At 31.3% G+C, this 123975-nt stretch overlaps 3 protein-coding genes across 3 annotated transcripts; all 3 read right to left on the reverse strand.

Moving 5' to 3' along the window:
• Positions 1-1053: 1053 nt before the first annotated feature.
• On the reverse strand, positions 1054-19803 carry LOC145308471 (uncharacterized). The gene is made up of 18 exons (XM_080150270.1): positions 19605-19803; positions 17086-17135; positions 15973-16070; positions 15243-15314; positions 14776-14819; positions 14140-14416; positions 10332-10406; positions 9346-9490; positions 8856-9014; positions 8075-8137; positions 7579-7625; positions 7244-7348; positions 6214-6329; positions 5748-5851; positions 3079-3143; positions 2415-2629; positions 1607-1702; positions 1054-1249 (listed from the first exon to the last, which is right to left on the reverse strand). Exons 1-18 carry the CDS (start codon positions 19633-19635, stop codon positions 1200-1202), a joined length of 1812 nt encoding a protein of 603 aa, XP_080006396.1. The 5' UTR covers positions 19636-19803; the 3' UTR covers positions 1054-1199.
• An 11644-nt stretch (positions 19804-31447) lies between these two features.
• LOC145312769 (uncharacterized) lies at positions 31448-34903 on the reverse strand. Its single transcript, XM_080152014.1, has 4 exons — positions 34419-34903; positions 34021-34085; positions 32295-32356; positions 31448-31825 (listed from the first exon to the last, which is right to left on the reverse strand). The coding sequence occupies exons 1-4, from the start codon at positions 34876-34878 to the stop codon at positions 31615-31617; spliced, it is 798 nt and encodes a 265-aa protein (XP_080008140.1). The 5' UTR covers positions 34879-34903; the 3' UTR covers positions 31448-31614.
• A 1948-nt stretch (positions 34904-36851) lies between these two features.
• LOC145312491 (uncharacterized) lies at positions 36852-116786 on the reverse strand. The gene is made up of 19 exons (XM_080151750.1): positions 116585-116786; positions 87535-87942; positions 60704-60802; positions 58877-58965; positions 49784-49848; positions 49318-49392; positions 48938-49138; positions 47764-47852; positions 47585-47647; positions 47031-47168; positions 44875-44969; positions 43991-44032; positions 42579-42630; positions 42074-42170; positions 40917-41060; positions 40255-40323; positions 39435-39557; positions 38336-38913; positions 36852-37346 (listed from the first exon to the last, which is right to left on the reverse strand). The coding sequence occupies exons 2-19, from the start codon at positions 87661-87663 to the stop codon at positions 36852-36854; spliced, it is 2643 nt and encodes an 880-aa protein (XP_080007876.1). The 5' UTR covers positions 87664-87942; positions 116585-116786.
• Positions 116787-123975: the final 7189 nt, after the last annotated feature.

Consider the following 123975-nt stretch of genomic DNA (forward strand, 5'->3'; position numbering starts at 1 on the left):
ACATGAAAAAAACAATATTTTTTTACATATATCTATATATTTATAAACTCTTTTTGGTTGTGATATTAGTTAATTTTTTTCTCTAAAGAACGGCGACCATACCCCATGAAAAAGGATAATGTTTTTTATTCTAAGGAGTTTCACTTCCATTGGACGTAATCATCATTGTTTGTAAAGCAACATTGATATATAGATTATGAAACCTTGAGTAGATGTAAATTACAATGCTTAAAAGATCAATATTCTTTACGTTTTTTATATTGCATGTTTGTCAAAAGCAAAGCTTTTCTATAATTAGGATCGTTCCGTCCTTCCGTACGTCCTGAAAGCTTTTTTCATTACAGTTAATTTAAAAACATGCTTATTTTTTAATTTTTGACAACTAATTTTTGTATGTTATAAATATCCTATTCATTTGATTTTTGGAATACTAATTCCTATTACCACAAGGTACAATATTATAAGCGAAGCATCTCTATAATTAGGTCCTTGAGCATGTCCTCAAATAGTATCCTGCATTTAAGACGTTTTTACTTACAACTTTGTTTTATTCTGCTTATTCAGTTCTTGCACTCTTTAAGTGTCAATGGTTGTTTGTCTTATTGTTTCAGAGCTTCGCTTTTATGAATGTTGTCATCCTTGTTTATATACGTCTTGTATTGATTGGTGGATTATATACTCGTGTGTTATCAGGGAGGAATAGGGTCTGCAGAAGTAGAGGGAGCTTTGAACTTATTAAGGATTGTAAAAATTACAAAGACTATATCATCCAATAGTAGCTAGCAAGAATAAATCTATAAATTATATATGTATATATAACCAGACAAAAACAAAAAATCATTCTGTTCAGGATCTTTTCGTCTTCCAGCAGATTGCTTTCTGCTCTTATCTAGCGACTTGGCTGTGTTAATATTCCCGACGCTTTTGGTTGCTTTTCAAGAACTCAATTGATAGTCGGTACAGGGTCCTAAGTAAAGGAGCATACAGTTATTCAACCTCTTCCCCCTTTATTATTTATTTTTACCCTAATGTAGCAAGTAGATACTAAAAATATACTGTTTTTGTTAACAAATGTATTTTACTTAAATTGGTACAAAATTTCATAACATAAAATTGATATAATCAAAGAGTTTTAGCTGCCTTTTTTATTTTTAGTCTTAGTTTAATTTGTAACTATAAGAATAACGGTTGTAAGTTAATCACTCTATCATGATGAAGTCAGGAACATAGCTGCCCGAAACACCGATATCTAAAAAAAATACAATATATGAGAATAAAATAAAGATTAACTCGACAAATTATCAAGACAGATGTCAAAAGTCCTGCCATGCCAATGCAAGTGATTGTTTTTTCACGCCTTTTCATTCATGGATCTAAAGGGATAAGACAATCGCCGATAAACTGATGTACATCCCCAATAATAATGCACAAAATTACCCCTTTTGTAGATTAAAATTAGTAGTTGTAACGTTTAATCAATCAATATTCACTTAAGTCCCCAAAGTTATTAAGCCAACCAATAAGAAAATTTTTTTATAAAACTTTGGGGACTAGTGTAATAAACTAAATACAAAATTTCATAAAATGCAAAACTAAGTTGACTTACCCAAAACTCTCATGATATCAGTTTTGGTGAGAACAAATAGTTCTTCAAAGTTTTCTCCTCCAAAGGCAATATCAATTATGTCACCAGCTCCAACATCTAAAATAGTAATGGATGTAGAATATACGTGGATGATATGAAATGAGAAAAATTGTTGTCAATTTAGGTTGTAATATCCCCCCGTATTTATTGGTCGGGCCGTTTATACGGGAAGAGGAAAGAGTAAGGGATAAAAGAGGGGGATGGGGGAGATAGTTATTTTAGCCCGTTACAGAGTTCACTTTATAATAGAACATGATAAACTGGTGTAATTATACATCTATTAAACTAGTTTTGATAAGTAGGTCAGTATAAAAGATAGCCTGATATCTAGTTGCCGAATGTGTACGCAGTTTCCTGGGTGTTTCCTCATCCTCGCTCAATATTTACTACTAGCTACAAATCTTCAAACTTCCCTTAAAAAAATCAAAATTTGAATGTGTAAACGATTTATACAATATACATTATAAATTTGAATTTTTTAAATTTTGATTTTTTTTTTTGAAGTTTGAAGCTTTTTTAGCTAGTAGTAAATATTGAGCTAGGATGAGGAAACACTCAGGAAACTGCGTACACATTCGGCAACTAGATATCAGGCTATCGTATAAAAAGGCCACAAAGTTGTTAAGACATTTAATAAGAAAACGTTATTATAACAGTTTTGGGACTAGTTTACCAACAAAAAATACAATTTTGAAAGACAGCATAAAGTAATGTTTAATAAATTTCAGCTTTGTTTAAAAATCCAATTGCTCCAGTCTTTTAATCTTACCAATTTTGCTGATAACTTGCTTAGTCTCTGGATTGATCTCAACAACAAATCCTTCCTCGGAGTTGGTGGCCCCGAACCAGAGATGGCCATTCACATCAGCGACTAGACCTTTAGGTACAAGTCCATCATCAAGACCAAGTTCTTCAAAAGAGATTTCCTCACGTAACCGGCCAGCTCTACCCCTGCCTTCTTCATAGTCGAAAACTTCTATCATCCTGAAGTACACATTTAATGTAGTCAACATTTTAGTTAGGTAAAATTGGGTAAAGGGTAGCCCCCCCCCCCCCAGGTTTAGGGTACTAAAGCTATAGGTACCGCAGGGTTTAGCAATAATAAAGTTACTCCCCCCATAAATTATTTTTAAAAAAATAGAAATTCATTTCCATGGTCACTTCACGTTGTGTGTGTCCTTTAAAAGATTTATGACTCTACCAATGCAATGACCCAAATATCTCACGTGATAATAGAATAGACGATACAAACAAACTTCGATATAGTAAAAGCACCCTAATGTTATGCCAACGAATGAGATAATGTGGTTAGACAACTTGACTCCTTCTCTGAGAATCCTAATTGTAAAGGAAATAGATGTCTCTGTGTGTGTCTGTATCGAAGGAAATCGCTGACTCGCCGAGACGGTAAATAAGTGATAGTTGAAACTTACCTCATGATACTATCAGCTACATACATATGTCCTTGTTTGAAAGCAATACCACCAGGGCATGGGGTCTAAACAAAATGTATGTATTTTTTTATTGATATGCAGGGATACAAAGAGATAAGACAATGGCTGTTAAATTTATGTATTTCCCCAATGATGATACAAAAAAATACCCCTTCTATTGATAAAAATTAGTGGTTGACGGTCGGGGGGGGGGGGGGGGGGCGTTGAACCCCCCCCCCCTCCCATCCGGTTTTTTCTATCTCATTTTCTGTGTGTGAAAGATAAAGAGCCCAAACTGCGTGTCTTTTTAAGTTTGGGTATGACACATAACTGTGAGTTGGAATTTTTTGAATATCTCTATCCTGGCGGGCACAGGATGCCAGCAAACCTGGCAGGGTCATCCAGGTAAAGAGCAAAAATATTTTTTGACTTTAAAAAAGCATTTTATCTTACCAAAATACTAAAATATCCTCTAGTAGTACATCCTCACATTAAATACAGGTGTTCAAGTCAATTTCAGGTTCAAGGTATGATCCTGCAGGTCCTGATCCTCCAGGTCTCCAGAAATCTTTAAATGACTCCTGTGGCCGCAATTTTTGACTTAGAGACTTCAAATTTTAAACTTAAGCTTTTCTTACATGTCTACATAACCTATTAAAATTTCATAAAGATCCGCCGCCGTTTTCCCGCCGACTGCGGCGGCTGGCAGCTGTCAAGTACAGCTGAAATTTATATTTTGATATTTGAAATATAAAATTTACATAAAGATTAACATTTTCTGCAAAAAAAATTTTATTCTAACTTCAAAAATAAAAAAATTACAGTAAAAAAAATTTTAAGTAAAAAGGACCTAAAAACAAAGGTTGTCAAATAAAAGGGTGAAGGAAGCGAAAATTGACCTTGAATTACTTAAGGTCGGAAATTCATCATAACACAGAGGACTTACACAAAAAAAATTTAGCCCTGTAGCTCTAATAGGAACTGAGATAACATGGGGGGGACGTTGAACGCCCCCCCCCCCCCCGACTGATTAAGGTGCGGCAAGGGGCCCGACTGTAAGGGTTTGATAAATCAACCAATCAAAATTCACTTAAGTCCCCAAAGTTGTTAAGACAACGTATAAGGAAACGTTATTATAAAACAATTGGAGACTAGTGTAATAAAGTTGTACATAAACTCTCAAACAATTAGAATTGAGAAGACTTGAATAAAGCGAAATATATTTTCTACAAAGAAGTGTGTAGTTAGCTCTAGCTGCGCGTTTTTTGAGATTTGTAATAAACAGCCCATTCATTGTCCCCTTTATCTCTGATTTGTATTGCTATGCATTTTTTGAGATTTACGTTTTGAAAGATCATCGTTTTCTTTTATACAACCAGGAAATAAAGTTTTTAAAAATGTAAAGGAATATTATGTACTGGAAATATAAGATTGAAGTGCGTTTTTTTAGATATGTGGTTAGCGTTTTGTAATAAATACGTTTTTTTAAGCATATTTGGTAATATACAGCTACAATAGAAATATAAGAATAAAAGCATATTTTGAACCCTTTTTTCGTCAAATCTAAGAAGGAACATTTCTAGCAGACAAAAGTATTGTTTACTTTCGACTCAAGCTGATGTGGATTCTTAAAAAATGATAGACTCGCTACTCGATAGTGAGGCAAATTTTTTTTGTGAAAAATGATCCAAAAGCACATTAAAAATCTACAAAAATTAAACAAAATCATATGTTAATAACCCTTTTAAGATTTTATTTAATTTTTGTAAATTTTTTTATTCGATTTTGGAGGATTTTTCACAAAAATAGTTTTGCCTCACCAGCGAGTAGTCAGCCTAACTTTTTTTAAAGAATCCACCACTGTTTGAAGCTTTCACATTTAAGACGAAATTTTTGGGCAATTAATTCTGATTCCGCATAGCTTTCTACTAAGAAAATATACTGTTTACAGCTGACTTTTATGTATGTATGAAATGAAAAAAAAAAACATGCGTTCGTAACAAAATGTGTACACAATTTCAACCAATGAGATTAAATGTATGTACCGATGCGATTCTCCTATTGGCTTAATCAGACATTACCTCTCTTATTTAGTACCTTTATTACAGCTATAAACCCTCCAAGAAAATGTTAAGAATGAATTTATCCTTCTACTCCCCTAAGTACTCAGTTAATAAACCTAATAAACCGGTCCTAACATAGGCGTCCAAGGGGGGGGGGGGTAATGGGGCGATTACCCCCCCCCAAACGAATTTGGGGGGTGCCGTAGGCACCCCTAAAATTTTTTCATTTTACCCCCCCCCCCAAACAATTTTGGGGGGGTAAATACCCCCCCCAAAATAGAAAACCTCTAACAAAAAAATTTTTGGCGCGCTTCGCGCGCATTTTTAATACTAAATTTTTGATAAAATTTAACTTACCCCCACCAAAAATTTTACCCCGGGGGTAAATTTTGGGGGGGGGGTAAACAAATTTTACCCCTGCCAACAGATTTCAGGGGGGGTAATTACCCCCCCCAAGCAAATTTTACCCTTAAAAAATTTTTACCCCCCCCCCAAAATAAAAAGCTTGGACGCCCCTGGGTCCTAATCCAGAGGATATTAATCGTTTTCATAGCCATACTGAAAATATTAGTATTGTATTGGAGGACAGCATAAATAAGCACTTACCCTAACAAAGTAAAGTGGAGACCTCTCACACCACAAATTACGATCATAGATGCACATGGGACCAGAGGACTCGTGCTTGTCAAAGGGACGAACATCATACTTTCCTAAATTGTGTATACTTTACATATACTTTAGCTGTTTGTCTAGCTGAGTGACATAGTTTTGTTTTGTGAACAATTAGTAAAGCTTCGTCCTCGGAGGAGGGGAGAGTGTAAATAGGTTTACACCCCCCCCCCCCCAAAAAAAAAAAAGAATTGTGGGTTGCCAAAATCTCAATTAGGTTTATCACCCCCAGCCCACTGAAAAATGTAAAGGATGTCACTGTCAAAGGCAGCTTTTTCTGTTCGATCACCCTCTCCTTCTTATTGCCTTAAACCTACCTTAGAAATAGGATTATGTTCGTTAAAGAAATACAAGTGGATACGCCCCCCCCCCCCCTGCCCTGAGGATCAGAGTGTGTGATTACCTGTGATCATCCTGCCCTGAGGATCAACCCAAGCCCCAGTGTTGACCAGAAACTTATGATCAGTAACATCAGGTCTTAACACTTGAAGTCTCTCTACCTCATTTTCTTCTAGTTCGCTAAAAGTTGTAGACAATTTTATATCAGAGCATGAAAGAAATCTTTTAATATTTTCTTAATTAATTTATTGATGCAATAATATGATAAACAGATCAGTTTACCATTTTATTTGAGGGGGGGTTAGAAAAAGTGACTTCTTATGATTAATTCTCCTCCGTCAATATCAACCAAAAAATAGCTTCAGTCAGCCCCCCCCCCACTCCCAAGTCTAGAAACGCAAAATGGAACTTGCAGACAAAGGTAGTGCAATCAAATAGTTGGGTGTATCGTTTTTAGGACATACGGACGCGAAATTATACACTTTTATTATAAGGTTTGGTAAAATGATACACCAAAAATAAAACCTAACTGTATATTCCGTCGTCCTCTGGAAGAGGCAAATTTAGAGTAAATATTAGAGTAAAAAGGGTTGAAATAACTGTATGTCTCCCTGTGCCGTTTTTAAATTGGGTCTTTGAATATGAACGAATAGCGTTGGGAATATTAACCCAGCCAAGTCGCTACAAGAGCAAAAAAGACGAAAAAGGTCCCTGACAGGGGGATCCAGGTAGTTGTCTGGTTCTATAAATTTATCTTTATGCTAAAATAACAGAATGTCTATGTGTTTGTATGTTTGTACCAAAGGATCTTGCTAATCACTGAACCGATCAGGTTCTCCTATAAAGTGTAGCTTCTCAAAGGTCCTAGGAAGGTTTGTACCTATTTTGGGGGAGGTACCACCACTCTCCCAAGAAAAATATTAAAAAATCATTTTTTATGCAGAGACATGAACTCAACATAGATAGATATCGTAGAAACTTGAACGCAACATAGATAGGTAACGTATTATATTTAAAAGAAACAAAACATTTAAAGTTCCACTAGATGCCTCTAGGGGCGTACCTCTGGTGGAGTAAATAAAATGCTAACTTACTTTCTGACATCCTTATCCTTCATGCTGAAGTTAGTTAACACATAAAAATCTCCAACTCCAAGCAGAACATTTTGATAGTCATCTTCATCAAAGTCAATCTCTGTTCTGGAATGAAAAAATGATTAGAGGTACATTTTTTTTTAATAATTCAGATTCTTAGAAATCTTAGATAAACGGCTTATAGGTTGCCAAATCACAACAAATATTTTTTGTAAAAATCTACAAACCTTTTTGTTAAAAATCTTCCAAAAATTGGGATATATTTCATGGATAATTATAAAAATTGATTTGTGCAAAAAAAATTATTTAGTGGAAATTAAATGAAAAATATTTACCTCCTATCATCAACAGGCATGATAAAAGAGTACTCTTGTTCAGAAGCCTAAAATTTTATATGTTTAATGTAAATAATTATGTTTTAACTCAGAGGTAAAATTTACATTAGAAGTTGTAGGGGGAGGGGGGAGGGCATTTTAATTGCCAAGATTTGTATTGTGTGTGTGTGGGAGGAGGGGGGGGGGAGGGTTAGGTTTGATTTCTTTGGTGACTAAATTGTAATAGGTATTGTAATAATCTGGCGAGGTGCGTAGAGCATGAATTGGGTTATTTCTTATTAGTATTTGCCCAAAACGGTAGGGTTTATAATGAAAAAAGTGGAGCGAAAGGTTTTTTTGAACACCCTTTACTATCTGATTCGCAAGCTATTATTCATTTTCACAAAATCTGTGTTTTGAGGTTGTATAAAAATTGACGCCCTTACAGGTAAAATAAAGATACAGTGTAGCTCACCAACCAAAAAATATGTAATGCAGTAGCCAACTAAATGCTTACCCTTAATTGATTGTCAAAAAGATACTTCCATGGCACCATCATTTCACGAAGGTCCCAGTCTTTCTACAAAACAAAAATTAATATTAATATTCATCATTTTTGATAAATTTTGAGAGAAGAGGGAGGTGCTAAACATTCCCTTCTCCTTTCTAGACCTATCTTTAAATCCAGGTTGAATATCATGGCAAACAAGGATAGCAACATCAATAATAGCGAAGCACTGAAACGGTAGGACAAAGACTTATATAGTGTCAGAACTGAATAATCAGAATATAAATGTATAAGAGTCGAACCAAAATTGTAAGTAAATTTGTTGAAAAGCTGCTTGATACAGGATAATGTTTATGGACATACTTACATTCTAGGACTTGATTAGAGTTGCTTCGCTTATAACATTATACTTTGTTGTCCCAGGAATCAACATACCAAAAATCATCGATTGGATGATTAGATCACATACAAATTTGTTGTTAAAAAAGTAAAAAAAATCAACATGTTTAAAATGGACGTACGAGCATTCTTGTAATGATTATAGAGTTGCTACGCTTTCTAAATCGTACCTAACTATTAAAGGAATTGCTATGCAAAGTTTGAAATCGATATGACAATTCTAACATGCCTAAATTAACAATTAAAAGCTATCCGTCTGTGACGGACATACGGACCGACCCTAACTGTAGAAAAGCTTCGCTTTTAAAAATAAGATGGAAAATCCCAATATTATCCTTACGGTGAAACGTCTAAAAAATAAGGATAAAGCCACTAGTTATAAAGTACTTACGTTGCCCAAGACCAGCATTGTTGTAGTTACTATGGGGGGCTCAGTGGGAGCATTTGTAGCGGCCTCAGTGGGGGCATTTGTAGTTGCTACAGCAGGGGCATTGGTGGGGGCTTCAGTGGGTAGTTGTCTAAACTCTGGGTTATTCGTTGTTGCACCAGCCTAAAATGTTATTTTTTAGCCATGTAGGGATAGTGTCTGTTTTTATGTCAGATTCTGTCCATGTACAATTTTTTCTTTCATTTTCATTATTTTAGCAGATTATTGAACTTTCTCTGCCTATCTCAGTCTCTCTATCTTTCTCTCTCTCACATCTTTCTTTCTCTCTATCTCCCCTTTTTCCTATCACTCTCTCTTTCTCTCTCCTCTCTTTCTCTCTCTCTTTCTTTTTCTCGTACTTCTTTTTTTTCTTTCTCTTTCACTCATCTCTCTCTCCTTCTATCTTTCTCCCCTTTTTTTTCTCCCCTTTACCACTATCTCTTTCTTAAAATACCTCTTCAGTTGCAGGAGCCTCAGTACCAGCAGCAGGAGCCTCGGTGCCAGCAGCTGGAGCCTCAGTACCAGCAGCAGGAGCCTCAGTTGCAGGAGCAGGAGTTGTGGGTGGAAGGGTGGTTGTAGGTGTCACAATAGGAGCAAGTCTATAAATACATTTACTATGAAATCTATTTCATGTTCAATGTGTCCACTTACCATAAAAAATGGAACCATAAGTTTTTGTTTCAAAGTATCAGCTATGTACAGAGCTTGCTAGGTTGGAGACTATGTATGATATATATCCTTGTTAATATAATAATAGTTACCTAATATGCTTCTGTCCCCAGATATCAGCTATGTACAGAGCTTGCTAGGTTAGAGACTATGTATGATATATATCCTTGTTAATAGAATAATAGTTACCTAATATGCTTCTGTTCCCAGATATCAGCTATGTACAGAGCTTGCTAGGTTAGAGACTATGTATGATATATATCCTTGTTAATATAATAATAGTTACCTAATATGCTTTTGTCCCCAGATATCAGCTATGTACAGAGCTTGCTAGGTTGCAGACTATGTATGATATGTATCCTTGTTAATATAATAATAGTTACCTAATATGCTTCTGTCCCCAGATATCAGCTATGTACAGAGCTTGCTAGGTTAGAGACTATGTATGATATATATCCTTGTTAATAGAATAATAGTTACCTAATATGCTTCTGTCCCCAGATATCAGCTATGTACAGAGCTTGCTAGGTTAGAGACTATGTATGATATATTTCCTTGTTAATAAAATAATAATTACCTAATATGCTTCTGTCCCCAGATATCAGCTATGTACAGAGCTTGCTAGGTTAGAGACTATGTATGATATATATCCTGTTTAATAGAATAATAGTTACCTAATATGCTTCTGTCCCCAGATATCAGCTATGTACAGAGATTGCTAGGTTGTAGACTATGTATGATATGTATCCTTGTTAATATAATAATAGTTACCTAATATGCTTCTGTCCCCAAATATCAGCTATGTACAGAGCCTGCTGGTTTGGAGACCAATGCATCATGTGGGCACTAAAAAATACAGGGTATTTCAAGAGAAGAACGACGTTTTTTTTAAAATCTTAAATACGCATAGAAAATAAAACAATTATATAAAATGTGTATGTAAAATTTCCACAAACTGGAGTTTATGGCGATTCTAACAATATGCATAACGTTTTTCTACTATTAATACAAGCCGCGTAATTTGAATTTTAAAAATGTGCACATTTTTTTCAAAATCTTTAAATCCATAAATCCACAAAATAAGGCCTTTGAAATAAAACTGTTTTTAAGACATGATTTGTTGAAAAAATCATTTTTAAATATTTGAAACATGAATGTCGCAAAACAGGTTTTTCAAATATATAAAACATTTTTGTAAAATAGTTTTTTCTATGTGTGGTAGTCGGACAGACTGTCGCTTCCTAGAGCATGCTTCGCTCCTAGCCACTCCCGATAAGATATCAGGTGTTTAATCTCCTCCCAACACATTCCTCAGCAACCCTTTCTATTCTTATATCTGTAATCTGTGTATATAAGCTATGATTTCATAATGTGTAGTTAGTTCTAAATAAATCTTCAAACTGTAACTACTTTGAGTATTTGTTGATAGAATCACTAGGCTAGGGGCTCTTTCGCCGGACTTCGCCAAATAGGGCTTGAATTGCTTCACCCCTATTACATATGCATATTTAAGATTTAAAAAAAACGTTTCTCCTGAAACACCCTGTACAATTACAAATACAAATTCCTTAATATAGAACTCTTTTTTACAATTTTAATTTACAAACTTTTCATTAATGTATTATTTACTTATAGGACAGATAAATTGTTTTAGCTGTAATATTTGTGTTATATTTTGATCATTAAAATAAATTTGACAAAAAAAACAATAATATAATAGTTATTTCTCGTATCGTATTATAAACGGCTTTCCGCGGATATACACTGTTAAAAATAATTTTTTTATTTAGTATCAATTGATACTCTGGAGAGTATTGGACCCGTAAGTACCCTACAACTATATAATTAATATATAACACTATGTAATACTATATAAGACAATAATTATTACTATACAGAACCCTTACATTTTTTTAGTATCGATTGATACGCTCTAGGGTACTATAGAATACACTGTAGAAAAGTTTATAAAAATAGTAATATTTTATACGTTGTAGGGTATCGGAAAATACGCTGTAGAAATGTTTCTTGATTTAGTACTATTTCATACGCTGTAGCGTATCAGACAATACGCAAGAGAATGGTTTATTAAAATAGTAACTATTCATACGTTCTAGGGTACGAATCTGTACTGTAAAGAATAATTGAAACAGACACCATTCGTGCACACCTCTCATGGAAGTGTTTTAATGCTTGGTCGTTTTAGACAAAGATGAAAAGATACTATTTATGCTCAGATTTATATTTTAGATTTTTGTAATTATGACTGACCATAGTTTTTATTTTTAAGGATAATGTTTAGTCCTAAACATCTTTAAAGTAATTTTCTTACTAAATTTACATTAAAATTAATGTTTTATGGCTCTGCTTGGTATGTTTGTTGATATAACAAAATGTATATGTACATATAATAATCATATATTATAAACTGATCTTTCATACAAAGTAAAACAGTTTCATACTCTCCAGAGTATCAAAAATTATGATAGAGGGTAACAACAATTGCGAAGGAGCGTAATGAAAAATTACTTCTGCAGTACTGAATTTTATTCCCAAGAGCGTATTGGATAATACTCTACAGACAAATACATTATTTAGCACTACATGTTACTTTACAGAACATTACCTAATACTCAAAACAGCATTGAAAACTTCCTTGTATCGTAATGAGGTTTTTTTACTAGTACGTACGGATTGATACTATACATTAATGTGAAGAATATATAGTATTACCTGATGCTAAAAAAAAAAATTTTTTTAATAGTGTAGAATGTACAATTATAAGATTAAAACTAGTTTTTTTTATCCCAGTGGTGCCGAAGGCACCGGCTAAAAAAACTAGTTTTAATCTTATGATTGTACATTTCTATATTCGTAGAAAACTGGATATAATACGATGCTAGACATAGTTTTTTCGTATGGATGAGAACCGGTTCCTATCCACCGGATTCGAATGAATACGAGAATAGTTATTTCTCGCATCGTATTATAAACGGCTTTCCGCGGATATAGAATGTACAATTATGAGATTAAAACTAGTTTTTTTAGCCCCAAGGTAAAAAAACTGGTTTTAATCTTATGATTTTACATTTCTATATTCGTAGAAAACTGTATATAATACGATGCTAGACATAGTTATTTCGTATGGATGAGAACCGGTTCCTATCCACAGGATTCAAATGAATACGAGAAAAACAATTAAAGATTTTAACGTGTTAAACTTAAGTATTTTTATTAAACTTAGTTTAAAACGTAGAATTTCTGTACAAAAACTAAAGGGAAATAAAAACATTAAAATGATTGAAAACAAAAAGTTATTATCAATCAATCACAATAATCAATAATAATCTTTCAAGGTTGAAAACAATTTTATAAATCAAATCCATTTAAAAGCACAGAAAGTTTTTAAAGGTAATTTTTATTTTCAACTTAAGATAATTTAGCTTTAAAAGTTTTTTATTTTTTTTTTCGTTGTAAAACGTTTTATTATACAGAGTTTTTCTTACATTTTTAATCTAATTGTTATAATTCATCTTAACCTAATACTTGTGAAACCTTTTGTTTGTGACATTTCACTAGGATTCAATTATAACCAGGAGTATTTTCTTCAATAGTAGCGAGTTTTTATTTTGAAGAAAATAAATCAAAATAATGATACTAATAAAACAGCGTAAAGTGCCTCAAAAAATTACATCATACATACAAAGTACCAATGATAGGCCAGTGTAAATTGTAATTGACCAATGGTAAAATCTATATTGGCCTCTCATTGGGCACTTGTGTTGTATAACGTCATTTTTGGCGGTATTTTATGATGTATCGGTACTAATTATTCAAAAAGGGCATATAGTTTAAATTTATTATTTAAATTATCGTGGTTTCCCTCAAAATGCACAACCTTTCCTCAACCACTCATAATTTTATAAAAAATTTGATATAAGGGTGAGGGTAAGGGTATTTTTCTTCTGGTGTTGACGGTTACTTAAGACGAAGACGAAGAAAGTCCCTTAAGAAAATTAGCATGTTACGTCATAAAAACTATGGATCCATTTTTTTCTAGGGATTTTTCTTTATCACTCCTCCCCTCCTCATCCATCATTTTTATGACATCATTGAGGGACTTTCTTCGTCTTCCTTAAGACCAAGTTAGGTTAGGTTATATTCGGGATTAGGCACATAGAATATAAAAATAATCCCCTTTATTTTAAAAAGTGAAGGGTAGGTGGTTTTCTGTGCTCGCCGGTTACTTTAGGATAAAGCGCCCCAAATAATGTATTTATTGTGCACACTTATTTGCATTGCAATCTCTTTTTATTTTAAAATATCAGAAAGAAAAAAGTCGAATGATAAACAATAAGATATTAGTATCATATCACAAACGGAAAGGCATACATGTAGAGCAAATTTGCTTTTCAAAATAAATCTTTTTTTGAGTTCTGTATAAACGGATGTTCGTACTTTTCTTTGTATTTAAACATTAATCAAACGACACAACCATACTTATAAGCTTGGCTTTGAAAAAATTAAACAAAACAAAAAAATAATTTAATAAACTTTTAGATCATAATAAAAAATTTACCTTTTAGCAATGCCTTCAAACAAAACCTCAACATTACCAGTTTTTGGTACATCTGCAGGGTTGGTTGTTGTTGTTGTAGTAGTTGTGGTTGTAGTTGTAGTAGTAGTTGTAGTTGGGGCCTCGGTAGCTGCCTCGGTAACAGCCTCGGTAGCTGCCTCGGTAACAGCCTCGGTAGCAGCATCAGTCACTTCATTAAGGCCTGCAGGTTCTGTGACACCGCCAGTAGCTTCTGTATTAGCTTCAGGGTCACATTGACGGCCCAAATCAGGTAGAGGACCTTAAGTATTTTTTATTTGTTTGTTTAATTAAATAATTATAAATTTTATTATTTATAACAAAAGCAACAAAGAAGAATATGTTTACTTTAGAGTTAGTAAAAAAGTTTTAGAGTGAGATTACTGGAATAGCATTTCCGTACCGCTTCAAAACCGATTAATATCGGAGGGATTAGAAACGGTTCTCAGCCATATGAAAAAATTATGTCTAGCATCGTATTATATTCAGTTTTCTACGATGTACAATCTGTTTTTTTTTATATCCACATAAAGCTGTGTATAATACGATGCGAGAAATAGCTACTATTAAACTTTATTATTTGCCTTTTTTATATTGTTTTCATCTTTATAATATTTTTACCTGGAAAGCTAGATGCGGCAGAAAGCAAAAACGCAAGATTGTCCCTAAACATTAAAAATCATCACAAAGATAGAACATAATTAAATGCTATCTAGTATTTAGTTTCTTACAGTAAATAGTATTAAAGAATAATGTTTGATTCTTTGTTAACATTTTTTTAACGCCGGATTTAAAAAAAAATACCAAAATAAACATTATCAATGTGTAAATTATAAAAAAAAATTTCAACATTATTTTTTCTCCTACTCTTTTAAAAGATGCTGATGCATCTCCACAATCCAATAACAAGAAAATAAAAAAAACAATAAATATTGAATTAAGATTTTTTAAAAATAGACTTTTGTATGTATTATTACCTGATTTATGTTTTTTTCTTTTACAGGACGATTAACCTTAGTTATTTCAAATACATATTTGGCCATAACATAGCTTTGGGTTGATATATGGCTTTTAAAAATATTACTTACTTGAGTTTGGGACCCTCAATATGTCTAAATTCACCATCCTCTTTTGATACAAGTCCAGCCCATTCATCTTCACTAAAAACAAACAAGTTTTGAATTAGATTACCTTAATTATACCTTTTTGATTGTACAACCTTTGTCTGAGAAGTTCTAACTGTGCATGGTAATGAGTTGCGCCTGTTTATGACTAAGCAATTTCCCCTACTTTCAATTAATTATGTCGCGCACCTGACATGGCTCATAGTAGGAAAATTTTTAACGGCTTTACTTATGACGCGGTGTCGGACCGAGATTCGAACTTATCAAATCTCCGCAACGAAAGGATGTGCTATGTGTTGAGCCGCGGTCGTAGTTTGAATTTTATTAAAACCTGGATGAAAACATAGATAGCAAATCACAACATAAATAATTGATAAATATACGGACAAAATTGTAGTGTAGCTTTGTTACTAAAAAAGCAACCGTTTGTCCTGATATAATTTTCCTCTATTTTTATTATTAATATAAAAACAAGAAAACTTTGTTTCAAAACACAGCTTTGGATGAATTGTTCATGAGGTGAGGATTAAACAAAAAGAACTCATAAAAGTTGTAAAGACTTATGCATTCTTTGTAAAAAAAAGCGTCCTTTGATTGATGATCATATATTTTTGACATGCCTATAAATCTCATTGTATACTCCATTTTGCAAATATTAATAAACTTCCAAACTTGAAAAAAATATATAACTTACTTTAGAATAGCTAATGCAAACTCGACCGGGTCATTAGGAGCACTAACAAGGCCATTTGCTTCCAGGATCATTCCAATTTCTTTAGCTGTTACTTTGTTCTAAAAAATATATTGGGTCAAATTCTTTGGCTAGCCTAAGATTTAGAGGATTTACTTAGCCTAGCATAGATAAAAAGAGAAACGTAAGACTTTAGAAAATTAAATTCTAAATTTTATAGGGTTAGACCCAAATATTGCACAACATTATTTCATCAAACTATCGGCTAATTCTAGTTTTGAAAAAAAAATACAGCGGTTTCAATATCTTTGATACAAACAAAAAAACTTACTACTTTATATAATAGAATTGCCCTGAAGAAACGCAAAATTTTGTAAAAAAAAAACCAAATGTATAGTCTTAAAAAGTTAAAGCTTGGCTGGTATCGTAAATAAATCATTTTCTTCATGATTTGAAATAGTTCTAGTATCTGCCATTTTTATGTGTCTTACACACTCATGGGGAAAATATCAAATATTATACTTGAATAAAACAAAAAAGTTGTCTACTACATGATCAGATAAAAACTTTTGAAAGATTAATAGATTTTATTTCAAGATCTTAACGTACACAATACAAAACATGCACGTCATGCCTATATTGATTTGAGAATTATTTCAACTAGAACATGTGATTGGTAATTTAAATTTAGAACATTGCAAGAATTAAAGAGTTATAAGTTATCATGCAATATTTACCAGGGATCTAAAGGGATAAGACAATGACCGATAAAATGACATCCCCGATGATGATACACAAAATTAACCCTTCTATAGATTGAAATTAGGGGTTAAAACGTTTAGACACTTAAGATCCAGGAATATTAGATATATCTTCAAATTATTGAGATACAGCGCATCTGTAGTTCTCAGCCATTCTCAGAAATCGAATTACAGACAATTTTCCGCAATTATTAAAATAAAATTAATACAAGTTTTGTTAACCTGGGTCTTTGGCAACTCGGGGTAACAAAACTGGTTTTAACTTTTTTATCTTTAAAATTCGAAGCGATTAATAACTATTCTTAAGATTTACCTAAATCTTGGTCCAGCCGTTTAAGGGATCTTTAATTTTTACCTTTTTAAATATTTTGTCTTGATCCTCAACAGTAAGCCCTGAGACTACACCTAAAACAAACCAGTTTAGTAAAGTAATAAAGAAGCAGCTTATAGTGCCTGTAAAAAAATGATGTCATACAATACAAATGACTGATGATAGGCCAGTATACATTTTAATAGAACAATGGTAAATTATATACTGGCCGATAATTTGTCATTTGTATTGCATTGCGTCATTTTTTATAGGCACTATAAGCCTCAATTAATATAGACAGTCTAGATGAACAATTACATAATTGGACTAATAGTAAAGCTCTGCAGGAACGTTCTGACCACATTATAAAATGTTCTTATTATTGTACTAAAGGGCATTTTTTTAAAATTTAATCCCTATAATCGATTAAATTTTTTTGAAATCTCTGCTTTAAAAAATCTTTTGTCAAAATTTATTTTCTCGTATTGTGGGATTTAATTAAATGGAATAATCATAAACATTTTTTTATTATAAGTTTGGGGAATTATTTTGTTAAATTTACTATTTTGGGTACTAAATCTATCGTCTATGTTATATTTCTATATTATAAAAGCGGAGCATCTCTTCAAGTTATACAAGAAACAATTTATGTTGTTTGGTCATTAATAAAATAAGTAAATGTAATGTATTATTTTATCAAAATAAAAGATAATTAAATCAGGAAAATGAATAAAAATATACGTCAATCATTCTAAAGTTTTCTTTATAATATTTATCCACGAATATAAGGGAATGGAGTTTTAATTTGTTAAAGCTTTTTAACTTTCATAATAATTTTAATATGTTTGAACTTTTCATTGCAAAGATTATCAGTTTCTGTCTGTGTATCATTTTTTTCAGCTATTTCAACTAATTTCCATGATATTAAGAGCAAAGATAATTTACTTCCTTTTTTGGGGGGGGTAAAGTAACTTTCCCGAGCGACAGGGCAGTGGCTAAAATACTTTGGGGACTGTAGTGAATTTTGATTGGTTGGTTTATTAAGGTGAGTGTTCAAATGTTTTAATCACTAATTTTAATCTACAGAGGGGGTAATTTTTTTAATCATCATGCAGTGATATCATCAATTTATCGGCCATCGTCGCATCCCTTTAAATTCTTGGTACCTTTAACTCCTGTACATGTCAGTATTTATTTGGGAACTTCACTAATTGTGACAAACTTGCTGTTAGATATTGTTAAAACTTTTATCATTTTTATATGTGAAACAACTAGAAAGTTGAAAATGTATTTCATTTCTTTAAGATACTTATTAAATCTTTATTATTTTCTTTTAATATTCATCTTAGAGTATGGGAAATAATTTCACCCTCCCAACCGTGTAAATATTTTCTTTAATGGAAATTTTTATTCATTACATTAATTTCATTTTGGAATTGGAACAAAAATAATCAAGTTTATCAAAAAAAGTTATGGGAAAATTTTCAGGAGAGCTTTGAATAAGACAGGTCGCATTATATTATTTTCTAAGAAGTATTACCACCCCCCCCCCCCCATCCCCCCAATTTATGCAAGGGTCTAAATTAAGGGATATTACAATGGACAATATATTGTTATGCATCTGCCATCCCCAATGATGATAATACAATTTAAGTTGAAAATTTCAAAATAAGACACTACAATTTCGGAAATAACCAATTAAGATTCAATCAGAGCTGGATCTTTAAATCATTTTAATGGTGATTTAGATCGGGGTGCTGTGATTGGCAGAAATTTGGCGCACCCTGATCAGGTTCACCACTAAAATGATTTAAAGATCCAGCTCAGTACCCAAAGTTTTAGAGCCAATGTTTTGAGAATTACACATAATTTATAGTCCAATATCCTTTCCATACATGAATATATGTTCATACGTGTAGATAATCTTTAATTCTAAATATTCATTTATTAAAATAGAAAGTAGAATATAATTTGGAAAGAAATCGAGCTTAGGGCTAGCGCCAATATAATTTTACAACTCTCGTGTAAATTGGTCATCAATCCCATGAAAGGGTTCCGGACTGAAAAACAAAAAAAAATCTCAAAATTTCCAGGACTGGAGGGAATTTGGAATGTTAATTGACTCGTACCCAAAGTTTTTAAATCAAGTTTTCTCTTTTTATTTTTATAGCTTTTCATAATTTAATCAAAGCATAATTGGTTGGCACAAGTCAGCAGTTTCCGATTTCTAAACTATTCAATAATTATAATTTTTAGAAAGGTCTTATTTTTGTTTATCAAAATTGGAGATCCATCAATTTATCGTCTATTGCCTCATGGCTGATCCCCGCTGATTTGAAAAATTGCTAGAATTAGCTTGCGTTTTATGGTTTTCAATTTTATTATGATTTTTACAAATTATATAAATGGACCGCATACAATTTTATAATAAATCAATTCATACAATAACTTCTAAGATATTAAAACGATATAACTTTTATGTTGTTTTACCTAAATGAATGATATAAAAAACGATTAACATACTGGACCTAAATTCAGAAAAGTTGAATTTAAAAAAAACCTACCTGCAATAAATAAAAAGGCCAAAATCTTCATTGTGATAATTTTTATCTTCTTACAGCATGTAGACAGGTTTAATATATTCAATATTTAAATTTCACTTTTGGCCTGTCCGACTCAAACCTATTACCCCCGGGCAATCTAATATGCTAGGATATTAGTTGTATGTATGTGTGTTATCCTTGCGCCCACTTAAACACAACTGAGTCAAATTTATCAGCGCTCCACATGAGAGAAATTTCTGCCCAATATTTTGAGACTTGATAAATCTTTCCAAGAACTTTGATGGATTTTGTCATGAATAAAGGATTACATAAATAAGATTCAGGTGGGAATTTTGAATTGAAAATTTGTGAAAAGTAACATATAATTTTATATTTGAATTTTTCAAAAGCAAAATAAAAATTTTATTGTGTTAAAATATAAAATTTGAATGAACAGTTTGTTTCAAGAGAAATGCGTTTTTCACAAACTTAATTATGCATAGAAAAAAAATTATATAAAATACTTTATATATTTGGAAAACATGTTTTGGGACATTCATACAAGCTATAAGGTTGTTGCACTTTTAAAACTATTGTAACTACTTTTTAATACATATTCAGCTTTACCCTTATCCATGTCTACTAACATTGTCTAGGAGTAAAATAGGGTGTCTTAAAAATCAACATTTTACGTACCATTTAATCTATTAATTTTTTTCATTTTCATAATTGAATTAAGATAATTAAGGACAAAAATTATTTAAGCTTAAGGTAATGCTAATTTTTATTACAAATATTGGGTCAATCATAGTTGTAAAGTGGTGGTCATGCATAAAAAGCTTAAGTATGTTTAAAACTGGTTGGGAAATTCTTAAGATTTCACCCAGTTCCAAAACATAACGGAATGTTGAACGAACTGTATTTGTATACATACAAAATTGCAGGAATAAATTGATCTGAAAATACTTGAAACTTGACAAAAGAATTTTGGAGGTCGAACGACTTTTCCCTGAGGTAAATCTTAAAAAAAATGAAAAAAAGATCCACCAATTATTGCGATTAAAAAATACGATAAATGAGTTGAGACAAATTTACCCCTTTTTGTAATTTGAAATTATTAAGTGAAAATTTGAACTCTGGTAGTTTGGAACCAACCAATCAAATTTCACTAAAACACTCAAAGTTTTTAAACCAACGAATAAGATAAAGTCACTGTGTTTTAAAACTTTAATTACTAGTATAGATTCTTGCCCATCCTGAAGGAAAGCATACAGAAAACTTGTACCTTATAATTTTATCAAAATTATGCGTGTTATCAAGGGGTGTTGAAAATCAAACTGCAAAATTTAAAATCTATTAATTTTCTGCAGACACAAAAAGTTGAGTTAAAGAAACATGTTTTTAATGTTATATGTGTTTATGGTCTGGAGGGCTGTTCTACACGCCCCTTCAGTATGGGGGTTTTGTCAATTGTAAGTTTATATCAAATAATCAAGGCGTTATCCTCTTAGAAAATTTTTTTTCAATTTTTTTCAATTTTGTACCCCCCCCCCCCCCGACTACCGACGAACAACTATTTTAGGTTAGGTTAGGTTTTAGGCTAGGGAGCCGAGCGCTGCGGCTAGGCAGGCAAGGGGGCCGAGCGCTGCGGCTAGGCAGGCTAGGGAGCCGAGCGCTGCGGCTAGGCAGGCTAGGGAGCCGAGCGCTGCGGCCAGAGTTCATAGTTCGCTGTCGGGGGGGGGGGGGGGGGTACTCAAATTTTCAATATTGAAAAAAAAATTTCTAAGAGGATAATACCATAATCAAATATGACTTACAAGTAAGAAAATTCTTTCTTTAAATTCTTTCTTAACATAAAATTCTGCAGGGAGGAAGAGGATAATGGAGTTTAAATTACACCGGTACCCAAAATTTTAAAATCAAATTTTACTATTTATTTGCCAAAAAACTTTTAATATTTTCATTAAATTTTGATTGGTTGGTTTCAAACTACGTCCTAACTCTTTAGCAATATTTTAATCTACAGAAGAGGATATTTTTTTATCAATGAATGGATGAACAGCAATTTATCTCTGGTGTCTTATCCATTAAGATCCCTGAAAAAGTAGGTAACTTTCACTGACTAGTTTATTCTTTCCAACAGTGATAAGCATAATAACCAAGGATCTAAAGGGATAAGCAATGGCCGATAAATTGATTTACAATATATCTCAAATGATGACACACAAAATTAACCCTTATGCAGATTACAATTGCAGAATGAAATGTTTGGACACTTAACTTAATGAGGCGATCAATCTGAATTCAATAAAAGTCCCCAAGATTGTTAATCCAACGAAAAAGAAAACGTTATTATAAAACTTTGGGGACTATAGAAATAAACATCCCAATATCCTCTCCCTCCCTAAAGTAACAGTTATAGTATGAAAACAAGAATAAAAACTTTCATCATATTCAATGGTGCTTTCCCACAAGTAACGGTTTACGCACTGATAACCCCCACCACCTTCTATGTTTTGAAATAAATATAAATAAGAGAGGGAGGATATATTTTTTTCTACGCTAAATTCCTGTGGATGGCCCTAAAACGGCGGGGCTACTCAGCACTCAATACTCTAATAAAAACCTAGCAAAACCTGACTTAATGTTAAGTGATAAACAAACAACAGAGGATTACGAAGAAATTATAAAATGCAACCATTTCTTATAAAACTACACTTAAAACAAAATTTGACATGAAATTGATATAATTAAAGTTATGTCAGACATAATGATTAATGGCAAAATCATAATATTAATAGAAGCATAGACGTCCAAGATTTTTATTTTGGGTGGGTAAAATTTTTTTAAGTGGGGGGTAATTCGCTTTTGGGGAGGGTAAAATGGCGCGCGAAGCCCCCCAAAAATTTTTACCCTGGGGGTAAAATTTGCTTGGGGGGGTGGGTAAATTTTGTTTACCCCCTCCAAAATTTACCCCTGGGGTAAAATTTTTGGGGGGGTAATTTAAATTTTATTAAATATTTAGTATTAAAAATTTTTTTGTTAGAGATTTTATATTTTGGGTTGGGGTAGGGGTAAATTTTAAATGGGGGGGGGGGGGGGGGGTAATCGCCCATTACCCCCCCCCTTAGACGTCTATGAATAGAAGCCGTCTTAACTTTTTTGCTTTTTATTAAGAATAGCTAGTCGATGTTTTTAGTAAGTAATAAATGTTAAATGGTCCAGATAATTTAGATATACAATCGTTTTTTTTTGTAGATCCCTATTTTTGAAGTAATTTAAGTTTTGAAACAAAATAATGAAATCGGTTTTAAGGTACTTAACCCATTAGTGCCGAGCGCCACTTTTATGGACCGATCGAGCTGAAAATTTCAGGAAAGCTTTGTTATGGTAAAAACGGAATTCCAATTTTTTTGCTTTGCTCTAGTGGCGTGCACAGGAAAGTTTCAATAAAACCCGGTTTAATGCAAGTAAAGAAACCGTTCGGCATAGGTAACCGCTTTTGGCGTTTTTTGGTGCTTTCCTCTGGCATTCAAGCCCGGTTTTGTCCTAAATACCTGGTTATTTGGCCCAAAAAATTAAAAATGTAATTTTTGAATGTCCAAAGTGAGTTGTAGAGTAGCCAATACTACGAAACAATCCGTAATTGAAAACTACATAACCTCATGTAATTGATAGAGCTACAAGTAAGAAACAAAACGATTTATATCACATTTAGTGTTTTGGCTATAGTTGCCACCCTTTTCAGTTAAAAAAGCCTGTTTCCAAGAAGTTTTAAAATTTTGATATTATATCTTTACTTGCGCCGAGCAGGGCATTAAAACTAGCGGGTATCTTTACTCGCGCTGAGCCGGAGCTATATAGAACATAAAAAAACGATAAAAAAATCATATAGAAAATAACAATTTGAATAAAACGAATTCACAAATGAATGTAGTTGCCAATAAACTTTAAATTTCACGAAAAAAATCACTAACTTTACCTAATAAACAAAAAAGTTAGAAGGGGTATTTTAAAATCACCTCGTATTTTCTGGAACTGGGCGTTAAAAGCCGGTTCGTCACTAATGGGTTAAACGCAACAAAATAAAAGAAGAAAATTGCCAGCATGAACAAAAATAGTAAGATCTTTCATTTTAGTTTTATAAAACTTCTTCAATTTTGCTTAGAATGGATTCGTAATATTTTTCTCATTCTAAAGTCATATATAAACACATATTTTTTATGCCTGTGTGAGAATATAATTAAGTTCAAAGTTTTGATTAAACCAAGGTTAAAAAAATTTTTTTTTTTTCAATAATTACTCAACAGAATTAAAAAAGTAAGGTGTCAAATTAAAGATCTTACTATTTTTGTTCATGCTGGCAATTTTCTTCTTTTATTTTGTTGTGTTTTAGTACCTTAAAATTGACTTAATGATTTAAAAAAAAACTAAATTTACTTCAAAAATAAGAGGTCTACAAAAAAAAACGATTGCATATTCTATAATTCTATAAACCATTTTACATCTATTACTTACTAAAAACACTGACTAGTTATTTTAAATAAAAAGCAAAAAAGTTAAGACACCTTCTTTTGATAAAATTGATGTTATTGAAGTTCCTAAATATCTAAGCAAGATAGAACACACTCTACAGACTGAAACCAGGGACAAATGGTGGATACACTTTTATTTTTAAAACCTTTTGAACTTATTGTTTATAAACACATAATATACAATTATATTTATTAATTAACCCATTAGTGCCGAGCGCCACTTTTATGGACCGATCGAGCTGAAAATTTCAGGGAAGCTTTGTTATGGTAAAAACGGAATTCCAATTTTTTTGTTTTGCTCTAGTGGCATGCACAGGAAAGTTGCAATAAAACCCAGTTTGGCGCGAGTAAAGAAACCGTTCGGCATAGGTAACCGTTTTTGGCGTTTTTTGGGGCTTTCCCCCGGCATTCAAGCCTGGTTTTGTCCTAAATAACCAGTTATTTGGCCAAAAAAATTAAAAATGTAATTTTTGAACGTCCAAAGTGAGTTGTAGACTAGCTAATACTACAATACAATCCGTAATTGAAAACTACTTAACCTCATGTAATTTATAGAGCTACAAGTAAGATTCGAAACGATTTATATCACATTTAGTGTTTTGGCTATAGGTGCCACCCTTTTCAGTTGAAAAAGCCCGTTTCCTAAGAGTTTTAAAATTTGATATCTATATTTTGACGGGTATCTTTACTCGCGCCGACGGGGGGATAAAACTAGCGGGTATCTTTACTCGCGCCAAGCTGGAGCTATATAGAACGTACAAAGACGATAAAAAAATCATATAAAAAATAATAATTTGAATAAAACGAATTCACAAATGAATGTAGTTGCCAAAAAACTTTAAATTTCACGAAAAAAAATCACTAACTTTACTTCATAAACAAAAAAGTTAGAAGGGGTATTTTGAAATGACCTCGTTTTTCTTGGTTTTCAAATTTTGTTGAGCTATACCGGCAAACGGAAGTAAGCCAAACTGCCTGCTCCAGGGGGAAATGAAAACCAGGGTAGTAGAGGGGGTATTCATACAAAGAATGAAGCAATCATGAAACTGAGAACCGTTTTTTTCTGGGATTTTTTGGAACCGGGCGATAAAAGCCGGTTTGTCACTAATGGGTTAAAAGTAAATAATGTAAGACAAAAAAGAACTTGCCAAAAAATTGCGTAAAATAAGTTTTTCTTTATATTAACCATCCCTCATCCCTGGTTAAAATCCGTAGGGTGCCAAGATTTTACAAAGTTATGGAAATTTCTTTTCCTTTAAGTATATTTCTAAGAATCAGGGAAAATGGAAGAACTAAATAAGTGTTGATTTACAATATTTTACAATTATTTTTTTTCTCTTAGTATTTGGATGTGAAACTAAATATGCCGCTTCATGTCCATTTACTAGTAAAAGGACGCTTTTGGGACTTTTGTGAATGTTGATTAAGTAGAGGGTGGACAACACCCCCTTAACTCTAAAAAAAACTCTCTTGTTGTCTATAATACAACCTCCTTGATTTTGGTTTTAAGGGAGAATTAAAATTGAAAGCGAGTAGTTAAAACACTGTGTATTATTTCATAAATTATTATTAAAGTATTTTTTACTTAGAAACTTATCACTAAATGCCATTTTTCATTTTTTGGGGGGGGTTGGAGGTGTTCCACCCTCCAAGAAAATAGTTATAAACCTTCCCGGGACCTATGAGAAGCCACCCTGTAAAGGAGAACCCGATCGGTTCAGCGGTTAGCGAGATCCTTCGCCACAAACAAACAGACAAACAGACACACAGACAGACAAACAAACAGACAGACAGACATCGTTCTACTTTGTATTATAGATAATGTAAGTCTGTCAGTCGCTGTTCAAATTTTAGCGGGTACCCTCATATCGGCCGTTGGGCCATAAAATAAGTATTTGAGAACTAAAACACATTTTTATACTTTTTTTAGGTTAGGTCAAGTATAGGTTAGGGAACTCATAACGATAGGGCCTCGCTGAGTTAGATCGTCTCCAAAAAATCTAATAAATAAAAAGAATTAGAATACGAATAGGGAAAAAGAGGTTAGGTGGTCAAACATAGCATTACGAAAAATTTTGAACATCAATTACATTTCCAATGCCTTATTCACTTACTCTCGGCTACGCCCCTAGAAGCCTCTAGTGCCACTTTAAAATTTGTTTTTTTTGTTCAAGTATCTGCGATACCTATCTATGTTGCGTTCTAGTCTCTACGATATCTATCTATGTTGCGTTGAAGTCTCTGTGCGAAAAATCGATTTTTTTGTGATCTTGGGTGGGTGGTGGTACCCTCTCCCAAAATAGTTACAAACCCTCCCGGGACATATGAGAATCTACCCTGTTAAGGAGAACCCGATCTGTACTGAAAAATAGACAGACAGACACACACATAGACAAACACACATCCTAATACTTTATTATAAGAATTTGGAAAATAGGCAAATCTACCTATTTTGCCGAGCTCAACAGTCGCGCTTCAGCTTCGACTTAGCCTTAAATTGAAACCCGTTTAGTTGGTATAAAAATTGTTTTTAATAGAGGAACTCTCATATTTTGATCAGGTTTAGACTGCCAGCTGATTTTTGAAATTCTAATAGATTGATTTTTTTGAGTCTTAAAGGCTGCTGGCGCGCGGCTGCCTGCTATTTTTTAACTGTGTCTGTATTTATCTGTAAATTTTACCCTAAATCAAAAACATGACATAGAAAAACAAAATAGCAATCTTAAGTTCAGATGACAACAAAATGTAATATAAAAAAACAAGAAAGACATCATCCATAAGAAGAGTAGCGGCCAAAAAAAAAAATATTATTAAAATGTTAGGTCAAGACGGACTGACACATTCTTTTTAGAACAAACTTTATGATACTAACAAAAAAAGTTCTATAAAGGCTCATGTGTAAAAAGTATTAATCACACATTTTAATTTTTCTATCTCTAATATTCGACGAGTTAATAGTATTTTACCAATTATAAGCTTATGTACTTCATAACGCTGACGATAGAATGACAGAGTAGATGCTCTGTGGTCAGCAAATTATTCTCTGGAAATTTAAGCATTCTATCATTAGTAGAAGCCAATTAAATTTTATTTTCAACATCAATGTTCAATGCCTCCTATAACATTCTGACAGACAAACGGACCATGAAAGTTTTATTCGTGGTATGTTTGGTAGGAAGAATCTTCACCAAAAAAAGCAGTTATCTATATCGAAAATCAGCCGAGAAATTACATTTTTATGAACGGATAGACGGAAATATCGAATTATAGATAAGACTAGCTACATAAAAAAAGGGGGACAATTGTAACTGGTCTTGTAGTTCACACCTGTCTTCATATAGATCAAGTCAATTTGAAAAGAGAGCAATAAGGCCCAACAGAGGCATATTTGCATGATATTAAATATAATTTGAAATATTTGATCTAGGCCATTTTTGAGAAATTAGTTTTATAACTTTCAAATCAAATTTAATGTGATAAAAATGTTAAGTTAATACTTTAATTCATTCAATTTTAACAAGTCTGTATCAAATACTTTGCAAAATAAGTAGTCAAAATTGGTCCTATATGGAATAGTTTTTAAATAGCTATTGTTTTTTTTTGTCTGAGCGGGCATGTATGTGCGTTATCTTTTCAATACAATTAATTACAGTAGCCCTTTTGATGTGTTGGATCTGATTGGTCTAGTTTTTGTTTTCATCAATTTCAAGACAGGCGTGAGTTGGTATATTTCATCTAATTACACGAATCATTAATCTTTACAAAATCCCATCTTCTATTTGTCAAGGAGCAGGGCACTGCAGACTAAAACCAAATGTAACTGGACAAAGTGTCTCAAAAATCAGCCGTGTGACGTCATGAAAATGAGGTAGATGAGAGAAGAAATGGGAAAGAAAACCCCTAAAAAAAGGAAGGTTAACCTCTCATTTTTATAACTTCACATAGCTGACTGTTAAGACACTTTGTCCAGTTACAAACAAAATAGAAAAACAGATTTGTAAGACTCCTGTATTACAATTGATTAACATTCTAAATAAATTTAAAAAAAAATACTTTGGCTCGATGCTTGTGTTACTTTGAAGTTTGGGAGTTAATTCTCGCAGGAGATTTAGAGCTAAAAAGTATCATTTTGCCTATTTTCCTAAAGAGTTTATATTTAAATATTTATAGATTCCTAAGTTGGGTATAATTATAAGAACTGTATCAGAATTTATCGCAGTTAGATTATTTTGGCCAAAATTTAAGCTTGCACAAAACTGTCTGGGTGTAGTTTGGAAATTAAAAGATTAAAAAAGAAAAGGATTCTCATAACAGAAAGTACAAGTCGTCCAGTCTAATTTTTACTCCAAAAGAAAATGCAATTTTATTTATCCATTTAGACAAAAGAATGACGTTCAAGCTTTTTAATTTCTCTTATTTGGGGAAGGTGTGTGAATTAAGAATTTGTGTATGCCTTAGGCATCCACAAATTTATTCTTTTGGGAGTGGGTTGACCACCTCTTTACCCCCTTCCCCCTTGGACGTCCCTGAGGGGTGAATTTAGGGTCCGATTTTGTATATGAGTTTATTCTCGAGTTTTACAAATATATTAACTAAATTTTACAAAACAAACGTATTCTAAAAACCATACATATATAAATAAACTTTTAGAAGTGTAAACTTACGATTTATCCTTGTGCTTTTGAAACTTGCGTACATTCTCTGTCTACGGGTTATCTTTCATCAATAAAATATACAAAATTAGCACTGTATAATTAACCCGGAGAACCACTAAATTGCATGGCCAAACATTCTATTGACAATGAACCCTTTTATTGCACAACCTTTGTCTGGAGTCTTAAATTTGTGAATGATTATGTTTAACGCCAAGGTATTCTCCCCTAGTCTAAATATAAATATTGCAAATCTGATATACCAGCAGTAGGTAATTTATTTTAACGTCATTGGTCATAATACATTGTCGAATGAAGCGAGATTCGAAATCATCAGCTTTAATAAAAACAATAAAAATAAGTTAAAAAATGATCATCAAATAGATCATCTGATTCGTTTCATTTCAATTGATATTTAACAAGGATGACAACATCCATAAAAGCGAAGCTTTGAAATGTTAAGACAAACGAAAATTTACACTTGAGAGTGTTAGAACTGAATGAGCAGAATTTTAATGCATAAGTATAAACACAATTGTAAGTAAATTTGTTGCTAAACTATTAAATATAGGATACTGTTGAAAGAGCATACTTACATTTTTAGGACTTGATTATAGAGCTGATTCGCGTATAACATTGTATCTTGTGGTAATAGGAATCAATATTTCAAAAATCAAATGAATATGATAATTAAAACATACGAAAAGTTGTTATTATAAAATTATTATATTATATTATAATTATAATATTATAATTAATTATAATTATAGAAAAGCTTCGTTTTTGAAAATTTCGTTAAGAAAACATAATTTTCAAAGAAAATATTTTTGTTTGTTCCTCTGAGAGGACGACTTTCATAATTGTATCATTTATTTTTTATCAGAATATTATGTAGCGAATTTATCTAGAATGGTTGCATGGTTTGCAGTGTTGCGGAGCCGGAGCCGGGAGCCGCCATATTTTGCTGGAGCCGGAGTCGTAATTTTCGTTAAAAACGGCTCCGGCTCCGGACTAGATAAATAAAGAGATTTTTTATCTATAATACAAAGTAGAACGATGTCTGTCTGTTTGTTTGTAGCGAAGGATCTCGCTAACCGCTAAACCGGGTTCTCCTTTACAGGGTAGCTTCTCATAGGTCTCAAAGCCCCTAGAGGCTAGGGGCGAAGCCGCTAGTAAATTATAATTTGGTAACTCTGTTTTGTCATGTGCAAATGCCCCTATTAAGTTTTTCAGGTCCATTTTTATCAAAAATTGAACTTTTAAAACCTTCAAAAGTCAAAAATAGACGGGGGGAAAAATATGTCGAGTTTTTTCTTGATTTTATGTCTTCAATTTAGGTTGCTGTTATGAAGCTCATCAATTAATCAGTTCATCCAGCAAGAGGGGAGGGGAAAGAGGCTAAAAAATCCCTATCTAGTATTTCAAAATAGATTTTGCCTTTTATGTTTTATCTTAATACAAAAAAGTTACAGGTTGTCAGTCTGTGTATAATGCAGGCTCTTGGTAATCGCTTTTTTTTAGGTCCTAAATGTTTATCAGTTATTTCTCGCATCGTATTATAAACAGCTTTCCGCGGATATAGAATGTACAATTATGAGATTAAAAACAGTTTTTTTAGCTCCGAGGTGCCGAAGGAACGGGCTAAAAAAACTGGTTTTAATCTTATGATTGTACATTTCTAGATTCGTAGAAAGCTGGTTATAATACAATGCTAGACATAGTTTTTTCGTATGGATGAGAACCAGTTCCTATCCACCGGATTCGAATAAATACGATAAAAACTATTACTAGAATTGAAAGTGGAACATTGCATCAACATTTTCTTCCTTCCCTCAAATTCCCTAATTTTATGTGCTCGATATCAGGGAAAGGGGAATGATATTCTGAAAAACAATTCTAAAGGAAAATTCCCCCACAACCTCCTTCCCCTTTTCCTCCCCTTCTTACCCACCCACTTCAATTACATGAAAAAAATATACTTCCACCTTACTTTAAAAGGTTTTGTGATTTTTTGTAGAATTGATTGTTAGAATAGCTAACAGGGAAAAAAACACCCATTTTTAGCAATATAAATAAACTACCTGCTGCGCCCCAAGCATCTAGGAAGAGAAAACTATCCCTATCTAATGGCTTAGATCCAAAAATTAAATAGCCTAAAATCATCTCAGGACCTATATGAAGCTTCCCAAAAGGATTAACTCAATCAGTTCAGTTGTTATTAAAATCTTAAGCTTCAGACAAGATAAACTTGACTACTTTATATAATACTAGCGGCTTCGCCACTAGCCTCAAGAGGTTTGATTAACCTAATTGTTCGTATTTCAGACTTTATTTTAGTTTTTTTTTGCGGAGGGAGGGGAGGGTGTTTTTCATTTTTTTTGCGGAGGGGGGAGGGTATTTTTCATTTTTTTGGGGGGTGGGGGTTGTCCCATCCCCTAATAAAATTGCAGTAAGTATGTTCCTTGGAGAGTAGAGCCCAATCGTTTTAATGGTTACTAAGATCTTAAGCTTCAGGCAGACGGACATAGTTCTACTTTGTATTATTGATATTTATTTATAAAAACAAGTTATTTTTTTACTCATTCTATAAATAATAGTTCTAAACTTTTCTAATTTTCAATTATCATTTTTAATTAGACAAACAAATTTGAAATTTTTAAATTAGTAAAAGATAAACTTCATTCATATTTTTATATTTCAAATAATATTAAAATTACAATCTGAAATTTAATGTTAGGTATTTAATATTTTCATATTATGATGACTTTATGAATTTATAGAAAAATAACATAATATTAATATAAAAATAACATGCCACGTATAATAATTAAAAAATATAATTGTTTATGAAGCAGATTTTTGATGAGGGCTGAATTGCCGTTTCTCCGATGATTTTCTTCCCCTCAGAGAACCCCAAAGTTTGGATGGTCCACTCTGTTTGGATTTACTCGATGGAGTTGATGATTTTGAGTCAACACTTGTAGATAGTTTGTCCATGGACCAATATTCTGATGAACTGTCACCCTCTCTCCATCTCTTATAGGTGTTTGTGTTTCTAAAAAAAAGAGTAGAATTTAAAAATTAGTGGCTAGCTTCTACAGTTAAAGAAATATAAAATTATGGGCCAATTTCCTAACCCTACGGGACAATTTTCAAAATTTACTTAACCTAACCTAATTTAAAGTAACCGCTCAAAATGTAATGTGAAAATTAGGGTTTGGCCGGATATCCGGTCATTTTTAATATCCGGCCAAAAACCGGATAAAGAAATTATCCAGATACCGGATATCCGACATTAGAACTCAGCCGGATATCCTTCTATTTATCCTTCTACTTTATAATGTAGAATGTACAGTTAATATTAAAGGAAATCACGAAACCCAAATAAAAGTATTTCTATTAAATTGGCATTTGTAACTTAACTGTTTGTAAAATTATATTACCAAAAATTTATAATAGATTATTTAAAAAATATATAGATTCGAAGCGCAGCTACTTTATAGCTAGACAAGTCTGTTGGTTACCTGTTCTGTTCAGGTGAAGAATCTGCAGAACCTTCACAACGGAATTTACCAACACAACACACCTAAAGAAGATAATTTAGATTAACCAAGAATATAGTGTACAAAATTAGCACAAAAACTATAATATGCGTTGGTTTTATTGAATATGGGCCGCAAACTAATTTATAAAACTTGTATTTCGAAACATTTTATAGGTCAGTTTATGTTAATTATGTGCCTCTTAAGCAAAGGGCCCCTCAGTGTAAGAGATTCTTTAGGGGCTAGAAAACTAATATTTTGTAAATTAAGTAAGAGGAAGGGAGTCGGTACTCCAAAAGTAGGTTGTAGCACTTAAGATAAAAAAACCGCTTTTGTCGAAAATAATATTTAGTAATTAATCGACAGTTATTGTATATGAATCAATAAGACTAGAAATGACATTAAGTAAAGCATTAGACAGATACAAGGACATACCTTTGAAGCTTTACAAAGTGTCTAAAAAATCAGCCATGGTGACGTAATAGAAATGAGGGATTATCCATCTCTTTTTTAGGGGTTTTCTTTCCTACTTCTCCTCTCATCCCTAATTTTTAAGACGTCACATGGCTGATTTTTTTTAGAAAGTTTCCATACCTTTGTTATTTCTAGGTAAAGGTTTATGTTATTGTCATAAGGACATACCTTAGTTATTTCTAGATAAAAGTTATTATCCAGATTAAAGCATTTCATAAATCCTTGTCTTTATTTTGCTACTTTTTTTTGTATTAATATATAAATTTTATAATGAATAACTATGTAAGCTCATTCATATAGTTTGTTTAATGTTTATCATGTCAATACCAAGAAGTAAATATTTGACATGCTTATAAAAGTTTAATATCTTCATTAAATGACATGACGTGGGTGTTGAGACCAGGCGTTGTAGGGATAGGTTAATGATGGAAAATTTATAATTTAAAATAGAATTTCTTACTTAACATAAGAATGACAAAAGTTCTGTTAAGAACAGAATTATACAACTGTTTAAAATCGTTGAAAATTAATTTGTTTCCATTGAACTACCTTGTATAGTTGGTGAAATAAAATGATAAAAATAGCATTATCCTTTTAGTCGTTAAAGCATCATACTCCTCCCTCCCCCAATATAGTGGCTAATTTTGCTTTTTAAAAAACTGTGAAGGGGGGGGGGGGTAATTTTTTTTTTTTAATTAAACTAGCAGCCACGCCACTAGTATTTAGTGGCTATTTGTTCAAAGGAACAGACGGCGCTAGAAAAAAAGCTATCTCAAAACTTAAATTTAAAAATGTGAAGATTATCTAAAGTAGGGAACCCAATCAGAAAAAAACCTTAAAAAACAGGAAATGTACCCATCCACCTCCTTATTATATTTTTTATTCTATAATCGGATGGGGGAGGATGTTTTATAACTTCTTTTTAGTGCAAAAAAATCAATTTGAGAATAAAATATTATATAACTTGTTAATTTAACAATCTTTTACAAAAAATTTTATATTCAACAATGTCTAAATCAATTTGGGATTATATCATAAAATATCCTGCAATTTTGTTCTATCTAATAGGAAAGTGTTTTGTGTTTCTAGAAGAAAGCAATTATGAAATAATGTACTTAAAAGCCTTTTTTGTTTGTCGTTGCTATGAATTCTTCTTATATTTATGACAGCCTTTAACGATGTTTCTAACAATGTGATTAAACTTTTACCCCGTAAAAATGAAAAAAAAATATGCCTGTGATTGGTTGGGACTAGAACCAAGAGCCCTTGGAATATTCAGCTGGTTGTCTCTCTTTTGACCTTAACAAATTATCAAATTAAATTTTGAGTTAAATATTTGAAAAATGGATTAAGATTAAAATTACAGCAATATGTAGCCAGAGCGTAGCTTTCCTAAAAGTAACTTTGGCTTCACATTTCTTACATAGACGCGACGTGTTGCCGGAGTGATTGCCTTTTTTACGCGAGAACCGCAGAGAAGCCACTGAATAAAAAAATAGGACCCACAAAGGGGGGTTAAATTTGATATAAAAATCTGAGTTTTTGAATTTACATTTCTTAACACTTTATCGCATCTCTAAAATTAGTTCCAATGCCAATAATTTTACTGAATAAAACAAAGAAAATAATGACCTATCGCGTCCACATGCCCGATATTACTAGCTGAGCAACTCATAATTGGCGGGTGGCTGCAGGTCAGTGGCTGTGCACAACACGCACATTTTCCTGGCGCAGCTGCAGGCCGATGCATAAACTTATCCGGACTACAGCTCATTGCCCGCTGGCTAAACAGCGGCAAGCCTCCGGCTGTAGATGTCCGCGTGGATCTTGAACATTGGGATGTGAGAGAGGGAGCTCGTGGCCTGCCCGGCTTTACAACAGCTGTGTACAAAGGTTCATCTCCACCGCTGACATCCTGCAGCAACGGCTGTGGCTGTGGTTGGGCCATACTGTGACAGGGGGTGGACTGGTGGTGGTAGTTGAGTCTCAACGGACACGGGGAAGGATTGAACAATGGGCCCCGCAGTGGAGATGGTGATAATGAATGGCCGCGGGTGAAACTATAGTCTCCAGGTAGCCGTTGAGAAACCATCTAACGCAACATTATCATAATTTAAATAAACTTATAAATCCTTTTATCAATTAGGTAAAGAAAGAGGAGTACTTCACATATTTATAATCACATAATCCAAATCGCTTTATATAGAAGCAGCTTATGGTGCCTAGTAAAAAATTACGTCATACAATACATATGACAAATGTTAAGCCAGTTTAAATTTATATTGATCAATGGTAAAATGTATAATATCATTGGTCATTTGTGTTGCATAACATCATTTTTATTAGGCACTATCAGCTGCTTCTTTATATTTGACCCTGTCATATAACCAAATATTTATTCTATCATATCTATAAATTTAGATAGATTAAAAAATTAAATTAATAACTTTTCCTTTAGGTATTAATTTTGTTGAATTTCTATTTAAATAGTACATATGTTAATAACTTAATAATACCGTTATGCAAACCTACATATTTGTTTTAAATTTGCTATTGTTTGAAAACTATTAAAATATGCATCTTAGCAAATTGTAAAATATTATTTAGGATAAAGGTAAAGTTAAAAGAAACTTTGTCAAAATATGAGTTACAGATTAAAAAATACACAAAGAATTATTTACACAATGATGACGTAAATATCAGGTAAATTAGCTTGTACAACTGACGTTAACACTTTTATGAATTGCTATATTTGCGAAATATACCATTGTAATTGTATGTCTATTTAGTGCTTCAAGATATGACTCGGAAGACATTAATCTGTATTTAAAACTATTAAAGGCACAAATTTTGTGGGTTTCTTTGCATAATGCATACGACATATTTTTATTTTTATTGTTCTATCCCTGTATACCTACAAAATAGGAAAAGATTCACTCATTCTAAAATGTTTTGAAATTGTACTATAAAAGCAGAAAATAGAGAGATAAAACTTAATTTACTTAGAAGTCAAATTTAAAGCTGTGTCTTAAGAAACTAACTTTTGAGGCTATATGGTTAAACAATTTATTTTCATGGGAAAGAGTATAGACAGAAAGAGTATAATGTAATAAAAACTGCATATTTTGAAAAGATTCTACAGCAATTTTTTATATGTATTGATGTAAAAGAAAAAAATACCAACATTCCAAAGTTGAAATAATGAAAGTCTAAGTTGACTTGTCTGCTATTTGAATCGATATTGTGACTAACATTGCTACTAGAATCCTATATCCACTACATGATAAAGTTTTACTAAAACCTATTTTATGATGATATAAATGCATGATTAAAATCTATCAAAATTACCAAACATATTCTCCTATCCTTGTCTGTGTCTACCATTGTAAAGACTTATAAAAATCAATTAAATCTCACAAAATGGAATTATTGGTATTTTAGCACATATTTGGCTTGTCTGTCTGGAGATTTGAAAGACATCTTTAAAATGTTTTAACTGCACACATGTTCAAATTTATCATCTTTTATGGTTTAACAATGGAACCATGACTAATCTCTATTACATTCTTAAAAAATATTGTTTTTAAATCACTCAACCTCGTATCATTTCAATATTAATAGTGTAGACAAGGGCGTCTAAGCTTTTTCATTTCGGGGGGATGAAGGTAAAAATTCAAAGATTTGGGGGTTCCTAAGGCACCGCAAAATTCATTAGGGGGGGGGGGGGCGGATCTTTATATTATATAGGCAAGGACGTCCCAGCTTTTTTTAATTTTTGGGTAAGGTTTAAAATTCAAACTTAATATTTTGGGGGTTGGGGGTAATCACTCCTTTACCCCCACCATTGGACGTCATTGAGTGTAGATACTCTATAACTTATTTATATTCTTCCTTACTTAAATCTAATCCTTGCAAGTACTTATACTTCCTTTCTTAAAGACAGATTTACAAAATTTTAGAATGACTGTAATTTTCCTATGTAGATGACATAATTAACTTGCCTTTAATTAAAAAAAAATGATAAAAAATTGTTAGTTAATTTGCCCTAAATTTTCTTATTCTTAATTAAATTATGATAATTTCCTTTTCTAGTCCAATAATGAAATCATCAGAAATGCCAGGTTTGTTTGTAAAACTTGCAGAATAATCCCCTCCAACCTTCTCCGTCCCCTCTATCAGCTGAATATTATCATCAAAAGAAATACGGCGTCCCGACGCGGATCTGTTGAGCTTGGCGCCAACCGCCGGGCTCTTGTTGGCCGACTTGTTCTTGTTCATATTTGGCAGGGTGCCGTACGGCAGTTTTAGGTTGGGTGAGCTGGGAATACGGAAGTTGGGCTTCGGCGCTATCGGCGGTAATTGCTTACGCCGGCCGAGCGTGCTAGTCGTCTCAAATGATGATTGCAGTTCGGGCGGTGGTGGGGGCAAATAGTCCTCGTCGATGCTCAGACGGCTGGAGGTGCGGGGGGGCGGCGGTGGCGGAGTTTCTACGCCTCGTGATGGAGGTCGCTCTTGTGTCGTCGACCCATCTGAGGTGTTGATGGAGTTTTTAATCTTCGCCTAAATAAACATATTGATCAAACCAAATACATAAACAATATTTAACAGAACAGACAACTTCAGCATTATAAAGAAAAAGTTTATTTATCTATTTATTTTTAAGAACAATATTTCCCTTCACCCAGGGATATGACAATGACAGTTAATTGGTGCACATCCCCAATGATGATGCACAACATTACTCCTTCTATAGATTACAATCAATGGTTTAAACGTTTGGACATCAACTTAATAAAACAACCAAAATTAAGTACCTAAAGTTGTTAATCCAACGAATAAATAAACTTTATAATAAAAACTTTGGTGGCTGGTGTAATAAACAGCCCAATGTCCCCTCTCTCCCTGGTTTTACATAACCTCAGAAAATAACCTCACTAAAATATGTCATAAACAAATCCACCAATAACCAATGCTTTTACGATGGTTGTTAAGATTTTTATCGTATTCATTCGAAACCGATTAATATCCGTTGGATTAGAACCGGTTCTCATCCAAATAAAAAAACTATGCCTAGCTTCATTTTATATCCAGTTTTCTACAAATATAAAAATGTACAAGCATAACATTAAAACCAGTTTTTTACCCAGCGCCTTCGGCATCTCGGGGCTAAAACATTAGTGTTTTTTTTTATCTTAGAAGTGTACATTTTATATCCGCGGAATGCTGTCTATAATACGATGCGAGAAATAACTATTATCCGACTTAGTAAACTATGTCAGAAAAATGGATTTATTTTTATTTGGATCTTACACCAGAATATTACCTACACTAACAAAGTAAAACTAGAATAACTTTCCCCAATCCCTTCACCTAATATTGGATGACAAAACTGACCAATTAATAATGTCCATGTTAGCAACCTACAATCGATAACAAATTTTCCCTGACATAATATCCATGAATAATAATATTCTATATCCATTGCCAGAAAGTTAATATGTTTAGGAGTTAAGAAATGTGTTTTCATTTTTATAATAGTCATTTTTTACCTGGATGTCTTTGGCTTGTTTCACATTTGTGTGTAATTCATCCAACAATTGTTGTAACTCATCATAATTTCTACCGCTATTGAGCCGCTCCGACGAATTGGACCGGCGGCTGTTTGCCGCTGCTGCTGCGGCCGCCGATAACGGATCGGCGCCGCCAATTTCTGAATAATCTTTGTAGTTGCTGTACATTGATTCTGACATGGAAAAATTTGTGGCTGGCCGTTTTTTAATAGTTCCGCCGGCAGGATGATCACTTTCAAATCCTAGCTCTACACTCGACTTATCACTGAGACTAGACGACGATTTCGACGTCCGTTTCATTTTACAAGTCGAATTGAGCGTCGATATTGGCGTGCTTGTTCCGGCCGATCCCATGCCCCCGCCTCCCGCCAGCCGGAAATCAAACTTGTCAAGGTCCATGGCGCTGGTCTGAATGCCCTCCTTGTAGTGGTCTGAGTTGATACCGCTTGACAGCGCGGAATCAAAGCTTTTATTTTCTGATAGTGGGGTGAGTACAGGACTGTGAAGGTTCAGATTTGTGGCACAGCTGTCTGCTTTGTTGTGTGTGTGCAGTAAACCTAAAAATATTAACAAACTTAGTATTTTACATTACAATATACATGCATGGTCATGTTTTACAATGCCTAATAACATATTATGGTGTTCTCCTTTAAAGTGTCTAGCTAGCACAGAAATTATCATACCAGCACCTGCAGGGCTACCCTATACTATAGCCTAACTTGAAACACCATACCCCCTCCCCCTTCTTCCCCCACTTTATATTATTTATTTCATCAAAATAAATAAGGAGGAGTGAGGCCAGATTGTGCTGGCTATACACTTTAAATCGTACATATATTTCTTTTTTGTAGACAAATATATGGAAAAGAATCCAAATTTTACTTGACACATGGACACATAACATTATCCAACCTTCTGTAGATTATAATTAGTGATTGAAAAGTTGGACACTCAACAACCAATTAAAATTCAATAAAAGTACCCAAAGTTGTTAATTCAATGAAAAAGATATCATAAAACTTTGGGGACTTTTTGTAATAGATAGCCCAATGTCCCCTCTCTCTCTGATAAATATTACCTAGAGTAGAATTGAAAGAACCTCGTTTTCCAACTAAAATATCCAGGTCAGCATGTGTTATCTCCTCTACTAGTCCACGGAAGTTCTGGTGCAGGTTTTGTCCATTCTTAGCTATTCTAATTCCTGGTAGTAGATCATATATTACTATAGATGAAAAAATCAGGTTATCTAATTTTATCCTTAAATTAAATAAAGATCTCTGTCTGTCTGTAACGAAGGATTTCGCTAATTGCTGAACTGATATGGTTCTCCTTTACAGTGTAACTTTTCATAGGACCTGTCAAGGTTTATAACTATTTTGGGTGAGGGTACCACCATCCTTCCGTTAGAAATTACCATAAATAAACAAAAAATATTTATCACCGCCTAGCAGATATTTTGGTAAAAAACTGATATTAATTAGAAAACATTGTAATTTGCCCCTAGAGGCCTCTAATTAAAAAGTAATAAAATGTTTCAACGAGCAGTAAAATGATGCTTGAATCAATTATTTTTTTAAAAAAGGAAGAATGAGAAACACTGCATATCCGTACCAAAATGTGTACACTTTCTAAACAAACATTAGAGTAGATTGTTCTTATTGCACTAGTCCCCAAAGTTTATAATAACGTTTATTATTCGTTGCCTTAACAACTTTTGGAACTTGAGTTAATTTTGATTGTTTGGTGCATACATTATGTTGAGTGTTCAAACGTTTCAACCACCAATTTCAATCTACAGAAGTGGTAGTTTTGTGTGTACATCATTGGGGATGTACATCAATTTATCGGATATTGTCTTTTCCCTTTAGATCCCTGATTTAATGTATAGTATATTATGCCTGTGACCCATTGGTGTAACTCTCTTTGTGTGTCAACACACACGTAGCGAATGTATTTAGGATTTTTGGCCTGTATTTTCAAACAATCAATTAGATACGCATTTATACGTCCATTGTGCTATATGTCATAGAATAGGAAATCAAAATATTTCTCATTTTATAATTAAAAATTTGCACACTATATAAGGATTTAATAGATTTAAGTTTTGTAAAATTTAAAACTAGCATTAACACTTTAAACTTACAGACTTTTCTATGATTGTTTAACACACATAAATTAATAATAAATAAATGCTATGTTTGTTATTTAATCGACAAAATGACATTTATTGGTCCTGATTTTTGCTCCAATATAGATAATAGGTCAGCCATAGTCACTTTTATCAAAGTTAAAATGTAATAAAATGTCGATATAATCTTGTAAAGAATGGCATGTTATTTTCTCGTCAACGGATTTTCTAATAGATACTTTCTTATAAATTGGATGTACTTTTCAGTGAAGCTTTATAAATGTCTTGGGATGGTTTCAGGCGGTTTTGCTAACCTCACTCGCCCTTCCCTAGAGGCAAGGGGTGTAACCGCTAGTAAAATTATAAAAAGAATAGTTATTTCTCGCATCGTACTATAAACAACTTTCTGCGGATATAAAATAATTGATTGTTCCTGTATTTGTGGATGTTTCACACCAAAACAAAAATCTGTCGGAGCTTTGAATTTCCTTTTCCAGCCTACTCCATAATACACCTGGTTCACATCAAATGTGCATAAACACTGCAGGTCTTTGGAATTTTTCTTCCCTGTTGCACCTATAAATAAATATATTTCAGATTGATGCTTATTACGCCTTTAAATATGCAAATATTTAAAGTATTTTCTAAAAATACTGTTGGGTTTCCTAAAATATTAAGGATTTTTTGTCGGAAGCTTAAGATCTCGGCAATTGCTGGTTTAAATCAGTTATACTCTTGAGGGAAGCTTTTTAAATATCTTAAGGTGGGTTTAGTCTATTTTCCTGACCTCCCCTGCCATCCCCTAGAGCATAGGGACTAAGTAACTAGTATATCATAAAACAAGAATGAAATACAGCCAAAGTGAGTTATGTTGAAAAGCTCATTAATATTTGTTGCTCATTGTCAAAACAAATCTTCACAAATATTTAAGAAAATTATGTCAATAAAATGAATAAGTTTGGGTTAGATTTTTAGAAAAAGAAATCTAAAGATAGCACAAAGATTACATATTTTAAATGAATAGTTTTAGTTATTTTATTCAACATTAGATTCAAAAAGTAAAATTTTTATAACATTTTGCTTTATGCATATTTAGCTAATATTTCTATTTTTAATTCAAATAAATGAAAAATTTTAGAATGAAATTTGATATTATTAAAAAGTATCAAAGCTTTTAGTCAAAAATAAAAACAAGTATATAAAATAGTCTTTACAAGCGAAGCTTAAACTATTATTAAGGATTCTAGAGAGGCAATTTTTTTATTTTGTTTAATTCATTTGTTATTAAATTTCTTTATGCAAGATACTTATAGAACTATACCTAATTGACCTAGGATTCCCCGATCAAAAATTAATTTATAGGAAATTTTTGTCATTTCATAATTAGTATACAATGGAAAGGTAATAAAAATCAAAATGTTTAAGTTGAATGTAAGAACTATGGTAGTATAAAACAGTTGTTTCTCTAACAATTGTTTAACTCATTTAAAAAAAAAACATTTTATCAAGGCTAAATTTGATAGAACTAGTACAACATAAACACTAAATATTCCTCAATTAAATTCTATTCAAATATTGTTAAAACATACCTTTGGTAGAATAATATAGTCCAGAGGATCTGAGCACTGCGTAGCAACGTTTCCAGGTTTTCTTATTTTCTGATTTCAACCAGATAAACCCTTCAACCTTAAATAACAAATTTGCATATTTTTATGGTTTCATATTTATTTTGAATTAAAAATAGTACTTTTATATAGAACTAGTTTTGGCTTTGCTCCCAGCTTCGCTTTAGAGACTTATTCCTAAAAAAAGGGGGGTGGGTTGAGGTTCTTGTTATTAATTTTAAAAAGAAATTGATTTTTTTTTTGGGGGGGGGGGGGAAGGAGGGGGTGCGGAGTACAACAAGGCAAACTTTTCTGAAAATTATGGAACGATCAGTAGGTAGGTCTTAAGGACATAAATATATAGACAGTCTTTCTTTTATTTAATTAAAGACATTTGGTAGAAGTATATACTATAAACATCCCTGCAGACAATTTTCCCCGCAGGGCTATATCCAATCCTACTTAGCCTAATATAATAAAGTGTATATACCTGAGGGGCGATTACTCCGGGAGCAGAAAAGTATTCTTCAATAAGCTCTGCTCTAAAATTAGAATTATATATTTAGAAAATATTATTCTAATATAAAATTAAAGTTAACTTAAGGCAGTTATCAACAATTATAAAGGTTTCTAACAGTTTTAACGGATCCTAGTAAAAATTTACCCATTTACCAGGCCGGGTAAACAAAACCTACTAAGGTATGGCTAATACACAATCATGCACATGAAACGCGAAGCTCACTAATATGCTCGAAAAGAATATTTTAGATATGCTTTATTTTCGTATATTTGTTTCATATTTAAATTAAAACTTGTTTTTGTGTCTATTTTTTCCGAGTAAAATAAAGGATAAATATTTAATAAGTTTTATTATACGTAACTCCGGGCATGCGATCATTTCCGTTAAAAAAATACAAAATAGCAAACGATTTTATAAGAGCAAATGGCAAAACTTCAATTCATCAAAATACTATTGGAAGATGATTTTTGCACTTTGATACTTGATATTTAACTAAAAAGCCCCTTTTTTGCCCTAGCAAAATAATTATGGCTAAAGTATTAAAATTTAGCGGAAGTTTAAGCACACCGTTTCTCTAGTTACAAAATATTTACTAAGGATCAATTGTATTTAAGAATTGTATGTTAGAATTTATTTTGTAACATTCTTACACATTTAATTTAATCAAAATGTTTCCTAAATGTTAGGAGAATAATATTAGGTAAAGCAGCTTATGGTGCCTTTAAAAATGACGTCATACAATGCAAATGATCAATTGTAGGCATGTATACATTTTATTTGACAAATGGAAAAGTGTATACTGTCCTATCGTTGGTCATTTGTATTGTATGACGTCATGTTTTCTAGGCTGATTATATTAGGTAGTTAGACAGAAACAAGTATGTTATATGGTAGCGCAACAAAATAATTCAAAAATATTTCTGACTAACATTGCTTAATTTTGTTCATTTTAGACAGTTCTGCCAATTAATCACTGTGTATGACAATTTTCCAAATAAGCCTATTTTATTTCAAACAATCCCTAATTATCAAATTCATTATTTTTTTTCTGGATAAAAGTAAAATAATACAGGGGGGCATGAACTATATGTAACTCAGCCTACAGGGTGGAATTCTGTCCCGATTTTGTATTGGTTCTTTGAGATCAGCTCTTAGCTAATATAAAAACAGCTGATTCACAAAAAAACATAAATCAATTTGCTAACAGACGAAAAGGGTTTCCACGAATTTGGCCATATAGTTGTCTGGGAGACGGACGGACAGCTTTAATAATTGAAATGCTGCGCTGCAGCTAATATCATAGAATAAATGGAATAAGATGATTATTTATCGTAATTTTACTCCAATTACTTGAGATAAATCAAAATAGGATAAAACCATACCTGGAATGTTCCTCCATGGATTGATCTAATTGTCCTCCACGACCTTTACAAACAGAACAACATATTTTATTCATCCCACTTTCTATAGTTCACGTTAGTAAGGGGGATGAGTACATTTTTGTTTACATTCTGGCTTGTATCACTTAAATACATTTACAAAATCTTATCCAAATCAACCAAAAATCATATTTATAAATAGATGGTTTTATAGAAGCTCTTTATAGTGACAATATAAAAATGACGTCACATAATACAAATGGCAAATGATAGGCTAAATCACAGACTTAATTACTAATGACAGGCTAGTATACATTTTAATTGACCCTTGGTAGGCCAGTATGGCGTCAATTTTAATAGGCAATATAAAAAGCTTCGGTTTTATACCAATGATTTTTCATTTCCAAACAATAAGGGGTTTTAACTATGAAGAAAATCAATTGTCTTCTTCCAGGATTTTTATAGATTGGTTATGAAAAGAGAAAAAGTTTCAACTTCGCAACTGTTCTCTTACTATACTAATTCAATTTCTTTTTGTTTTCACCATTAATTATTTAGTAAAACAAACGAATACAATGTTAAATTTCTAGGTAAAAAAATCCTGTAGCTTGCGCCAAATTATGATGAAAAACAATAACAAAAGAATTAGTTATAAAAGATACCTAGTAAGTCTAAAAAACGTTTGAAACAAACCAGCAATATAATCATCTTTGTGTTAAAATGACTTAAAACAGGCATTAGGTCCAAATCTCTCTGACTTACTGTAGTTATGATCTTTATTATAGACAAGCTTCACTTCAAAATTATTAGAATTATAATACGCCTTTGAATCTAATTGTGTCGTGACAGGGCCGTGTTAGAAGTTAAGGATAAATGAAATATGTTTTCCTGTATTGGTTCCGAGAAGGTATCTCTCAGGCCGAAGGAAAAGATCAAATTTTTCTGGCCGCTCGATGAACCAAAGCGTGTTCTTGGAATCCACCTACGATACAAAAATATATTAGTGGTTAACTTTTTTAGGAACTTTTTTTGGAGAATTTTGAGGGATTTTTGTTGGATGGGTCCTAAGGTTGAGTGTCCAAACGTTACAATCACGGAATGTAATCTACAGAAGGAGTAAATTCGTGTATCAGCATTGGGGATGTACATCAATTTATCGGCCATTGTCTTATCCCTTTAATCCCTGTGTGTTAAACCTTATTTAAAACAGATTTGTGTAAGTGTGTGTTCTAGGGATGGGTATTTATAGGAATAATTATTCAACTCTACCACACTCAAGAAAAATGGTTCCTGGACACCCACCCCTTTCTAGTAAATAAATATAGATTTCTGACAGTCGGTCGTGTATGCCGTAGTTAAACAGAAGCATCGCTACTTATAACAAATGAATTGAATCTAACTGTATCAATACCTCACCTATTTATAAAGTCAATTCTTTATTTGTTTTAAAAATGTTAAACAATAAAGCATTACTAACTTGATTAAATGTTCCATAAAACTTAAATTGATTGGTATTGCTATGCTGATTTATACAGGCCTTGGCAGCCGCCAAGGCTGCAGAAAAAATGCAAATAAGAGATTAGGTAAACACAACCTTTTTATCAGGTCATTGAAAATTAACCAATGGTGTCGCTTATATTAACACAGCCAAGTAACTGAAAATAATTTAGAAGCAGACGAAAGAGCTCTACGAAAAAGGAAGGGATGTAGTTGTCTGTATATACATCTATACTATAGATCTTTTAATGAGAGTTTAGCAAAATGTGTCTAACTACGCTGCTGCTAGGATCCATCATGTTTGGAAGTTCAAAATCAAATTTAAAAAATCATGCATGTCTTCAGCCGCTACTTATTATTTTTTTATCTAATCAGCTGCGGTTGGGTGGCTCGTTGAAAAATACGCTGCCGACCCCTGCAGATTTGAAACACCATTAAAGTTTTATAAGAGCAATATAATTGTTCTATTTTATAGGTGTGATCGTAATATGCAATTTATGCATACATTTCGTGGCTCATAGGACTGTATTTTTCAAAATTAGGATTTCATAGATTTTTAAAGTAACATAAAATATCAAAAACTAGCTGTTTGATTCGTCTACAATTATCAGTAATTTTTAAATGAACTAATGTAGGTTTTAGGTTATGTTGAAAAGGTGCTGGTTAATCCCCTACCATCTATCCTTTTAAAATTAATTTAAGTCAAAAAAATTTTTAGGATATTTTGATTGAAATAGAGTGAATAATACAAAATTAAATGTTACATTACATTCTCTAAACAAATACAAATTAAACAGTAACAATAAACTAAAAAAATCAAAGTGTACAGTCCTTTACTATTGTTTTATAAGGAGGGTGTGTGTAGGGGGGAATTTTGGATTGGTATGCGAATATTGGCAGGACAGTTACCATAATCTAGGCCTCAATACTTCATTTTATAGCTTTTTTTCTCTACAAAAAAAAACTTAATTCCATGTAAGGAGTTTGGTTTTGCAGAAGCCTTTCAATATGCTTTGTCATGATAAGATAAAAAATACATTGAAAAATTTACCAATGATAAGAAGATATTGTGTTTTTTGTTTTGAATATTTTCTTTGTGCTTAAATATTTTGATTGTATGAATATTCGTTTTACTATCAGTTTAAATTAAATAAATCTATGAAAACTTTTTTGCAGCTGATTCAACAAGCAGTAACAGTATAACGAACAAGCGGTTCTGTTGGTAATGAAAAATTAAAACCGATATCTTTCCGTCTGACTATTTGAAGCTTAAGATCTCGGTAACCACTGATCCAAAACGGCTATACTCTTTGGTTAATATAGATACTGCTCCAGCGATGGGTTTCAACTTTTTTGTTGAAGGGTGGGACACACCAACCTCCCCCCCCAAAAAAATACTTCACTTTACTTTTTTTGTAATAAAAAACAACTATGGCATATAATATGGTGCAACTTTCCTTGGTTTCCCTCTCTCATTGGGCAAAGCCTCTAGAGGCAAGGGGAGAAGCTGCTGGTAAAAATCAAAATAAAAATAAATAATGATTACCTTCCATAACAAAAGATTTTCCACAAGATGTTCGTGGTCCTCATAAACTCTCTCCATGTAGAGGTCAGGTACCAGCTCCACCAGGGCCCACTTCGGATCCAGGTACACGTGGTTCTTCTCTGCCAGCAACCGGGTCACCTGAAACATAAATAAATAAATATTTGTTAAATATTAGTTGTTAAACATATTGGGCAGAATCAAAAACTTCTTAGTCTGAGTTTCTAAATACAATCCACTTGTCTGTGATTTTTCGGGCTTTTCTAAATATTTACTTCTAGGACAGTGGAAAGTGTCATGTGTGACGTCATAAAAATACATCTAAAAGGAAGGATAAGAGGAGAAGTGGGAAAGGACAACCCTAAAAGAGAAATGGATAATAGACTTTTTTATGACGTCACACATGACACTTTTCGCTGTCCATTCCCACTTCATAATATATATGTATATATCTGCTTCGATAATCATAGATGTTTTACGCTATTTTACGTTAAATTGGAGGATTAAAGAGTTAGACTAAACAAAATTTGATTTAAATTAATCAACAAATGAGATACCTGTCCAACATTCATTTTTTCGTCCACCAACAGGCTTTTTGCTGACCCATCACTTGTAAATACCTATATCATTAAATTATTACAAATTACCACATAACATCATAAAATTAAGTTTACAAAAAACAAACAAAATATATCTTAACTAATTTACCCTAAATAAAAATAAAATTGTATAATACCTTGATAAAAAGTTTTTTGACAGAAGCTTCTTTTATTTTTTCTATGGCAATCTTTATCTTCTCTGCTTTTAATCTTGCATCTTCGTCACCTGAATTTGAATAATCAATTAATATCCTATCCTGTAATATAAAGTAGTAAGTTTTTTATCTAAAGCTTATGCTAATTGAGTTCTTACTTTTAGAGAAGCTTTACATAGGTACTGGGCAGGTTCAAAGATTTAAGTCTTGGGATGGTTTTAGGCTGTTTTTTACTCCCTTTTTATCTCTTTGAATACAGAGCCCATAGATGCTAGGGGCGCAGCAGCTAGTAAATTTGTATAGTATTAACCCTTACAGATCGGGGGGGGGGCTCCAAGAGCCCCCCCCCCTCTAGATTTTTCAATCTCATTTTTTTTGTAGGTAAGATGGAGTGCTGTGACTTCATGACTTTTTAAGTTTAGTAATTATACGTCGGCAAGAGTTGATTTTATTAGGATATCTGGTCTGTGTCGGTCGTGGTGTCCGGTCAAAGTCGGTTGGGTAGCACCAAAATTAGAAAAAAAATTCTAAATAAATCTTAATTTCTACATTATGACTTTTGTGTATAAGGAGAAACCTAAAATTTTTTTGGTGAATACTTAGATATCAATGACCTTGATTTGGCCGCTCTACAGCTGTTTTTAAATTTAGCGGCTGGCCGCTAAAAAGCGGCTAAGGAGCGGCCTGGCCGCTATGACTAGAAAAAGTGATTTTCTCTAAAAATACACATGAACCACCAGAAAAAAATTTTACGTCTTTATCTGTAACAGGAGCCGAGATAGAGGGGGGCTCTTGGAGCCCCCCCCCCCCCCCCCCCGATCTATTAAGGTGGGAATTGGGGCCCGAGCTGTAAGGGTTAAATAGAAGGTGGTTTGTTGTTCTACTTCAAATCATGAAAATATTAAAGTGATTAATAAAACTTCATTTACGGTAAAAGAATTAATTTTCTAAACTAAATTTAGACTTAATCTCCAGAAGACATATTAATCTTACAAAATATTGTTCTTTTTCAACTTCAAATATTAAAATATTATAAAACCTTTCTTACAGGATGATATTTTCTATTTCTTAATATGAGGTATATTGATAGATTTAGTAGAAAAACAAGAAATAATTTATCAATAAAAGCGAAGCAAAAATTAATATAATTTCTTACTTTGTACATGATTATGTTGGCTAGAAGGATTGTTAACAGATGAATTATGATGTAAGGATAATGCAGATGTCCCACTGGACTGCTGTGTGGCAGCTGTCCCGCCGCTGGAGTGACCACTGCTTGTCCCGCTGGACTTCTTGTCGGTACTGCTGGTAGCTGAGCTGCTAGATAATACCGACAGGTTGTCACAAAATGCAGAATCTAAAATTTTAAGATTCGTTTCAGGTTATATAGAAACATTTAAATCAAAGTTTTTTTAAAATATGTACGTAAAACTCTTAGAATCCATAAAGGAACGTATTTCCTCTTTTTTTTACTAACAATTACAAAAAAAACCTTTTGATTGCCTAGTATCTAACTAAGACAACAATGAAGGGTACCTGTATCAGCTGGAGAACAGTTCCTGGTAGCTCCTCCACTAGTCACTGATGGCACAATCATATCATCAGAAACACCTTGATAATATTTTTTATATTTTTTCATTCAAGTCATTAAAGGTTGTACTGGTAGAGCTGGGCTAAAAGGATTGGGCAGATGGACTACTACATATTACTACACTAGGATGAAAGGTTGTACAGGTAGAGCTGGACTGAAATGAATGGGCTGATGGACTACTAGATATTTCTATACCTGGAGGAAAGGTTGTACTTGTAGAGCTGGACTGAAAGGATTGGGTTGACGGACAACTAGATATTTCTATACCTGAAGGAAAGGTTGTACAGGTAGAGCTGGACTGAAATGATTGGGCTGACGGACAACTAGATATTTCTATACCTGAAGGAAAGGTTGTACAGGTAGAGCTGGACTGAAATGATTGGGTTGATGGACAACTAGATATTTCTATACCTGGAGGAAAGGTTGTACTGGTTGAGCTGGACTGAAATGATTGGGCTGATGGACAACTCGTTTCTCTGCAGGATCATTAACAGTTTAAATGTTTAGAAATGTATTCAACATTCAATTTATTATTACCCTTTCTAATCCACAAATTTTTATTTATTTCATTTTTTAGATAAATTCATAAAGGTTTTTTTTATAAATTTATCAACAAAATCATATGTTTGATATTCTTTTTTAGAGATTCCTAAATATTGCAATTTTCCCCTAACTTTTCTGTGGTAAATTATAATGATATGATGTCAATGTTTCAGCATTATCAAATTACAAAATTTCAAATTAACTAACCTTGAAGAACATACAAGAGAAACACTTTAAGAGTAATTAAGACGATTTTTATTATGTTTTTAAGCGTAAAAACAAAATATTATTATTTTTTTATAATTTCTTTATTTTAATAAAAGTAATAATAATCATATAAGGATTCTCAAATAGTAGTTTTTATTTTTTATTAATTTATAAGAATAGATATAGGGAGTTTTTTTTTATGATAAATGTCAAACAATTTATGTTTTTTGGAGATACTAAAACTTTTAAATTATCAAGGAGTATAAATATTTTAAACAAGGACAGTACTATACGTAGGAAGCTTTGTGCATAGCCATATTTTATTTGCTATAAACACTCATAGACATGCTCGTCTTCTACGACTATGTTATTAATATTTTTATGTTTTGCTTTTATTAAAGTCAGTTTAATAAGTCCCTTTATAGGCTAGGGGCTTATTTCCTCAAACCAAGGGGGGAAATGTTATTCTTATGTCAATTCATACGTTTGATTTCATTAAAAATACCTTTTAAAAGGCGACTAAGTACAATATATTCAACATTGATGTATATTTTTCAATATTCATACTAACATAACTACAGAATACTCTATAATTATAGAGTTGATTCGGTATTCAATAAAATTACGTAAAATTTTACAATCGCATTATGATTACCAATAAAGGACAAAAAGTTGATTATATTTAACCAACATGAAATTTGACTAATTTTCTGATTTTTATCTTCTAGTTTCCTCCCTTTTGTATTTTTGTATTCATTGATTTGTTTATGATTTTGTGACAATAATAAAAGCATAAAATAATTGCTATTTTTAAAAGCGAAGCTTTTCTATAATTAGGGTCGGTCCGTCCGTCCGTCCGTCCGTAACGGGTAGCTTTTTTCGTTAATTTAGGTATGTTAGAATTGTCCTATCGATTTCAAATTTTGCATGGTGATTCCTTTAGTAGTTAGGTGCGATTTAGAAAGCTTAGCAACTCTATAATCATCACCAAAATGTCAGTACGTCCATTTTAAACATGTGCATTTTTTACTTTTTCAACAACAAATATTCATGTGATCTAATCATCCGATTGATCTGATTTTTGGTATATTGATTCCTGGGACAACAAGGTATAATGTAATAAGCGAAGCAACTCTATAATCAACTCCTAAAAATGTAAGTATGTCCATAAACATTATCCTGAATCAAGCAGTTTTTCAACAAATTTACTTACAGTTTTGCTTTGACTCTTATACATTTCTATTATTCTCTATACAAGTGTTAATGTATGTTTGTCCTACCGTTTCAGTGCTCGCTTTTATGGATGTTGTCATCCTTGTTTTTCTAGTAGCGCATCTACCCCATAAATAAAAGAAGTAAACTTAATTGTTCTTGTTATATCTCTAAAAAGGTTACAAAATATATAATATAAATCCATTTTACTTCTAAGAATAAAATTGCACGTAATTCAATTTTCAAAAGAAAATTAAAAATGATAGGGATCAGCAGCCACATATGAGTTCGGCCGCAGATATTGTGAACTTTCCGCAATTTTGAACGATTTACATTAGAAGTCGCCAGTAAGTAAAACAATTCGCCAACTGTTTACCTTTGGTAGCTGCAAATGCTTAAAATAGCTGCTAAGTAAAGATAAGCAGCCGATTTTAAAAATGCAAAGCCTTTAGTTTTTAGAAAAACGCGGCTGCTAAACCCTTAAATAATTATTTTGCCAAAAGAAATATTGCAAGATCTTTCTTTTAGCCAAAAACCGCAACATGGTTCCAATGTCATTATTCAATGCAAAAAAATATTAACCATTTCATGAATAACCTTTACCCATTATGCAATAAACCCAATTTGCCAAAAAAAAAAACACAGAGCATTCAAATTCGCAATTTTGACACAAACCTTTTTGCATTTTAATTTAGTTTACACCACGACTTGGGCCTTACACTTTTAAGAAAATGGTTCATAAACAAAGTTGAATACGTTCAAAAGTAACGAAGCCCCTTTTTTTAATAAAAATTGCCACCGCTGAAAAAAAGTAGTTTTACAAAAGATAATATGTTTATAAAAATTAAGCAGAGATTCAATAAAATGAAAAGGTAATTCTTCTAATATCTTGCTTTAGCGTGGTATTTATGCCATTTTCCTGAACTGCACAGACTGATATTATAATAATATTTGTACAACATACGTGTTAAACCAACCGACATGAGTCACATGTAGTGTAAAATCGCTTGTAAAAAATACAGGGTTATGATTGCTCTTAGGGGTAAAGTAAAACAGTTTTGCTGTAAACTATTGTATGTGCATTGCAAATAAAGGAAATTGTAATTTGACTAAAAAATGTTTTAGTAGATAAAAAAATATATGTTTATATGTAATTGATCAACTCACAAATATAAACAAATATTACTATAACCTTTTTTTCTAAAAATTTTACCAATCTCTTAACTCGGTTTTTCATTTACTTTAAGCTTTAAACTAAATACATTTTTAAAAAGTAAACTATATGAAAGTATCATATTTTTAAATAGTTGGTTTGACTTAAAATATACAATCATAATAAATTCTTAGTTATATTTTGAAAAGGTTAAAATTCCCTATAGTCTGGGTCGTAGTCGTAAGTATTTTTAAAAGAAGTAGGGATACATTTTTATAGCTTCTGTGGGCGTTATGTATTAAATTGTTAAATGTGGAGGAGTTAGGCAAGCTTTTAAATATGTAATTTTAAGTATTAGCCTTTTATATTGAAATGAACCAGTTCTACACCCCCCCCCCCTCCCCATTAATTTCCCTATCTTTTGTTTATAAAACAGGTAAGACATTTCCATTATGGCTTCGAAACCGATAAATATCCGCTGGTCAGAACAGGTTCTTAGCCATACTGAAAAAAAACTATGTATAGCATCGTATTATATCTAGTTTTCTACAAATCTATCTGTACAAATGTCTTTTTAGTAAACAAAACATACTTGATGGAGCAGTGCCACACTTTTTTTCAGATAAAACAAATATTCAGAAAACGTTGTAAAATAAAACTTTACTTTAAAAAATAGGGGCAGGAGGGGGGGGGGGGTTACGAAAATCATCAAATCAAAGTAAGTGGATAATGACTTATTTTATATCGACACGCACAACTTAATCCTAAGGCTAAATTATATATTAAAAAAGTCTTCAATTTAATTAAAATTCTACATCAAATGAAAGAACATTATGATCGTTTGTCATGTAAATATAACTTTCAAATATTTTTCAAAAGACTTTTTTTCCTCAGTTGGTGTCCTTTATGAAAAAAAAGTTGTATAGAAGATGTCTTTGTCAACCGCTATTTCATATTAACCCCAAGGTCCTTTATAATCAAGGATGACAAAATTCATTGAAGCGAGCCTCAACAAATTAGATTTTCAAATAAAATATTATTTATAAGTGAAAACAAAATTCTAACTCTGTTTATAGAGATGCTATGCTGCAAAATCTATGCCTGATTGTTACATGAATTAAATACAATGTTTGCATTTGACAATGCTATAACTATCCGTAACAGACTGCAGACGGACACACTTAATTGTAGGTGAGATTTGCGCTAAAAATGATGTATGTAAGTGTGTGTGTATGCGAAGGTTTCGAAAAAAGCTTTGAAGATATACAGCACATAGAGGTGGTAAAGGGGCCTATAAGCACATTGAGTTTGACTTCTTTTATTGATAGTTAATGGACCGTTCAATGGTTTTAGATGAAAGGCTAAATTCCTCGGCTCTTTATACCGTGCTAAATTATATTTGACATCAACTTTATCTAATATTTTAGTTTTAAAATTATCACCCGAAATTTTTTTTTTTTACTCTTGCAATGTACAATTGGTGTTTTTACTTTTCATTTCATCAATATAGAGATTCGCCAGATTCTAACGACCTATAAACCGGCGATCTCAAAAAGATATCTATATGCTAAAGTTATAAACTTCAAAAAAATTTGAAACTATCTTTGAAAAAGATGACTTTGGAAGTAAATAAAGAAACTGATTAATATTTTTGGCATTTAAAGTAACTTAAAATAACGTTTTCCATAGAATGTGAAAGTTTCTATTTTCTCTCTTTTATCAGAAGCTGCAAAGCGCAAAAATAAAAATAAATCTAAAGTCACAAATAAATAACACAGGATTCTTTATTTTTTTTTTTAATTTAAGGGCTATAAAAATTACAACAATACCAAATGATAACCGAAGCTTTAAAAGAGATATCATATTGTATAAAGTCTCTGGATGGTTTAAGGCTGTTTAATTTTTGTATCTAAGCTTTCATTCCTTAAAATAAAGATCTCCTAGAAGCTAGGAGCGCAGTCGCTAGTATTAAAAATATCTTAGGTTTAGAACCTAGTAAAAGTGTCTGACTCTGATTATGACGTAAAAAAAAATAGTCAATGAGAGGCCAGTATACACTGTAATTGACAAATGGTAAAATTTATAGTGGCCTCTCATTGGCAAATTTTTTTACGTAATAATCAAAGTAAGACACTTTTAATAGGTTCTTAGGTTTAAAATTTTTGGCTATTTAAAAATGTTTAGTGACAAAAATGAATGGTTTCAATTTCTTAAAATCTAATTCAAGAATGTTGGCATTCGAACTTAGCTTGTAGATTGTATCTTTTAGAGACAGTTTTTAAACACTATTTAAACATCCTAAAATTAACATTTTAGTCTTTTTTCGGTAACAGATTAGACCTACAAGATGTATGTATATATGTATTTTCCTATTAACCCTTTAGTGTTTCCTTTTCTTTTAAAACAAAATTCAAATGTGGCGAAGATGTAAAACCAAAACTTTAATTACCACTGTCTTTATACCCTCTTGAGAAGTATAAAATTTGATATTATTATTTTAAAAACTGTACAACGATGCAACTTGGTAGGGATAGAAAAACTGCAAATGGATGTTGAATAAAAGATTAATATAAGTACAGGGAGGGAGGTGACATTGGGCTGTGTCCCTCTAGTCCCCAAAGTTTTAGAATAACGATTTCGTATACGAAGGCTCAACAATTTTGGGGATTTTTTTTATAAAATTTTGATTGGCTGTTTCATTAATTTGCATTTACATACGTTACAACTAATAATTGTAAACTACACAAGGGGTAATTTTGTATATCATAATTGGCGATGTTCATCATTTTATCGGCTATTGTCTTATCCCTTAAGATAACTGACATAAATAACATTTTAGAACACTTGTCCGAAAGAATACCAGTTGAAAACTTAGTCTAGAAACCAAGCCAAAAGTGTCCTACCTCAAATTTTAGTGTACAATCAATTCCACCTATTGTCATTATCGCAAAAAACTTAATTTTCCCAAAAAGCACAATAACATATAACAAAAAGGTATTTGCGCCGTTGAAACAATTTTTAATTGACAAAGAAAAATTTTTGTATTACTTAGGTAAGATATCAAAATTTAATTTTAATTTTAAATTTAATAAATTACTTAACCAAAACTACTTAGAATTTCAAATATGTAAAATCTAAGGATATCGGGTATCACCAAATAAAATGTCAGGGCTTGGAATAAATATTTCGAATTTTAATTATGTAATATATGCAGAGTAATTCTTTTAGAAATAATTCCTAAAATGGGTCAACCAGTTGAAAACCATAAAAAGATATAATACAACATAAATCAATTAAATTAGTTGAATACAAGTCTCTTATAAATGTGTTTCATATATATAATTCTTTAAGATTTTTATTTCATAATTGAACCCAAAAATAGTTACCTAATAGAGTTTTTAAAAAGAATTGTGTATGGTTATATAGGACTAATGCATCTAAATGGCAGTAGTCATATGATTTTTTTGGTGTCACATCACTTCAGCATTCAGTTTTTTTCTAGTATCGCTTCGAATCTGATTGAAATACGGTGGATTATAAACAGCTACCATGCATACTGAAAAATTCTGTATAGCATCGTATTATCCAGTTTTCTAAAATATAGAAATGTACAATCATAAGATTAAAGCCAATTTTTTTAGCTGGTGCCTTTGGCATCTCGGGCCTTAAATAATACTGGTTTTAATCTTTTCATTGTACATTTGTATATCTGCGGAAAGGTGTTTATAATACGATGCGATAAATAACTCTTATCACATAGACAATACTCAAGCTATCAGCTCTGCAAAATATTATTCTATTCTTCACTTTTTGTTATTGTGTTATTGTATCTTTTGGATAAACTCAGATTATAACGTAAAAAAAATAACCAATGAGAGGCCACTATAAATATTACCATTAGTCAATTACAGTGTATACTGGCCTCTAATTTGCTATTTTTTTACGTCAAAATCAGAGTAAGACCCTTTTACTAGGTTCTGGTGGAAACTATGACACACCAACATATATTTTTTAAGTCGGTTATCTACGTGACAAGGATACTTAATGCAGACAATAGATTTACACCAATAGATAGCTTAGTAGATAAACAAAATATATCTATCAACTTATCTATCTATCTATCTTTCTGTCTTCCTCTTTCTCCTTTCCCTCGAATATCATTCTCTCTTTCTCTCTAAAATATTCTAAAACAATCCCAAAACATTACTAATGAAACGGCCTAAAATGCAAGTAAACCTAAAACGAATAATACTTTTTTATTCAAATTAAGAAGACTAATAATTGATAAAAATCCTCTTTTTTTATATCTCTCAAATAGAGATTCAAAATAAACATCCACGAGATTCTTTCAAGGCTATGTAATGTCTAGGTTATCAAAATAATAAGCTGCTCTAAATAAATAAATCTTTAGTTTATTTAGCTAACAAAGGTATTAGCATCTAATGCTTATAAATTTATATAATTAGAATAAAAACAATTTTAATATTTGAATCATTACAATGATAGCATAGTTTATATATAAACGTGTAGTACACACTTTAATCTTTTGTTAGACAATTAAAACTTAAATCTTTCTTTTAAATCAAAGTCTTCAGAAAACATTCATATTTATGTATACAAGCGATTCCACTCTTTTTCCGTCCTTTATAAGGACATCCAAGCTGTTTGTTTTTTTTAGGGAGGGGGGGGGGAAATGATCTAATTGGTAATTAATGTGATAGAAGGTGTACAATTTTTACTCCTTAAAAAAATTACTAAAATAGGGGAGGGGGGGGGGGGGGGGGTCAACTCATACGTTATAAAATTTTATGGGCTTGTTCTCTACCTAAAGAAAGTTATGGTTTAATTGGGCAATATGCTTGAAATGATAATTAATGAACCAAGAGAAATTAGAGTAAGAAATGGTTGGGTCACAGGCAGTTTCAATAAATTGTGGGATGGGAATGCTTAAATGCAGGGTTTCGGATCCGCATTGATTTTTTGCGGATCTGGATCCGGATCCTCCAAATTGGGTCAGTGCGGATCCGGATGCGGATCCGGATCCTACCGGATCCGGTTCCGGATCCTTGACAATAAAAATAAAATCACCAAATTTTTCAAAAATATTTATTCTTTAATTCGAAGTCAAAATTACTTTTAATTTTCAAGTCTGACCCTAAACCTTAAAGATTGGCTCTCATCAAGAGAATGTCTGAGATTTTATATAAATTTTGTTAGATTTTTCCATTTTTTCCGCATTTTTTTGAGTCCAAGGATCCGGATCCGCATTTTTTTGCGGATCCGGATCCGGATCCTGGGACCCAAAAATATGCGGATCCTTGCGGATCCGGATCCGGATCCAGATCCGGATCCGAAACCCTGCTTAAATGTCTTATTTATAAATAGTGTATCATTGATAATGAAAATAAATTCAAATAAAATAATTATTAAACTGTAATATGTATATTAATATTGAACAATAATGATATGACTAAAACAGGCCATAGCACATATAATTTTTAGTTATCTTATGAAAGTTATGGAGCAATTGTTTTTCCTTAAAGCATGACGAACGGACAGACCAAGCTGTTTTCTTTAAAGCTCATAATAACATTTAGTGCTTTAGCTATAACATATTTCTTGTCCAGCCATAATTCAGAGGCTCTAACAATGCAGGGTCAATTACCTACGGATTGCTAACTCTGTGGGGATCTTATAACATTACCTTGTTTATAGAATGTTTTTTTTCTTCAAAATTCGTAAGTTGTCCAAATGAAATATGGAGGAAACCGCTTATCTTTAAGTAAACAAATCTTACATAATAATTCTAATGAAATTTTGAAAATATCCAAATTTTGTTTGAAGCAACTGTGAGTGTAGGTGGACAAATTTTGATTTTAATGATCTGTCCGTGGGCGGGTGGAATGATTAATTAGTTTAAGTGTTTTCTTTTAATGTACATCAATATTGATTTGATATATTTTATGTTTTATCCTGTTTAATACGTGTAAAACATAGCTCTTTTTAGTCTGTTTTTTTTGTAAGGGTCAAAAATCTTTTCTTATCTGCATTACGTGTCTACTAATCTATTATTCTATCTATGAATTCTAGAACATTTTTATTTGATGTTTCTTTTAATTTTCTTTAATGAAGAAAAAATCCACGGACGGAAATGGTAATGGCGCATAATCTACATATATTTCCCTAAATAATTTTAATTAAGCTGCCAAAAAATTGGGAAAAGGGGATTTAATTGCTTGAATTCATGTATATACTTAGGACTTCGAATTTCGTGCAATCAAATACTTTGTTGACTTTCAGGATCACTATTAGACATAGAAGTATAAAAATTATTGACAAATGCCCTTTTGAGATATTGGCAAGTGTTATGTAATTAAACTGTTAATTTCCTTGATGTTGATGTTTTGGGGAATATTTCTTTAGAGAATTGGTTTTCTAGCTGGCTTAGCTCACCAAGAATAGCGTCTAATTCGTCATCCTAAAACAAAAAAATAGTTAGAGTTGCCCCTTTTTAATTATATTTTTGCAATATAACTTTTTTAAATTCTATAACAAAACATATATTTTCAAATTTTTTTTAAAAAATACCAGAGGCTGCAATAAAAGCCTCTAAGAGCCAATTATGTTTAACAATAGTAACATAATAACAATTTATAACATCATTTTTTATTAAACTTTTATGATAATAAATCACAGAATATGACAGTGTCATCAAAATCATATTTTAAAATTTAGAGAAAGTCATGTTTTTTTTAGAACTTTCCTGCAAAAGTCAAATAAAACAGCAAAATAAATTTAAGTTTAAGGAAGTTAATAAAGTTTCAAAAACATCTTAAAATATAATACATAAGTGGTATTATGTGAAATTAATAAAATTTAATTCCTAGTTCTATAGGTAGAAATAGATTCTTATTAGGTAATTTCCAGAGATAAGATTTTTTTATTTAATATTAACTTTTAAGAGGAAATCTTAGAGCATAGACTAATTAAGTAGAATTTGCATATATTCTCAAAGGACTGAAATATTCAGACGTCTAGCTTAATTAGCTACTAAGAAAATCATGTTTACACAAAGTAAACTTAATATAGAGACGAAAAGTATGAAGTTTTTCACCTTCAAATATCTAAAACGCCAAAAAGAAAACTCGTCTCAGAACATAGTTATTTTTCATTAGTTAAAAAGGCATAAAGACTTTTTGCTTCTTTGTAAACCAGAGCATTTTGGTACTTTTTAAAAAATATCTAATATTTATTTGTTCTGTGATGTTTTAACGTAGGCGTTAAGAGCTTGTCCTCGATTCAAGTATTTGAAACATATATGTAATACTTATATTTATTTTCTTAACATTTAAATATTATTTCATCAAAATAAGAGAGAGAATAGTTATTTCTCGCATCGTATTATAAACGGTTTTCCGCGGATATAGAATGTACAATTAAAAGATTAAAACTAGTTTTTTTATCCCCGTGGTGCCGAAGGCACCGGCTAAAAAAACTGGTTTTAATCTTTTGATTGTACATTTTTATATTCGTAGAAAGCTGTATATAATACGATGCTAGACATAGTTTTTTCGTATGGATGAGAACCGGTTCCTATCCACCGGATTCGAATGAATACGAGAAATGACATTCTTTTAATAGGAAACATGAAGATGAAGAAAGTCTCTAAAAAATCAGCATGGGACGTCATAAAAATGAGGGATTATCCATTTCTTTTTTAGGGGTTTTCAATTCCACTTTTTCTCTCATCATCCCTCATTTCTATGACGTCAACATTTTTTTGAGAGACTTTCTTTGTCTTCAAGAAACATGGATTAATTTTCGGTAATTTATTTCATTAATGGCTTATTGTATTTATTCATGTCACATAAAACTCTTATTTGCCCTTTGTTTTTAATTACCCAAAGGTTTTTAGTCTACGAATGAATGAGATAACGTGCATGTTTATAAAACTTTGGGTACCAGTATGATTTACAGTTCAAAATATTTGCTTTAAAGTATCGCTTCCCTCGCTCAGATTTCAGATATGTGAATGATGAATTACCCAAAGAAGGAGAGAACATTGGACTGTAAATTACACTAGTGCCCAACATTTTGAACAACATTTTTTTTTCATTTTAAGAAATAGTTTAAATTACAGAAGGGCTAAATTGTTTAACATTATAGTAAATGTACATAAATTAATAGTTCATTGTCATGATATCTGTGGATTTTACCTGTGTCTGTTCAATGTTGATTAGTGACCTCCTGTATTCAGACTTCCTGGATCCTCCAGAATTCTTCCTGTACGTCACATCACTGCTCGGCTTCAAACCCTGAAAAAAATATAATTTGATAATCATGATTCTATATTCCGTAGATTTACTTTCAAAGGTGCTTTCCCGCAAAGTTCTTGTAGAGCTCTAGCTGTACTCCCTTCATTTGTAAAATAAATCTAAAACACTGGGGAGTGGGTAGAAGTTTGTTATGTCTCGCGGCCCATGCAGTACCTAACATAACCTAACCTAAAGTTATCAACAAACAAACGAGAAACAACCCTCTTTACACTTTATTTTTTTTAAATTAAGAGGGGGGGGGGGTAGGCGGGGGTGGTTCTTAGATCAACAAGGCACTTTTTGACAAAAATTCAATTGTATGAATTTTATCTCGTTAAGCACGCGTATTTTGACTATAATAATATATCGATAATACAAGGTATTCAGGGACAAAGCGGACAACAGACATTGTCAGTGTCTCAAAAATATACATCCCCAATTATTATACACCAATTACCTTTTCTGTAGATTACAATTAGTAGTTGATACGTTTAGTCACTCAACTTAATCTCCCCAAAGTAGGTCAACAATCAAAGAAAACGTTATTATAAAACTTTGGAGAATAGTGTAATAAACTACCCAGTATCCCCTCCCTTCCTGCAAAACCTGAACCTAACCATTGTGCAAGGACTAGGAAGACATATTCAACGTTTTTTTATAAAGATTTTTAAAAGCGAAGCTTTTCTATAATTAGGGTCGGTCCGTCCGTACGTCTGTATGTCAGTAACAGATAGATCTTTTCGTTAATTTAGGCATGTTAGAATTGTCCTATCAATTTCAAAGTTTGCATGATGATTACTATATGAGTTAAGTACTTTGTTATATGCGAAGCATCTCTAAAATCAAGTCCTCAAATTGTAAATATGTCCTTAAACAATATCCTGTATTTAAGCAGTTTTTCAACAGTTTTTCAACAGTTCTACTTACAATTTTGTTTCGTCCAACTTTTATATTCTGATTATTCAGTTGTGATACTCTACTCAAGTGTTAATGTTCATTTGTCCTAACGCTTCAGAGCTTCGCTTTTATGGATGTTGTCATCCTTGTTTATTAAAAGTTTGCCAAACTCTGAAATGCCTAGATTATTGAATATAGGAGTATTCTTATGCATTCTTAATTACAATGATATATTAATTAAAAAAGCATACATCTTAGCTATCCATAGCAAACCTGCGTTACCTAAAAACTAAAATTTACCATCCAGGCCTAATAAGAATAAAATAACTGATTAATCGTTCGTTTCCTCGGCAAAGATAAGATTTTGCACAATAAGTCTTTTTATGATGTCTTTCAAAAAGAGCTAAGCACATACATAAGCATCTCTTAGGGGGAGGGGGGGGGGGGAGCTGCGCACCCTAAGATTAAATTTACATTCTTGATTACAAAGGTCACGGGCACGCATCAATTGATATGCATTATTTTATTGTAAAAAAGTTTTTTTTTAAAGCGAAGCTTTTCTATAATTAGGGTCGGTCCGTCCGTCCGTACGTCCGTCCGTCCGTCCGTACGTCCGTCCGAGATAGATAGCTCTTATTCGTTAATTTAGGCATGTTAGAATTGTCCTATCGATTTCAAACTTTGCATGATGATTCCTGTAGTAGTTGGGTACGATTTAGAAAGCGTAGCAACTCTATAATCATTACCAGAATGTCCGTACGTCCATTTTAAACATGTTGATTTTTCTACTTTTTTAACAACAAATTTTCAAGTGTTCTAATTATCTATTTGATCTGATTTTTGGTATATTGATTCCTGGGACAACAAAGAACAATATTATAAGCGAAGCATCTCTACAATCAAGTCCAAAAATGTAAGTATGTCCATAAACATTATCCTGCTTCAAGCAGTTTTTCAACTAATTTATTTACAATTTTACTTCGACTCTTAAACTTTAAAATTCTGATTATTCAGTTCAGATACTATACAAGTGTTAATGTCCGTTTGTCCTACCGTTTCAGTGCTTCGCTTTTATGGATGTTGTCATCCTTGTTTAATTGTGCATAGGCCTTTAGGTAATATGAATAATGAGTCATATAGGTATACCTAAATGGGCTGTTTATTTAACTAGTCCCCAAACTTTTTTTTATAAACGTTTTACTATTCGTTGGCCTAACAACTTTAGGGGCTTTAGTGAAATTTGATTTGTTGATCATTAAGTTAAGTGTTCAAACGTTTAACCACTTATATTAATCTACAAAAGGGATAATTTTGTTTGTCATCAATGGGGATGTATATTAATTTATCTGTCAATGTCTTATCCCTTTAGATCCTTAGCTTTGACTGAGATTTTTGTTCTATTTACCCCTGCCTACAATCGAATGTGCATATTATGAGTGTGTGTGTTTGTTTGTTTATATGTGTGTGTGTTTGTAATGTGTGTAAGTGTGTGTGTGTGTCAGTAAGTGTGTGAGTAAGTGTAAACATTGACACAAAATTTAACACCAAATTGGCAAAAAAATTGTGCACTAACTTGTGTGTAAAGCAAAATACATTCAAAGTATCAATGGCTATGACCAGTGTAAACCATTGTAAACAGATGCCCATTTAACTATATTGCCTGTAAAACGCTGTCATTTTTAAGGTTCATTTGTTGTATAATTCAAAAAAAATATAGATGCAAAATTTTGTTTTAAATCAACTTATACCAAAAACGAAATTAATTCGGAAAAAAATCACGAAACCTAGACGTAATTTCAGCTTTTGTTGGGGGTCAACACATCGATGAATTGACGACCTCTACGTCTGCCACCCAAATATTATTTTAGATATTTTTTTGGATATACTTATTACTGGTTTTAAATAGTTAGTAAAATAAAAAAATATGTTTTTCTGCATAAGATTTGGGATGGTAGTTTTAAAAAAGTAAGTAAGAAAATCTGGAATTAAGGCGTGCATTCTCCTATTATTGCCAGGAGTTGCCTATATATCTCATGTATTGAAGCTGGTAAAAGTGTCTCCTAAACAAAGGAGACAACATAAAAAAGCTTTTGGCACAAGTTTCCCTATTGACGTCATATTTCCTTCTAATATGACGTCACACGGAATTATTTGGTCCAATGTCCATTTTCAGGAAACACTTTTACCAGCTACTGTTTTTCGTTTCACATTCCCTTTGTTGAAGAAATAAACTAGTTGTAGAGAAGCTTCGCAACTAAAATGCACCATACACCCAACTAGCAAGACATCTTTTTAGAGAACTTAATAGTTGTTTAAATAATTGACATTAGAGTCCTCTATTGCGCATAACAACCATCGTTAACCTCCCCCCTTATCCCCAAAATATGATTTTAACAACCGCAAGAGAGAAGGTACAATGGGTGTATATTACACTAGTCTCCAAAGTTTTATAATAACCTTTTCTTATTTATCATTGACTTAACAACTTTGGGGACTTTTACTGAATTTTGATTGTTTGGCTTATTAAGTAGAGTGTCCAAACGTTTCAATGACTAATTGTAATGTAAAGAAAGGATAGTTTTGTGTATTAACATTGAGGATGTACATCAATTTATCGCCCATTGTTTTATCCTTTAGATCTCTGGGTTGATCCACCAACAACGAAATGTGGGAAACTGCCGTATCGACGCCACAATAGCGGCCAATTGACACCAACCACAAAGGATTCAATTTAGTGTCGGCATCGCCTATAGCATAGTACACCTCTCTCTTTGTAATAATAACCATGATAGGCCAAATGTTTTCATACCCTCTCAGTTTTTTTATTGGCCTTTAACCCATTAGCTATTCTTTTTGTCAATATGCTAACAGGACTTTTCTGTATTATTTTGACTTTATGCAATATTGTTTATTTATTAGATCTATAGTATAGATGTATATACAGATAACTACCTCATTTCCTTATCTAATGACCATATTCGTCTGCAACCAAATTATTTCCTGCTACTTTGATGTGTTAATACACTCCACACCGTTGGTTGATTTTCAATGACCCAATTGAAAGACGGCACAAGGACATTGAGATGAAGAGATACAGTTATTAAACCCTTTCCCTCTCTAGTGTTTTACTCTAATGTTTATTTATTAACTAGCAGCTGTAACCCAAGCATCTAGGTGCCATGGAATCAAAGAGGTATAAAATTGGCAAAAAAAAAGCATTAAACCATCAAAAAAAGAGCCTGAAACCTTCCTGGAACCTAAGTAAAGCTTCCCTTAAAATAGTGAATAAATTAGTTCAGAGGTTAATTAGATCTTAAGCTTCAGACAAAAAAACGTTACGACTATGTATTAAAGGATATGTAATACATGTTCTAAAAAGGTTTGGTTCACTTACACAATTCATGATTTTTCCTTACTGTGTTAATTTTTGCTTTAATCTGCTGATTTTTGGTAAAATTTTTCTGGTCTGTCGGTCTGTCTGTTATGCTATAAAACATTCATTGAATTCAAATAATATGCATATTTCTCTACTTTATTATCTTTTTTATGAACACAGAACAGTTGCCCTATAGCTAACTATGTCCGTTTTTTTATCTGTTAGTGCTTCGCTACTTTTGATATAGTCATCCTCGTTAATATCATTTGTTAATTTTTTGAGCGTATGTCTGCATGCGGCGGCCCTGTTATAAGCTTAAACCTAATGAACATTTTTTAAAATTATAAAAGCTCATTAAAAAGTATGGTTGTTGTACAGTTACTGACATTTTCTTGCTATATATAAATCGTGCATGTTTAGCGAGTTTTAGCTACACCTGTTACATGGAGTAATACTTTGTAGAGCAGGCATAAGGCTAAACCTTAAATAAACACAATTTTACAGTTAGATTAGGATGGATAAGTGGTCTTTAACATAAGGTTTAAACAGTCTAAAACAAAATATGATTTCTTTAAAATAAATAATTGATAATTGATAATGGCTTCTAAGACAATCAATATCCGCTGGATTAGAACCGGTTTCTTAGCCATACTGAAAAATCATATACAGCATCGTCTTAGAGATAATTTTCCGCGAATATCAAAAAAAAAGATTGAAACCAGTTTAGTTAGCCCGGGCTAACGAAACTGGTTGCATTTGAATATCCGCGGAAAGCTGTCTATAATACGATGCGATAATATACCAAGGACAATTATGTTTGTATTCAGCGCAGTAGAATTAACAATAATAAAGGTTTAAATCTAATAAAATCTACTTCATTCGTTTGCAAATTTGACTGTGTTTGTGTTTGTACTTGTCTGAAAAGTGCGGAACAAAGCGGCCCAAATTTTGAAAAATATTCTAAGCTTTATGCTTTATATTTATCTGCTTACAAATACATAATGACTTACGCATATATTTAAATTTGTGTATTATAGAGTAACTGCGTTACTTCAAATGTATCTTGAATATTTAAACGATTCTAAATAAAGTTTTGGTGTTTTTCCAACTAACAAGCAACATATGCATGAATCAGGGATTTATAGGGATATGGTTAAATTGATGTCCATACTAAATAATACACAAAATTACCCCTCTGTAGTAATTCAAATTAATGAGTCAACCATCGAAACTTTTTAAAGTCTCCAAAGTTATTAAACCAATGAATAAGAAAACGTTAATCTAAAACTTTGAGGACTAGTGTATTTAATAGCCATTGTCCCCTCCCTCCCTGCATGTACGTATGTATGTATGTACATATGTTGAACAGGTATTGCAATCAGCAAAATCAGAATAAGTAAATGAACGAAAATAAGTATTTATTTGACTAAGAATTGGCGATATTTTTGTTGATTAACAGTTAAAAAAATGTAATGGATAAATAATACTAGTATAAAAGGATCTTGCTAACCGCTGAACTGATATGGATTCACAGTGAAGCTTGTTTTAGGTTCCATCCATACAAGCGAAATTACCCATAGAAAAACATATTTGCGTTGTCTTTTTATTACTAAAATCAAAAGTAGAGGGTTGACTTCCCTTCTCAAGGCCTATAGAATAGTGTACTCTTATTCATGAAATAAAAAGAAAATTTTCAATTGCATTATTTCTTTATTCGTGAAAAACCAATGTCTTGTAATCCAAGTGGGTAAAAGAATTGGATTACAGGGCTTGGATCACGTTTTGCCATAGAATCAGGGAAGTGACAATGGGACATGAATAATCTTAGCTAAATTTTTAATTTGATAGCAAGTGGATAAAAGAAAGGAATGACAAATAATTTTATAGTGGTTTCCATCTCCCTCTCTTGGATTTGCATACCCTAGCTTATCTCAATACTTAACATTTATGAACTGTAAAAAATAGTAAAAAATTATTGTTGTGTTTTTTTTCTGGAATAAGCTTAAAACTTTTAGAGAAGATTTGCATAGATTAGAATCGTATAATGTCTATATTTAATCAAACTAAGGATTCTAAAGTTAATTTAAAAACAATATTTTGTTATAAAGAACAAATAGTATCTAACCAAAAATAGTATTTTAATATTCAATTTAATTTAATGAATTAAATTATTTAGGGACATAAAACAAAATTAAATTTACAAACCAAAGACCACACAAGTGCTGTTTTAAGGTATTTTTTTTTGTGAAACTTAAAACAGATGTAAAACCAAAATATAATAATGAGTCCCACATATTTTAAAGTTGTAATACACAATAAAAACAAGGATTACAGTGTCCATTCAAGCATATTATATTATTACTAGCAGCTACACCCTTAGTTGACTCTAGGGGCACTTAATTTGGAGATTGGGCGATTTTTCTTTGAAGGATGGAAGTATCCTCCCCAAAATAGTTAATACCTTCCCTGGACCTAGAAGTAGAATCACTGTAAAGAAGACCCATATCTGTTCAGCAGTTAGCAAGATCCTTCGCTACATACAAAAAATCTAATTACTTTATATAATAGGTAGAAATAGATAGTAGAAATTGATTAATCCTTTAAAAAAATAACAATAAAAAGTGTGAGGCTTATAGTTGATTAATAGATTCTGTTGGTTCTGATCTAAAGTAGCTAGGCGACATAGATCATCGTAAATTACCCAAAAGTCAGTTTCATTGCATTCAGGCAATTGTTTCATGTCTAAAACGAAAATCACAAAAATAACAAAAGTATGACATACAGCCACAAAATATAGAAAAGCTTCGTCTTTTAAAGAAAAACATTTACATATAACCCCATAAACGGGCATACAATTTTTGCACATTGTAGAACAACTCTTCATTGTGCTGAATCATACCAACTCCACGAAGATAAGCCATCATTACTGCAGAAAACATAAATACTATTTTAGCTAAAATCAAAATGCCAATGACTTTGATATATAAGTATTTGAAGCTACCCGTTCTCAATGGAAATTTAAAACAATAAATGTTAAATACAACCATAATGTTTTCTTTATGAATACAACAATTAAAAAATAACTAAATATTGATTTAACCTTCAAAGGGATAGTTGCTTGAAGTGCATTTAACAAGTTTGATTGCAAGCAAAAGTTACAAGAATACCATCTTACATAATAAAATTTTTAATTGCAATAAATAGCAATCAGTTTGGCATCACAACAGACAACAGGACAGTTATTTAAGTTGCATTTATCCAAAAAATATGATTTTCAAGTCTTGATATTTTTAAAACTACCCGGTAGAAAATTGTAATTCTTTCAAATATATGTCCTATAGATGCTAAATTCAAGTTTAAATGCACTTCTTAATATCATGACTTTGGTTACTCTAATACTGGCTAATATGTTTTGTTATTTGATGTTTTCGTTGCTTACGCTATCATTAACTCATTATTTCTTGAAATGATTGGACACCGAACTCTGCGAATAATATTGTTTGCACACTTGACACGAGAAGCAAGGGCAGGGTTCAAGCTACGATATTTTTGTTAGTATTGGTAATCAGGGACTAAGGAATCTTTCTTTTATCTTTTTCTTTGAAATGGATTTATCTATGATGATTAAGTCAAAAGCTATCAAAGATTGAAAAAGAAAAGGTTAAAAGGCTAGAAGTCAACATATGAATAGTTGAATAAAGGGGGGGGGGGGGGTAGAAATAAAAAAAGCTAATTTTAACTTTTGCAGGTTGTATATGTTATAACGAGCAATATATGTAATTTCTGGTAATTTTTCAACCCTGGGAAATAGTAAATGCAAATGAATGCGCTTTTCAGACCGCCACAAAGTGTCTTTTAGTGGTGCTTTACAATGTTTTTTTCCCTACACTATGATATCATCCATGTATCCCTGTGTAAAAAAATATTTACTACATACTGATGTTTTTATCGTGCTTGCGAACATAAAGTGGGTGCAGTGATCCCCCGTACTCCTTGACTTTTGATTTTGCAACGGTTTCGATTTTTTCCACCACTAAATTAACATGAAAGTTTTTGTGTAACTTTAATGCAATGAACTTGTTATACTCTTGCTTATTATTTTCAAAACAGTATATGAATAGGAAGCAAAAAAAGGTTTTATTTTAGCCCTAGTTACATTTTAAATTCATGATTAGGTTTTATTTAGTTACAGGATCAAGGTTCAGTATTTATGGATGCATTACAACACAGAAACACACACACATACACACACACAAATGAAATAAAACCTATAGAAGTACAATGATAAAAAAAACTTAGTTTTAAGCAATTAAAAACCTAACAAAATATATAGAATTAATGAAATTTAAGTTTAAGTGAATAGAAATTATCTCCTAAAGAAAAGGAAGAATATTTTATATAGAAAGATAAATAAGGGTAATGAGGGAACAAAACTATGTAATTAAATTCATTAACCCTACAAAATATTAATCACTTTTTCTATTCTTACATTCTAAAAGAGTATGTTAGGGGAGAGAGATTAAGAAAAAAGAAAGAGAGATTGAGATAGCAAAAAGAAAAAAGAGAGAGAGAGAGAGAGAGAGAGAGAGAGAGAGAGAGAGAGAGAGCAAAAAGTCAATTATGAATCTAACTGTATGAGAGGGTTAAGTTAACACCTCGCCTAATCTTTTATCAACATAGACAGTGATTCTGTATTTTTTTGTATTGTCAACCTTCAAGTTTTATGGTGAAACTGCTGAAAGTCCCTTAAAAATGACGTTATACAAAACATATGATTAATGATAGGCAGTATACATTTAAATTGACCAATAATGGTCAGAATGATTTTTATGGTTTTAATAAAAATAGCTATAATTTATGTATTATCAACATCAGCCAAATCTTTATATTTATTAAGGCTAGCCTTAGGTATGACGTATTCCAATATTTCTATTTAAGGCTAAGGAACCCTATCTTTTTGGCTAACATAGAAACTTATATATTAGGATTTAACACTGCATCTTGATAATTTTATAATATCAACAGTAAGTCGCATTTTGATGCTTAAATAATCATAATAAAGTATACTTTTATTTGGGATTTTTTTTTATATTACTGATTATGTTTCCCTATCCATAATCTCTATGCACGGTTAAAATGTCAATTCATATTATGATAGACTCATGTAAACATTGCATAGCAACCCAAGGATCTAAAGAAAAATTAGTGTAAATCATGGCCAACGAATAAGAAATCGTTATTACAAAACTTTGGGGACTAGTAAAATGAACAGCCCATTGTCCCTTCTCTCTATGATATCAACCATTAATATTAGTTTAAACTATTCAAACAAGATTATCTTTATTTTGGCTGCATAAATTGATGTAAATCTCCAATGATGATACACAAAATTAGCCTTTTAGTAGATTACAATTATTGGTTGAAACGTTTGGACGCTCAACTTTATGGACCAACCAATCCAAATTTTATTATAGTCCCCAAAGCTTTTTAGCAAACGAATGTCTCATCCCTCCCTGGTATAAGGCAATACTTCATACTCTAGACTTACTATTTTTTTATTTTTAGCTTTAATATAAAGTTAATAATCAAAAAAAAAGAACTAAATCATTTCATTATAATCCCGTTCTCTCGAAGCTACATATATTTAAAGGTTACCCATCTAAATAATTGCCAAATAGTAAATAATAAAGAACGCCCTAGCAATATTTTAAAATTATTTTTTTTACGCTTATATGTAGCCACTAAACAAAATACTTTTTTTTAAATGTAGACGGTTCTATCTTATTGACTTAAATATGCGAATTGACTTACATGAAGTTAGAACGTTACGTTATACCCTCAAATACACACAAATAATAAACCCACGTTTGAGAAGGTATAGTGTAAACCGTCGAACGGTTTAGTGATTCACAAAAACCTTCCCTTTTAATTAAAATTTACATATTTTAGCCCCTTCCAGAGTTCAAATACTCTTTTTCTAAAAGTGGTCCACTTAGCGTTTAAGGGAAATTGTCTTAAGGTTTGCAAAGGACCCACCAAAGTCTTTTTGACAAGAACAAATGATAGCCATAAATTTAAATCATAATTAATCCTCGTTTTACCCGCAGGTATGGCTAACCAATTTACTTGTCTTTTGCAGACAATATTTTTTGAAGCAAATCTTTTCTGCAATTCTTCCTTCTCAATGAATAACATAACATTGATAAAATATGACATTTTTGGCATTTGTCATTCATTTTTTTTTACTTTGCCAAAGAATTCGTGTAAAATCCACAAAAATATCCTTTAAAGAAGTATTTACACACTTAAGAAGAATATTTTAGCCTAAACATATTTCATAAATCAATACAAATTAATCAAAAACAAAACCTCAATGACTCTTCCCCATTTTTTTGCACTACAATGGGTATTATTGCAGAGATCCTAAGTGATAAGACAATGGCCGATACATTGATGATACACAAAATTACCCCTTCTGTAGATTAAAATTAGTGGTTGACACGGTTGGAAACTCAACTTGATGATCTAACCAATCAAAAAGTCCCAAAAGATGTTAAGCAAACCAATAAGAAAACGTTATTATAAAACTTTGGGGACTAGTGTTATAAACAGCTATTGTCCTCTTTCTCTCTGGTATAATTGTCCTTGTTTTTTATGATGTGAACGAACTAACACTTTTAGGCACTTTAGATTACTGTTACCTTGCATTTGTAAACAATTATAAAACAAACTGTAATTTTTGCAATACTTTTAACAAAACAAGGAAAAGATTACCATAGATAGCGATAACATGTTGATATTTTTTAGCAGGTGTTATCATAAAGTAAATTAAGCATATTAGCAGACATTGTCTAAAATCCCTTAATTTATACGAAATTTTTCTAAAGCATCTTTTTTATTTTAATAGTTTTACATTTTATTTTTTAGTTATAATACAGTATACATTAATTGTAAAGCTATTTCCTAACTACATATTTGGAAATTAAATATATAGATAGGTATTAGTTACTCTCACTCAAGAAGACATAGTCCAAGATTACTCGATGCAGGGGGCTCTAACCCTGCGGGGCAATCATCAACATTTACCTAACCTTTATAACTTAAAATAACCTATCAAAGGCTACTTTGAAAATACGCCGAAACCCGCTACTTCGTTTTCTTTCTATGATCCAACTTTTTTACTGAAAGAAAATATTTTCCATGACCCAACTTTAAAAGGCTATGGTTATATCTTTAGATTTTGGCACCGAGGGAAGTTTTGAATAAAAATTGACCAACATCAACATGTATTGTTGTGTTGCAAATAAGGGCTCAAGGAAAAATTTTAAAAGCAATGACTGTACAGTTTTCAATTTTGGCTAACATAAAGAATACACTGATGCATTTTATCCTATTATATAAAGTACTAATGTTGTTTTTTCTGAAGCTTAAGATCTCAATAAATCTCAATAAACTGATTTGAATCACCATTTTAGGTAAGCTTCACATATGTCCTTTTATGGTTTTGGGCTATTTCATTTTCAGATAACGTTTTTTCCAGCCCTTTCTGCCCCAAGATGCTAGAGGGGCAGTCGCTAGTGTTTGAATAAAAAAGTAATCATATTTTAATTCCAAAACAGAGTTTAAAGATCAGTTTGTCTTACTGCAAAAAACACCTACTTTTGTATATTTAAACATCGAACGATATTTTAGCCCTATAAAATCCTAAAGTGCCTCTTTTGAACCAACTTTTAGTTTCCTGAACCCTGCGTTGAACTAGGCTTAGCTAATGTATAAGAATAGCCTAAACAACCTAAACACCTCATGTGCAACTTCATATAAAAAAATGCATATACAAGCCAAGACCAACTTTTGCAAAAAAAATTAATTTGTGAGTAAGATCAAAATGTGTATTACAGTTTTGTGTATCTACTTAGAATCTGCATTCAGATGATTGAAGGGGTTTCCGTTTTACTCTTTCCCTTCAATATCAATATTTTGCCCCTTTCCTCCACCAAAAAAAAATTCAAAATACTATAAAAACAAAGATATACTTAAAACTTTTCCTCAACTTTCCCCTCCCATATTTTTGCAAAGGCATAATCTTAAAAGAATTTAAGGGTTAATGTTTCAATTATTGCCCATTTATTTATATTATCCCTATATTTGTGTGAAGAATAGTTATTTATCGCATCGTATTATTAACACCTCTCCGCGGATATAAACTGGTTTTAATTTTATGATTGTACAATTTTTATATTCGTAGAAAGCTGGATACAATACGTTTCAAGACATAGTTTTTTCGTATGGATGAGAACCGGTTCCTATCCATCGGATTCGAATGAATACGAGAAAATTACATCCTTCATTGACCTATTCATGTATCACTGAATCTTACCCTTATGAACTACAGGGATCCAAAAGGATAAGACAATGGCCGATAAATTGATAAACATTCCTTATGATGATTTACAAAATAACCCCTTTAGATTAATATTAGTGGTTGAAACGTTTGAACACTCAAGTTGAAGACAAACCAATCAAACTTCACCCAAGTCCCCAAAGTTGATAAGCCAACGAATAAGATAACATTATTATAAAACTTTGGGGACAAGTTTAAATAACAGCCCATTGCCCCCCCCCCCCTCTCTCTCTCTCTGATAAACAATATATACGCCTAGGAATATGCATATTACACGAGGAACAACAATATGGTAAGATATTAATTTCGCTAGATGCACCAATCAAAAAGAGAGAACCACTTATTTTTCTACAAAAGAAAATACACCTAAACATTTTCTAACGTATCTAAAATTAATACCAATTATAATTTCTTTGTTACGAGCGGTTACGCCCCTAGCATCTAGGTGCTCTTCATTCGAAAGGACAGAGAGTGGCTACAAATATAGCTGAAAACCGTCCTTAGACATTTTTCTAAAAATAAAATAGCCTAAAACCGACAGAAGGACCTATGTGAAGCTTACCCAAAATTTATAACCCAATCGGTTCAGTAGTTACCAAATTCTTATTCTACAGAACAAAAACCTTACTACTTTATAAAATGTGATTATTTTTTTTTATAATTTTGAGAACCTAAATGAAAATAAGCTGAGGTAATAGTACACCCAACCATAGGCGTTAAAGGGGGGGGGGGGGTAATGGGGCGATTACCCCCCCCCCCCAAACGAATCATTTTACCCCCCCCATTTAAAATTTACCCCTACCCTGGGGGTGCCGTAGGCACCCCCAACCATTTAGGAGGGGGTATTTACCCCCCCAAACAATTTTGGGGGGGTAAATACCCCCCCCAAAATAAAAAATCTCTAACAAAAAAAATTTTTGCGCGCTTCGCGCGCATTTTTAATACTAAATTTTTGATAAAATTTAAATTACCCCCCCCCCAAAAAATTTAACCCCAGGGGTAAATTTTGGGTGTTACACCCCCAAGCAAATTTTACCCCCGGGGTAAAAATTTTGGGGGGGGTAAAAAAAATTTGCGGCGCGCTTCGCGCGCCATTTTACCCCCCCCCCCAAATCCGAATTACCCCCCCCTTAAAAAAATTTTACCCCCCCCAAAATAAAAAGCCCCTGGACGCCCCTGTCACCCAACAATAAAATAGGCTCTCCTCTGGTGGGTATAAAATTGAATCGTAATTTTCTTTAATGCACCCCCATTAACAAAGGCAAATGTTCTTTAAAACATTTTTTTTATTTATTGTATGTGATAGAAACAGAAAAAGAAACATTAAATTAATTCAACTACCCCAAGACTTACTTTCTTGGTAACGAAGAATAGTTATTTATCGCATCGTATTAAAGACAGCTTTCTGCGGATATTAAAAGGAATAAATAAAACCAGTTTTTTTAACCTCGAGAGGCCGATGGTCCAGGTAACAAAACTGTTATTAATTTTATGATTTTATTTTGATATTCGTGAAAATTGTCTTTAATACGATGTTAAACATGATTTTTCAGTATAACAGATAACAAGTTCTAATCAAGCGGGTATTAATCACTTTCTTTTTACTTTAATTTTTGTCACAATGAACATTTAAGGGTTAGTTGTTTCCAACTTAACCCTGTGGGGCCCTTGCTTCATACACGTTTTACTATTTGGGAGGGAGGTGACCATAGTACTTAAATCAATCATTTCCACGAACCAAAGGCATATTTTATACTTATCAAATTGGAAGAAGATTAAATCATTGTTCGAATTTCTGGAACCCAGAAATCTTACATACCTAAAAAAGTATATTAATATAAATTGATATTTTCATAGTCTGAAAAATACATAACCTGAAAATAAATATGGGTAAAATGGTTAAAAAGTTATAGATACCAGGAAATTTTATTAATTCTATTTTCAAGATAAATGTCCCTGTCCAAATCCCACAACTATTCTATTGATACAGGATTTAATTTATTTGCAAGGCCGAGAGGACTCAAGTGCGCCAACTAAATCAGGGAAGCATGGATAGGACATTCAATTTAAAGTGTAATAGAAAATTTACTATTGTAAACTTGCTTTTAGGATTCCTTTAAAACATAATTGTATTATTTTTTATTGGTAGTTTAATCAAACAAATTCAGATAACATTTCAACAAGCAGAATAAAATAAACTTTTTTACAAGTCTAAATCACGTAGAAGACTATATCAGATGTTTCTTGTAACATTGCAAAAAACAACCCTTCGATTGCACAACATTTTAGCAATAAAAAATCATGGTTAACCACATGGATGAAAAAAGCACAAAACTAAATTAAAATTAACTATACCTAAAATCGTTTCAAACCTGAAATGCAGTAATAACTTATCCCCATATTTGTGAAAAATGATTCTAAACCAATGGATATATTATTACTTGGATCTTACACCAAATTTTCATGTTCTCTAATAAAGTGAAACTTGCAGCAGGTCAAAAGAACAATAAACTCCTTCCACTTCTTTTAACCCTCCCCCTCTCCTCCTACTTGATTAACAAATTTTATAATAAACGAGTTTCATACTAGCAAGCTTAATTGACGACATTTTTCCCCTGTCATAATATCCACGTATATTCTACATCCTTATCTAAACATTAAGAAAAAACAATGTTTTACCTTTGGCACCAATCAATATGATTAATATTTATATATTTTTATCTTAGGCTTGCTTTGATTGTTATAAAAGTCAAAAGTTATACGAACTACTCATTTTTACTGGGTTAATTTGCAAATTTTCTTAAGATGTTTATCTCTATCCTTTCTATTAAATTTTAAAATACTAGCGGCTACGCCCCTAGAGGCCACTAGGGGCACTTGAGGAGGGGGGAGTCGAATTTGATAACCCAATTTTTTATTTTAGATTTTATAAGAAAAAGTAAAAAATTATTTTGGCGGGGGTGCATCCTCCCCCCATCATTTTTAATTTTAGTTAAAAAATTTAAAAAAAAATTTTTTTGGAGGGGGATTTTTCATTTTTTGGGGGGTTGGGGGTGTCCCACCCCCAAAAAAATAGTTATAAACCTTCCCAGGACCTATGAGAAGCTACCCTGTTAAGGAGAACCCGATCGGTTCAGCGGTTAGCGAGATCCTTCGGTACAGACACACAGACAAACATCCTGTTACTTTAGTATAAGGATACCCGCGACCGTGGCACAACACAAAGTGCATCCGCTCGTCGTCGGGAAGTTGATAGGTTCGAATCTCGGCCCGATACCGCGTCATAACTAAAGATGCTAAAATGGTTCCTACTACTGGCTATGTCAGGTGCGCGACAAAGATAGTTTGAGTATGGGGAATGCATCAATACATAACCCTTAAACAGGCACAACTCATAGCAATGCACATTTAGGACTTCTAAGACAAGGTCGCGCGATCAAAGGTTTTGTTGTATGTTGGTTGTTACTTTACTTATTATCCACGAGTGGGCGTTAGAGAATTGCATCAAAATCAAGCGGATGATGCCCCGGGTTCTCTAGATGATCACTTCTATCAAATTTATTTTCAAAGTATCTCCCCATGTCCTTGTCACTGAATCACATTCGCTGTTTATAATCCAATAATTTACGTTCTTAGACTACTCTTAAAGTTCTTAAAATCAAGCAGTGGTGTGCACAGGGTTTTGTCAGGGAGTGTGAAACCCCCTCTACACTCCTCTTCCGCACGCTTATAAAATTAGGGCTCAACTGCCAATCATTAACAACAGCAATTTTATGTTTTAAAAATATTTTAATCATATAAAGCGTTTTTTAAACTCTTCAATTAATTTTGATATAAAACAATATTGAAATATCTTGTTTCAATATAAATGCACGATTAACCTTAACTTTCAAATATGTAAAAAAAAACATGAAAAAAATGCTTATCTACATATGAACCTCACGATCATGGATATGGATACAGATTCAGATATTTTAACTTTTCTTGCATTTTAATGGTAGAACTATAAACAATCCGTTTATTGGATCATTGAAAGAAAACGAAGTAGTGGGTTTCGTCGTATTTTCAAAGTACCTTTACTTTTATTTCTAGCCCCTGCGGGGCAATCATTAACATTTACCTAACCTAACCTTAATTAACCTATCAAAAACTACTGTGAAAACACGATAAAACCCACTACTTCGTTATCTTTCCATGATCCAATTAATTCGTATGTTTGACATTCTCTTTGGGTTGTACCTTTTACATATTAAGAGGGAATAAATGACTATAGGCCAATATAACATTTATAAGGTTGGTATCTATTAACTCTAGATTTTTGAACAAATAGTATTATTTAAGAAAGTTTGAATTGGTGAAAATTTTTCCCTGTTTAGTATAATCTTGATACATAGTACTTAAATAAAATCGTTTAATAAACACGCAGAATTTCTGAACCAAGAAAGTTAAAGGTGACACAAAATTACCCCTTCTGTAGATCATAATTAGTGGTTGAAACGTTTGAACATTCAACTTTATAAACCAGCTAATTAAAAGTAATTAAAAGTTCCCAAAGTTGTTAAGCCAACGAATAAGAAAACGTCACCTCTCTATCTGGTATGAATAGGGTTTGCATTTTTGGGTAAGAGTCACCCTGAACTTTTTTCACATTGAAGCACAGCGTGTAAAGGCGCTCTGCCGACCCAACAGTATATTATTATTAGAACCATTATATATTTGATAATTTGCAAAAGGTTTTGCAGGGGTTAATTGCAAAAACTTATTTTGTTAATTGCTCTCGTAATATAAGTTGCACTCTTAGAACCTTCAAACTTATTATTAGGATAAAAGATAGGATAACGCAAATAAGTATTTAACATTTTCTTTGCTTGATACTACAAATGTTTTGTTTATAACATTGTACTTTGTTGTCTTATGAATCATTATTCCAAAAATCGGATAATAACTTTTGTCGTCATTTTGACTAAAAACAAAGTTAATAAAAAAAAAATGATTTTCCAATAGAGTTTTAAAAATGAAAATAGTAATTGCATAGGTTTCAAGCATTCAAAATTACTTATTTATCTAATTATTATTTTGGGAGTAAGATTTGTTCATACCCAGTTCATATATCCCTGCTTTCCTGCAGTTGATAAAATACTTCCTAAGCCCCACGTTTAAACACTTTAATAATTATAATTTTTTTATGAACATGGACCGAGAAAAAACGCACTTTTTAAGTCACTAGAACAAATATGACCATATGTAGACAATAAGACAATATCTAGTTCTCCATTTATTAAAGGCTTCGTTTAGGTACCGTTATGGTTTTAGGCAACTCAAAGTTTGGTCTTGGGATATTTTTCTACTCCTTCGAATACATAGTTCCTAGATGCTAGTAGCGCAGTCTCTAGAAGACTTTGAAAAAATTAAGAAAAAAATCAGTCTTTTTTTCATGTTCAGTAATAGTTTTATACCTTTTTCTTCTCTCTTTAATAAGTTAAAAATCAAATTTACTACACCTAAAAAGTAATATTGAACCCATAATTCATATGCATGTATGGTACATATGTTCATAAAATTATTCTATATTGACATTTAACATATTTTCTACAACCAAGGAGGTCAAATGAGCTTCATTATATGCATACATTTCATTGGCGTTTAATACTGGAATCTATTAAGTAACAGCTTTAAGTTTATGTGAATTAATAATGCAAGCAGGGTTAGTTTCCAATTGAGGAAAGAGAACATAAAAGGCATAATTTGAAGGAGAAAAACTTCTCTATAACCGCATAGACAGTGTTAAAAAAAACTTGAGACATAGACAAACGCACTACTTACTTCTTATAAATATACAAACCCTTGACCAATTTCTAGTAGATCCAATAGTTAAGGCCCCCAACATATAACTCAAATTCAACTGCATTTGCATAACATGAAAGGCATAGGGGACATGTATTCACAGATAAATTTAGAAATGTTTTTTTTATTTAGAAGATTTTTGGCTGTTTTTCCAAAATTGCTTAGTCAAGCCTAGGTTATATTGAGAACTTTGAAGCCCCGCAGATTTAGGAAACCACAGGTATAAATCCCAAAGTTTTAGGGCTTCCCTTAGAGGTTTGACATTCCCCTCATTTACAATTTATAACAGAAAAAAGTAAAAGAGTAGGGGGTTCAGTGCTCGATAAGCACTTTGAGGGAAAGCACTCATTTCTTTTTAAAAAGCAGGATTATTTTATGATACATAATTAGCCGCATCTTAAATATTCAAATCTATTGATATCCTTCAGTGTATTGGACAAGAGAAAAATGGCTTCTAATTGTAATACTTGGGATTCCAAGTCACATACTTGTATGGCCATTTATACAGGTTTCACAAATAAAAACATGTGTTCATAGAAACAAAAGTTTAAACACGTAGGAATATTTTAAAATGGTTGTTTCAAATAGTGAGTAATGTAGATTTAACTCCAGGAATCAAAAAGGGTTAAGACAATGGCCCATAAATCTATGTACATCCCAAATGATGACAAACAAAATTACCCTTTGTGTAGATTAAAATTAAAACGTTTGAACACTTAATTTAATAAACTAACCATTCATAATTCAGTATAAGTCCCCAATGTTGTTAATTTATCGAATAAGAAATCGTTTCGTTATTATAAAACTAGTAATAAACTGTCTATTGTCGCCTCTCTCTCTGCATTAACCTTTAATTGTCTACCCAAATAAATAAACTAGAAAATTACAAGAATTGTGCATTGTATTATTCTTGTAAGTTTTAATATTTGTATTCATATACATAACTATTTATATTGAAAACAATATTAAGAAATAATTGAATATCTAAAAGTATTCCCTAGCAAAAAAGTAGTTATGTTAATCTTAGAATTAGAGTAAAACACTAGAGAGAGAAAGGGTTACATAACTGTATCTCCCCATCGCAAACGCCTTGTGCAAACTTTATATTGGGTCATTGAAAATCAACCAATGGTGTCGCTTATATTAACACAGTCAAGTAGCAGAAAATATTTTAGAAGCAGACGAAAGAGGTCTTTGAAAAAGGAAGGGAGGTAGTTGTCTGTATATATATCAATACTATAGATCGGTTATCTTAGAAATACACATTAAAATAATAGTTCTTAAAATTGAATCACTGAAAAACATTCACAAAACAATTTAATTGGATTCAATTCACTGAGATTTTATCCCCACTTGGTTATTTGAAAACATGTAAAGAAATCTCACTTGTTTAAGTTGTCATAAAAACCTTTGTTAATCCATAGCAGACAATACTAAGACTTTTTTTACTTTATTATCATATTCTTAAACTTAATCCTCTCAATACCTTTATTAGACTGTCTCAAAATTTGCTATCAAAATTTATGGCTTTGTAGTCACTTGGCATCAGAAAGTAAAATATTAATACCTTTCTGGTTTTAAACATAAGAAATAATAATGGAATTCAATTATTTTTTTTACGTTTCTGTAGACAATTTGTAAAACCCAATTTATATTGATAACCATTGTTTTTCATTTTTAGTCAATCTAGCCTTCCAAACCCTACTATTTATCCACGGATTGAGCTATGTTGAAGCGCAAAAACTGGACTTTAAATTTGAAATGTTTTATTCTAAATACATGCAATTTATTTGCCATTGAAAAAAGTTTCTGAGCCATTGTCAAAGGACTTGTTTTATAAGCAAAACCTTACTTTAATCTATGTTTTTTTTTTAAATTAATGGTGAGGTTTTTGTACTCCAACATGGTTCAAACCATGGGCACTTTTCTATACATAGTTTGAATCAACGAAGCTTAAAGATGAAATATGAAACGGGTCCTAGGTAGGTAGTGCATAGAGTAATTTTAAATTAGAAAAATTTAATTGAAACATGATAAGTTTCATGACCCTCGCGTCTTGGCTCAGTGCCAACCAAATAGTTATCTGTTGTCGAGAAGGGCATTGGTTCGAGACCAGGTAATCTAATATAAATTGTACACTAAAAATGTACGATGCCAGAGGAATCTTATTTGGTGATTTTAAACGATTTGAATCTTGTATTAATCATGGTAACAATTGTCCATAAACTTATGATATACAAAAATCAACAAAAAATGTAATGGTTAAAAATTCGCATTGTTCCGAACTGCAAACTAAAATTTAAATAAATACTATTCTGTGCTAATAATAATTATAGAGAATAGTGGTATGAGAGAGAGGTGACAATGGGCTGTTTATTACACTAATCCAAAAAGTTTTACAATACCGTTTTCTTATTCATTGGCTTAACAACTTTGGAGACTATATTGAATTTTGATTGGCTGGTTCTTTAACTTGAGTGTACGAACGTTTCAATTATTTTGGTGAAATTTTGAGGTAATTTTGTGAAGGATCATAGTAATGTACATTAATTTATCGGCCATTGTCTTATCCCTTTAGATCCCTGATAGTTGTAATGCAAGTCTAATGCCCATTTAAGCTGCGTGTGTGTTGCTAGTATTTACATACGGTCGCCTACATCTAGTTTGCAAATTTAATGCAGCATTTTATTCTTATTTAGATCATATCAGCTTAAACAAATTAGATACTTTTTGTGAAAAATTATCTATTTGATTAATATTTTTGTCCGTAAATAAATCTTGGCGACAGTACATACATACATGTATTGCACATAATAAGTCATGTAGTACAACTTCGGAAAGAGGTCTAGGCGACCGTTCATATACACACATATATTGTACCTAGAGATTGGTGCATATGTATATGTAAGAAAATGCTTCCGGCATTTTTAATGGGACAGTCTGGATTTTTAACTAGGACAGTTATATAGATTATAAATGCAGTATAAACAAGAAAACCCAATTACTTATAAATACAAAAGATATAACAAACACATTTTGATTAAGATGCCAGAATTAATTAGTATATAAAACTAGAAGAGAAATCAAAGATAGGTTTAAAAATGTAGAATGTATTCATATTTTAAGCTAAAAACCGGAACGATTATAAACTCCTTTGCAGGGAAGCTTTATATAGACTCTGGGGTTTTACATTAAAGATGAGATAGCATCAGAGAGAGAGGGAACAATGGGTTATTTTTAACACTAGTCCCCAAAGTATTATATTAACGTTTTCTTATTCGTTGACTTAAAAACTTTGAGGAATTTTGATTCGTTGCTTCATTAAGTTGAGTATTCAAACGTTTCAACCACTAATTTTAAGCTATCATTGGGATTATACATTAATTTATCAACCATTGTCTTATCCCTTTAAATCCCTGAAAATAAAGTCAAACCAACCAGCATCCTTTTAAAGCTATAATGAATTGTGTTGTAAATAATTTATTTCTTTATGTGATTATGCATAGTTCCATCATTAAAACAAAACTCTAGGAAAATGGTTGGCAGCGCTGGCTTTACAGGCTTGTACAGTTTATTTAGTGTGAAATGTTCTGGATCTATATGGATAAGAAAATTGCCGATAAAATTGATGTACATCCTCAATGATGCTTTACAAAATAACCCCATCTGTAGATTACAATTAGTGGTTGAAACGTTTGAACACTCAACTTAATGCATCAACCAATTAAAATTCAATAAAAAGGTCCCAAAGTTGTTAAGCCAACAAATAATAAACGTTAATGTAAAACATTTGTGCCTATTGTTATAAATATTCAAATGTGTCCTCTCTCCGTGGTGAACTGTAATATGTAATTACGATAGTCGACTAGCCTAGCTAGGTAAAGATAGTTTTAGTTTGGTACGGAAAGGCCATCCATATTAAGACCCTAAAGGAATGACAAAGAGTTTTCCTTAATTTTAACCTTAACTTTACTTTAAATGCTACTTATAGACATACTCAATTTTACTTGTTATATATTTAAATTTAGTCAAATTAACTCATTTTTTATAAATATGCTTTTGATATAATTTTTAAGAGTACCAAATGCATTTTTAAAACCCAAAACTGACATATTTAAGCTCATAAATATGCTTCAATGAAGCATTAAACTTAAAATTGGAATGTTAAAAATATTTAAATATAAGTTGTAGAACCATTATAAGTCATGAATATCATTCTCATAAGTATTGCTAACAATGCAAGGGCGGTCTCATTAATGGTTAGAAATCTAAAGGTTACGTAATTATGAGAACAGCTCTGATTTAAAATACGGTAAGAAAACGAACATTAACACTTGTAGAGTGTCAGAACTGAATAATTAAACAGTTTTGCAATAAATTTACTTACAATTTTCTTTAGACTTTTCACATTTACAACATTTATAATATGCATATTCAGTTCTGACACTCTACAAGTGTTAATGTTCGTTTGGTCTACTATTTCAGAGCTGTTTTGTCACCCTTGACTGGAAATTATATTCATAAATATCATATTTTCCGACCCCTTAGTAAAAACAGCTTGATCTCGATTAGGGGCATGCCAAAGTTAACCATCATTATACCAGTTATTTAAAGAAAGGTCCACATTGAATTAGTATTAGGATTTTAGTATAGATTTAAAAACGCACTATGCCATATATTTTAGTAAGGGAGGAAGATTAAAGGAAATTTTTTTTTGGGTTGCATAAAAGGTTGCAATAAACTTGTGTATTGATGAACGGACGGACGTGTTAGAAAACCGCTGCACTAATAAGATGACAACTTTTTCATTTGGTTTATTTATACTTTTAGGAATTTAAAATTATCAGATCTTTTAAGTGCAATTTCATGACTTTGACTTTTTAAATTCAGAAAATATTTGTTAAAATTAAAATAAAAGAACTTATAATTGAAAATCCGAAAAAAAACTATTCTGCTTAAGGCCACATTTTATTACGAAAAACTAAATTTTACGAATAATAATTATTTGAAAATATGTATTTAAGCAGCAATCCGGTTGCAATATTGCAATTAAGGTTTTTAACATTTTATTTTTGCGCACAATTTTTTGCATAATTTTTACCTTCGTTAATGGTTAGTGGTTGTTGCACTGTTAAAATGTCAAAAATGAGGTTTAAATGTTTAGAATTTAGCCTGACAGCCCCAAGATAGATTGTAACATGCAAGACAATCCCTAAGTGATTTAAAATTCAACTGTTGTTCATTAACTCGCTTGCCAGTCAGGGCTTGCCAGCCGCATTAAAGATTATACTAAACAGCATTTTCCCCGTCAAGAAGCAAAATGCGAATAGCAAAAGACATCACTGTACAGACTTAAATTGACAATTTGTTGCTGTTTTATTGCGGCTGTCGTGTCCTTTTTTTTATCACACAATAATCCCTATATGAAAGAATCAGGATGTGTGTCTGTCTGTCGGTCTGTTTGATCTCAATGAACTGATAAGGTTCTCCTTTACAGTAAAGCTTCTTAGAGGTCCGAGGGAGGTTTATACCTACTTTTGTATAAGAGTTTCAACACACAACCAAGAAAAATTACCCATGGAAGAAAATATCCTTAAACATTTTTTTATCTTTACACTATTAAGGAGGAAAGACTTAACCTTCTCCCCCCTGCCCTCAAGTGCCCTTAAAACCTATTTAAGTATCTATAAAACATAAAATAGATTTTTTTTACTATTTCAAGGAGTAATCAGAAGAACAATAGCTACTTGATCGCTACTTAAATCTAAACTTCTTTCATACATTTTTTTGTATTTTAAGTTATCATTACATCACAAAAAAAGTCGCAAATCTTTTCTTAAATGAAATACTTTTTTGTTTATTTTTTTCAGTTTATTTTTTGTACGTGAGCAATGAACAATGTTGTATTCGGTGACAAAGGTAAAATTTTGAAATGAAAATATATTTCGAATCTGATCACGAAATGTTGGGAATTAAATTGAGATCAAAACATGTCAAAAGTTCAAGCCTGGGTTCAGATTAGTAGTGTGTGGAGATGGCTCTGGAATATTGAACCAAGATTTGTATCTTTATATTTTTTTATCTTTAGGTATGGGATAATGGACGATAAATTGATGTACATACCAAATTATGTATATTAAAATAATTGACAAAAAGTATTTATAATGCTATTTTATGCACTACAATCAAGGTATTAATGGTAGAACGAAATTTTAATACTTTAGGGACCAGTTTAATTTAGAGTCCAATGTCCCCTCCCTTCCTACATACGAACATTAGATTATTTGGGTCATGGAAAGGTAACAAAGTTTCGGGTTTCGTCGCATTTTCACAGTAGCGTTTAAAAGGTTATTTTAAGTTAGGTAAGTGTTAATGATTGCCCCACAGGGTTAGAGCCCCCGCAGTGGGTAGAAATAGAAGAAGAGCTACTTTGAAAATGACACGAAACCCGAAACTTTGTTTTCTTTCCATGATCCGATTATTTAACTAAATTAAAATCCATAAATATTGCTTCCACTAACTTATAAAGTAAGTCAACTCTGGCTGTATTAAATATATTCGAATAATAAAAACATTGCACACTGCTTGGGTTGGTGATATTCAAATCATGAGTTGCTACAGTTTGGAACTTCCATCATTTATTATAAAGAGTTAATTTTTTGTATGAAGCTAAAGATTTCAGAAATGTCTACATGTGTTATATTTCTTAGAGAAGCGTAATAAATTTCTTTTTTGGTTTCAGGCTATTTTCCTGACATTCTCCGCCCTCCCCTAGGGGCTAGGGGCTAATAAACTAGTATATCTTTATAGTAGTATATATAATTAACCCAAAAAGATCATAATATACCACAATTAAGGACACAAAAAAAGGGAATTTTTGAAGATTTTAAAATAAGAAAAGAAGATATCAAAATAAAATAATAACATTAAAACCAGTTTTGTTAGACCCGGGGGGGGGGGGTCAAAAACCTGGGAGAACAAAACTGATACTTAAATTATGATTTTTATTTATGTATTCATAGAAAATTGTTCGTAATACGATGCTATACATGATTTTTCAACTTGACCGTTTGTAATACTGCGATGAAAAGTGTATTACTGCATGTGGCATAGAGAAACCCCCAAAGTAATGTCTGTGAATTTTGATTCATGTCCCCAACTGTGGTATCTTATGGTAAACATAAACTATTTTTCAACCAAAATGGCATATCATTTTCTTTAACTGCACGAATACATAAAGTGTCCTTGATCTTAAAAAGCTGAGGGTGGAAAAAAGTGCTATGTTTATTTCATTTTTTACTGCTACTATTACAATTTCGACTTCTGAGAAATAAATGTTATATAATATAATTTTAGAAAGAAAATATTTAGAATCAAAATAATTTGTAAAAGTAAAAAGATAGAACCGTATATTTGCTTTGTTTTAATAAGAATAAAAATAAAAATCTTCTTTGTTTAAAATAGAATAAAGTAATAAATTTATGAAATATCTATAATAGAATTAAGTAATAAATTTATGAAATATTCATAATAGAATATCGTTTAGGCATTTTAGAAATAACTATAAATCATTTCATTATTCGAGAAGCAAAAATAAATAATAAGATTAATGAGTTAAAGAGTGATAGTAAAAACTTTAGGTTAATTAACTTATTTTTGTAGCGCAGCTTCTCTACAATTAAGGCATGGTCGTTTTTTAGTAGTCTTTTGTATTTGTTGTGATAGTACATATTAGGCATTGTGTCACACGATCTCATACAGACCTGTACATGCATACACAGAGAAACAAACAATTTTATTTAAATTTTATATTAAAAAGATATAACTGCTGCACTACCTAAAACATAATCATTCTTCTTATACTTTTTTAAAGCGAAGTTTTTCTATAATTGGTCCGTCCGTCCGTAATGGTAAAAACTTTTTGATAGTGTATTCATGTTAGAATTGTCCGATCGATTTCAAACTTTGCATGATTATTCCTTCAACAGTTAAGTACAAAATAAAGTATTATAAGCAAGGCTACTGTATAAATAAATCGTAAAACTGTAATTATGTCATTAAACAGTATCCTGTATTTAAGCAGTTTTCCTTTATATTCTGCTTATTTAGTTCTGACACACTACAAGTGTTAGTGTTCGTTTGTCCTACCGTTTCAGAGCTTCGCTTTAATGAATGTTGTCATCCTTGTTAATGGTTAAAATTAACAAGTCCTACCTTTTTGAGCGTATTTAGTTCGCCCAGCCAGGTGTTGAGAATCTCCTCATCCTCATACTGACCACTCTCATCTCCCTCATGGTACTCATCACCAACGTCTCTACCCTCCTGCAGTATCTCAGCCATCATTCAATGCATCAATTATGGCAAATTAAATTGTCATAAATGTATATGAGATATTGCGCTAACGGAAGAATTCTCTGAGTTTTATAACTGCCAATATTGAAATATTTTCTTTTGTGCCAAAAGCTGCGTTTTCACCGGAACTTGGCGCGGAAATTGAAAACTGAAAAATCCGCCAACAAACACTGATACACTCACTTTTCTAACATTTTGACACTTTTGTTTGAATCATTTTCTTCATAGTCTCACGTCATCATTGCTCTCTGAAGATGTTTCAAAATTTTTCTGAAATTTAAAAATGAATTATTAAAAAGGTTTAGAATAAAATACAAATTTGGTTAACATGTACTTTTTAATTTTGTAATATTTATTTATCGCATCGTATTATAGACAGATTTTTCCGGATATTGAAATAAAAAGATATAAAATTGAAACCAGGTTTAATTTTAGGGTTTTTATTTCATTTTAGTATAAAATTGTCTGTAATACGATGCTATACATAATTTTTCAGTATGGCTAAGAACCAGATCTAATCCATCGGAAAAATACTTAAGGCCTAATTATTTATTTGGGCATCAAAATAAGAATAGGAGTTGATAACCTAAAAGTAATGTGCATAATTTTTTTTTTTTTACAAATTAATTAAATTTGTCATAATTATGGTCATTTGAAAATAGATTTATGAAATAGCTAAAAGAATACTTTTTTATTATTCAAGAGAAAAATCTTGACATTAAAAAACATTACAAAACCATGTTTTTAACAAAATATTTATAAACATTTTCTCTGCTAAAATTGTATTTTTTGATACAAGAAAAACAGACTAATATAACTTACAAAACAAGGATAACAAACATGAGTTCCTAGGTATCTATACAACTACAAGACATTTCTTTCATATATCTTTAATAGCATTCAAGGGCATCTAATTTTACTAAAATAAAATGTGTATGTGTATTGTGTTTTCAATATAACTAGAATCAATTTCACCAATATATCATAATACAATAAATTACACTTAACTTTTAGAATTTCCATTAGTATAATGAACAAATGAACAAACAATGTAATTTTTAAATAAGATGCTTATTTGTCATGTGAATCTTCACAAAAAAAGACATCTGTCTTGAATAGTAGATGAAAAAACATTATTACCGCTTAAATTTCTGTACAAATGTATTTTTGTATTAATTATAGAGTAGCTGAGCTACGAAAAAAAGTGTATTATAAAGATATATATGTAGAACTAGATCTAGCAAGTCTTGAATGAACAAAATATTTTTGTTCCATCTAATTAACTTATTTTCAACTTCTGGAATTGATTTTTTTTACACAAGTAATCTACTTATTAACCTATAGAGAACATAAAACCAGGGGTCGGCAGCCGCAGCGATTGTTATTTCCGCTATTTCAAAGCAACAGCTAATCCACAGCAACTGAAGAAATGCTAACCTTTTTTTCAAAAACCCACAGCTGAAGCGGACAAATATATAAGCCTGTTTTAAAACATTGAAAATAAATTTGTATCATTTCCTAATCTGTTTTGATAAAGAATATGATAAACATGGATACTATGACAGGGGAAATTTTGTCGTCAATTTAGGTTGCTAGATTAAAATTAGTGGTTGAAACGTCTGAACACTCAACTTCATAAACCAACAAATTAAAATTCAGTAAAAATCTCCATAATTGTTAATTTAAAAAATAAGAAATGTTATAATAAAACTTTGGGGACTAGTGTAATAAACAACCCATTGACCCCCCTCTCTCTGAAATAAAGCAATTCTTTTTTATTTCCAATGTTATTTCCTACTCTAGACAAAATCGTGCTTGTTACAATATAACTTTTAACAGGATATTGTAGGTTGGGAGACAAAGATTCTTTAATTAAACCAAAATTAAATTTGTTCAAAAGTGTTCTGAGAATGATATTTTATTATATACACAATTTTTATACTAAGAAACTTATTATTGTCTCTTTTTAGTTGTAAGCAGAGAAGCTTCTCTATAACTAACCAGGAAGGAAGGGGACAATAGGTTGTTTATTATACTAGTCCCGAAAGCAAGCTAAGCTTTTGATAACATTTCTTATTCGATGGCTTAACAACTTTGGGGACTTGATATGTTAATCATTAAGTTGAGTGTCCAAACGTTTCAACCCATAATTGTTGTCTTCAGAAAAGGTAAATTTGTGTAGCATTTTTTGGGATGTATTAATTTATCGGCCATTGTCTCATTCCTTTAGATCCCTAATAACTAACTGTGTCTGTCCGTTTAAGAAAAAGTGAATAATTCAAACAAAAATGCCTGGACTGTCACGTGAAGATTCCCATGTATGAAACAATAATAACTGAATGATATTAGAAATATTTCCATTGTGAATAGATGTTCTAGTTAAAATTCGTTAGCCTCGCTACATATGGATGTGTTCAAATTAGTTTTTATTTTATCTTTCACCTCATATATGTTTCTATAAGAAAGAAGCATTCATATAAAATTCTATAAAGTATATTAGCTGATTTTATTCTCTAGAGGGTTTTACCCATTAGGGAACCAGCCTATTTCTCCCAGGGGTGTTATGAAACCTCGTGAAAAAATAGCCTAAAGCTGGCCCAGTGGTATAAATGCTTTCTCTAAACATTGATTATAAAGCCGTTTTGGAAATCTTAAGCAACACACACACAGTCAGATGCCAGGGATCTGACATAATAATCTGGATAATACAATTGGCGATAAATTGATGTCCATCCTCAATGATGATACAAATAATTATCCCCACTGTAGATTAAAATTAGTGATGAAACGTTTAAACACTAAATTTAATGAATCAAACAATTAATGTCAACTAAAGTCCCCAAAGCTGATAAGCCAACGAATAAGAAAACATTATTACAAAACTTTTAGGGCTAGTGTAATAAACAGCCCATTGTCCCTTCTCACTTGGCTCAGACACACAAACATACATATTCATAGAAAAATCCACACAGTACCATTAAAAATCACAAGAGTATAAAATTATAGCCATCTTTGTATAAAATTAATAATATTTGATAGAATACTGGCTACATATGGCCATGCAAATCTTTTGTGTGTCGGCGAGTTTTATTGGCTTTGTTGGATTAAAAACGGTTGTACAATTAGCATAAAAATATCATGTATATTTGGATAATGGGATATCGTGCTGAAGTCAATGGGTTATCATCCCATCACATGGTATAACCCCTTTTTTCTTTCCCATTTTATTATTTATTCAGTTAGGATTATTGAATTATCAAATGTTGATAGTCAGACGTTTGTTAATTGGAGACATATCTGCGGTTATTTCCACTTGTTCAGTTTCTTTTTAAAACTAAAAGTAAATTATACCAAAACATATGTAAAATACTATTTTTACACGTCAATTTTTGGAGCACTTTAAACACTTTGAATAACTTTTTTATCTCTTTGAAAGCCTTCTTGCAAAAAAATGCCTTCATATTCAATCAGAGTTTTTGTATTGGGCCCACAGCTAAACTTCGACATAGACAAGTATTCAGCTAATATTTTAATCATGTTTTGCAATTGTGAAATTGTAAAACAGGTATTGACCATAAATCATCGAATATGACAATTAGTTGCAATAATAGAATATATAAGACATGAACAATTAAATATAATATGATCTAAATTGATCAAAGTCACTCTATAAGAGTTTGTCCCTAGCCAAATATCTGTGCCACTTTAGAAAGGCCATGATACAACTAAAAAAAGCAAGGACATAAAAATCACAATTATCTTTTCAGCTCGTTATCATAATTTGACTCTAGTTGTTAGTAGCGTAGCTTGTTTATTTTAGGAAATAGTTTCCGTCCGTCAGACTGTAAAAGTATATAAGATATCCCCCCCCCCCCTTCATTTTTATATTGTTTCATTTTAACTTTGACTGAAGAGCCATTTATAATTTGAAAATTACTTTGAAAAGTTGTAAATGCTGTGCTAATCAATGACATATTTATCCTTGTTATTTTTTATTCCTTACCCCTTCTGCCCAATAGATAATAAAGATAATAAACTGCAAAATTAGATAAGATAAGAGTGATAATTAATTGTTGTCAATTTTCTGCCATTCAAACTAAATGTAGATTTAGAATATTTCAAAATTATTTTAATCACTGCATTACTTTTAGTTTTAAAAAAATTGGTTATTTAGAAGGGTTTAAAGCCAATTTAATTCATTAAATGTTTAACTGTAAAGAAACAATTTTGAGAATGTTGAAAAGAAGTTACTCAATGTTAATAACAAGAGGTGGATTCTTAAAAATACTTTTTGGCTCACTGCCTCATTAAAATTAGAAAGGATCGGTAACATTTTTTTTTGAAAAATCCTCCGAAATCTCATTAGAAATCTACAAAAATTAAATCAAATCTTATGTTAATAACACTTTTATGATTTTATTTAATTTTGTTTATTACACTAGTCCTCAAAGTTTTAAATAACGTTTTCTTATTCGTTGACATAACTCCTTTGTGGACTTTTAATGAATTTTGATTGGTTGATTGAGTGTCCAAATGTTTCAACCAATACTTTTAATCTACAGAAAAAGGGGATTTTGTGTATCATCATTATTTCGGCTACGCTACAATGTTTTTAAATTTATCGGCCATTGTCTTATCCCTTTAGATTCATGAGTAGTTTATAATTAAAGACGGGCTGTGGAATAATTATTAATTATTGTTGTCCCCTCCCTCCCTGTTCAATGATAATGTCCCATTATCAGATAATTACGCTCGCTCTGTGCGCACAAAAGGCTGCTGTAGAAAATCGTGCGCACTTGAGAAAAACAAATTGGAAGCCCAAGATATTTGGTCTGATAAGTTAAAAGCTTTATAGCTGGTAGCGGGGAAGCAAACAGGTGTTCAGCCAATTTTATTCAACATTTTAAAACTATAATATTCTTCTTAAATAAAGTAGTAAGATTTTGTTGTCTGTAACTTAAGATTTTATAAATTCTGAAATGTTCTTCGTTTGAGGAAAGTTTCACATAGGGACGAGATAGTTTTAGGCTATTTTTCTGCCTTCTTTTCATCCCCTACAATAGTAAAAAAACTACAAAAAAACAGACATTAAATATTTAAACTAACTGAATGTATGTCACTTTCTCTGAATTTCTAGGCTTCTAAATAAACCACTAAATAAATGATTCATTAAAAACAATTCAACAACAACAATAATATTTTTATTTAGTCATTTTAGCATTTCCTAATACCAAACAATATCTTGAAATATTAAACTGTGCACCTTGAGAAGCTCCTTTATTAAATATCCGTCAGCATGCAAATTCCTAGCTGCTAATAAAAATCATATACAATATAACTGTCTTTGTATCTGTACGTTTGTCTGTCGACTTTGCTATGGTGGAAAACTTTTAAAGATCATTGATAAAAATATATGTCAATAATTAGCTATAATACCTTAAGTAGAAGGTAGGAATAATTAAAAATTTTAAAAAAATATTTTCAACCTCCAAACATTTGAATTGGATCTAACTTTGTTATTTTTCTCTCTCTTTCTATAAATATTCTCTCTGTATAATGAATAAGTAATGTTGTTTTGTAACCTGTTTTTTTTCAAAATAAAATAAATTCTATTAGTAAAGCTGTATATTAAATTTTTAGATTGTATTTTGAAAAAAAAATAAGGACAATTAAATTTGATCTTTACATAATGATTAAATTAAGAAATTAAATATAAAAAAATGAAAAGTTAAAAAACATTAAATCAGGCAACACAAATCTGGGAATGATTGTAGAGAAGCATTGCTTCAAAAAGACATGTTGAGATTTTGTATTTCTTTAAAAATATTTGTATTTTTGTTCTTATCTTAAAATTTAAATTGCTCATTGTTTTGTGCAAACAAAACAAAAAAAGTTGTATTACAAAGTGTCAAAGGATGGTACAACCAATTATGTTTTTTTTGGAGGAATTTTTTAAACAAATGGTAGGTGTACTTAGAAGCTTAGGTTCCCACTAAAGCGTTTTCTACGTTGCAAAAGAATAACTTGGTATAATTCGTAATGGAAGCAGTAAGACAAGGACTTTTATTTTTTTAATGAATTATTTTTTTTAAGTTTTCAAGTTTGCTTGTTCAATGTGGGTTATAACCCTGGAACCTAAAGGGATAAGACAGTGACCGATAAATTTATGTACATCCCCAATGATGACACACAAAATTATAATTATTGATTAAAACGTTTAAACACTCAACGTAATAGACCAACCAATCAAAATTTAATACATATAGTCCACAAATTTGTTTAGCCGGCTTAAGCCGATGAATGAGAAAACGTTATTATAAGACTTTGGGGACCAATGTAATAAATAGCCCAATAGCCTCTCCCTAGATATGGCCATCCTTGTCAAAACTGTAAATTAAAATTTATCAATTTAATATTGAAAATAAATAAACAACAAATACTAGGAAATCTTAACAATCTAAATTTTAAAAAGCCATGTCATGGCACGCTTTAAGAAGTTGATTGGTTTTTGTTTGTTTAAATTTAAATTTTTGCCATACAATTTGAAGAGCAATTGACTTAAAGTTGAAGGAAATATTTTTTTATACACAGTGACGTGTTATCAAATATTTTTGTTTTTTGAATCATTAAAATTTATTTCTTGATTTTAAAATTACTACTTTTAGTAAATGAGAGTACTTAATAACTTGATAAATTATCTGAATCATTCATTCTTACAAAGTATATTGCTCAATTCTATTCAATAACAATAAATATTACAATACACACTGACAGTAGCTGTGCAATTTGACTATATGTCTGAAAATGAAATAACTAATTTTCGTAATTTGACTGTTCTTGTTTTAAATGTTCTGTAAAAATTATAACCCCCCCTCCCAAAAAAAAGCACTACTTTAAAATTAGCGTTAAATTTGCAATAACCATATAACAATGAAAAGTAGCAAATTAAGATAAAATCAGCAAAACTAACATTACAACAATACACAATGCCCATAAATGGGATCCAAGATGAATGAATGTTGGTTACAATGACAACTGGAACTAAATTATCATTTAAGTTATCAATAACATATCTGTGGCGGTTTCTGAAGACTTAGATGCTATAAAATTACACATAAAAAAACTTTCATTGTCTTCCCTTATAAAGATGTTATTTAATTGTAAGAAAAAGTTTTTAAAACCCAAGAAGAAACCCGTCAAATTATATTAAGAAATCAAGTGTGCTAGTCTGATGAGAGGTGGGTTTTAAATATTTTACTTTGGGTTTTAGCATTTTTATTTTTAATAGGTTGTTTTGCTTTTCATGTCTATCTGACAGCCTGTTTTTATTAAATCGTTATGAAATAATAGAAGGTTTAAAAAAAATGTCAAATCAAAATTTCAAAGCCTTTTCATACAGTTAGGATTCTTTAAAAATGTTTTAAAGGAAGTTTAAACGCCTGCAGTATTTATTAGTAGCGAAGCTACTCTATAATTCGAAATGTCCGTCCGTCTGTCCGTCTGTTCGTCTGTCCGTCTGTCCGTCCGTCTGTCCGTCTGAGACAAAGTGGGGGAAACGTGATTTTCTCGGCTCCTATAAAAGATAGAAAGCTGAAATTTTTAGTGAAGATTCTTATAACATATGCACATCTAATCTTTACATTGTTTTGTCCATCCGTCTGTTATTTGGGGTGCTAGATCGATTCCTACATTTTCATGTTTTTCTGATTTTCTCAACTCCTTTTTAAGATAATGGGCTGAAATTTTCAGGGATTGCTTAAATTTACATTTTACATATTTTACATAAGTTTTATTACGATTTTTATATTAATAGGGGTGCTAGATCGATTCCTAGATTTTTAGGTTTTCTATTCTTTTCTCAATTCCTATTCAGGATTTGCGGCTAAAATTATCAGGGATTGAATATGCTCATATTCTACATATTTTCATCAAGTTTCATATAGATTTGTTTATAAATTGTGGTGCTAGATCGATTCCTAGATTTTTCATTTTTCGTGCTTGAAAGGTTGCGTGATTTTGAAGTTTTTGTCATTTCCCTATTTCATCAAATATATAGGATGACACTGGTATATTGTAAATATATTCATAATATACATTCATAATTTCTGAGCTTCGCGACTTATGGATGCTGTCATCCTTGTTTTTACTAGAATCTGTATTTAAAGATTGGGCATTCAAGAATTTGAACTTTCACCAAAATCATTAATTTTCAATATGTCTTTCTCAATTCTATCAAGTAGGCAGGGATCTAAAGGGATAAGGTAATGACCGATGAATTTATATACATTCCCAATGTTAATACACAAATGGTTTGATAATTTCAAACTTTAGGTGTTTTTTTTTAATTTTGTTAAAATAAGCATTCAGAACAGTAATTTTACTCTTCAGGGTAATTTTATCTCTAATACTTGGGGTGCAGTGTCCATATATTATTCGTCCATTGTCTTATCCCTTAAAATCCCTGAAAATTAAGCCTGGATAGACATGTATGATAAGCGATTTAGATCAAGTTTAATCTTGCAATATTTGTATTCGTTTTTTAATCTATAATTTAATGTCTAGTTTTAGAATAGTTATTTCTTTCATCATATTGTAAACGGCTTTCCGCGGAAATAGAATGTACACTTATAAGATTAAAACCAGTTTTTTTAGCCCCGAGGTGCCGAAGGCACGGGCTAAAAAACTGGTTTTAATCTTATGATTGTACATTTTATATTCGTAGATGCTAGACATAGTTTTTTCGTATGGATGAGAACCGGTTCCTATCCACCGGATTCGAATAAATACGAGAAAATAATTTATAGTATGTAACTTTCAAAAACCTAATAAAAATCATTTTAAATTATTTCTAATATATTTATCCCTATCTCAAAACTTCTCAATCATAATGATAGGCCTAGATTTGGATGCATGGTCAGTTTAATATTAAATAATCTAACTTATCATTATGTTACATTTAAGTCTTTAATTTAAATTTTAAAGGAATATCATAATTTTCTCTAATTTTCTTGACAAAGCTTAAGTAAATTTTAGTATGAAATTCTATTAAGTACGGAAGGTGGTTAGGTGTGGAAATGTCAACAACCCAAAAATCATATTATAAGGAAGGACTTCTTTCCCCTTTTTTCCACTCCCTCAAGGCTAAAAATCGTTTTGCAAATCACTGTGCACGCTGTATTAATTCCGTGGATACGTAAATAACTTCCATATGAAATATGAATCCTACTGGTATAGAAAGAATGCTTTGAAATATAAATGTTTAAATTTAAAGTGTAAAATTTATGATTTCAAACCATAATGTTTATTTTATTCTTATCAAAAGTTTATATATTTGTTGATCAGGGCGAAAGGAAGTCTATTAAATTAGCAACAAAAAAAGACTGTGGATTCTAAAAATTCAAAATTAAACGACTTACATAAAATTAAATCTACCTATTAACAAAAATGTAAAATCCAATTAATCATTGACAATACCTATCAATAAATCATATGCAGTATATCAATATTTTTAAGAAGTCTATGTACCTAATAACCATAAAGATAAAATGCATCATATGGTTTCAAAGGTCAACGTTTAAACTTGCACATCCCTAAATCCTTAACCACTTGTAGATATTACAAGGATTCATGGATAAGTAATATAAAAATAAATAGTTTTTTTTCTTCAAAATATTAGATTATTTTATTGTATTTCATTTATAGATTTCTAACATGAGTCATTGAGTATAGCCTTTCATATATTTTGATTTTAAATGAAACAACTAAGATCTGCTTTTAGTGGGAGGGCGATTGGACTTTTTTCAATGAGCTTATCCTTCGTCCCTGTCTTATCCCTGCACTTAAAGTTTGCATGTTTACGTAACTGTTCATCTAATATGTTAATGTAAGAGTTCACCCAAGAGTGTTAGACCAGTGGATAAAGGATTAGTATTTTAAATTTTTAGATAGCAAAACTTCCCTACAAGTTATATAAGTCTATTTGTCTGTAACACAATATTTTTTCTGTTCTTTATGGCTTTTTTATTATACAATAATGGATTTATTATTACTTGGATCTTAGATCATATTTTCAAGTGAAACTTGCAGCAGGCTAAAATATCGATTCCCCTTTTCCATCGCACTTACCCCATACCCACCTTCCTACTGAATGAACGAACTAATGAATTAACGATTTTAATGTTAAAATTGCCGATAATTTATACCCTATAATAATATCAGAGTATATTCTACATGCATTTAGATTTTATAAAATTTATTATTTTCTTTTTCATTGGATAATTATAATTTTCCAATTTACCTATCCATTAACACCTGTAAAGTGTTGAAACCACTTGAATAATAATCAAATCATCCCCTCTACATAATTTTCTCACCCATAATTCGATTTCCTTAAACTTTCCCTTGATATCTCACTCGCCCCCTCCCCCCCTTTCTCTCTCTTTTCTCCTGCTACCCTCCCCCCCCCCACCCCTCTTCAATGGTGTTTAAACGTATGACTTTAGATTTTAAAGGGATTCGGAATGAAATATTTAAATACTAAATTATTACACGATTTATAAACCTTTTGGTCATTTTTCCCCTTTCCCCATTTCCTTTTACTGTTATCGTTACCAGAATGCCTGGGCGTTCATTTTAAACATGTTGATTTTTAATCTATCTGACCAAAAAAAATTATGTGATATAACTATACTGTTATTTTATTGATTATTGATTCCTTATACAATAGGGTACAATTTCATAAGCGAAGCATCTATAAAATCAAGTCTTAAAAATGTAAGTATGTCCTTAAACAGGTATCCTCTATTTTAGCAGTTTTGCAACAAATTTACTTACAATTTAATTTAGACTTATACATTTATATTCTGTTTTTTTTTCAGTTCTGACCCTCTACAAGTGTTAATGTTCGTTTTTTCTACCGTTTAAGAGCTTCGCTTTTATGGATGTTATCATCCTTTTATATTATAAATGTTATTATACAACAATCCCTCCCGCCTTGAAAAAGCCATAAAATCTCCTCTTGTAAAATTTTCAATGTAATAAAAATTGGGCGTTTCCCTGATATCAAATTAAAGGACTGTATTAATAATTTTTTTATCTTGATTGCATGTTTCAAATCATTTTATTATTAAAATCAATCAAACAAGGATGACAACGTCCATAAAAGGAAGCTAAACGTATTCAATAAAGACAGCAATTTCAGTAAAAAAAAAAAATTAAGTTATTATCAGTGATCTACAGGGATAAGACATTATGATGAATTGATGTACATCCCCGATAATGATACACAAAATTACCTCCTCTGAATATCAAAATTTGTGGTTATACACTCAACTATATGAATCAACCAATCAAAATTCACTAAAGCCCCTGAAGTTTTGTATTCAAACGAATAGGAAAACATTGTAATAAAACTTTGGGGACTAGCGTAATAAACATCCTATATTTATCCTATGTTTAATTAACAAATGTTATTTCGTTCAGGGTTATTAACTCATTCAAACATTTTAATGCTTAAAATAATTAACAGAGCTAACCGTTAATGATACACGGACGCTCAAACCTAAATATAGAGAAGCCTTTATTTAAACAATGATAAGAAAGTATGAGAATGAAAAATGGTAGAGAAATTAAGATAGAAAATAAATCAATTTCTGACTAAGTGGTGAATACTAATATTTCATTAGCATATTATCAGCCTATGACAGGGATTTAGCACCCGTAAAGGAACTAAATTGCCTGATAGTGTGCACTAACTAATCATATTTAATATAAATGTAATGGTAAAAGGTGTTTGAATCAATAAAAAAATATTTGTATGAACATATTTTAATTTAATGATGGCAAAATAAATATATTCAGATGACATATCCCTGTACCCCATATTCATATGATATATCCTTGTACCCCATATTCATATGGTACACCCTGGGTACACCTGGACTTATACCTTCAAGGGACACTTGGGAACTTGGTTTTATGCTTGTCAATATTTCTATATATATTACGCTGTTAATTACTCTAGTCCCCAAATTAAAAAAAAAGAGTTTTCTTATTCGCTGGCTTAACAACTTTGGGAACTTTTTTGTATTTTAATTGGTTGCTTAATTAGGTTAAGTGTCCAAATGTTTCAATCACTAATTGTAAATAAGAAGGGGTAATTGTAATCATTGTTGATTTATATGAAACTAGCGGCTACGCCCCTAGAGGACTCTAGGGGCACTTGAGGAGGAGAGAGTCGAATTTGATAATTCAATTTCTTATTTTAGATTTTAAAAGAAAAAGTTTTAAAAAATTTACGTTTGATGTTTATTTTTCGTTGAACTCTCTTTCTAAAGTTGGTAAATTTTTTAAAAATTTAATTTCTCTAGGGAGGGTGGTGGTACCCTCCCCCAAAATAGTTATAAACCTTCCCGGGACATGTGAGAATCTACCCTGTTAAGGAAAACCCAATCGGTTCAGCGGTTAGCGAGATCCTTCGGTACACACAGACAGACACACAGACAGACAGACAGACAGACAGACACACAGACAGACAAACATCCTGTTACTTTAGTATAAGGATAACCGGACATTGTCTTTTATTTTAATCCCTAGATGCAAGATATTTAACAGCAAATAAAAAAATTTCGATAATAAATAAAGTGAAAAGCATTTCATTAAAAAAAGAAATTTCTTGAATTTTTATTAATTCTATGAAGTTTTTTTAAAACTTAATAAAAAATAAAAAAAAGGAAATGTTTAAGATGGTAAATAATAAATAATAAAAATTAGGACTGTCTCTTTTATATGAATAATTTCTTATAGACAGAGAAAGTTGAATAACAAATATATCCATCCATCCACCTCTAATATTTAAATTATTTTTCATTTAAATAATTGTTTGTAAATATTATATTATATCCTTCTATTTTGTCATATCTACAGCCGTTTACTATGCTTCCTTAAAATTGATCATTCTTTAAATAAGATAAAATAGTTAAGTCATTTCCCATATGAATCTTATTAATGATAAGTTCGAAAAATGTCTATTGCCCAAAAATCATTGGAAATGTCTATTGAGAAAGTGCTTAACAATTTTGGATTAGGGACAGTAGCTTTTCTCCTACTTTTGCCCCTGTGGGACCAATTTTCTAACCCTGCAGGGCTATCATTAACATTTACCTAACCTAACCTGAAATAACCTATCAAAAGCGACTGTGAAAATAAAACAAAACCCGTTCCTTCGTTTTCTTTCCATGGTCCAAAATTTTTAATATCGAAGATCTGGTTTAGTAATAAACCTTATATACTGCCTTGTTTTATAAACTCTTTTAATGGCTTAAAGAGGCGTGCACTGTTGTAGGGTTAAGAATGTGTTTTAAACTTATATTAATAACTTTAATCTAAATCTCTTTCAAATCTTGTCTGATATAGACATGATCAAAGGCATGGACATATATTACATAATTAAAACAATTTGAAAAAAGTGAATAAGTAAGCTAAGCTTTTACGGATTTTATCATTCTTTGTTTATCAAAGGAAAAAGCTAGGTTGATGAAGAGATAGATGGGACAATGGCTGTTTATTAAACTAATCCCCAAAGTTTTATAATAACGTATTCTTTGGGAATTTCAGTGAATTTTTAATGGTTGTTTCATTAGCTTAAACGTTTTAACCACTAATTTTAATGTAGATAAGTGGTAATTTAGTGTTTCATCATTAGGGATGTACATCAATGTATCGGCCATATGGGATAATGGAAGTAGAGAATCTGAAAAAATACGCAAAATTACAATTACAAGATTTCAATAAATTTAATTTTCTTGAATGCTAGTCCCCTAATTCTGTATAAGAGTTCGTGAGACGGGAATCAAAGCAGAAATGTTATAATAATCTCTCTCAGCCTTCCAACTACTACTAACTGACATTACCTTACTAAATACTGTGTTGTTATTATATCAACAGACTATGATTTTATCCTTATAATAAAGTAACAGGATGTCTATTTTTCTGTGTGTTTGTGTTTATGTTTGTACCGAAGGATATCGCTAACCACAGAACCGATCAGGTTCTCCTTTACGGGGTAGCTTCTCATAGGACCCGGAAAGGTTTGTAACTATTTTTGGGGAGGGTACCAACACCCTTCAAAGCAAAGACAACTTTCATTAAATGTCGACAAAGAAATAATTTAGCTTGCATGTCGACATAATTGTTCCTTTCAGATCAAACAGGGTAATAAAAGTTCCATTCTACTTTAGGCTATTTTAATTTTAGGTTCATTATAAAATAATTTAGGTTAACAAACCAAGTTATATGTAAATATCACGTTCAGGCACGTACTCAGAGTTTTAACAGGAGGTGTGAGCCCTGGGTGGTAGACTTTCCGAATTTCTTTTCTCAGAGGGATGGAGAACTCTTCGTAAACAAACCTCCAACAGGCACGTTAAAAATTATAACTTATAGTTATCCAATATAAAATCATACAAGTTTCAAAAGAAGTTGAGAAAAGTCTCTTTTGACTTGCTTTTCTGAAGCTTTCTACAAATATAAAAATGTACAATCATAAGATTAAAACCAGTTTTTTTAGCCGGTGCCTTCGGCACCTCGGGGCTAAAAAAACTAGTTTTAATCTCATAATTGTACTCTCTATATCCGCAGAAAGCGGTTTATAATACGATGCGAGAAATAACTATTCTTGGTCGACAGAAGGAATAGATAAACAGCTGTAGAAAGGAGTGGATACATAATCACATGATTAATTTTGTATAATCTTTAAATATTATCAGAAAATGCAATTGAATGAAAAGAAATATATTTTAAAGAGTAAACTTCCTTATAAAGAGAATGATAAAATACTAGACTTTGCATAATTATAGCAAATTAAAAATTGTTTCAGGGTAAGTGAAGTGCGCAGTATTCTCGGCTAGGCATCAATACAAAATATCTGTTTGGATCATGTTGCAAATATAAACAAGTTCCAATATAATCCTCCTCCTTTTCAATCCTATTACATAAAGTAGTAAGCTTTTTTGTCTGAAGCGAAGGATCTCGCTAACTGCTGAACCGATATGGTTCTCCTTTACAGTGAAGCTTCTTATAGGTCCAGGGAGGTTTAACACTTTTTTTGGAGACTTATATTTACCCTCCGAAGAAAAATATTGAAAGGGGGGATTGGGTCGAAGCCACCCCCCCCGCCCCCCTGCATCTCAATTTCTCTCAGAGGCCTCTAGGGTTGTAGTCGCTAGTAATTCAAAAAGAAATAGCGAAACGGCTGGACGAACTTCCTTTGTTTTCACATACCAAAGAAGCCCGCTATAACAACAAACCTCTGTGGCCACCAAGCTAAAGAAAACGAGTGTAAAATTAAGCGTTTGTATTATTGGATCTTGGATATTTCAAGTTGTATTTTAAACATAGACTATCTGATTAGGTGACAGATATTCAGTAGTTCAAGAATGTACGGTACGAAAGTTTAAACCGTGCAGAGACAAATCACTGCTTTAAAACTTTAACTAATATTGGTTTCAAAACTGTCTATGTTCACTTTTCTAAAATCATTTGTATAACTCAAAATATATATTGTACGAAATTGGTTCCTAAATTGAGCCTTACCAGCTTTTTAAATTGGGAATTAAAGTATTCTTCATATTTTTGACTTAATCCCAAAATATCTCTTCTGAAAATCATCAAAAATTTAAAATATTTGGCGTTAAATTATCTTAAAAGAAGATTAATTCAAAGATGATAAGAATTCCAAAATTGCTGTTCTAACCACGAAAATGGAATCATTTTAATAAAAATAATTCATGTAAATAGTTAATAGTAAAATAAACAGATCTATAGTATAGATGTACAATGTAAAGACAACTACCTCTCTTTCTTTTTCAAAGACCTTTTTCGTCTGCTTCTAAATTATTTTCTGCACACCATTGGCTGATTTTCAATGACCCAATAGAAGGGTTGCACAAGGTGGTTGCGATGGATAGATACAGTTATTTAACCCTTTCTCCCTCTAGTGATTTACTCTAATATGAAATATACCAAGCATTACTAAACGTAAAGTTTTGTTTTAAAATTATATTTTAATTTAACTTTATGCCAACTAAGGCTTTTCATACTTTTACTTGAATAGTATACGAATTTGTCTGATATGAACATGTATACATTTTGAAAAAAATATTTACGAAAACCTACACCTACAATATGACATTTCTTGCAAAATAAAAATCATTACTACTACTAAGTATTCGGGGAATCTTCTCCATTAAAATCGCATAATATGTATCCCTAATTCTAACAGACACAGTTTCTTATACCCAAAATATTTTGGTATGTTTCATTTATGGGAAGCTACTGCTTCATAATTCCTAGTCATTCTGTTCACGTCAGTATAAATGGAATATAAATGTTGTAACAATGAACTTGTATAACAAGTAATATTAAGACGGTGGACATTCAATTCCGCTTGATTTCAAAGTTGCATACAGTTCTATATTCTCCATAAGAATTTAATAAGAATAACTTTTCCAGTATCGCTTCAAAACCGATTTATATCCGGTGGATTCGAATCGGTTAATGAAAAAATATGTATAGCATCATATTATATTCAGTTTTCTACAAAAATGATGATGTACAATCATAAGGGTAGCTGGACAAAGTGTCTTAAAATAGTAGCCTTGTGACGTCATAGAAATAAGGGAATATCCATCTCTTTTTTAGTGTTTTTCTCTCCCACTCCTCCTCTTATCTACCTAATTTTTATGACGTCACATGGCTGATTTTTGAGACACTTTGTTCAACTACTCATAAGGTTTAAACCAGTTTTTTGTAATTCTTTTTATCCGCGGAAAGCAGTTTATAGTACAATGCGGATCATAACTATTAATGTTTTCAGTTGAGTAAAAGGAAAAAATTAATCTTTTGATAATATGATATTATACTATTTTTGTTAAATTCTAAGTGTGCTACAATAGCGCATGTGAAGGCACGTCATTTATTAAGACTGCTTAGTTGAGTCTATAGAAAAACTGATAGGTAGAATTTTGCTTAGGTAGAATTGCCTTAAAAATAAGAAAAATTTTAAATACATTATGTTTTTTTAGCTGATGAAAAAACTCATATTTTTCAAACATATCGAAAAACATAAAATTAATTTCATTTCAATTATTTATGTGTTTTTTTACAAATTAGATTGAAAGCAAAAAGGTTAAAAATATTTTTTGTACTTGTATTATTTTGGTGTATTATTATCATATTTTTTTTATTCCGTATTTCGTTATGTTGTAAATTAAAACAGGGAGGGTATGGTACAAGGTAAATTAATTTATCTAAGATAAATAAAATTACATTTTTAGTGTTCCCTAACAATTGCAAGCTTCTAAGGGCAGAATTTCAAACAGGAAGGAGGATAAATTTATCGTCAATTATTATTTCCCTGTATCCTTGGTTGTATTTGCATCATGTCATGCTATTACAAGAGTGCCAAAATTTTGGTCAATCACCCCCAACTTTTCACAGGGAACAAAGGGACATTTCAATGACGGTTAAATAAATCTACATCACATTTTTACCCCAAAGTTTTAAGCTACTAATGCATAATTTCACACTTTAGATGTTAGAATTTGGGGAAAGGATAATTAAACAACTACTTTCCCTTCCAATTCCTGAATCACTTTTAGGTCAATTAAATACTTTGTTTAAAAAAAGACAAATTACTTGACAGGTTTACTTCATAGCTGTTCTCCTTACTCTAAATTGTTTTAACAAGAATGATAAAATACAAAGACAAAACACACATCTCTTTATAAAGAAGCAGCTTATAAAGCCTAATAAAAACTGACGTCATACAATACAAATGACCAATGATACAGGACCAGTAAAAATTTAACCATTGGTCAATTACAACGTAAACTGGCCTATCATTGGTCATTTGTATTGTCTAAGGAATCGCCTTTTCTAAAAACAATTAATGTTCAAACATCCTATATCTAAAGCACGATGAAGATTAATTAGATAAAATGTGTGCGTATCAAATTATGAACACTTTCCTTTTATGACAGGTCTATTCAAAATATAATTTAGAGATTTGGAGCCCAAACATATTTTTATCTTTGCTGCTAGAACACAGTAATAGTGTCTGACTGATTATGACGTAACAAAAATAATTAGCCAATGAGAGGCCACTATAAATTTCACCATTGGTCAATAACGGCCTCTCATTGGCTAATTTTTTTTTGTTACGTCATAATCAGTCAGACACTATTACTGTGTTCATCATTGGGTCGTTAGGATGCTCATAGATAATACAAAAAAGAGACGATTTGCCTTAGAGAAACACTATCCCTCTTATTTATAAAATATAAAATATATGTAGTTTTTTTTATGTTTTACTTTACGTTAGGTTAGGTCAAGTTGGTTAAAAAGTGGCTCCGAAGAAGTTTGGCATACATAATAACTAACAGCCGACTAGTTTATAAGCTAGTATGATTTAAGAGGTGTAAAATAATTTAACCTTTAGTGTCTTCTCCCTCACGGAATGAGCCCAATAATTAAAAAGCACCACATCTCTGCAGTTTTTATCCATTTTTGACTGTGAATGCCGTGTAAGGTTTAACCCACGTCATCTCTTTTGATAATCAAAAGTTAAATAGATTATTATTCTTTACATCGTAATTTAAAATATTTTTATTGATTTTCTACATTTTACATCATTATCTGTTTTTTTTTAATTTCTATTTTTTGTCTTGAATATAGCTAGTAAGTTCTGTATTAATTATGAACTATTTTGTTCATGTAATCCTCTAAAAAGGTAAATATTTGACATGTATTTGTTTAATTATATTTTATGATAAAAATATTATATATATATTTTATTTTATTTAAACCTTTCATACAAATTTGTTTTTATCTAAGATACAATATTTGAAATTAAATATTTTACAGTGCACCATTATTTCCACATTAATATCAACATTGCCATTAATATTATCGCCAAAATCAGAAAATATATGGGATTTTTTCATATAATTGGCTTTAGGATAAAAAAACAACATAATGCACATGTCAAATAAAACTGATTCAAAATTAAACTTTTCTTCATTTACTCACAAGTTACATTTTTAATCTAAAACTCTCAAACCAATAATAGCACAAAAATAGTATTTATATTTCCAAAAACTAGAGCTTATGGCGGTTCTACGATGTAGCATTCACCTACTATTAACACAAGTCGCAAAATTTAAACTTTTTAAAAGCCCGATTTTTTTACTTTTTAGAACATCCTTTACATTGATTTAGTGCTGAATTTATGGTGATGTGATGGCACACCATATTTGACACTGTGACGTAATTCTTTAGAAGGATATGTCAAATATTATATTTTCTCTCTCTATCTATAACAAAACATTATCTGCTCGGACTTTAGCGCAGCTACTCAAAATGCCCATAAATTAATTTACAATCCCAATAAAATACCCATTATGTAGATTAAAATTGTTGGTGAAAACGTTTTGACACTAAGATTCAATAAAAGTCCACAAAGGTTTTAAGATAACACTTAGATGATTATCATTAAATATTCTTTTCCTCTTAAATGTTGGTTAACGTTTGCTGTAAATTATAGTTTACTGTTTTTCTTCATTAATATAATATTATAGTTAGCTTGGTACAATTTACGGTCAAACTTGCCCTTGTCTCTTTAGAAAATTTTGTGCGCTTGATTCTTAGAAATTTATCAGAATTTTAAAAGAAGACAATGTAATTTTGATAATCTAAAATATACTATTTTATTTGCAAAATATCTGTGATATGATGATATACATGGTTTTTCAGTCTGGCTGAGAACGGGTTCTCTTCTAGCGGATATCAATCGGTTTCAATGCCATACTGACAAAATCCTTGCTTAAATGACAAGAAGAGTAATGTAGGTAACAGATTCTTTAAATTTAAACATTTGACGTTTGAATGAGCTTTTTTATTAAACATTTATTGATTGTCATAAAAAACAAGACAAAACAATATTCTGTAAGGCAAAAAATGAAGGTTGTGACTTTGAAACTGTTATATTTATGTGTGTGTGTGTGCGTGTGTGTGCGTGTATGTGTGTGTGTGTGTGCGCTGTTGTTTTGTTTCATAAAGATGCAACAACTCGGCTTACCCAACATCTTTCCAACAGCACGACAACAGAGTTTCTTAGAAAGTTATACTTTTACAATTACCAGATAAACTATTCATGTACTTAAAAAATTAACACCCTTCTTTCGACAAACTCTGATAACAAATAACAACGAAGTGATCTAATATAAGCCATCCACATTTTTGCAATACAATATTGCAATCATGGATTTGGATCATGGAAAGAAAATGCAGTTGTGGGTTTCGTCGTATTTTCACAGTAGCTTTTGATAGGTTATTTTAGGTTAGGTAAATGTTAATGATTGCCTCGCAGGGTTAGAGAGAGGTGAAAAGATACTCTGAAAATACGACGAAACCACATACTTCGTTTTCTTTCCATGATCCTATTTTTTTTACAAAAGCAAATGATCTTCCTCTGAAGTCAAGAGGGGGGGGGGGGAGAATAGTAAATAAATTTACCCTCCCTAATCAATTACCTTGGATGACATATGGATTTTGATTTATATCGAATTTGAAGGCACTCTAATTATAAAATCTATTACCCTCAGATTCTAGATTTGCCCTTTCTCCTTTCTCTTTTCAGAAATGGCCATAATCTGAGTGCCCAACCCATCTGGCAGTTACAAAAACCATCAGAAATACGTTCAAACAAAATTGCTATATTAAAAAAAACAAGCTTATAAAAAATTAAAAGCAAAAAAATCATAATTAAACAACTATCAAATATAAAAATATATTCCTTGAATTGAACAACTCTGTTCCAATTTTGAATTTGGTCTTTGAAATAAGCTAATAGCGTCTGAAATATTAACACAGATAAGTCCATAAACAAGAAAAGAAAGCAAGTTAGTTGTCTGTATTATACATCTATACTTATACATTAATTGTACAGCTAAAATCTATATCAAAGTTGCAATGATTTATGTGGTAAAAAGGGAGCACCTTAAAAAAGACAAAATTGATTCTCCACCTGAGGGTTTTTCTCTCTTTTCGTGTGTGTGTGTGTGTTGTGTATGCAACAAGGCACAGCATTGCATTATCTTACTGGGTGTACATATGACCAATAGTTAGGTCAAAATACATTATATTGTTCTAAAGATTAATTTATAAAGGGTTTAGATATGTACTGAATCGAAGCTTTTTATAGTGTCTATAAAAAAAGGGGGTAAATTTAAACACTTTTGGCTGAAGTAACCCGAATTTTGGCTGAGTTTATATAAGAATAATGGACTATTCTAATATGACGTCATCTGGAATTTTTCGGCCAAAAGTTTTTTTTAATTTATCCCCTTCTTTATAGGCACTATAAAGAGTTTCCACTGAATTCGATGGCTTGCTTGAACTTTTATAGTTTTAGTTGTATTCTTGAAAGCAGAAAAAAGTATTTAAGAAAGGGTTTGATTATAATGTTTTTTTTTCTTTCTATTATCAAAGTTAAAAACAAAATAAATCTTAACAAATTCTTTTTATTATACTTTTAATCTGTGTGAAATTAAAAATGTTTTTTTTTATGTGTAAAGATTATAATAAACTTGTGCCCCACTCTATCTGAATTCTCCATACCGTTATGACCAATATATTATATACATGTGTCCCCCTGTACCCATTCTCTTTATATGTATAACGCGCTACACGCCTTTTTCATATTTCCCCTGTTTCAAGCGCAAGGTTATCACACAAACTTACCAAACAAAATTTGATATAAAAAGAAAACGTTTATAAATTATATTTTGAGCACTTAAAAATCATAATAGGAAATATCAGTATTTTTGGCCGAACATGGTCGTTGGCGGTTGATTACAACAGAAAAAAGCAGCCGCAGAACAGCTAGATTTTTCTAAAAAATCTGCTGCGAATCAGTAATAGAACAAATAGATACTCAACAAGATAACAAACATTTTACTTTAAGTAATAAACATTTTACATTATGCAGGGATCTAAAGGGATAAGACAATGGTCTATAAATTGATATACATCCCCAATAATGCTAAACAAGTGGTTGAAACTTGTAGACACTCAACTATATGGACCAGCCAATCAAATTAACTAGTGTAACAAACAGCCTAATGTCCCCTTCCTCCCTGGTTTTTATAAATAGAATCTTCGCGACATTGCACGGGCTCCAAAAGTTGAGTCTCTACAGCTTCTCTAGCCGAATGTCCAATAAATCAAGGTCGTGGAAAGGCATAATCATTATCTAAAGCTATGCTTTTATACTATTAGGTTTGTACGTCAGTGATGACGGTTAAGTTATTACAATTTTGTATTTAATGAATAATCTATTAGATATCAAACTTTGCGTTTTATATTATAGTGTTTTTTTAGAATAAGATATTCAGCTTAGCAATTATATAATAAATGTGTATTGTTATTGGTTAATTTATCTAAGGTTTAAACTCCAAGCAAAGCTTCTCCAAAATTGCAGACCGTTCACAATAAATTTTACTTCAATAAGAGCATAATGTGTCTTAAAATATTTATAATCTTCAATTTATGGGTGTTGTCATCCTTGTTTACAAGAAATATCATCAAGGTTGGGCTATAATCATATCAAAAGATTATTCTGTCTTATCCCTTAAATATTCAGGGAGTGGACAATGGACTATCAAGGATCTTTCAGCCAAGTAAAACAAGTTAATTTCTAATCATGAATTTAGAAGTAAATCGCGTCAATAAAATAGGATATTACTAACTTTTTTCTTATAATTATTGCGAGTGAATCCATTTTATATTTTCAAAACATAAATATTAATATTTCATTTAATATGAAAAGTTATTAAATTAAATACAAAAGAATAGCCACTTACAAAAATCTAAGAAAAACATTCATAAAAAGTTAAAGAAAAAATGAATGTGACCTTTAACCTAATAATGTATTACTTTCTAACAAAATAATGAATAATGAAAAATGTGTTTTAAAATACATTTTTTGGATTACTTATTTGTTTAGATAACTGTCCGAGAACAGATAAAAATCTACCAAATCTACGTGTTTAGATCTTGAGACGATTTGGTAAAAACAATGCTTAAAACAAATTACCAAAAACTGAAAAGGTATTTATTGTCAACCAAATATGTCAACATTTAACGGTTGGGCGGTTGAAAACGTTGCTTTTCGCTTAAGAAGATAATTCTTTTATGTGGTATTCTTTTCCTTTATAACTTTTGATCATCGATTATGTGTAAATCAAAATGTTTTAATCAATAATTTCCAAACAGACAAACGGATAATTGCCGTATGATAAATATCAGTTATACACTAGAAATCTTAACTCTTTAATAGAACTTCGGGGAAACAAGAAGAAGCTAATTAAACATTTATCCATATAATAAAGTAACAGGATGTTTGTTTGTTTTTTACCGAAGGATCTCGCTAACCGCGGAACCGATTTGGGCCAATTTCCGGATATAGTCCCTTTCGTGGCAACGCACCTTAAGGGGCGATTCGTTGTATTTTTTAAATTGCTTTTAATAGGTTATTTTAGGTTAGGTTAGGTTATTATTGGTAAGGTGATTTCCCCGCAGGGTTAGGCAATTGGCCCCGCAAGGTTAGAGTCCCCCGCGAGGGGCTAGAAATAGGAGATAGGCTACTGTGAAAATGTGAATAATCGCTCCTTAAGGGGCGTTGCCACGAAAGGGACTATACCCCAATTTCCTAACACTTCGGGACAATCATTAACATTAACCAAACCTAACCTAAAATAACCTATCAAAAGCTACTGTGAAAGTACGACGAAACCCGTTACTTTCTTTCCATGAACCGTAGATTCTGTATTAAGGTAGTATAATTGTGTCCAACCTCCCAACTATTTAAAATATCTTGACATGTCTTGTCTAAAACCTAAAAAAAACCTACTTCAAACTATTCCAGTTAAGTCAAACTTCATGGAACTGTCACAGATATTTTGTAATTTTAATCAGTTAAGCATTCTGCATTATAACCATCGTTAATGGCAGATTAGTGTCTAAAAAGATAGCTGAAAACCACCCATAGTCATACATCTAAAAAACAAAATAGCCTAAAACCATCACAGGACCTGTGTGAAGCTTTGCTAAAATAGAGAAACAATTCGGTTTAGTAATCATTTAGATCTTAAACTTCAGACATTGGTATCATTGTTTTTATTCCACATTTAGATTAAAAGATGACAAACACTAAATGCGAGTTTTGGCTTTTAATTATTATTTTATGCACTTTAAATCAGTATTATTCAAGTTACCTATTAAAGTTTTTTTTCTCTAAATTTTATACCTGAATCAAAATTATTAAAACAAATAAAATAAAATAAATCTCTCAAATTTGTAATTGGAGTATCTTTTTACATAAACAAAATAAAAATTATTTCCTAGCTAATTTAAAACTAAAAATATTTTTAGAAAACTTTTTATTAAAACTTCTTTAAAACAGATAGACTTTTAAATTATTTGGTAAATTTTATTTATTTTTCAAGTATTAATTCTTACATTACATACTTTTATGTAATATTTAACTAAAATATAGCTTACGCTTCTGCTTTTTATGAAGTTTTCAAATATAATTCATAAATGACCTTTGAACTACTGAGAAGACAAGGTCAGGCAACTTACTTACCGACAATCAATGAGTGCAAAGTAGCTTAGAAATAAAAACAAGTTAAACTTATCTTCCTAAATTTAAAAGGGTGACTCATAAATTTGGGAAACCATGTCGAAATTAACAGAATATTATCATACATAAATATTTACTAAAATATGATTTTTTTGCGTTTGACACGTCAAAAAAGTTGGTTTTGATTTGGATATTATGACATTTTCACCGACACTATGATGCAAAATTATGTAATTTTTTGGCACGCAATAAGTTTGGAGGAGGGAGATGATACTGACAGATATAATCTACGCCCAATTTTTCCCTTCGACGGTTTCTATAATCAAGTTTCAAACATAAATTTTATGAATATAAATTTCATTGTGCTATCCCAACTTCCCTGCAATGTTTTACTTAATCATCACGAAATCACAGATAGTTATGTATGAAGAAAGAGACAAATAAAATAATACAATGACATATAATATACAATGTCGAAGCTAATCTATAACTAAAACTCAGGGATCTAAAGGGATAAGACAATAGCTGATAAACTGACATATCCAATGATGATACACAAAATTACCCCTTCTGTAGTTTGGACCCACAACTTAATAAACCAACAAATCAAAACAGAGTCCCAAAAGTTGTTAAGACCATTGTAATAAACAGCCCAATGTCCCCTCCTACCCTGCGAAAACTACAACATTGTGATATTAGCTTATATAATTTTCATATTTTTTCTCCTTTTTTATGATGAATAGATAAAATGTCTCCCCAAAAGACGTAACGGTCATACTCATAACGCAAACAAAACTCTACAACTTGCTTACATAGACACACACACACTCACACACATACAGACAATATACGCATACGCAACAGACTTACGATGCGACGCAAATATGTGCGTACATACATAAATAAAATCATACCTCATACATATATAAGTTGATTTATATAAATGTAAAGCCTGTTTATATGGTTGTTGAAGTAGTGAAGATACTCTTTTACTTAATTTGTCTTAACAACTCTAGAGAATTTTCGATTTTAAGGAAAATTTGATATCGATTATTATTTGCTATTTAAGTGTTGAGATATGTGAATTGCTCGCCTTCTATTTAAGATAGTTTTAAAGTTAACCTTATATATCCAATTCTTGTTGATTCATACTAATAAGCTTTGCTACCTATGGATGTAGCAATGTTGTTTATATAATTGTAAATATTCCTCTAGCGTAGATGCCTAATCAATGAGGATAATAAATAGCTTAAACATCCTTAACATAAAGTAGTAAGGTTTTTTTTGTCTGTAACTTAAGATTTCGATAACTACTGCAACGTATAAGACTTTCGAAACGTTTCTGGTAGGCTTCACACGTTTTTTTAGATTTAAGCCGTAGAGTGGTTTTGGGTATTTTACCCATTTTCTGCCCCTACGGAAAAAGCCCCAAGATGCTTAGTTTTCCTTTAGATGAACCATCCCATGTCTCTAGTTCTTTATACCATGGCCACTGCCAGATCAAATCAGACACTCTATTTTTCAGGAATATAAAAGGGTTAAGACAATACCCGACAATGATACACAAAACTAACCCTTCTGTAGTTTAAAATTAGTGGTTCAAAGATTTGAACACTAAACTGAATTAATCAACAAAGTCCCAAAAGTTGTTAAGCCAACGAATAAAAAAAGTTATTATGAATCTTTGGGGACTAGTATAAAAACAGCCAATTACCCCCCCCCCCTCTCTATCTCTTCTATTTATACAAAAAAGCCACATCAACTATTACATTTTCAATTGAGATCTAATCTTGCTCAAATCAACCAGTACGTAATTAGTTGACCCTGCATCTAACCTAAAATTTATGAATGAACTATTTAATTGAATAAGATTTTAAGGAATTTTTTATTGACATAAAAACTATTATCTAAAAATGAATTTTATTAGAGAATAGTTGTACTGGCATACAATAGTTCATACGTTCAAATTTTACGTCAACATTTCATATTTTTATAGATTTTTTCAATAAATTTAAATTATTAGAAAATTGATAAAATAAATTTTTTTAACACATAGCTTAACGTTTGTTAGATAAGTATATCATATCAATAACATTTACAAACATCTTTATAATATGTGTTAAATACTGAAATAGTAATCTAACTTTTAGAAGTTCTTGTCGATTTCCTGTCCACTTTTTTGTGGGTGGGATAAAGAGTAAAATTACTTCCCACCCATCAAAACATTTTGATCAAGAATAACTTTAATTTTTCTTATACCTTTTAATGAAATCTAGACATCTAACTCAAATATTTTATCCATCTATTGATATAAAGAATTTTTATGTATTTGATTCCATCTGAGATTTATGTCACTATTTATCATTCTATGTAAGCGCATAATCATTTTAATATGCACGACAAAACTATATTCAGCTTTTTAGGTAGAAATATGATTTCAATTTGTATATTAATTGTGTTCTTGCCTTTAATAAGAATAGCGGCTACGTCCCTAGCATCTAAGGGCTCTTTATTGAATATTGGAAGGGATATTGAAGGGCAAATAAAATGGCCTAAAACCATCTTAGGATCTAAGAGAAGCCTCACTGTAAAGTAGAAACATATCGGTTCAGCAGCTTCAGACCAAAATAATATATAATAGGGTTTCAATTCTTCTTTTGAATTAAAGTAAAAATACATTAAAAAAATATAGTTAATTTTAATTGAAATGTTTTATATTAAAAATGGAGATATACCCAATTTAATTTATTTCTTTTCGTAGAATTTTTTTCATAAATGTTCAGGAAAAAGGTCATGAAAAATAAATAAAGAAATTAGAAAGGAACAACAATTAACCATTTTATCATTGTTGATACTTAGCAGGCAAAAAAAGCTATACTAAAGTAACAGGATTTGTGTCTGTGTGTTTGTTTGTACCGAAGGATCTCGCTAACCGCTGAACTGATCGGGTTCTCCTTAACAGGGTAGCTTCTCATAGATCCCGGAAAGGTTTATAACTATTTTCTTGGGGGGTGGGACACCCCAAACCCCTCAAAAAATGAAAAATATCCCCTCCCCCCCAAAAAAAATAATTTTTTAAAACTAAAATTACTTTTTCTTTTAAAATCTAACATAAGAAATTGGGTTATCACGACTCCCCCCTCCACAAGTGCCCCTAGAGGCCCCTAGGGGGCGTAGCCGCTAGTTAATGGTAATTTAGTCCACTAGAACCGCAGCATTAGAACATAATATATAATTCAATGGGATAAAGAGAAAAATAGAAAAAAAGGAGAGACTGAGTGACCCAAGTCTTATTCATAGAGTGGCTTCGGTTCTAAAAGAACGTGTCCTAACTTAAGTGATTTTTTTAAAATAGCTTTTCGGTGTTTTTAGTAGATGTAAAATGATACATAGAATTTAAATATGCAATAAGTTTTTTTGGAGACCTCTTATTTTAAAGTAATTAATTTTTTTTATTAAGTTAATTCTAAGGTACAAAACCAAACAAAAAAAGAAGAAAATTGCCATTACGAACAAAAATAGTAAAATCTTTAATTTGACATCTTACTTTTTAAATTCTGTTGAGTAATTATTGAAAAAATCTATTTTGTTGAAGCCCGGTGAATCAAAACTTTGAACTTTGTTTGCTCGTCGCGAATGGGTTAAAACAAAATCACAAAAGTTAGGACACGTTCTTTAGAAAAAAGAATAAAAAGCTAAGATAAAAAAAATAAAAACCAAAGCATCCTTTTAGAATCAAGCTAACCGAAATAAAAAGAGATTTATCTCAAATAAAGGACGGGTATATAATATATTACATTTATTTGCAATGAACCGGGGATAAGGCAATGGAAGGAAAAGTAATCTTTAACCTATTATTCTTATATGTGCTGTAATTTAGCTTAATTAGCTTAACAGTACAACGAAATTAATGTATATAAATTTAAGTGCCATTTTACATATCCCCCCCTCCCCCCTGGTTTTATGGGATTATACACATCGAGATGTATAATATTGTTTTTAAGCCTATCTTGAAATTTATTTAATCTGTAGCTAGTATATTCAGGCTTATCAGTTGAATTTGCCGACATCTATGTAATGGATTGAGTCTGCAGTCACTATTTTAGGCGCTCAACATACACCTGTTTATTTTTAGATGCCTAAACTGTCATGTTTTATGCTATTTTCAGCTATATGTAAGTGTAATATTATCTATGGTTGAATGAAACTTACCATAAAATAAAAAAATCACAAAATTGCAAATAGTTAAATATTGGCACAAACAGCAAACAAGTCCAGGTGTGCGCGAGCACAGCAAAACACAATAAACGCGCGCGCACACGCACACACTTGTACGTTCACTATATATGTGTATGTACACACAGGCACTATGCTCTGTCCCAGGTCTAACAACCTTTACGATATTCTCACTACTGACGTTTACATCGCTGCATGCAAATCTGAGCACTCCCCACCCCATCCCCCACACCACTAAATTCCATCCCCATCGCTCATAAATCCGACCTTCTCATTTTTAAGCCAAAGTACGGAGCATTAAACGTTATATTGGGGATAGTGCTCAATGCTCATACAATTCAGCTTCAAACAACTTAAGTTTTATAATAATTAAAGATGTGTTGTTATAAGAGTAAATTAAAGCATTAAAAAAATAATCTTTAGGCAAATTCTTATTGCTGAACACAGCTAAGCTATTATGAAATTGAAAAGGATTAATAGAATCATTACATATATATTTTTGTTGTTTGAAAATTCTTTTATTATCGGATACATAAGACAATTTTTAATATAAGCTAATCCTAATATAAAAGAATACTTAAAAATGTAAACCATAAGATCTTCCTTACTGTAGCTTTAGTAGACCAATTTGTTAGAAGGTGCAAATTGGCAATGGTTAGAGGCAATTTTTTGTCGGATTATATCCTATATTATAAAGTAGAAATGCTTTTTTGTCTGGTGGTTATGATTTCGAAAACTACTTACTGTTCTTGGGATGGTTTTAAGTCATTTAAGATTTAGGTCTTGTAGTACAGAACCACTGGATGCCAAGAGTGCCACCACTATTATACAGAACCACTAGATGCCAAGAGTGCCACTACTAGTATTACATATTATATTTTCACACAACGTTGGAACACCTTTATTTTTGGGGGTATGCATCTCTGCAATGAAATTAGGGGGAGAACAAGTTTATGCCAACCCATGAAAGAATATAAAGGGGAAGGCTGCAACATTATTTTTGTGGATTTTTAGATAGCTCAAGATTAGGATCCAACTAAAAAGTTTATCATAATTGTTGAAAAAGAACAAAAATTTCCAAAACTTCATGGCTATAGGAATCACCCAAAAATTTTGTCTGAAGAAGTCCTCTTAGCTTCTATACCTATCAACCCAATATACATTTATGTCACAATGCTAACTTTTTACTATAATCTCCTTCGCTACTTATGGATGTTGTTTTACTTGTTCAAAACGAAGCTTTTCTATAGCTAGGGTCGATCTGTCCTTCCTTCCGTCCGTCCGTATCGGTTAGCTCTTTTCGTTAATTTAAACAGGACATTTATTAATACAGCTTCATAATTTTTAAAATATATATACAAAAAATTAAATGAACTTATACCAAAACAATACTTATGATATTTTGAAAATATTTGTCCTTGTTTTCCACGTTGAAATAATCTATATAATGGTACATACTTTTTTTTGATTATTTCATTATACTAAAATGGAGAAAATGAAAGAGTTCCTAATAGATTAGACACACACCCTATTTGGTATCTGTTTGTTTTGACACACATACAGTGTTCTTTCAATACAAGATTCCCTTCATTAACTTTCGAGTATTCGGGTATTCGAGTTTTGGGGACTTTTGCACTCCAAACTTTGACAATTTTTATTCCTGATTTCCATTAAGCCTCTCATCCCTTAACTTTTTTTAGGGATTTGTTTGTTTTTAATGTTTAGCTCGCGATATTTGTGGTTTTCATTCATTTATAAAGCGCTATGGACGTTTACATCCTTGTTTACTTACAAGTTTTACAATTTGTAATTTTCTGTATGAAATATTACATCTATTTTGTAGCTTGTATTAAAATGTTTGAAATGATCCAACTCCAAATATGTTGACATTAACTAAGGAGATCTAGAGGACATCATGTAGTTGGGTGGAAGAACAGTTTTCATTTCTTAAAAATATAACAAGCATGACAATTATAAAAAGCTGAAGAATTAGGAACCTAGTAAAAGAGTCTGACTCTGATTATGACGTAAAAAAATAGCCAATGAGAGTCCACTATAAATTGTACTATTGGTCAATTACAGTGTATACTGGCCTCTCATTGGCTATTTTTTTTACGTCATAAACAGAGTCAGACACTTTTACTAGGTTCAAGAATTAGGGGATTTATCCATGGAGGTGCTGAGGAATTTCCCCCAACCCTTATCTATGTTATAATGTTATAGCCACAGTTTTCTTTTGGAAGGTATTTTATGAGGGGGTGGAAGGGGGGGGCAGATAGTACCAAATACTCACCTCCCATTTGCCTTAAATTTTCTTGGAATCCAAATTTTAAAGCGTAAAATACAGAAAATCATATATCAAACAAGAATGACAACAATCATAAGTAGCGAAGCAAACAAAATCGTGGATAGGAATACGTACAAGTAGAAAGAGAGAGTATTCTTTGAAATCAAGAATAGATTTATTGGAGAAAATAAACACGAAACCTATTTTATTTTGTATGATGACTGACATACCAACGGTCAAAGTAAATTACATACTGGATGCTCAGAACAATAGGAAATTTTTATGATACTGTCATCTCAAAAAAAACCACAATAGATGTTATTTTAAAAACAACTGGAAAGTTAATGTTGATATTCTTAACAAATTTTTTTTTGAAAATCGGACCATAAACACCAAAGTTATAGTGAAAATGTGAAAGATATAATAATAGCCCCAACCTGCTAAAAAGCAGTCCGACCTTATGCTCCTTAGTAATGGGAATGTTGTCAAAATGTTTCAGCCTTCTATCTGTCATAGGGGCCGAGAAATTCACGCCTTCCCCAAACTAAGACATACGGACAGACGGACATTTCAAATTATAGAGTAGCTTCGCTACTAAAAATACATATAATGAGGTTAAAAATAAATATGATTATAAGATAGTTATAAACTTTGTTCATTAATGTTTAATTAAAAATCTTTTACATTTTTCTCTCTCACATCTTTTATTTTTAATGAATGACCAACTCATACAAATAAGAAAGCTTTCAGAATTATCTTATTTATTGATTTTTATTTTGAACGTTTTCCTCTTTAAAAAAAGTGCAAAAACATCCAGATGTATAGAAGACCATTCACCTTAAATAAAGCCTTCTCCAGTATCGCTTCGAATCCGATTAATTTCCGGTTGATTAGAACCGGTTCTCAGCCATACTGAAAATTATGTATAGCATCGTATTATATCCAGTTTTCTAAGAATAAAAGAATGGGCAAGCATAAGATTAAAACCAGTTTCCTTCAGCCCTTGCCTCCGGCATCTCGGGGCTAAAAAAAACTTATTTAAACAGTTTACCACGGATAAAAAGTAAATCTTTTATATCCGTGGAAAGCTGTTTATAATTTGATGCGTGAAATGAATATTATCGGCTTTGTATTTTGAGTTTTCTTATTATTTTCCTTTTTCTTCTAACGACTTTCTTCAATGATACGCGACACAATTGCTTTATTTTTGAGTTTTTTTTTTAAATAAAAATTTAAGAATAATAAAGGCTTTCACTCGTAGTGCCAGGAAATTACACAACTTTTACCTCTGCTAATTTTTATAATAGATTGAAAATAAAGGGGAATTAATATCTTTATTAACCTTGTAAGGGGGCTCTAAACCTGAGGGGACACCCTGTATCCGATATAACCTAACCTAACAAAAAGTAAAATATAATGTTGGGGGTTTCTGCTAGACTAGACGCTTTAAGAAAACGAACACGAACAAATTTCTGTCTTTGACCCTAAATCTTTCTTTAAAGTAAAGGGACTTGGCAGCTAGATCAAATTGAAGATCTCTTAAAAATATCAAATTACATTTCATGACTGCTATTTGTAAAGGACAAAAATGATTTATCATTCAAAATTAAAATTCTGTGCTGGATCTGTTTTTACAGATGTCATTATGATAAGTAAAGCAGTACAAAGCATTCAATTCTGCTCATAATTGTGACTGCAATTGTTTTAATATCTTTATACCATATTGTTTTCTTCCCTTTTTATCTGATACAAGAAATGCCTAGTTCGTTAATCAAGAAGAAAAATGCTTTTTAGATAAAATAAGGTATAGAGATAGATAAAATAAAAATTTATGAAAACTGAATAAAAGGAAGTTGATTAAAGCTCCTTCAACAGATTATGACATCATACGAAAAAATAGTGGCCAGCATAAATTTTACTATTGGTCAATTACAGTGTATACTGGCCTCTCATTGGCTATTCTATCGTATGACGTCTTAATCTGTAAATTTGTTGCAAATAAGTTAACAAGCTGCTGCCAAAATGCCCTTTTTTAAATTTGTGGCTGCAGCCAGAAGAAAAAGATGACAAAATTACAAATAATATTAAATATGTGTATCTTTTTATAAATTTCTGTTTAATTTTCCTCAAAAAAGATTTTGATTAAGCCTTTAAAAAATAAATGTATTGACCTTTTGGCCTGTAATGATGTTAATAAAGATTTGAAAGTTGAACACACACTATTGAAAATTTTGCACACCTGTGTGTAGATTTTGGGAGTGACTTGTTAAAAAATCTGAAGTTTTTTTTATTTTAGCTAAAAGAATAAATATTGAATTTTGACTATCTATAATATAAATTAGAAATGTCTGTCCGTCCGTATGCCTAAAGCTTAAGTTTTAGTAGCCGCTGAACCGATTGGGCTCTACTCTTCAGAGTCCTGTGACAGTTTTAAGCTTCTTGGATGGTGGGAAACAATAAAAACAGAAAAAATCTCTCCCAATTATTTATCATTTTGAATTTTCACCTATTGGGGCAAAATCCCTAGAGATTAGGGCGAAGCCTCTAGTAAACCATAAAATAATACAATTTTAAAAAAATGGTTTACTGTTTTATTAAAAGGTAAAATAGATTTCAAAAATTTTGATTTTAGTAAAAATATTTATATTGGATTAATGCCTGAGGCTATTTTTTTTTTATTGAAGCTTCATTAGAAAAAGAGTGGTTTGTAGCTATTTTATTAAACCCTTATCCAAAGTAAAATAAAAAACATTAATAAAATTAAATGTAATAATAATGTAGCTGTTTTTAAATAGTCATGGCTACTTTGTTAGAACACTAGATTTATAACAAAAAGTTGTTGTTTTGGCGATTGCAAAAATACTCCATTTATGGCAAAGACCACCTAAGATTGGCAACAATTGAAAAAAATATTCAAACTCAATTGTATAATTTTTTTGTCAGGGATCGGCTGCCGCCTTTATTCGGCATAATCGGATTTTTTCTAAATTGGAAATACATCCAAGTAAAGTAAGACAAAGTTGCTATTTAAACTCATCACGGCTGGTTTTTTATTAAATGAATAAGTTAGGGTACAATGTTTGGCACTTTTGATATAAGTAAATGATAATAACAAAGCCACAGAATACGATAATGCCTTCAGAAAAATCGATGAAAATAGTTTTCATACTAAATTTTGGTTTTTTATATTTTTTCTAAAATGTCATGACAGAAGATGCAAAATGTCGTCTTAGTTTTTTGAAAGGATTAATCTTCTCTGAAATCAAAATTATCAAAATATTTTTTTTGGTAAATGATTATACGATATATGTCAAACATTTTATCAGAAAGAAATATTTAAAATTGTGAAGTAGAAACCTGAATAATTTTTCTTGTGGAAATAGTTTTCTGCAAATGTTGATAAACATATGTCTGCTAGCATTAAGATGTTTGTACTGCCAATACACGTTGGGTTTTATTTAAAGAATTTCTTTAAAATGTTTTTTTTTTACATTGTATACCAATAACGCAATATTTGCTATCAGAAAACCCCCGACTAAGACTCGCCTACGACCCGTTCTTTTAGGATTGCTTTCTAATTTACATTTTTGAAAGTCTTTCAACAGTAAACACAGCAAATTCTCTCTTTTTTAACTAACTTTCCGAATTATATACCTAAAGCATTTGAATTGACAAAGGCTATGCTAATATTTTTACAATTCAAGTTTATTTAATATTCTAATAAATAGCGCAACCCTCCAAGTTTATGACTACTTTTCATGAACATATGATCTAAAGAATAAGCTCTGACGCAATGTCATATAAGGATATTATAATATTCATTAAAAAAATTGTTATTTTTGCATATATGTTACATTTTACAGTGTTTTGTGGCTCAAAAGAAAGACAATTAAAAATTATTTCATATTATATAGTTTAAATTACATAAGATAACCTAGAAATAGTAAAAAATTCCCTTTCTTTTTTTGTCGCAAAAGAGAATTCAACAAAGATTTTCATTAAAAAACACCTTAGTGTAAAAATTAAAAAGTTTAAACATGGTCACAAAAAGATTCAATTAGTTTATTAAATGTTTCATTTTCAGCAAATGACGATTAATCTCTATTACTAAGAATAAAGTGTAAAATGATATTCTTGTTTTAATTTTAAGCAACTTAAAATGCATTTTAATACCTTTCAATGATTTTTTTTTTAAAACATCATTTTATAAAATGTTATTGATTTTTAAAGTTATATATTAAAATGTTTTTAAATTTTGTTAACATTTTGTTTTAAATGTAGAAAATTGGTAATTCTAAACATTCAAAAAATGATTTTATTAAATTTTCATCACTTAAATTGCATGTTTGATGAAATTTTCAACTGATAATTCAAGAAAAATCGTTTAAGTTTTATTATATTTTACTTTGAAATGTTAAAAAAATATATTATTGTCAAAAATGTGAAAGTTATACTTTCCTCAAAAAAAGACCTAAAACATGCAAATTAACACGTGTAATGAGATTTTTTTTCTTTCAGGTTTAATTTGAAGTAATTATTGATATTTTTTGTAAAAAGGATTTTATATAAAAAGTTTTAAAACTCGAGTTATGTAGTGGTTCTAAAAAAGGTTGCGAATTTATGCAATTTTCTTGCAAAAAAAATTTTCTAGGATTTTAAAAATAGCAAAGGGTGTTATTAGACGTACTTACAGATACAATTGCTAAGTCATTTTGGCCAAACACTAAAATAAAGTTTTGACATCTGAGGGTCCAGCCGTGTCATGGATTAAAATTCAGACAAAGTGATTTAAAGAGCAGTGGTTAAATGGTCATATATCAAGAATAGAATTATAGAAAAAAAGAAATTTTTCACTTCAGATATCAGTTACGGAATTACGAAGGACTGACTGACAAATTAACGGAAGCATGCACGAACATACAACATGAAATATAGAGTAACTTCGATACAAAAAATATAGAATCTTGAAAAAATCATTATAATGTAGCGTTTTTTCATAATAAAATTACTAAAAATTTTAGCTAGGAGACGTGAATGGTTAATTATCTCATCGTATTATATTCCAGTTTTATTATCCCAA

The sequence above is a fragment of the Acartia tonsa genome, chromosome 2 (assembly GCF_053477335.1).
Source record: "Acartia tonsa isolate MP-2025a chromosome 2, ASM5347733v1, whole genome shotgun sequence".
Classification (NCBI taxonomy): domain Eukaryota; kingdom Metazoa; phylum Arthropoda; class Copepoda; order Calanoida; family Acartiidae; genus Acartia; species Acartia tonsa.

Coding starts and splice junctions, on each gene's coding strand:
- LOC145312491 (XM_080151750.1), bottom strand. CDS start 87,663: ATGATGGCTGAGATACTGCAGGAGGGTAGAGACGTTGGTGATGAGTAC. Junction 49,139..49,317: donor CTGTTCTCCAGCTGATACAG/GTACCCTTCATT, acceptor TTAAAATTTTAG/ATTCTGCATTTTGTGACAAC. Junction 39,558..40,254: donor GTTACACCAATGGGTCACAG/GCATAATATACT, acceptor ATCTACTACCAG/GAATTAGAATAGCTAAGAAT.
- LOC145308471 (XM_080150270.1), bottom strand. CDS start 19,635: ATGAAGATTTTGGCCTTTTTATTTATTGCAG. Junction 9,491..10,331: donor TGGGGACAGAAGCATATTAG/GTAACTATTATT, acceptor ATGTATTTATAG/ACTTGCTCCTATTGTGACAC. Junction 7,626..8,074: donor TTTTTGACAATCAATTAAGG/GTAAGCATTTAG, acceptor ATAAAATTTTAG/GCTTCTGAACAAGAGTACTC.
- LOC145312769 (XM_080152014.1), bottom strand. CDS start 34,878: ATGGTTTCTCAACGGCTACCTGGAGACTATAGTTTCACCCGCGGCCAT. Junction 32,357..34,020: donor CTAGTCCCAACCAATCACAG/GCATATTTTTTT, acceptor TATCTTCTTTAG/GTGTGTTGTGTTGGTAAATT. Junction 31,826..32,294: donor TCTTCACCTGAACAGAACAG/GTAACCAACAGA, acceptor TCTTTTTTTTAG/AAACACAAACACCTATAAGA.